Raw genomic sequence first — 106,893 nt, forward strand, 5'->3', positions numbered from 1 at the left:
TTTCCTTATTAAACATTAGCTGAGTAATTAGTGTGATTGTGATGCCTGAAGCCCTAGCTTTGTTAAGTGGTGATCCAGCATAAGCCACTTAACAGCTGAGAGTTTGGAGTTGTCCAGCTTTGCTTGCTGGTGCAGTAGGACAACTGCCAAAGGGAGGTCTTAGGACTGAGCACAGCAGCAGCCTCCACCACTTGACTGCAGTCCTCTGCTTCCTGTGGGCGACAGTACTGTGTGAACTCTTCCATAACGTCCACCCTTGTCATGAGTTTTCTTTCTGTAGTACCCTTTACACGCAAAAAAAATCCTTTGGGAATAGCGTACCAGCCACTGTTGATATGTCAGGTGCCAATAGAAGCCAAGGGGGAGCAACTGATGACCGTTCTCCCACTTGCCCGCCCACATTGTGAGTCCAACTTTGCCATCTTTCGGGGTTGTAGCTTATGAAAGGCAGGCACATGCCAACTCCTTCCTACAGGAGTTGGTGACTAGACATGTCTTGTCCAAGGCAAGGTGATCTGATGAGGAGTAGAGTTCCTTGTAAGAGTAGAGGCGATGATGACAGCTGGTTCCTCTCTGGTCACTGGCCAGGGTGTGTACCTGTAGTTAAAGGCTATTGTTCCTTGCCGGACAGTCGAAGTAATCAAGGGCCTTCGAAGGAAGGCTTTGTATAAGTTCCACATTCAGGAGTTGATCTTTAACATTTACCCTCACCACGAGATTGGTGAAGGAGAGGTGGCAAGTAGTGTGTCAGATGGGAGACATGTACCAGCACCTACTAGAGACAGCACGCAGAGTGGCACCCTGGAGGAGGCACCTTGCGAGGAAAGGCGTGTGTGCTAAGTCTGGTGGGGGAGGCTCCACCAATAAGGGAGAGGGGGCTGTCCTCCATGGGGGAAGCCTGCCACTCCTGTTGGAGGGTACCCCATGGTTTTATCAGTCCCTGACACTCCACAGTATCCCCATCCCCAGTCTGTTGCCTCTTTCATCACGGAGACTGTGTCTTATCTTGACACACTAGGGCCTGGCCCCACAAATCCAGTGTGGGGCGAGGAAGTCTTGAATGTTGCCCTCAGACATTTGCGCCAAGGGGACAGCCTCTCCGCCATCAGGGTAGCCACAAAGCAAGCCAAGAAGTTGGTAAGCTCCTGTGGTTCACCCTCTGACCACCAAGATCATGGTGAGGGAGGAACAAGACATCTTATTGGCACAGGGAGTAAACGCCGGACTAACAAGGCTCCTTTGCATGGAAATTGTCTCTGCAGGGAGCAATCCCGTAAAGTACAAGAGCTTTCCAAAAAAGAATACATCACTGGCCGCTGGATAGGTACTGATAGGCGAGTGGGAGGTACCACCAACTTTGGTTGGGCCGGAAACCCTCTACCCCTTTTGGGAAGCTCTCTCCTTGCAGCCCTCCGAGCCAGACAGATGTGTCACTACCGATTTTGACCAAATATGCAAGCCACTAGCAGATGTTCTAACTGTAAGCAAGGTTGCACACCACCTCGGAGCCACCAAAACATCCGACCCCAGTCCCAACGGAATGCAGATGAGACTCGTGGAGTCCATTCCTCTGCGGATGCTCTGCAGGATGTTTAACTTGTGGATCACCACCTCTACACTGCCTGAACCACTCAAAGCAAACAGAATGGTACTGATACCCAAAGTACTAAATCCAACAGAGCCTGAGGACTACAGATGAATTACCATCTCATGTACTGTAGTCCGACTGCAACACAAGATCATTAGGAGCCGCATTTCGAGCCTCATTCAAATTGATGGAGCAAAAAAGGCATTCATCCCTGTGGATGGATGCCTCGAGACCTTCATGATTTTGGATGCGATAATCAGTCATGCACAGGCACAGTCTCACACTGTGGACCTGGCATTCATTGACACGGCGAAGGCATTTGATAGTGTTAATCATAGCACTATTGAGCAGGCTATGTCGCAGAAGGGGATTCCTGCCCCAGTCAGGGCATATATATTGTTGATGTACGACCAAGCCTTAACCCACATTGATGGCAGCAGCGGAATGTTGGAAAAAATTAAAATGACTAATGGGGTCAAACAAGGTGACCCCTGTCGCCCATTCTTTTTAACCTTGTAATCAATGAAGGGGTTACAAGGGTTAAGGAATCGGGTGTGAAGATTGGATTTGGTGACCAGGAAGTGTCATCGCTTGCATTCACCAATAACCTGGTTCTGGTGGCAAAGATGGCAGCTGGTCTACAGAAGACCATAAACATCATGGCAAAGACTCTCATGGGGGGGGGTGGCCTTCAGATGAATCCAGGAGAGTGTCAGTGCCTCAGCATGGAGGTCAGTGGCAAGCATAGGACTTGGTATGTCAATAAAAACAGTACGTTTCAAGTCTTGGGCAGTGCTATTGGTTCCATGAACGCTGAAGATTACTACAAGTACCAAGGCATTCTTGTTGGGGCAGGAGGCAGGTGAAAGTCCTAGTGTCCTGCTAGAAGAGGGGATCAACAATATCATCAGAGCTCCTCTAAAACCTCAGCAGAGGGTTATGATCCTCATGGACCATCTAGTACCCAAGCTCATGCATTGCCTGGTGCTGGGGGAAGGGTATAAGATGTTGTTAGCATGCATGGACAGGCAGGTGAGAGTGGTAGTCTGCTGTTGGCTCTGCCTGCCACATCATGTGCCCTGCACATACTTGCACTCGGCAGCAGGGAATGGTGGGCTTTGGATACCTGATTTTGTTTGGACCATCTGGCTGAATAAACAAGCCAGGTTCAAAAAGTTGCTTACCTCATCTGACCGTGTGATTCAGGCAGCGGTCCAGTAATCTGCAGTCATGAGGAAACTGCAGAGTTGGTTGGGCCCCACATGCATTGCTGGTTGGCAGGCAAGTAACAAAACTGAGCACCATCACGCATGGAAATCAAACTTGATCAGTACCTGTGATGGGAAGGGTCTTCCTCCATCTGCAGCCATACCTCAAGTTAGCAGAAGGGGGGGACTTGTGGGATCTGACTCCTCATGGTTGGTGATTATGTTAAGGCCATCCAAGTGAGGGCAGGAGCTTTATCTACCCCCGTCAGGGCTGCTAGAAGCTGACCCAAGAACTCCAGTCTCTGTGACACCTGTCAAAAGCCCCATACGCTTGGGCATATTGCCTAGGTATCCCCACTTATATGGGGGTAGAGGGAAGTGGCATGATTATATCAGTGCCTTTTTGGCTGGCCAGTTGAGGCAGAAGGGTTACAACATGGTGTGCAAGCCTTATATCCCTATTGCAGGATCCTTTAGGAAGCCAGACATTGTGGCTTCCAAAGGGTAAGAGACTTGTGTCATACATGCACAAGTCTCTGGAGTTTGATTCACACTCTCAGCAGCACACCAAAACAAGTGCAGCTATTACGGCACCCAGGAAGTCCTTCAAGGCTTATGGGATCTTACCAGCATAGACACTGTGTCCATAACATCATCAGCCACACTGAACTGGCGAGGCGCACGGTGTCGAGAGAGTGCGAGTGCTCTCAGAGGGTTAGGGCTTTCCTACCAAGACCTAGAAGTGTGCTCCATGAAAGCCCTAACTTAATAGAAATAATGAAAATAATGCCTAAAATAAAAATTTTCATCTTGACTGAACCTTGACAAATTTTCTGGATTTCTGAAGTTTTCAAATTTCAGTTGGCTGGATTTATGATGCTGTGTAAAATCATTTATTTCAAATTGTCATTCTCTTTGTACACAATGATTTCATACTGTCATCACAAATGTAAGTATATAGTTACAATGATAATGAAGCAATAGTCACAGTCTTTGAAATATCCTTCACACAACTGTAAAAGAGTTACTGAATTATACCAAAGGATGCTTGCTGGTAACAATTAAGACTTCAGCAACTTACACCAGCTGTCACAAGGAAGATTTTTAAACTTGGCAAAGTGAAAAGCAGTGTAAACATATAAAATTTTTAGCTATATTGCTTCTTAGAAGTTATAACAGTAAGCAGCTTTAAGAGTATTTAACAATCAGTTTCAACAGTATAACAAGGTTTTATCGATTCCTCAAAACTATGTTTCATGTTTGTGTTAGGAATCTTTTCATCAAAAATATTTTGTGCAATTATGTGAATAAGGATGAAGAGTATATGATTAAAATGAAGTGCTCAAGACCATTGAAGCTTACAGAAAAATTATGAATTATATAATCTATATCAAAACCAGTCTAGTCTTCTGCATTCTCATGAAGTACACATGTACATATTCATACTTGCTGCTTTCATCCATTCTCATCACCACCCCGCCACACAGGAAACAGCATCCCCCCCCCCCACACACACACACACACACACACACACGCACACACACACACCAGCGAGGTAGCACTGGGAAAAGACAAAAAAAGGCAACATTCATTCACACTCGGTCTCTAGCTGTCATGTGTAATGCACTGAAACCACAGCTCCCTTTTCACATCCAGGCCCCACAGACCTTTCCATGGTTTACCCCAGATGCTTCACATGCCCTAGTTCAGTCCATTGACAGCACCTCGACCCCAGGTATACCACATCGTTCCAACTCACTCTATTCCTTGCATTCCTTTCACCCTCCTGCATATTCAGGCCCCGATCGCTCAAAATCTTTTTCCCTCCATCCTTCCACCTCCAGTTTGGTCTCCTGCTTCTCCTTGTTCCCTCCACCTCTGACACGTATATCTTCTTTGTCAGTCTTTCCTCACTCATTCTCTCCATGTGACCAAACCATTTCAATACACCCTCTTCTCTCTCAACCACACTCTATTAATTACCACACTTCTCTCTTACCCTTTCATTACTTACTCGATCAAACTACCTCACACCCACATATTGTCCTCAAACAAGTCATCACTGCTTCCCTTAATACACACCTCCCATTCCTCAATGACTCCCCTGGCTTCGTTTACTCCCACCTTTTTCCATTCTACCCTCAATCTCTTCTAGTATTTCTAAACATATCTCTTTTTCCAGGCTTACTTACATTCACCACCCTCCTCAGTCACATCATTTCTTCTTTTCCAAATACTTCTACAAATTTTCACCCTTGCCTCCTCTAGTTAAAGATGAGACATCTCGTCCATAAGCAATAAATGTAGTCTCTCCCACTAGAATAGGCAAAAATAATTATTTCAATGTTACAGACGAGACTAATCAAAACAAGGCCATTTGAATGCATCCACAATTGTATGGCCACACTAAGTGGACAAAACACTCATGTTTTTGTAAAACAGAAATAAGGTAAATTTTGGCACTTTGGGAAAGTTAGGTGAGGTTTTCATAAGTTATATTCATTTCTAAGTAAGGTTTTTTGTTTTACATTATTCAACCCCACATATCCCTCAACTTCAAAACTTAACCCACATTAGTAACTTATCTACTCACATCAGGAAAAAGGAGTAAAAAGTACAGTTTGATTACAGTAACATACTTTCCTAAATGTAAAATGTCTTCATAACATCATGAATACACATTAATAAAAAAAAGTGCTACTAAAATAAACTTGTATTAAAAAGATCACTTTCCAATAATGTCTTAAGCAGAGCATGGATATAATGAAAAATATGCCCTGTCCTCGCTTTATGCGAGATCGCTATGTGCAACCTACTTCTACCATTACATCTTTTTATGTGGTCAAAATTCTATACTCTGTGAGTATGTGTAGTGGGGTATAACTTCAGTGAGGGTTGGTGGCTGGCATAAGCACTGTTCACGAGTGGGGCATGCAAAGTCCCCACCTGTAGGTCAGTCTTATGGCTATCAGTGTCATGTCATCTGTGGTACTCAGGCAATTTGGCTATACCTGCTAATGCAATTTTCCTGCAACCAGCTGAGTTTGAGTTTGTTAATATGGCATCCAGACTTCCAGCAACATCTACCCCATAACCAATAATCAAATGGAAAGAACCTCTCTGACCTTAGAAACAATGCTAGAAACCCCTACGACATGCTGATGCTGGAGAGGGAGCATCAGTGCTTGGACATGCTTACGACATGGGTGAATCTGCAATCCACTGCATAAAGAAAAAATGCAGAGATGATTTTCAATTTGTCTGCCAAGGTAACCACAAAGGCTAGAAATCCACTACAAGAAGGTGAAAAAAATGCTTAATTATATACATAGAGTAAGAGACAAAGAAAAGCAGCCCAAGCTAACCTTCAGCTTGGGTTTTAAGCTCTGAAGATTTATGAGAGTTCATGTAAAGATGTACCAGAGATAGAGCCATTTCAAGCAAGTACAAGATGGCTAGATAAGTTTATTCATCAGAAGCTACATATGATGAAGGTAGTGGGAGAATACACCAGTGATGACAATGAAGCTGCTGTACATATCCCATCTTTCTCTGTGTTTATTGGTTCACAGTAAGCGATTTCTCTTTATGCAAGGAGTAGGTGTATTACTATGGCAAGAACTGCAGTATGAGAAGAGCATTTAGAGGACCCTATAAAATGTAATTCTCTAATAACAGGAGCACATGAATACATAAATAGAATAAGCAGTATATGACTACTAAAAGAGGCAACTTTAGGTTACACAATGGAAAGTGGTATCTGCCAACTTAAAACATGAAAAAGGAAAGGGCGTCCATAATAATGATAACGTAAACATATAAATGAGTACTGGGTAACACATACACCTGAGTAAAAGTGATGAAAAGTTTTTACATGGAGTGTCTCTAAAGAATTTACCAAGGTAAAAATTCTGGTGGCTCCAGCAGTGTTTGGTGTGGGCTATAGATGGCTTTGTGTGGAGGAGGGTGGATGTGTTGGGGGTGGGGTGTTTGGGGACAGTGTGTGCTGTCTGGTGGTTTGATTGAGTGAGTAGTGAGGGGGTGGGAGAGATGTGTGGTGGTGGAAGGAGTGTGGTTGGGAGAGCAGAGGAGGGTGTGTTGAAGTGGTTTGGTCATATGGAGAGAGTTGGGAGGGGTTGACGGGGGAAGTGTGTGTCGGAGGTGGGGGGAGCGAAGAGAAGTGGGAGACCAAATTGGAGGCGGAAGGGTAGAGTGAGGGAGATTTTGAGCGATCGGGGCCTGATCACGCAGGAGGGTGGGGGGCATGCAAGGAATGGAGTGAATTGGCATGATGTGGTGTGCGGATTGAGCCAGGGCATGTGAAGCATCTGGGGTGAACCATGGAAAGTTTTGTGAGACCTGGATGTGGAGGGGTAGCTGTGGTTTCGGTGCATTGCACATGACAGCTAGAAACTGAGTGTGAACAGATGTGGCCTTTTCCTAGTGCTACCCCACACACGCTCGGGGGGAGGGGGGTGCCATTTCATGTGTGGCGGGGTGGCGACAGGAATGGATGAAGGCAGTAAAGTATGAATATGTACATGTGTATATATGTACATGTCTGTGTATGTATATGTTGAAATGTATAGGTATGTATATGTGCTTGTGTGGGTGTTTATGTATATAAATGTGTAGGTGGGTGGGCTGGGCCATTCTTTCATCTGTTTCCTTGTGCTACCTCACTATTGTGGGAGACAGCAACTAAGTATAATAATAATAATGATAAAAAAAAAAAATGCAGCTTCATCACATTAAAGAATGTTTTGAGTATAAGAATGTGGAAAACAGATTTACATTCATTTTCAGAGTCTGCATTTATGAAGCACTAATTGAGGTTTCAAGGATTTATTTTTCTTCACATGCAAAGAGAAAATTCAGTATCTTTGTGGTTTCTCTTACATAATGGACTTCTTAGTTTAAGTAATACCTTAATACATGACTGCATTTGATGATGGACTTCTTAGTTTTAAATGATTCCTTAAAAAAAGACTACATTACATGATGGACTTCTTATTTTACATAATGCCGTAATACATGATTGAATTATGTGATGGACTTCTTATTATACATGATGCCTTAACACATGATCATTATATGATGGATTTCCTATTTTTCATAATACCTTCACCCATGACTGCATTACAGGAAAACAGCATTAACTTTAGAGCTTCGTTGCATTAAAAATAAATGGTCTTACTCTGGAGAAGGCTAGTCTTCCCATCATAGCAACACGAGTTCCCAAACTACAGGACAAGCCTTAAATCATCCACATATAGAACCGGATAGTATTTATACCACCGATAACATAAAGAAAATAAACACAAACTTTGGAGGGGGTAGTCAGGTTACCTGAAAGAAGGGATATACTCTAGTCTTGACACCCAGACTGCCTATGCATGACACATCTCACTCTAACCTTAAGCAGACCAGTGATCTATTAATTACTATGTTATACATGAATCAGCTTAATAACATTAGGTGAGTATAGTTCAATAATACATCTCTCAATAGAGAAACAGCTTCTGGCACAGAAGTCCTTCTTCACTAGATAAAAGCTATACAAACAATGAACCTATTGAAGGAGAATAGTAGTATTACTCAAAGGATGACAAGATATACACATCTTTCTAGATTACAATCCCTATTAATCATACAAATACTGAAAAGGGAAATTAAATTACCATAAAAGAATGATCCAGATTTAATTAAGGAATCATCACAATTTCAACCTTGAGAGTATGAATATGAAGACAAAACAAAAGCTATCTGTGACGACAGAACAAGAAAGACAGTTTTAGAAAAAATATATATATATTAGGAGATCTGAACCCCATACTTTGAAACAGTCATAGCAGTAAATGATGTGCTTGTATTACACAGAATGCTTACATTTTCATAAACTGATGCATATCAACTTTCTCATTAATATAAAAATTATTCGACAATAAGTCATAAGGCAGCAGTGTGACAGGGTCACGTAAATAAGTATGGAATCTTAGCTAATGGCAAATTAAAAAGAAATTGAAAACCTCTTTTGGGACAAAAGCCATATGAATCACCAGATTCAAATGCAAAGGACTTTACCCCTTTAGATAGCACTGTACTCTATTAGAGCACGATGCATAGAAAAAATATGAAATCCAGTACCATACAGTGGCATGCTGGCAGCATATTTGATGTGCAACAATCACTGAAAGACTTTGGAATGCTCAAAAACAGGTTTTGATTACAGCAGAAAGAACAATTCATCTGGACTTTCATCACTCCTCATGTCATGATGTGTAGATTCAAGCCTGTCACCTTTTCTGATAATTCCTTAAAGGCCTACCATGTCCCAAAGTTCCCTTAGGAGAGTGGGGTTATATCTTTTCCTTGACAATTCCATTCTACAATTGTATCATAGGTAAAGTGTCAATGACCTTTCTTATTTATGATGAACTCATAAACTCACCCAGGAAACAGACATATCAGATTTCTCATGGTATAGGTGTAGGCACTGTCTGTTTGCATTGTTATGAATGAGCTGCAAGAATGAAAGTGAAAATGTATTTACCTCTGTGTTATTTCACATTAACTTATGATTACATACTTTTCATTTTCATTACATACATTTCCTTTTTCCATAGCCAGAGGTTGAACCATTATGTGACATCCATTTTTTCATTTCATTTCAAGCTAGAAGTTTCAGTTTTCTAAATTGTTTCTTACATTTTTCATATGTATATATATGTATGTGTGTGTGTGTGTATATGTGCGTATGTATGTGTATGTGTGTGTATGTGTATATATATATGTATATATATATATTATCCCTGGGGATAGGGGTGAAAGAATACTTCCCACGCATTCCTCGCGTGTCGTAGAAAGCGACTAGAGGGGACGGGAGCGGGGGGCCAGAAATCCTCCCCTCCTTGTATTTTTTTTTTAACTTTCTAAAATGGGAAACAGAAGAAGGAGTCACACGGGGAGTGCTCATCCTCCTCGAAGGCTCAGATTGGGGTGCCTAAATGTGTGTGGATGTAACCAAGATGTGAGAAAAGGAGAGATAGGTAGTATGTTTGAGGAAAGGAACCTGGATGTTTTGGCTCTGAGTGAAACGAAGCTCAAGGGTAAAGGGGAAGAGTGGTTTGGGAATGTCTTGGGAGTAAAGTCAGGGGTTAGTGAGAGGACAAGAGCAAGGGAAGGAGTAGCAGTACTCCTGAAACAGGAGTTGTGGGAGTATGTGATAGAATGTAAGAAAGTAAATTCTTGATTAATATGGGTAAAACTGAAAGTTGATGGAGAGAGATGGGTGATTATTGGTGCATATGCACCTGGGCATGAGAAGAAAGATCATGAGAGGCAAGTGTTTTGGGAGCAGCTGAATGAGTGTGTTAGTGGTTTTGATGCACGAGACCGGGTTATAGTGATGGGTGATTTGAATGCAAAGGTGAGTAATGTGGCAGTTGAGGGAATAATTGGTATACATGGGGTGTTCAGTGTTGTAAATGGAAATGGTGAAGAGCTTGTAGATTTATGTGCTGAAAAAGGACTGATGATTGGGAATACCTGGTTTAAAAAGCGAGATATACATAGGTATACTTATGTAAGTAGGAGAGATGGCCAGAGAGCGTTATTGGATTACGTGTTAATTGACAGGCGTGCGAAAGAGAGACTTTTGGATGTTAATGTGCTGAGAGGTGCAACTGGAGGGATGTCTGATCATTATCTTGTGGAGGCTAAGGTGAAGATTTGTATGGGTTTTCAGAAAAGAAGAGTGAATGTTGGGGTGAAGAGGGTGGTGAGAGTAAGTGAGCTTGGGAAGGAGACTTGTGTGAGGAAGTACCAGGAGAGACTGAGTACAGAATGGAAAAAGGTGAGAACAATGGAAGTAAGGGGAGTGGGGGAGGAATGGGATGTATTTAGGGAATCAGTGATGGATTGCGCAAAAGATGCTTGTGGCATGAGAAGAGTGGGAGGTGGGTTGATTAGAAAGGGTAGTGAGTGGTGGGATGAAGAAGTAAGAGTATTAGTGAAAGAGAAGAGAGAGGCATTTGGACGATTTTTGCAGGGAAAAAATGAAACTGAGTGGGAGATGTATAAAAAAAAAGAGACAGGAGGTCAAGAGAAAGTTGCAAGAGGTGAAAAAAAGGGCAAATGAGGTGAGAGAGTATCATTAAATTTTAGGGAGAATAAAAAGATGTTCTGGAAGGAGGTAAATAAAGTGCGTAAGACAAGGGAGCAAATGGGAACTTCAGTGAAGGGCGCAAATGGGGAGGTGATAACAAGTAGTGGTGATGTGAGAAGGAGATGGAGTGAGTATTTTGAAGGTTTGTTGAATGTGTTTGATGACAGAGTGGCAGATATAGGGTGTTTTGGTCGAGGTGGTGTGCAAAGTGAGAGGGTTAGGGAAAATGATTTGGTAAACAGAGAGGAGGTAGTAAAAGCTTTGCGGAAGATGAAAGCCGGCAAGGCAGCAGGTTTGGATGGTATTGCAGTGGAATTTATTAAAAAAGGGGGTGACTGTATTGTTGACTGGTTGGTAAGGTTATTTAATGTATGTATGACTCATGGTGAGGTGCCTGAGGATTGGCGGAATGCGTGCATAGTGCCATTGTACAAAGGCAAAGGGGAATAAGAGTGAGTGCTCAAATTACAGAGGTATAAGTTTGTTGAGTATTCCTGGTAAATTATATGGGAGGATATTGATTGAGAGGGTGAAGGCATGTACAGAGCATCAGATTGGGGAAGAGCAGTGTGGTTTCAGAAGTGGTAGAGGATGTGTGGATCAGGTTTTTGCTTTGAAGAATGTATGTGAGAAATACTTAGAAAAGCAAATGGATTTGTATGTAGCATTTATGGATCTGGAGAAGGCATATGATAGAGTTGATAGAGATGCTCTGTGGAAGGTATTAAGAATATATGGTGTGGGAGGCAAGTTGTTAGAAGCAGTGAAAAGTTTTTATCAAGGATGTAAGGCAAGTGTACGTGTAGGAAGAGAGGAAAGTGATTGGTTCTCAGTGAATGTAGGTTTGTGACAGGGGTGTGTGATGTCTCCATGGTTGTTTAATTTGTTTATGGATGGGGTTGTTAGGGAGGTGAATGCAAGAGTTTTGGAAAGAGGGGCAAGTATGAAGTCTGTTGGGGATGAGAGAGCTTGGGAAGTGAGTCAGTTGTTGTTCGCTGATGATACAGCACTGGTGGCTGATTCATGTGAGAAACTGCAGAAGCTGGTGACTGAGTTTGGTAAAGTGTGTGAAAGAAGAAAGTTTAGAGTAAATGTGAATAAGAGCAAGGTTATTAGGTACAGTAGGGTTGAAAGGTCAAGTCAATTGGGAGGTGAGTTTGAATGGAGAAAAACTGGAGGAAGTGAAGTGTTTTAGATATCTGGTAGTGGATCTGGCAGCGGATGGAACCATGGAAGCGGAAGTGGATCATAGGGTGGGGGAGGGGGTGAAAATTCTGGGAGCCTTGAAGAATGTGTGGAAGTCGAGAACATTATCTCGGAAAGCAAAAATGGGTATGTTTGAAGGAATAGTGGTTCCAACAATGTTGTATGGTTGCGAGGCGTGGGCTATGGATAGAGTTGTGCGCAGGAGGATGGATGTGCTGGAAATGAGATGTTTGAGGACAATGTGTGGTGTGAGGTGGTTTGATCGAGTAAGTAATGTAAGGGTAAGAGAGATGTGTGGAAATAAAAAGAGCGTGGTTGAGAGAGCAGAAGAGGGTGTTTTGAAATGGTTTGGGCACATGGAGAGAATGAGTGAAGAAAGATTGACCAAGAGAATATATGTGTCGGAGGTGGAGGGAACGAGGAGAAGAGGGAGACCAAATTGGAGGTGGAAAGATGGAGTGAAAAAGATTTTGTGTGATCGGGGCCTGAACATGCAGGAGGGTGAAAGGAGGGCAAGGAATAGAGTGAATTGGAGCGATGTGGTATACCGGGGTTGACGTGCTGTCAGTGGATTGAATCAAGGCATGTGAAGCGTCTGGGGTAAACCATGGAAAGCTGTGTAGGTATGTATATTTGCGTGTGTGGACGTATGTATATACATGTGTATGGGGGTGGGTTGTGCCATTTCTTTTGTCTGTTTCCTTGCGCTACCTCGCAAACGCGGGAGACAGCGACAAAACAAAAAAAAAAAAAAAAACTTTTCATAGAAATATATGTATTTCATGTAAGTGGGACAAAACTAGAGATTTTTTGATACAAATTTTACTAAAGCATAGAGAATTTCTAATGAAAAACAAGTAAATTCAGGTGAATATTTCATGTTTTGAATACAAATTATGTTGTGAACAATACTGGCAATCACTATGGCTTAAAATAACATGTGATTTAAATGAGAAAACCAAAATTATTGTTTGTCTTGTACGAATTATACGAATTGTTTGTGTTGCCAAAGCCACTGGGCTCATTTGGGATACTTTTTCTGCTATCATGTACTATCTTATGTGATATACAATATGCTTTTAGTGTGAGTTTTACTGATAAAAATGGTATATATCAAATCCCCACAATCAGTAAAGGTTGTTGGAAATATGAAACGTTGCTATGCCATCTCACAACACTATGCCAATACAAAATTTTATTTCTTGTATGTGCAACATTTTGCCTTAAAATTTTGTAGCACAAAGAATAAACAAAGATTCAGTATGTGTTCTCAAGATACGTGTCAAAAATCAAACACTGATGAGATTTAAGGATTGTGTTACATAACCTTTCATCTTGCCATGGCCATTTTTGACTGTACCAATATACCGTAAATAGTGAAAATAATATATGCAAACAATATGAGATCTAGTGACATAACCACTAAATATTACAACCTGAAAAGAAAAAAGAATCATTTGTCACTTACCCTTATAAGATGCTTTGGCTACACTCACACTGTAGGACTATGATAAAACTACATATCCTCCAGTACAAGACAGAAGTGGTAAAAAACTACAACCTAACAAAAAAGTAAGAGTTATAATATAACCTTGTTTGATGCTGCACTCACATAAGCACCACTAAAATGATATAATTAACCCTGAAACTTCTTCACCCATTTAAGCATGTACAGTAAGTATATATATATACTTATGCAGTCTGTTGTGGATGAGAGAGCTTGGGAAGTGAGTCAGTTGTTGTTCGCTGATGATACAGCGCTAGTGGCTGATTCGGGTGAGAAACTGCAGGAGCTGGTGACTGAGTTTGGTAAAGTGTGTGAAAGAAGAAAGCTGAGAGTAAATGTGAATAAAAGCAAGGTCATTAGGTACAGTAGGGTTGAGGGACAAGTCAATTGGGAGGTAAATTTGAATGGAGAAAAACTGGAGGAAGTGAAGTATTTTAGATATCTGGGAGTGGATTTGGCAGCAGATGGAACCATGGAAGCGGAAGTGAATCAAGGATGGGGGAGGGGGCGAAAGTTCTGGAGCATTGAAAAACGTGTGGAAGTCGAGAACGTTATCTAGGAAAGCAAAAATGGGTATGTTTGAAGGAATAGTGGTTCCAAGAATGTTATAGGGTTGTGAGGCGTGGGCTATAGATAGAGTTGTGTGGAGGAGGGTGGATGTGCTGGAAATGAGATGTTTGAGGATAATATGTGGTGTGAGGTGGTTTGATCGAGTAAGTAATGAAAGGGTAAGAAAGATGTGTGGTAATAAAAAGAGTGTGGTTGAGAGAGCAGAAGAGGGTGTTTTGAAATGATTTGGTCACATAGAGAGAATGGCACCCCCCTTCCCCCATGCATGCCTGAGGTAGCGCCAGGAAAAGACATCGAAGGCCACATTCATTCACACTCAGTCTATAGCTGTCATGTGTAATGCACCGAAACCACAGCTCCCTTTCCACATCCAGGCCCCACAAAACTTTCCATGGTTTACCCCAGACACTTCACATTCCCTGGTTCATTCCATTGACAGCAAGTCAACCCCGGTATACCACATCATTCCAATTCACTCTATTCCTTGCATGCCTTTCACCCTCCTGTATGTTCAGGCCCCGATCGCTCAAAATTTTTTCACTCCATCCTTCCACCTCTTATTTGGTCTTCCACTTCTTGTTCCCCCTACCTCTGACATATATATCCTCTTTGCCAATCTTTCCTCACTCAGTCTCTCCATGTGACCAAACCATTTTAAGATACCCTCTTCTGCTCTCTCAACCACACTTTTTATTACCACATATCTCTCTTACCCTTTCATTACTTACTCAATCAAACTATCAAACTACCTCACAACTTATATTGTACTCAAACATTTCATTTCCAACATATGCATCCTCCTAGATACAAACTTATCTATACCTCATGCCTCGCTACCACATCACATTGTTGGAACTACTATTCAAACATACCCATTTTTGCTCTCCGAGATAACATTCTGTCCTTCCACACATTCTTCATCGCTCCCAGAACCTACGACCCCTCCCCCACCCTGTAACTCACTTTCACTTCCATGGTTCCACTTGCTGCTAAGTCCACTCCCAGATATCTAAAACACTTATTTCCTTCAATTTTTCTCCATTCAAACATATATCCTAATTAACTTGTCCATCAACCCTACTGAACCCAGTAACCTTGTTCTCATTTACAATTACTCTCAACTTTCTCCTTTCATGCACTTTTCCAAACTCAGTCACCAAATTTTGCAGTTCTCTCACTCGCATCAGCCACTAGTGCTGTATCATCAGCGAAACAACGACTAATTCACTTCCCGGCCCTCTCATCCCCAACATACTGCATACTTGCCCCTTTCTCCAAAACTCTTGCATTCACCTCCCTAACCATCCCATCTATAAACAAAGTAAACAACCATGGGGACATTGCACACCCCTGCTACAGACCGACATTTACTAGGAACCAATCACTCTCCTCTCTTCCTACTTGTACACATGCCTCACATCCTTGATAAAAACTTTTCACTACTTCTAGCAGCTTACCTCCCATACCATATACTCTTAAGACCTTCCACAAACCATCTCTATCTACCCTATGTTTTTCTAAGTATTTCTAACACACATTCTTCAAAGCAAACACCTGGTGCATACATCCCCTACCACTTCTGAAACCACACTGCTCCTCTCCAATCTGATGCTCTGTACATGACTTCACCCTCTCAATCAATACCCTCCCATACAATTTCCCAGGAATACTCAACAAATTTATGCCTCTGCAGTTTGAACACTCACCTTTATCCCCTATGCCATTGTACAATGGCACTATACATGCATTCTGCCAATCCTAAAGCACTTCACCATGATCCATACATACATTGAATATCCTTACCAACCAATTAACAACACACTCACCCTCTTTCTTGATAAATTCAACTGCTATACCATCCAAACCCACTGCTTTGCCGGATTTCATCTTCCATGAAGCTTTCACCACCTCTTCTCTTCTGTCTTACCCTAACCATTCTCCCTGACCCTCTCACTTTGCACATGACCAAAACACCCAACATCTACTACTCTATCATCAAACACATTCAATGAACCTTCAAAATACTCACTCCATCCCCCCTTACCCCCTTCACCGATGTTCCCATTTGTTCTCTTGTCTTACACATGTTATTTTCCTCCTTTCAAAACGTCTTTTTATTCTCCATCAAGTTTAATGATACTCTCTCACCCCAACTCTCATTTGCCCTTTTTCAACCCTTGCAACTTCCTCTTGACCTCCTGCTGCTTTCTTTTATACATCTACCAGTCATTTGCACTCCTTCCTTGTAAGTATCATCCAAACACCTCTCTTTTCTCTTTCACTAACAACTTTACTTCTTTGGCCCACCACTCACTACCTTTTCTAATCTGCTCACTTCCCACCTTTCTCATGTCACTTGCATCTTTTCCATGTCATCACTGCTTCTCTAAATACATCCCATTCCTCTCCCAATCCCCTCACGTCATTTACTCTCACCTTTTGCCATTTTACACTCAATCTTTCCTGGTACTTCCTCACATAAGTCTCCTTTCCAAGCTCACTTACTCTCACCACTCTCTTCTTCCTAAAATTTTCTTTTTTTTCAAAACTTCTACAAATCTTCACCTTTGCCTCCACAAGATAAGGGATAGGGGAAAAAGAGTACCTCCCACGTATTACCCACATACCGTAGAAGGTGACTGAAGAAGGTGGGATGGGGGAGGGGACTGTAAACCCTACCCTTCTTGTATTTAAATTCCTAAAAGGGGAAACAGGAGTCAATCAGGGAGTGCTAATCCTCCTCAAAGGCTCAGATTGGGGTGTCTGAATGTGTGTGGATGTAACCAAGATGAGGAGAAAGGAGAGATAGGTAGTATGTTTGAGGAAAGAAACCTGGATGTTCTGGCTCTAAGTGAGACAAAGCTCAAGAGGAAAGGGGAAGAATGGTTTGGAAAAGTCTTGGGAGTAAAGTCAGAGGTTGGTGAGAGGACAAGAGCTAAGGAAGGAGTAGCACTACTGCTGAAGCAGGAGTTGTGGTAGTGTGTGATAGGGCATAAGAAACTAAATTCTAGATTGAAGTGGGTAAAACTGAAAATGAATGGAGAGAGATGGGTGATTATTGGTGCTTATGCACCTAGTTATGAGAAGAAAGATCATAAGGCAAGTGTTTTGGGAGCATCTGGGTGAGTGTGTCAGCAGCTTTGGTGCACGAGACCGGGTGTTAGTGATGGGTGATTTAAATGCGAAGGTGAGTAATGTGGCAGTTGAGGGTATAATTGGTGTACATAGGGTATTAAGTGTTGTGAATGGAAATGGTGAAGAACTTGGGAACTTGTGTGCTGAGAAAAGACTGGCAATTGGGAATAATTGGTTTTAAATTTAAAAAGGGTGTTATACATAAGCATACATATGTGATTACAAGAGATGGTCAAAAGGCATTATTAGATTACGTGTTAATTGATCGGCATGTAAAAGGGAGGCTTTTGAAAGTTAATGTGCTGAGAGGGGCAGCATATATATATATATATATCGGGAGCGGGGGGCTGGAAATCCTCTCCTCTCGTTTTTTTTTTTTTTTTTTTTTTTCCAAAAGAAGGAACAGAGAAGGGGGCCAGGTGAGGATATTCCATCAAAGGCCCAGTCCTCTGTTCTTAACGCTACCTCGCTAATGCGGGAAATGGCGAATAGTTTAAAAGAAAAGAAGAAAGAATATATATACATATATATATATATATATATATATATATATATATATATATATATATATATACATTTTTTTTTATTTTGCTTTGTCACTGTCTCCCGCGTTAGCGAGGTAGCGCAAGGAAACAGACGAATGAATGGCCCAACCTGCCCACATACACATGTATATACATACATGTCCACACATGCAAATATACATACCTATACATCTCAATGTACACATATATATACACACACACAGACATATACATATATACACATGTACATAATTCATACTGTCTGCCTTTATTTGTTCCCATCGCCACCTCGCCACACATGGAATAACAACCCCCTTCCCCCTCATGTGTGCGAGGTAGCACTAGGAAAGACACCAAAGGCTCCATTCGTTCACACTCAGTCTCTAGCTGTCATGTAATAATGCACCGAAACCACAGCTCCCTTTCCACATCCAGGCCCCACACACTTTCCATGGTTTACCCCAGACGCTTCACAAGCCCTGGTTCAATCCATTGACAGCACGTCGACCCAGGTATACCACATCGTTCCAATTCACTCTATTCCTTGCACGCCTTTCACCCTCCTGCATGTTCAGGCCCCGATCACTCAAAATCTTTTTCACTCCATCTTTCCACCTCCAATTTGGTCTCCCACTTCTCCTCGTTCCCTCCACCTCTGACACATATATCCTCTTGGTCAATCTTTCCCCACTCATTCTCTCCATGTGACCAAACCATTTCAAAACACCCTCTTCTGCTCTCTCAACCACACTCTTTTTATTTCCACACATCTCTCTCACCCTTACATTACTTACTTGATCAAACCACCTCACACCACATATCGTCCTCAAACATCTCATTTCCAGCACATCCACCCTCCTCCGCACAACTCTATCCATAGCCCACGCCTCGCAACCATACAACATTGTTGGAACCACTATTCCTTCAAACATACCCATTTTTGCTTTCCGAGATAATGTTCTCGACTTCCAAACATTCTTCAAGGCTCACAGAACTTTCGCCCCCTCCCCCACCCTATGATTCACTTCCGCTTCCATGGTTCCATCCGCTGCCAGATCCACTCCCAGATATCTAAAACACTTTACTTCCTCCAGTTTTTCTCCATTCAAACTTACCTCCCAATTGACTTGACCCTCAACCCTACTGTACCTAATAACCTTGCTCTAATTCACATTTACTCTTAACTTTCTTCTTTCACACACTTTACCAAACTCAGTCACCAGCTTCTGCAGTTTCTCACATGAATCATCCGCCAGCGCTGTATCATCAGCAAACAACAACTGACTCACTTCCCAAGCTCTCCTCCACAACAGACTGCATACTTGCCCCTCTTTCCAAAACTCTTACATTCACCTCCCTAACAACCCCATCCATAAACAAATTAAACAACCATGGAGACATCACACACCCCTGCCGCAAACCTACATTCACTGAGAACCAATCACTTTCCTCTCTTCCTACGCGTACACATGCCTTACATCCTCGATAAAAACTTTTCACTGCTTCTAACAACTTGCCTCCCACACCATATATTCTTAATACCTTCCACAGAGCATCTCTATCAACTCTATCATATGCCTTCTCCAGATCCATAAATGCTACATACAAATCCATTTGCTTTTCTAAGTATTTCTCACATACATTCTTCAAAGCAAACACCTGATCCACACATCCTCTACCACTTCTGAAACCACACTGCTCTTCCCCAATCTGATGCTCTGTACATGCCTTCACCCTCTCAATCAATACCCTCCCATATAATTTACCAGGAATACTCAACTAACTTATACCTCTGTAATTTGAGCACTCACTCTTATCCCCTTTGCCTTTGTACAATGGCACTATGCACGCATTCCGCCAATCCTCAGGCACCTCACCGTGAGTCATACATACATTAAATAACCTTACCAACCAGTCAACAATACAGTCACCCCCTTTTTTAATAAATTCCACTGCAATACCATCCAAACCTGCTGCCTTGCCGGCTTTCATCTTCCGCAAAGCTTTTACTACCTCTTCTCTGTTTACCAAATCATTTTCCCTAACCCTCTCACTTTGCACACCACCTCGACCAAAACATAGGGTGGGGGAGGGCGCGAAAATTCTGGGAGCCTTGAAGAATGTGTGGAAGTCGAGAACATTATCTCGGAAAGCAAAAATGGGTATGTTTGAAGGAATAGTGGTTCCAACAACGTTGTATGGTTGCGAGGCGTGGGCTATGGATAGAGTTGTGCACAGGAGGATGGATGTGCTGGAAATGAGATGTTTGAGGACAATGTGTGGTGTGAGGTGGTTTGATCGAGTAAGTAACGTAAGGGTAAGAGAGATGTGTGGAAATAAAAAGAGCGTGGTTGAGAGAGCAGAAGAGGGTGTTTTGAAATGGTTTGGGCACATGGAGAGAATGAGTGAGGAAAGATTGACCAAGAGGATATATGTTTCGGAGGTGGAGGGAACGAGGAGAAGAGGGAGACCAAATTGGAGGTGGAAAAATGGAGTGAAAAAGATTTTGTGTGATCGGGGCCTGAACATGCAGGAGGGTGAAAGGAGAGCAAGGAATAGAGTGAATTGGAGCGATGTGGTATACCGGGGTTGACGTGCTGTCAGTGGATTGAATCGGGGCATGTGAAGTGTCTGGGGTAAACCATGGAAAGCTGTGTAGGTATGTATATTTGCGTGTGTGGACACATGTATATACATGTGTATGGGGGTGGGTTGGGCCATTTCTTTCGTCTGTTTCCTTGCGCTACCTCGCAAACGCGGGAGACAGCGACAAAGCAAAAAAAAAAAATATATATATATATATATATATATATATATATATATATATAAATATATATATATATGTTTATATATTTTATTTATTTTGCTTTGTCGCTGTTTCCCGCGTTAGCAAGGTAGCGCAAGGAAAGAGACGAAAGAATGGCCCAACCCACCCACATACACATGTATATACATACACGTCCACACACGCAAATATACATACCTATACATCTCAATGTACACATATATATACACACACACAGACATATACATATATACACATGTACATAATTCATACTGTCTGCCTTTATTTGTTCCCATCGCCACCTCGCCACACATGGAATAACAACCCCCTTCCCCCTCATGTGTGCAAGGTAGCACTAGGAAAGACACCAAAGGCTCCATTCGTTCACACTCAGTCTCTAGCTGTCATGTAATAATGCACCGAAACCACAGCTCCCTTTCCACATCCAGGCCCCACACACTTTCCATGGTTTACCCCAGACGCTTCACAAGCCCTGGTTCAATCCATTGACAGCACGTCGACCCAGGTATACCACATCGTTCCAATTCACTCTATTCCTTGCACGCCTTTCACCCTCCTGCATGTTCAGGCCCCGATCACTCAAAATCTTTTTCACTCCATCTTTCCACCTCCAATTTGGTCTCCCACTTCTCCTTGTTCCCTCCACCTCTGACACATATATCCTCTTGGTCAATCTTTCCCCACTCATTCTCTCCATGTGACCAAACCATTTCAAAACACCCTCTTCTGCTCTCTCAACCACACTCTTTTTATTTCCACACATCTCTCTCACCCTTACATTACTTACTTGATCAAACCACCTCACACCACATATCGTCCTCAAACATCTCATTTCCAGCACATCCACCCTCCTCCGCACAACTCTATCCATAGCCCACGCCTCGCAACCATACAACATTGTTGGAACCACTATTCCTTCAAACATACCCATTTTTGCTTTCCAAGATAATGTTCTCGACTTCCAAACATTCTTCAAGGCTCACAGAACTTTCGCCCCCTCCCCCATCCTATGATTCACTTCCGCTTCCATGGTTCCATCCGCTGCTAGATCCACTCCCAGATATCTAAAACACTTTACTTCCTCCAGTTTTTCTCCATTCAAACTTACCTCCCAATTGACTTGACCCTCAACCCTACTGTACCTAATAACCTTGTTCTAATTCACATTTACTCTTAACTTTCTTCTTTCACACACTTTACCAAACTCAGTCACCAGCTTCTGCAGTTTCTCACATGAATCAGCCACCAGCGCTGTATCATCAGCAAACAACAACTGACTCACTTCCCAAGCTCTCCTCCACAACAGACTGCATACTTGCCCCTCTTTCCAAAACTCTTACATTCACCTCCCTAACAACCCCATCCATAAACAAATTAAACAACCATGGAGACATCACACACCCCTGCCGCAAACCTACATTCACTGAGAACCAATCACTTTCCTCTCTTCCTACCCGTACACATGCCTTACATCCTCGATAAAAACTTTTCACTGCTTCTAACAACTTGCCTCCCACACCATATATTCTTAATACCTTCCACAGAGCATCTCTATCAACTCTATCATATGCCTTCTCCAGATCCATAAATGCTACATACAAATCCATTTGCTTTTCTAAGTATTTCTCACATACATTCTTCAAAGCAAACACCTGATCCACACATCCTCTACCACTTCTGAAACCACACTGCTCTTCCCCAATCTGATGCTCTGTACATGCCTTCACCCTCTCAATCAATACCCTCCCATATAATTTACCAGGAATACTCAACAAACTTATACCTCTGTAATTTGAGCACTCACTCTTATCCCCTTTGCCTTTGTACAATGGCACTATGCACGCATTCCGCCAATCCTCAGGCACCTCACCGTGAGTCATACATACATTAAATAACCTTACCAACCAGTCAACAATACAGTCACCCCCTTTTTTAATAAATTCCACTGCAATACCATCCAAACCTGCTGCCTTGCCGGCTTTCATCTTCCGCAAAGCTTTTACTACCTCTTCTCTGTTTACCAAATCATTTTCCCTAACCCTCTCACTTTGCACACCACCTCGACCAAAACATAGGGTGGGGGAGGGCGCGAAAATTCTGGGAGCCTTGAAGAATGTGTGGAAGTCGAGAACATTATCTCGGAAAGCAAAAATGGGTATGTTTGAAGGAATAGTGGTTCCAACAATGTTGTATGGTTGCGAGGCGTGGGCTATGGATAGAGTTGTGCACAGGAGGATGGATGTGCTGGAAATGAGATGTTTGAGGACAATGTGTGGTGTGAGGTGGTTTGATCGAGTAAGTAACGTAAGGGTAAGAGAGATGTGTGGAAATAAAAAGAGCGTGGTTGAGAGAGCAGAAGAGGGTGTTTTGAAATGGTTTGGGCACATGGAGAGAATGAGTGAGGAAAGATTGACCAAGAGGATATATGTTTCGGAGGTGGAGGGAACGAGGAGAAGAGGGAGACCAAATTGGAGGTGGAAAGATGGAGTGAAAAAGATTTTGTGTGATCGGGGCCTGAACATGCAGGAGGGTGTAAGGAGGGCAAGGAATAGAGTGAATTGGAGCGATGTGGTATACCGGGGTTGACGTGCTGTCAGTGGATTGAATCAGGGCATGTGAAGCGTCTGGGGTAAACCATGGAAAGCTGTGTAGGTATGTATATTTGCGTGTGTGGACGTGTGTATGTACATGTGTATGGGGGAGGGGTTGGGCCATTTCTTTCGTCTGTTTCCTTGCGCTACCTCGCAAACGCGGGAGACAGCGACAAAGTATAAAAAAAAAAAAAAAAAAAAAAAAAAAAAATATATATATATATATATAGATAGATATATATATGTTCATTATATTTTATTTATTTTGCTTTGTCGCTGTTTCCCGCGTTAGCAAGGTAGCGCAAGGAAACAGACGAAAGAATGGCCCAACCCACCCACATACACATGTATATACATACACGTCCACACACGCAAATATACATACCTATACATCTCAATGTATACATACATATACACACATAGACATATACATATATACACATGTACATAATTCATACTGTCTGCCTTTATTTATTCCCATCACCACCTCGCCACACATGGAATAACAACCCCCTCCCCCCTCATCTGTGCAAGGTAGCACTAGGAAAAGACAACAAAGGCCACATTCATTCACACTCAGTCTCTAGCTGTCATGTAATAATGCACTGAAACAACAGCTCCCTTTCCACATCCAGGCCCCACAGAACTTTCCATGGTTTACCCCAGACACTTCACAAGCCCTGGTTCTATCTACTGACAGCACGTCGACCCCGGTATACCACATCAGTCCAATTCACTCTATTCCTTGCATGCCTTTCACCCTCCTGCATGTTCAGGCCCCGATCACTCAAAATCTTTTTCACTCCATCTTTCCACCTCCAATTTGGTCTCCCACTTCTCCTCGTTCCCTCCACACATATATCCTCTTGGTCAATCTTTCCTCACTCATTCTCTCCATGTGACCAAACCATTTCAAAACACCCTCTTCTGCTCTCTCAACCACATTCTTTTTATTGCCACACATCTCTCTTACACTATTATTACTTACTCAATCAAACCATCTCACACCACATATTGTCCTCAAACATCTCATTTCCAGCACATCCACCCTCCTGCGCACAACTCTATCCATAGCCCACACCTCACAACCATATAACGTTGTTGGAACCACTATTCCTTCAAACATACCCATTTTTGCTTTCCGAGATAATGTTCTCGACTTCCACACATTCTTCAACGCTCACAGAACTTTCGCCCCCTCCCCCACCCTATGATTCACTTCCGCTTCCATGGTTCCATCCGCTGCAAAATCCACTCCCAGATATCTAGAACACTTCACTTCCTCCAGTTTTTCTCCATTCAAACTTACCTCTCAGTTGGCTTGTCCCTCAACCCTACTGTACCTAATAACCTTGCTCTTATTCACATTCACTCTCAGCTTTCTTCTTTCACACACTTAACCAAATTCAGTTACCAGCTTCTGCAGTTTCTCACACGAATCAACCACCAGCGCTGTATCATCAGCAAACAACAACTGACTCACTTCCCAAGCTCTCTCATCCACAACACACTGCATACTTGCCCCTCTTTCCAAAACTCATGCATTCACCTCCCTAACAACCCCAGCCATAAACAAATTAAACAACCATGGAGACATCACACACACCCCTGTCGCAAACCTACATTCACTGAGAACCTATCACTTTCCTCTCTTCCTACACGTACACATGCCTTACATCCTCGATAAAATCTTTTCACTGCTTTTAACAACTTACCTCCCACACCATATATTCTTAATACGTTCCACAGAGCATCTCTGTCAACTCTTATCATATGCCTTCTCCAGATCCATAAATGCTACATACAAATCCATTTGCTTTTCTAAGTATTTCTCACATACATTCCTCAAAGCAAACACCTGATCCACACATCCTCTACCACTTCTGAAACCACACTGCTCTTCCCCAATCTGATGCTCTGTGCATGCCTTCACCCTCTCAATCAATACCCTCCCATATAATATCCCAGGAATACTCAACAAACTTATACCTCTGTAATTTTAGCACTCACTTTTATCCCCTTTGCCTTTGTACAATGGCACTATACAAGCATTCCTCCAATCCTCAGGCACCTCACCGTGAGTCATACATACATTAAATAACCTTACCAACCAGTCAACAATACAGTCACCCCCTTTTTTAATAAATTCTACTGCAATACCATCCAAACCCGCTGCCTTGCCGGCTTTCATCTTTCGCAAAGCTTTTACTACCTCTTCTCTTTTTACCAAATCATTTTCCCTAACCCTCTCACTTTGCACACTGCCTCAACCAAAACACCCTATATCTGCCACTCTATCATCAAACACATTCAACAAACCTTCAAAATACTCACTCCATCTCCTTCTCACATCACCACTACTTGCTATCACCTCCCCATTAGCCCCCTTCACTGAAGTTTCCATTTGTTCCCTTGTCTTATGCACTTTATTTACCTCCTTCCAAAACATCTTTCTATTCTCCCTAAAATTTAATGATACTCTCACCCCAACTCTCATTTGCCCTTTTTTCACCTCTTGCACCTTTCTCTTGACATCCTGCCTCTTTCTTTTATACATCTCCCAGTCATTTATACTATTTCCCTGCAAAAATCATCCAAATGCCTCTCTCTTCTCTTTCACTAACAATCTTACTTCTTCATCCCACCACTCACTTTCCTTTCTAATCTGCCCACCTCCCACGCTTCTCATGCCACAAGCATCTTTTGCGCAAGCCATCACTGCTTACCTAAATACGTCCCATTCCTCCTCACTCCCCATATGTCCTTTGCTCTCACCTTTTTCCATTCTGCACTCAGTTTCTCCTGGCACTTCCTCACACAAGTCTCCTTCCCAAGCTCACTTACTCTCACCCACTCTCTTCACCCCAACATTCTCTCTTCTTTTCTGAAAACCTCTACAAATCTTCACCTTTGCCTCCACAAGATAATAATCAGACATCCCTCCACTTGCACCTCTCAACACGTTAACATCCAAAAGTCTCTCTTTCATGTGCCTGTCAATTAACACACAATCCAATAACGCTCTCTCGCCATCTTTCCTACTTACATACGTATACTTATGTATATCTCTCTTTTAAAACCAGGTGTTCCCAATCACCAGTCCTTTTTTCAGCACACAAATCAACTAGCTCTTCACCATTTCCATTTACAACACTGAACACCCCACATACACCAATTATTCCCTCAACTGCCTCATTACTCACCTTTGCATTCAAATCACCCATCTCGTGCATCAAAACTGCTAACACACTCATTCAGCTGCTCCCAAAACACTTGCCTCTCATGATCTTTCTTTTCATGCCCAGGTGCATAGGTCCCAATAATCACCCATCTCTCTCCATCAACTTTCAGTTTTACCCATATCAATCTAGAGTTTACTTTCTTATACTCTATCACATACTCCCACAAATCCTGTTTCAGGAGTAGTGCTACTATTTCCTTTGCTCTTGTCCTCTCACCAGCCCCCAACTTTAATCCCAAAACATTCCCTAACCCCTCTTCCCTTTTACCCTTGAGCTTCGTTTCACTCAGAGCCAAAACGTCCAGGTTCCTTTCCTCAAACATACTACCTATCTCTCCTTTTTTCTCATCTTGGTTACATCCACACACATTTAGAAACCCTGAGCCTTCGACGAGGATGAGTATCCCCTGCGTGACTCCTTCTGTTTCCCCTTTAGTTAGAATACAAGGAGTGGAGGGTTTCTAGCCCCCTGCTCCCGTCCCCTTTAGTCACCTTCTACGACCAGCGGGGAATGCATGGAAAGTACTCTTTCTCTCCTATCCCCAGGGATAAATAATAATTGACCTTCCTGACTTCAAACTAAAGGGACCCATTATACCAATAATATTCTCTTGGGTAATGCAGGCATGATCCAAAGTTCTCTCGCTTCGTGTATGGCTTATATGGGTCATCAGGATAGTGACGTACTCTCTTCCAGTATCTCGTCACCATCTTATCCAACATAAAGAATTGTGTAGTATTGCAGAAAACATGCGTCTTGCAACATCTTCTTTGGGCTGGTGACTTTTTCCAAATCTTCTTCTTGGCTCCTGCTCTTGCTTGTATCCAAATGCCCAGACCTTGCCCACTCAAGTTGTTTGAACTGGTGGACTACTACCTTAACCATCTTGCGCTTGCCTTTATGCAAGGACCACTTGGTGACTGACCGTGTTTGAATTGTGCTGGTGGGGTGATTGAGTGCCAAGAGGCTTGGCTGAGATACTGATGTCCATGGTGACATCTTTGGCCCTGGAGCCAATGACAATCCTGGTAATGCTTTGGAAGCAATGCCAAATGATGGTGCAGCTCTACTGCTAAACAGACATGATACACATACACATACATAAAATGCCCATATATGCCCATATACATACATATACATATCAACATATACATACATGTACATACACACACACAAACATATACATATATACACATTCATACTTACCTGCCTTCATCCATTCCTGCTGCAACCCCGCCACACAGGAAATAGCATTGCTAACCCGTTTCAGTGAGGTGGCACTAGGAAAACAGATAAAAAGTCACATTTGTTCACAGTCTCTAGCTGTCTTGTGTATCCACATCCCTATCCACATCCAGGCCCCACAAAACTTTCCATGGTTTATCCTAGATGCTTCCCATGCCCTGGTTCAGTCCATGGACAGCACATCGACCCCAGTATGCCACATCATTCCAATTCACTCTATTTCTTGCACACCTCTCACCCTCCTGTATGTTCAGGCCCCGATTGCTCAAAATCTTTTTCACTCCATCCTTCTACCTCCAATTTGGTCTCCCACTTCTCCTTGTTCCCTCCACCTCTGACACATTTGTCCTCTTTGTCAATGTTTCCTCACTCATTCTCTCCATATGTCCAAACCATTTCAAAACACCCTCCTCTGCTCTCTCAACCACACTCTTTATTTTCACACATCTCTCTCTTACCCTTTCATTACTTATGCAACAATCACCACTGGAAAGAGAAAATAAAAAGGGTGAGTACTTTCGTTTATTACACCCTCAGACAGAGTAGAGGAAATACAGGTACTGGGGTCCTTAAAAGCACAGAGGTAGCATTGAGGCGATGCATCATAATCCTTGTAGCATGCAGGTGGGCACTAATTATGTGACCTGACATCTGACCTTCCTTTCCTTACATTGTTTGTGGACAGGGTTATTCTGGTGGATACTTCCTAATAATTATTTCAGTTAACAGTTTGTCACATTTAAAATGACCAAAAGGCATATGTACATTATGATCAAATGTGCCAGACATCAAACATGATTCAATTACATTTCATTCACTGAAACAATTTGATTTAGCTATTGTCTTAGTTCCTTCCCAGTCAATATGGTGATCAAAGGCAGCTTTATGTTGAAATAAGCTGTTGCTCTATTGGGCTCTCCTAACACTATACCTATGTTGTGAGATCCTAGTCTTCAAATCTTTCCCCGATTGTCCAATGTAAAATTGGTTACAGTCTTTACAAGGGACTTTACAAACAATACCTTTATTATTTGATGGCCTACTTTTGATAAGGGCTTCCTTGATGGTGTCATATTTGAAAATTACATGTACATTAAGTTTTTTCAGAAGGGAAAAACAAGGATTCTTTGGTAACTTTCACATTCTGGCTTATCATTTTGGCCACTATAGAAATGTTTCCATGCTGTACTTCAACATTGGACAGAAACTAAGATACCCAATAAAAATACTTAAACCAGTGTCAGAATACAGCAAGGAAGCATTTCTATAGTGGCCTGTTCCCAGTTGGAACTCCCTCAATTGGGTGGCCACAGCAATAAACCTTCCATAACTAGTGTGGTATAAGTCTGTCGAGTATACCTGGTAAGTTGTATGGAAGGGTACTGACTGAGTGGGTGAAAGCATGTACAGAGCATCAGACTGAGGATAGGCAGTGTGGTTTTCAGAAATGGGTGAGGATTGGGTGTATGCTTTAAAGAATGGGTGAGAGAAATGCTTTGAAAAACAGATTGATCTGTATGTGGCATCTATGGATCTATAGACAGCATTTGATAAGAGTTGATAGAAATACTTTGTGGAAAATCTTAAGAATATACAGTGTGGGAGGAAAGCTGTTAGAAGCAGTAAGAAGTTTTTATCAAGTTGGAAGGCTAGAGCACAAACATGAATAAAAGCAAAGTTATTGAGGTACCAGTAAAGAGAGATAAGTGAGTTGGAGTGAGTTTGAATAGAGAAAACTTGAAGGAAGTGAGGTGTTTTATATACCTGGTGGTGGAAAGTACCCTCTGACAATGTTGCATAATCATAAGTACAGTCTGATCATAGAACTTTCACTCAAAAAAGGAGTTTTCATTTCCCTGCTACTGGAAGTAGCACAGCATTCAGTTGCAGGACCCTTTAGAAAGGTCCTGGGTAACACCTGGAGTCTTTCATCAAAATTGTTCCTGGGGTATTTATAAATTAATAATATATATAAAATCTATAAGTGTTGCCGGACTTTGCTTACTTGTGTTTGAGCCACAACTGTAAAATCACTTTCAGCAAGGCTGAAGCACTGGAATACAATCTTATCACATAGCTTCTCATTCCAAAAAGGCTGGAGCACGGGAATACAATCTTATCACATAGCTTCTCATTCCAAAGATTCCATCCTTTCCCTGCTACTGACTATAGTGCAGCCCTCAAGCTGTAGGAGCCCCTGGAGAAGGGTCACCTATAATTCTGTAAGGACAGAAGCATTCTTCATACAACATTAGAAACAGTACTGTATTTTACAGTTGTAAAGAGCAGATAGAACTGGAAGGTTAGAGGAATAATACAAATACAGAGCATAAGCTCTAGTTACAGGAGAGGACTTAATTTTAGCCTAATGAAAAGGCAGGACTGCTTGTTCTATAACCCTGTATAATGTGTGAGCAGCTGACAATGCCATGTGTACACAAAGAGTATACTTGTCCATTATAAGTTACATCACCATGTGTGCTAATAAATATTACAACCTAAGAAGTCATACAGTAACATTTGTGTTACATACCCTTGCCTGACATAGTCATGCTCATGCCACCAACACTGCAAGCAATAGTTTAAAAACATATGCATAAAATAAAAGCTTTAGTGACAGAATTGCTAAAAATCACAACCTTGCCTAACAATGAGGCCATCCTTTCCCTGCCAGCAGTCTCCCAGCACTACAGAAATGTTTTGGAAGTACCCTATACTTTCTATTTACTTAAAAATTATTCTCCTCTTTTGTACACTTATTTGTAATACTGACATAAACTGTAACAAACATGCCATTGCAATTCCATGTGTCTGAGTGCAGAGCTCTTGTTGCAGTAGCCATTGCAAGTGGGCATGAGGTAGTGACATGACTCACCCCACTGTCTTTATGAACTTCGTGTAGTTGAAGATTGGAGGGAAAACATCAACATAGTTGTCCTTTATCATACGCATATTACTGTGCATGCTGCATGAGAACAATACACACATTTGATTTCCTTTCTTTTTTCTTTAATGGCACTGCAAAAACTTTATTGTAAAAGACTAAGTAAATATAAAACCTTTGTTCTCAAAATTTCTAATACATTAATGAAATAGAACAAAAAAGAAACATGAAATTGTACTACAGCATAACTAATGTGCTGGCATGGGCATCATTTTCCTAAAGAGGTTAAGAATGGTCAGAGGGTAAAAAAAAATTATTTGTAACATTTCCAGACATGTAAAATAAGATACTGGATTGTTTTAGATCTATAGGCAAAGCACATAAACTGTAAGTTTGTCTTTTAGCAGCAAGCAAAACAAATCAAACTACTTTAAGAATAAAGACAATTATTTGCAAACCCAAAAACCTCATATTGGACTGAACAGGAAGAAATCAGAACTCTATATGACCCTCCTTGGGAATAAGCTGGCTTGGTTCTGACTGCCTAGGTTTGGAGGTTTAAGTCAACAATGGTGATAACAAGGGGACACATCAACACTGAATGAAAAGATATTCAAGAAACTGACAAAGATGCAGTAACAATGTCCTACATTATCACTAACATGATGTGTATGAAAAGGAACAAATAAAATCTAAGACTCCAAAATTTACTCTAAAGTAAATAATTTCATTAAATGACTGAGGCTCGTTAAATGTTTAGTTGTGTTTCTTATACTGTATGCATTTATTGCAAGAACAGAAAAATCATCCTCACACCAAAACCAATGAACTCAAATGTTATGCCTTAAAAACTGGGATGAGAATGAAAATTTAATGCAGACTACCTGACAACAAAGGTTATTCTAAAAACCTTAGATTTCTAGTTTCCAAGATCTTTGATTCAAAATTGAAAACTAAAGCAATCAGGATGTCCCTGTTTTATGTGTCAGTTTTTAAGCCACAGTTGGTGGAAGTGGAACAAGAGGAATAAAGATATAACACATTCCAATGTCTATAGTACAGAGAAAGCATGTCAAAAGTAAAAGTTAATGGATCAAAACATTATGAAGCAAATGTGGCTCCAGATAACTGTAACTAGTGGCAAAAAGATTCACTTTGGATTCACAACTACGTAATCAGCAAAAGATCTTACCGATTCATCTTCCATTCTACAGCAGTTAATTCGACTTGCCAAAACACAAACCTTACCATTATATCTTTATTTAAAAACTGTAAATATACACCCAAAGATCTAAAATGAGATTTTTTCAGTGGTACTCATTAAAAATGATCTCAATGACCTTGACTACAAAATACAAACAAATGTCATGGACTTGTTTGAGAGAATTTAGATACATAAACTAACAAAAGTAGTAATCACCTGTTATCAAGATAAGTACCTGCATTTCTAGGACAACTCTAATTTAAACTGTTCCCTTTAAAATCAATCCCCAGTAATAAAAATAAAATGATCAGCACTGCAATTATACGGTCAGTCATCCATCATGAAATAAAACTTCAAAGGTTCAGGAAAGGTAGTGACAAATGACTTAAGGAGCTGATTATCTTACACCTGAGGCAAGGATCTTTTCAGTCTGTGATCTAACACCCGAGCAACTTTCACCTAAGGAGAAAGTTATGAATTCATTCAAATAATAACAATGTCCATATGAAGAAGCTGCTGCAAAATAGAAATAATTCATCAATGCTTCCAATTTTCCTTTGACCTCCAAACCTGAGAGAAGAATCTGCTATACATGATTTTGGTATCCACCTGATTTGATTATTCTTTATACCTGTTTGCTCTTTCCTGCCTTACCACAAATATAAGTAAATCTATAAAGACACTTATAGCCCTTCAACATTGTTACATTAGTCAATACTCTATTTCTAATCTAATATGGTGGCTCAAGTAAATATGTCCTTATGACCACTCACAGATATCCAGGCTTATGACAGTGCTCTTACATTTTCACTTTACATACACTTATAATAGCATTCTTTATTTATTCCCTTTACAAACCAAGTTGATTTTTCAACTGAGTCCACAGTTTCCATTCATACCACTTTCAAGCACAAATGCTTCCCATGCATGCAATCCCCGGTAATTTCTTTGAATATCTTCATCTAGCCCTCTTCTACTCTCTCACTACATCTATCCATATCTCTTGTGGTCTGCCACTCTGCTATATGTTCTATATGACCTTATCATCCTCAAAAAATTTCATCCATCTACCTCTCTAACGACCTCACACAATATAATCTCCAGACATAATTTTTCATACTACTAGCTATCCTCAAATTCCACCTACATTATCCAAATTATCAGTGTCTATGACCTGTATGTTGTACTTATCTTGACCTATACATGCTTGAGTTACACAGCTGTATATCAGCAATTTGACAAAAACTCTATGCAAGCTTCTTGCACACTCTATACCTTCATTTCTTTTATTCACCAGAGCTTCAGTACAACCCCATTTTTTTCCCCTTGATTGTCTCTTCTTTCAACTTCTGCTTCTCCACTTTCAAACTTCCAAAACTTCAATTCAAAATATCTACACTTATCCACAATTTCCACTTCTTCACCATGCAGACTAATCTTATAATCTGACTGTCCATCCCTTTAAAAAATTTGCATCTTATTTTTATTCACATGCAGCATCCTCCTACATACATTACTGAACCAGCCCACAACTCTACCCATCACTTCCTCTATCTATCTCTCAATGTCCATTGCCTCCAGGAACTTCCATCATGGGGGTGGCGACAGAAAAAGAGCCTCCACTTATCCCAGTTCCTAATTTATCAAACATCACATCATCATCTGTATACAACTTTGCCACTTCCACTTCATTTCTCCATAGTTAAGTATAATACCACAGTCATTTAATCTCACTCATACATCTTAAAATGCACAGTTCATAGAAATAGATAACCTCACAAGTAAAGAACTGAAGATTCAGTAGGAAGATCTTCCTCATGCACAAGCAGACAAATGAAAGGCTAATCGAACTTATGCCCCTTCTTTGCAGCACAAACGTCTGAAATCAACACAAGCTGTAAGAAACCCAAAGAAAAAAAAAAGGAAAGAAAATACTTCAAGAGCATAGTCAACAACAAGGAATTTGGACACCCATTGCTCAGAAAGTTTAGTTATTCACTTTTTTCACTAGAAGTACTGTTTGATGATGCCAGTCGGCTAGTGCATTAGTTGCCTCCAGTCTTGCTTTTAGACGATATTCTTGAAAACTGGTTACCCCTCCACGACATAAAAAATTATTAGCATAGCTTCAATAAGTTCCTCAAAAGACAATAATGTAATAGATGTGGTGACAAATCTAAATCAAACTTTAGACAATAATGATGAAAAGGACTCGCATGAGGAAGAGCAGCTAAAAGTCTTTAATGAAAAGGCTACAGAAGCCTTTGAAATGGCAATCAGTAGTATGGAGTCAAAAGTATTTTCTACAGAAGTCAAAGGCCAAAACAGTTTGTATTCCTACTTCTCAAAGTTTTTGGGATCCTCCCAAAAGCATGTCACCTTGCAAGAAATCTTAAACAGAACTGCAAAGCCATCACTACAACTAGTTTATTAAGAAATGTCAAAAACTGATTTTTCTGCAACACCAAAAGAAATAATAATAAACACAAAAAATCCTACTGATGACACAAACTCTATCCCTACAGCACCTACTTCTACCCTTACTCTATACCACTCATGATGACCCAGATACCCAGATAACAATACAACTGCCCCTACCTCAATGGCTCTTATCCATTCCATCCCACTAGAAATGATGAAACTACTGCTCTTATCCCTGTTCCATCCAACCAGAAATGATGACTTAAACTCTTCTCCTACAGCATCTACTCACATCCCTGCTCCAACCTAATAGTTATGGTGACACTAACTCTTCCTATACAGCAACTACTTCTAACTCCAATAAGCAATGTATAAAGATCAACAGGGGTACTGCTGTATCTTTTCAATGCCTACACAGCCTATATCATTTAATACATTCTAAGGAGACTTTCCTCCCCCCCACTATCTAAGTAAACAGCAGACTTGTCATACCATTAGTAGCCTTTAGAGGTCTCTCTGTTGTCAGGAAGGTGAGGAAAAAACTTTGCTCTCCTCAGTACCTCTACAACCAAAATCATAGGTGCACAGCCATCAAGGTGCAAGTCAAATGTACACATTGACTCCATGGAAAATAAGTATACCATATGGGAACCCGAGTGATGAGGAGAAAGTCTAATCATATGAATTATATTGGGAATGAAGTAAAGAAAACTATGAGAATGTGAAGAAACAAGAGACAAAGTGATTTTCGTGAGATTAGATAAGGGAGGCCAGCAAGGGAGGCTTCCCCACTACCATCATGCTTGTCAAAAAAACTGCATAAAACCTGCACCTATTTTACTCTCTATGCAATCTTAAGGTGGTGGGAGACTTTAGCGATGAGAGATTGGTGGAGCCAAACTATCTCCATGGACTATCTCCATGGAAATAAAACACCTCCAATATCCTCCTTAAACAAGCCAGCCCCTTTTCCCCGCACAATCAAATTAGGGAGAACAGTGTAATATTTCTAAACACATTCATGTTATTCAACACCAATGCTGAGACTGCATATGAAATAAGAGCAGAATATGAAATTCTATTCAAGGTAAAGGAAAACAAGACCTTTAATACATCCCCACATTGGCCAGCCCTTACCCTTTTCACACTCAATGTATGTGGTGTAATATTTCTAAGTTTATTCATGCTATTCACTACCAACGCTATGCCTGTGTATAAGGGCTGTGTGAAAAAATTTCAGAATAAAGAATAAACAATTTTCCACATTCCCTTCTCTTGTTGGGAGCAATCAGTTATGTACATAACTCTGTGTATTTTCTTATTTTCAAGTGTTAATCCATCATACAATACGGGAATTTTTTTTAGCATTTTCTTCTTCACGCAATCTGGTCAACTTTCTGGATCATGCCTTCTGTTTAAGAGTTTAGTGAGAATATGTTGCGAAAACATTAACCTTTTAACCAGACCTCACAAATCTACATCTGTTTGGTAGGGAGATGTCACAGAGATCTATAATCAACGTGTTCATACCAACAACTGAATTTCAGGTGATTTATGGTGGTAGTGTTGGATGCTTAAGGCCTCCTCATAGAATAAATAATAATGGGTTCTTCATTTACCCTTCAGTGTCATCCTGCAGATGACACTAAGCTGTATTTGCTCAGTAGTGATGAAAAACTTAGCAAGCCATATGATAACCTATTCAATGACAAGAATCCACCTGTTGATAAAAGACTTAGTTGCGTCAAAACACTTTATAATTGAAATAGTGACAGTCGAGACATGTGGATATCAGACAGTGTAGCCCTTACTGCTAACTAACCAATGCATTTCCACCAAAATTTTCATTTCTCCAGGGGTTGAGACCTATTTCATTTGTTCTTCTACTTTCTTTTTGTTATATGATGTTCTTTCATTTCATAGGAAAGAAATTGTTTTCTTCTTCAAAACCATCCATTTTGCAGAAGCACCAAGAAATTTATGTACATACTTAAGGGATTAACTATTTTCTTTTAGTAGAATTATGGTAATTCTTTTTCTGTGTAAAGCTGTACTGCACCTGGGTACCACTCATTCATTCAGAAATCTCCTGGTTCCAGTCTATTTGGGTACTATGATGCTAACTGTATGTGAAGAGAAGCACAAAAATCTCTATTTCTTCAATTGCTGTTAAAAAAAAAGGCATAAGGATAAAATCACCTTTCCACTTAATGCTTCTGTCTCTCATAAATAGTGGTTTGTAATCTGGTGAGGCTGCTGATCCATAGATAGCTTATGCAAGTTACAAGGTACAATTAAATGTTTCTTGAGTGATTAAATAAACATAATCCAACCCTTTCTTGCTAAATTAATCATTTCTATATTTTCTAAAATTCAAAGCTATCTTAATTATTCAGTTAAAGATTGTTAATCTGGTCTAGACACAAACAGAAATACAATATTTCTCATGCATAAACTGATCACTGATGGTCATTTCGAATCAACTGTATTGTCTTACTGGTACTATTTCACGCATGAGGTTAGGATAGCAGACACAGGGCTCTATTACAAAAAATAAGCTCAACCTAGGATAAAGTCCTCCCATTAAATACATTTATCTAGATCTCTCTCACTGGCTAAAATGAGAAAGATAGATTCTTATAATGATCCTACAAAAATAGGGGGAAAGCAACCAAGTTATTGTTATAAGAGGAGTTCAGTATTTAACCTATAAGGGCTATGCCATTAGTGATCACATAAAATAAATAAGGGCTGAAGTAATTATTACAGTCATACTGTTGATTGTGCAGGTGAGCCTAACCAGCCATTAAGATGTGACTGTCAACTGCAAGGATAAACCTTACTACTTTGTCATTACTTGAATGTACTTAGTCAATGTATCTAGACATTGACTAAGTCTACATCATAAATTTTGAGAGAAACAAGAGGTTCATACTCTTGTGCCAACATTGTTTAATAATATGCCAATTATTTCTCAAAAATCAATATGAGGTCTATGATAACTGCAATGAACATTCCACAAACTCTGACAATTAGGTCTTACTGAAGCTTGACTGTTCCCAAAGGAACAATTTCTCAAGTAATGGAGGGTCATTGAAGTTTTCGACACTGCATTTGCTACAAATTGTAGCTCTGAATGCTGTCAACTGAGAGACCACATGTCAGCTGGAGTCTATAGGCGGGTAAATGTGCATGCATAAGCTAGCTGGCCTTGGGTTTACAAGCTCATTTAACTACCAGCCTTATGTTCTGCTTGACTTTTTATATCTAAACTTTCTAGTATTGCCCATTAAGCAATGTGAAACTTATAGTTGGCAGTTCATCAGCAGAATGGGTACATGTATGTTCATGTAATGATACCCAATATTAACAGATGTAATTCAGTGTGAAGTGGTACTGGCCAGAAGACTTTTCTCTGACATTCATTTCCAGGAAATATTATATGGATATGTGTCTTAAAAGTAATGAAAAATACGTTCAAGAGCAATGGATTAAAATCTTTGAAATCTTATACATATGCCTCTAATATACTTTCAAGAAGTGGCATGTTATAAGGCAGTGCAGTAATGGACAGTAACCTCTTAGATGATGAGAGTATGTTTGTCCAAAACCCTAAATAGTAACCATCTGTACATACACTATTGCAAATCATAATTTGCATAGTTCTACCAATTTAATAGTAGTAAAATCCAAATCTTTTAACTTTGGATGTACATACCTGCCATTTCATGATGGCCCCCCCTAGAGTATCAACATCACACATATGAATCGTACCCTCAAAAGTTAATCTAGGTCATGGCCTCTCAATACAGAAATTATGCACAGTGTACTACCTGGATATAAGTGTGATGAAGCAGAAAATACTGCATATTCAAGGGGGATGGTATCTACTTTGATTAAGTCCTCCTATGCTGAACTTTACAAGCAAAATGATACCAAAGAGAATACACTGTTATATAAAAATATTTCAATATGAGATGTATATATCTGTTCAACAATCACAGTAGCAGTGATTCTCCCTGCAATTATCAAAAGATGTTAAATGCAGGCAAAATGCTGACAAACTGGTTTAACGATTAATGTCCTTACTAGCGCCACCACACCAAAAATTCTGTTTCCTTGGAAACTGCATCAAAAATAAGCCATGTATTACTAAATCTTTGGAGGAATAAGTGTACATATCTAACCCAGTTCTACATCAATTAGTGGGATAAAACTTATTTCAAATGTTCTTCAGTTTCATTTTATTGGGTCAAAATGAGTATTTCCAAAAATAATGAGAGAGTAACTGTGAATACTATGAATATGAAAGCCTTTTTCAGTAAGTCCTTAACACAACCAAGAGCAGATATAATTAACTAGGTGCATTAAGGTTATTCAAAAATAAAAATTCACTGTTCTACTGTTCTGAGGGAAAATTTCATGGTAAATTACAAGAGGAAAAACCTAGTAAACTCCCGTTAATCTGGGACTCGCTGATAACAGAACACTTTACCATGAAAGTTAAAACTTTGTGTCATTTGACATTGACTATATAAATACCATTCAAAAACATAAATTATGTTAAATTTTACAGCAATAAAATCTTTTATGAGTACTGTTCGTTTCTCCATTTCACTGTCAAATAATAAATGGATGATGGAAGCACCAGGCTATCTTCTTGCTGTCTGTAGTAGAGTTAAGAGTAAGGATGTAAATATCTCAAATAAAGCTGAATTTAGTAAAGAAATAGATGACATTCTACAACACAGTATGACCAGTTTGTTTTTACCTACAAAAAGTATGAATTTCATGGAATACACCTTTTAAAGTGAATTTCTGGACTAAATATTTATTTGGGTCTTACTACTATTTTGCATTCATACAAGTGTGTCATTTAAAAATAACCAGGCCTCTATCAAGGCCTATATTGTTTTGAAAAGCCTGTTTATGGCTATGTGCATATAAAAATTCTAGAAATTTTTACACAGTAAAGACTAGCGAGAGTTTACCGTACAATTTACAGTAATTATATTTCAATTTGCTATATAAAAAGACACAATGCAAGAGATAAAACAGTTTCATGCTGTATATCAAAAAAATTATTTTTATGACAAGGACAGTAATGTGCCAAAATATATTCTCTACATCCTCCTGATGTAGAGCAAACAATGAAAAATATTTCATAAGCTCAAAACATATAACTAAAATTTTCATTAACAAGTCTTCACTAAATGCCAGTTAACATCTTGGAACTGAAACCCCATAATATAATGTGTAGAAGATATCCCCACCCACAGAGCAGTTCCAATATTAATTTTCCTTCAAATTTTCCCAGGAACATCTACTACCATTTACATGCTAACTGACTACCAGATGAAGGACAACAAATATCACACACAAACATTCTGCAGGAGACTTATCTTCTGCAGAGACTTGGTGCTCATCAACTATTAAGAGTCTGAGTCTAAATCCATGTGTTCCAGAGAGCCATGCTCCTGTAAGAAAAATGTGATCGTTAATAAGCTGCATCTGCAGTTAATTATGCTACCCAAGAACCTACTTAATGGGGATCCTACAGCTTAGAGTCTGCATTCTGTGTGGGGTAGGATCAGGTGGGCTTCTTTGGGATAGAGAGGTCCTTGATGAAGCTGTACTCGACAGACAATGATATACAGCCTTGTCTAAAGCAAATTTTCACAATGGCAGGTGAAACCTAGGAATGCCAATGCATTTATACATTTATTTCTATAGTTACTGGGATACCACAAGGAACTGTATGCCCAAGTTATGGTCAACTCAGGAGACACCAGGAGACCAGAGTGTAGAATGGCAAAATTTGACAGTAAATGAAATAAGGGGAATGGGTGAACAATGGGTTGTATTAAAGGGGGCAGTGCTGACATGTTCGAGAGAAGTGAGTAGCATGCAGAAGGTGGAGGTGAGTATGAAAGAATGGGTAGTGGAAGATTAGATGATGTAGTTAAGTCTCTACTGAAAGAGAAAAGTGACGGGTATGGGTGTTACTCGCAGTGGTGTGAATGACTGGAAGATGTACAAAAAAGGCATTAGAAAGTTTAGAGGAGAGTGAAGTGGCTGAAAAAGGCAAATAAGAGTTGGGATAAGCTATCATGTTTAGGAAGGAGGTTAACAGTGTAAGAAAAACAAAAGTATGAAGGAATATCAGTCAAGGAGGCACTGGGAACATGGTAACAGGTTGATGTGAGGTGAAGAACCGATAAAGAAAATACTATGAAGCATCATTGAATGTGTCTAATGTGGCAGATGTGGGGTGTTTATGCTGGGGGGTATACAAAGTAAGACAGTCATGGCAAGTGGTTCAGTGAAGAGATGAAGTGGTGAAAGCCTTGCATAAGGTGAAACATGGTAAGGTGGCCAAAGTGCAGTGTTGCTGATTGGTTAATTAGGATTTTCAATGTATGTGTGGATCACAGAAAGGTGCTTGAAGATTGGCAGAATGCCTGTACAGCATCATATATGCAAAGGCAAGGGGAACAAAAATGAATGTACAAGTTTAAGCTTGCTGAGTATAACTATTAAACTGTATGGGAGAGAGGTACAGTGGCAAGGACAGAACTTCATGAGTAGAATCAATGTCGGTTCAGAAGTGGTGGAAAATATGTGGATAAGATGCTTGCTTTGAAGAATGTGAGAAATACTTTAAATAACAGAGATTTCTATGTCTCATTTATGGATCTAAAAAGCATATGATATGGCTGATAAGAGATGCCCGTTGAAGGTGTTGTGAATAACAGTATGGGAGAAAATCTGTCAAAAGCAGCAAATAGTTTTTATCAAGACAGTCAGGCATGAGTGTGAGTATGACAAAATGAGGGTAAGTCTGTCAGTCAAGAGAGCCCGGAGGTGAGTAAGTCAATGTTTCTTGATGACATGGCACTGGTAGCATATTTCTGTGAGAAACTGCAGAGGATGATGTCTGAGTTTGGGAGAGTGTGAGAAAGAAGAAAGATGAGAAAATATGTGAATAAAAACAAAGTTATCAAGTTTAGAAACAGAAAAAGACAGGTTAGTTGGAGTAAGAGTTTAAAGGGAGAGAATCTGGAGAAAGTGGGATGAACTTTACATATCTGAGAGTGGACTTGGCAGAACACCGAGCTATAGAGTGGTGTGAAGGATAAGGTTCTGGGTGCATGGACAGGTTAGTTGGAGTAAGAGTTTAAAGGGAGAGAATCTGGAGAAAGTGGGATGAACTTTACATATCTGAGAGTGGACTCGGCAGAACACCGAGCTATAGAGTGGTGTGAAGGATAAGGTTCTGGGTGCATTGAGGAGAGGACTTAATCAGTGAGTGCAAAGATGGGAATGTTTGATGGTGTAGTAATTCAAGTAATGCCGAAAGGATGTGAAGTATTAGCCCTAGGTAATAAAAGGTAAGGAAGAGAGTGGATGTGGTGAAAGTGAAATGTCTTGGGACAATAAGTAGTGTGAGAAGGGTTGACTGAAAGGAAAACAAAAGGGTAAGAGAGAGGTGTGGTAATATCAAAATCGAATATATATGAGGAAGCAGATGAAAGTGCACTGGGATAGTTAGGACATTTGGAGAGGCCAAGTGAGGAGAGAATGATTATGAGGATATACACGTTGGAAGTGGAGGAAATAAAGAAAAGGGGGAACTGAGGAGGAGGTGGAAGGATGGAGTGAAAGAAGCTTTGAAATATCAGAGTCTGATCATGCATACGATAAAATGAATTGGAGTGGGATATATGAAATATAACCTGCTAACAGGCAGAATAGCATATTTTTTTCATACAAGCTTGTCATTTTCAGCATGTTAAGTAGTATACAAACAAAGACATGGCCTCATTTGCTCAAAATCATTCACCAGCTTTACACCCCACATCATTTCCTCACTTTCAAAAACCTCTACAAATCTTCACCCTAACCCCCACCAGCTAATGATCACAACTTTGTATGCCCTAGTTCAGCCCAATGGCAGTATGTCGGCTCCTGTATACCAAATCATTCCAATCTGCTCTATCCCGTGCATACATCACACCTTCCTAAATGTTCAGGCCCTAAACTTTCAAAGCATCTTTTATTCCATCCTTCTACCTCCTCCTTGCTTTTCCACTTTTCCTCTTCCCCTAACTTATTACACTGCATAACCTCTCTCTCATATCTCCATATCTACAAAACATTTCAGCACATCTTTAGTTCTGTTATACATGCTCCACTTATAAATATACCCCTCTATTATCCTATTATTTCTTATTCAAGCAACTCTCCTCACACCACATATTGTCCTCAAGCATTTCATTTCAAATACTTCCACCCTCTGCTGTACATGTTTGCCTAAGGCCTACATCTTGCATCCATTCTGCATCAATGGGACTACTATACCACAAAACACACACAACACTGCCATTAAAAACAGTGACTTTTTTTTTACACATTCCCTTATATGCCCAAAACCTTAGCCCCTTACCCATTATGTGACTTACTTTGGCTTCCATAGTTCTACTTGCTGCTACATCCATTCGCAGGTATCTAAAATACTCCACTTCCTCCAAGTTCTTACCATTCAAACACATTCTAAATAACCTGTTGTCTTCACTGCTAACCTAATAATCTTGTTTGTGTTCACATTCACTTAAAACTTTCTCCCTTCACACACTATCCCACACGTGAAGGCTGGTCTGTGGCAGATGTGTGTGATTACCATGGTATTTTAATTTGTTTATACATGGGGTGCTGAGGAAAGTAAATAAAAGTCTTGAAAAGAGGAGCAAGTATGCAGTCTGTTGGGGAAGAAAGGGCCTGGAAAGTGAGTCAGTTGTTGCTTGCTGGTGATACAGCAGTGGTGGCAGATTTGAGTGTAATTCTGCAGATGTTGGTGACTGAGTTTATAGAAGTGTGTAAAATGATGAAGCTGAGAGTGAATGTGAACAACAGCAAGGTTATTAGGTTTAGCAGAATTGAAAGACAGGTTAGGTGAGGTGTGAGTTTGAGCTAATGCAGTGTTTTCAAAGGCTCCAACCACATGTTCCAACTTACTACTTTTATATACTGCTCCCACATAATGTTCCAACCAACTAACTTCTAACTCATGCTCCTGTCTATTGTTCCTACTTACTACTCCTATCTACTGCTCCAACCATTTTGCCAAAAGGCAGGAATACTGCATAGTACTCACCATGGGAAAAATTTAGAAATACACAGAGCAAGTTCTGTGAGATAAGTGTGGTCAAGTGTTGTGTGACTAGGACAGACTGCATATTTGAGGACAGACTGCCAACAGTCCTTGTGTGGGTGGGGCAGAAAGAAGCTACCTGAGACATAAGAGTACAACATGACAACCATTGAACTGCTAGCTCAATATGCAGCCATTACTAACCCTCCCAGTACCCAGGAGGGTATCACTGGTCATAAACCTCCCTGGTCAGTGGCTGCCTGCCAACTACTACCTTCCATATACAAAGTCAAAACTCCTTACAAGTAACATCTCGAAGCCCAAAATCATAGCTCTTTTAGCAGCACTTCCCTGACTCCAAGATTATATTACTTATCCTAAGAGTGTGTTAGTGGTTTTGATGCACGAGACCGGGTTATAGTGTTGGGTGATTTGAATGCAAAGGTGAGTAATGTGGCAGTTGAGGGAATAATTGGTATACATGGGGTGTTCAGTGTTGTAAATGGAAATGATGAAGAGCTCGTAGATTTATGTGTGGAAAAAGGACTGATGATTGGGAATACCTGGTTTAAAAAGCGAGATATACATAAGTATACTTATGTAAGTAGGAGAGATGGCCAGAGAGCGTTATTGGATTACGTGTTAATTGACAGGCGTGCGAAAGAGAGACTTTTGGATGTTAATGTGCTGAGAGGTGCAACTGGAGAGATGTCTGATCATTATCTTGTGGAGGCTAAGGTGAAGATTTGTATGGGTTTTCAGAAAAGAAGAGTGAATGTTGGGGGGAAGAGGGTGGTGAGAGTGAGCGAGCTTGGGAAGGAGACTTGTGTGAGGAAGTACCAGGAGAGACTGAGTACAGAATGGAAAAAGGTGAGAACAATGGAAGTAAGGGGAGTGGGGGAGGAATGGGATGTATTTAGGGAATCAGTGATGGATTGCGCAAAAGATGCTTGTGGCATGAGAAGAGTGGGAGGTGGGTTGATTAGAAAGGGTAGTGAGTGGTGGGATGAAGAAGTAAGAGTATTAGTGAAAGAGAAGAGAGAGGCATTTGGACGATTTTTGCAGGGAAAAAATGAAATTGAGTGGGAGACGTATAAAAGAAAGAGACAGGAGGTCAAGAGAAATATGCAAGAGGTGAAAAAAAGGGCAAATGAGAGTTGGGGTGAGAGAGTATCATTAAATTTTAGGGAGAATAAAAAGATGTTCTGGAAGGAGGTAAATAAAGTGCGTAAGACAAGGGAGCAAATGGGAACTTCAGTGAAGGGTGCAAATGGGGAGGTGATAACAAGCAGTGGTGATGTGAGAAGGAGATGGAGTGAGTATTTTGAAGGTTTGTTGAATGTGTTTGATGATAGAGTGGCAGATATAGGGTGTTTTGGTTGAGGTGGTGTGCAAAGTGCGAGGGTTAGGGAAAATGATTTGGTAAACAGAGAAGAGGTAGTAAAAGCTTTGCGGAAGATGAAAGCCGGCAAGGCAGCAGGTTTGGATGGTATTGCAGTGGAATTTATTAAAAAAGGGGGTGACTGTATTGTTGACTGGTTGGTAAGGTTATTTAATGTATGTATGACTCATGGTGAGGTGCCGGAGGATTGGCGGAATGCGTGCATAGTGCCATTGTACAAAGGCAAAGGGGATAAGAGTGAGTGCTCAAATTACAGAGGTATAAGTTTGTTGAGTATTCCTGGCAAATTATATGGGAGGGTATTGAGTGAGAGGGTGAAGGCATGTACAGAGCATCAGATTGGGGAAGAGCAGTGTGGTTTCAGAAGTGGTAGAGGATGTGTGGATCAGGTGTTTGCTTTGAAGAATGTATGTGAGAAATACTTAGAAAAGCAAATGGATTTGTATGTAGCATTTATGGATCTGGAGAAGGCATATGATAGAGTTGATAGAGATGCTCTGTGGAAGGTATTAAGAATATATGGTGTGGGAGGCAAGTTGTTAGAAGCAGTGAAAAGTTTTTATCGAGGATGTAAGGCATGTGTACGTGTAGGAAGAGAGGAAAGTGATTGGTTCACAGTGAATGTAGGTTTGCGGCAGGGGTGTGTGATGTCTCCATGGTTGTTTAATTTGTTTATGGATGGGGTTGTTAGGGAGGTGAATGCAAGAGTTTTGGAAAGAGGGGCAAGTATGAAGTCTGTTGGGGATGAGAGAGCTTGGGAAGTGAGTCAGTTGTTGTTCGCTGATGATACAGCGCTGGTGGCTGATTCATGTGAGAAACTGCAGAAGCTGGTGACTGAGTTTGGTAAAGTGTGTGAAAGAAGAAAGTTAAGAGTAAATGTGAATAAGAGCAAGGTTATTAGGTACAGTAGGGTTGAGGGTCAAGTCAATTGGGAGGTGAGTTTGAATGGAGAAAAACTGGAGGAAGTGAAGTGTTTTAGATATCTGGGAGTGGATCTGGCAGTGGATGGAAACATGGAAGCGGAAGTGGATCATAGGGTGGGGGAGGGGGCGAAAATTCTGGGAGCCTTGAAGAATGTGTGGAAGTCGAGAACATTATCTCGGAAAGCAAAAATGGGTATGTTTGAAGGAATAGTGGTTCCAACAATGTTGTATGGTTGCGAGGCGTGGACTATGGATAGAGTTGTGCGCAGGAGGATGGATGTGCTGGAAATGAGATGTTTGAGGACAATGTGTGGTGTGAGGTGGTTTGATCGAGTAAGTAACGTAAGGGTAAGAGAGATGTGTGGAAATAAAAAGAGCGTGGTTGAGAGAGCAGAAGAGGGTGTTTTGAAATGGTTTGGTCACATGGAGAGAATGAGTGAGGAAAGATTGACCAAGAGGATATATGTGTCGGAGGTGGAGGGAACGAGGAGAAGAGAGAGACCAAATTGGAGGTGGAAAGATGGAGTGAAAAAGATTTTGTGTGATCGGGGCCTGAACATGCAGGAGGGTGAAAGGAGGGCAAGGAATAGAGTGAATTGGAGCGATGTGGTATACCGGGGTTGACGTGCTGTCAGTGGATTGAATCAAGGCATGTGAAGCGTCAGGGGTAAACCATGGAAAGCTGTGTAGGTATGTATATTGCGTGTGTGGACGTATGTATATACATGTGTATGGGGGTGGGTTGGGCCATTTCTTTCGTCTGTTTCCTTGCGCTACCTCGCAAACGCGGGAGACAGCGACAAAGCAAAAAAAAAAAAAAAAAAAAGAAACTGATGAGGAAAATTTACTAATTACGAGTTAATTTCTTTAGTACAAGCTAAAAAGTAAGCAAGTAATTCTGTAAAACAACAAAGGGCTGTTTTCAAAACATATATCATGAAGCAAGAAAACAGTGACAATATATCAAATCTTAATTTCATTCTTCGAATTATGTACTCTTAAAGAGCTACTATTAACAGCAAGACCAATATATATCAAGAGCTACATACCTTGTAATGTTGGCACTGAGTAATAACAATTCTAGCAAGAGTCTTGATGCGATGGTAAGGTAGTGGGGACTCAAGAAGTGCCTGCAGCATGCGAATGCCACCTTCCTCCTCTACTAAAGAGCAATATTTGTCAGCTGAAAAAAAATTGCAAGAAACAAAATGAACACAATTTCAAAATAGATTCTTTTCTACCTTATCAGGTCAAATATACGAGGCTTTGCATGTACACTGAGAAAATATTTTTTTTTTTTTTTTTTTTTTTTTTTTTTTTTTTTTTTTCCCAAAAGAAGGAACAGAGGGGGCCAGGTGAGGATATTCCAAAAAAGGCCCAGTCCTCTGTTCCCAACGCTACCTCGCTAACGCGGGAAATGGCGAATAGTTTAAAAGAAAGAAAAGAGATTCTTGGCAAAATAAAGAGTGAAATCTTAAATCTATCTATTTATCTATCTATCTATCTATCAGCTTATCAGATGCCCTAACTCTCTGGGAACTCCCATCAAGGGCATGGTCACTTTCCTGTAATTAGCCTCTTTAAATACTCTACGATGAAGGTTAGGTTACAGGGAATGAGGTGGCAGGGGAATTAAGTTTCGATGACTTTTGAGCTATGAAATGTTAAAGTATACTACATGAAGTAGCACAAAAGTAACCTTTGTGTAGTAGTGTAGAAGGAATGCCATACATATTTTGAAAGTTTTGGTGTGAGTTGTGGTGGTAAAGGAGGCTTCATGGGGTGGTGCTGTGAAACGATTATCCTTAAAATGTAAAGAACAAAACAATTCAGCTTGAAATTAAAGTTTCCTAAGAGAGGCTCTCTTGCTCACTCCTATGGAGCAAAGTATACACTCTCCACACCTTACCCCCATTATACACCAAATGTAAATGCAAGTGGTTATCAGTCTATGTCAAAACTCCCAATCAAAAACTGCAGTTCTACATTAGATGAGATGAATGAAGAATGTAAAAATGCACCTAAATTAGTTAACTTACAGTTATCTTGGAAAATATATATCTTCATTATTTCAAAACCATCTGCATCCCCTGAATTCCAGAGCTCTTTCAAGCAAACTAAGATGCAGTTCAAAGTATTCTGTGGTCATGAATAAAGTTTACTACAATAGCTGAAACCAAATTTCAAACACTTAATAAAGTTTACTACAATAGCTGAAACCAAATTTCAAACACTATCATAAGGCTTCATAACTGACTTGCATGAATCCTCAACTTTAGGCTCACAGTAATGAAGTCAATATTGCCTTTTCAAACATCTCTTTGATTCCATCCAAAACTACAAAAAATACAAAGGAAAAACATCAAGCATATGCCCTCTTCACAGATTAATTACAGCTCCATATCCTTAACAAAATCAAAGGTAATAAATCAGTCTCCAACAGCAGCCATTATCTAGCTCACCTAAGAATATGCTGGAAATGACATCTAATTCTATCATCACAGACTGTATGACGGGGAATTTCAAAAGTATGGCCACATACCTTTAACCCTCAAATGGCTCCCTTCTTCATCTGGTAATCCTACATAGGATGGTTCCCATAAAAAAAACGCCAATTCAACATTTGCTACATCAGTTAAAATATCCAGCTGACTTATCATTCCATTAGTAGCCTACAGAGGTCTCTTCGATTGCCAGAAGGGCTTCAGAAATTATTCTCCTCTCCTTAGTACCTCTACAACCACCATTATAAGAGTAAGGCTACTGACCAAATAGGTTATGCGTACACAAGATCTTGTGGAAAGTACATAGACTGTTGAATGACCAAGTAATGAGGATGAACACTAATCATGTGTAAGTTACTAAGGAAAGTAAAGACGAGTAACGTGAAAAACGTAAAGAAATAAGTAATCACAGAATGATTTTACTAAGATTATGTAAGAAGCATGGAGGCCATGGCTGAAGGCCATCCCCATCACTCTCAGCTTGTTTTTTGTTCATTTGGAAGAAATTATATAAAAATAGCACCTAACCTTCTCTTTATAACAATGGGATGAGGGAGAACTTGGTAACAGATAACAGGTTAAGAGCTCAATATTTCCACTTTCAATGTCCTTCCCACACAGTTAACCAAACAATCATCATTAATGTGTACAGCAAGACACTTCTAAATGAATTTATGTTTTTTTAACACCAATGTTATCCCTGTGTTTGAAATAAGAGAAGACTGTGAAATGAGAAGTTGAATAGAAAAGTAGCATAAGCCAGCCAATCTCCTTCAGTACTAATTTCTGATTTCTGTTTTTCATTTTTAGTTCCTTTCATGGCATGGGCTAAAACATGACCCAGTCAAAGGCTAATTCAAGTGAAAGGAAAAAATGTAAGAGAAGAAGAATACAGGAATCAATCACAGCTCTGTAGGTGTTTGTACACAGTTTATTACAAGGTAGAATGATGCAAGAAGGAAAAGAATTCCACACCTTTGCTGTTCAAAGGAAGGATGTATCATGAGGATTAATCCTAACGTGGCCAATCTACACACACAAACTGTGGGAAGCAGCAGCCAGACGTATGCCTTGGATCTAAGCCTTGGCACAGATAAACATACAGACAGCTCAAATGAAATGTGACCAAAGTAACATATGTAGAACAGAGAAAGAACAGCAACATCATGGTGTAAAAAATGGATGGTTCATGAGGGGTGATGCTATGAGAATTAATGAGAACGAAGACTTCTGATTCCAATCTTGCCAACAGAAAGGTAGAAGAACCATGTGAGCTATATTCCACACTTGGACAAATAAAACCCATGTAGGTATGAAATTGTGGCTCACAAGAAAAACAATTACAGTACCTATGCTTTAAGGATGCAGACTTTATGTTGATTAAGTGGGGTTTCCAAGACTAAGTGGAGGATATGGTTATGCCCAAAAGTCACTACTAAGTAGAACTGTGATGTGTTGAAATTGAAGGAAACAAGTGCTTCTCAGAAAGACTTTGGGTATTTATGCAGTTGAATGGGCAATAATAATGGGAACATCCAATGACAAACATAAATCAACCCTACCCAAACAAAGAAGTGTACCTATCTATTCACAATGCAATTACTTTCTGAAATTACACTAGCTTTTACTATTTTACACTGCTTTATGAGATACTTACATTTAAGTACAATAAAATCCTGAATCTAGTCCTATACAGGTGTACCTCTTTAGTTTCAACTCTTGTTTCAGATAAAATACAAGTCTTAACTACATCAGAACCAAGCACCTTACTGGAGAGAAATATGTTAGCATAAAGTGAACCACATATAATGAGTATCAGCAAAGGCATTTTCCATTACATAACACCATTAACTAGTCACACAATCATACTGATAATCTGTACTAAATATAAATAATTATATGAAGTCTCACAAAAATATGCACAAACAAAATATAACATTTTATTATCTCTCAACTGTAAAACCCTTCAATCACTTCTGTTTCAACTCTGATTTGCTCTTACCTATACAAGTAATGCTTGTAAATTCTCTTTTACTGTGAAAACCACCTCTTTATAAGACAATCCGACAGTTCCAATCTCTTCCATTACTCCTGAATTCCATATCTCAGTGCAAATATAGCCACTCACACAATTCTATCTATGAATATATATATCAATTACCAAGGTCATGAAGTCCTTGCTTTCACTTCAAATTGATATCTAATATCCCTTTTTTTTTAAATGTTATGTTCACTCTTGTAGTACTTTTCTGAGGAAATTTTGCAACACATACATTCTTGACAATGCCTAACTTCAACATCCACCAGTCATATGCCTTTTTCCATTTATTATCCATAGTAAATATCTTATTCATAAAACCATAGTTTCCTAAAAGCCTTCCTCCATAACTCTCATTCACCAATTGTAACTTTCTACATCAGTTCTGTCTACATCTAGCCATGATCTTATAATCATTTCATTTACACATTATGCTCCTGATGTTAATTTCAATGAATCCAACCAGAACTTTGGTACCCTACCCTCTCTTACTATGATTTAACAGCAAATGCATGCAAATATTTGTGGATTTACTTATTCCCTTTTTTCAAAATCTTCCAAAGACAGAAACCAATAAAACCACTGTAACTCACGGTAAACTCGGGTGAGATTGGCAAGAGCCCACGCAGCCCAATGCTGACACTGAGGCGTATGATACACATCTAGAAGCCGCAGGATAGGTTCAAATGATCTGTAACATTTACAAAAGATCAATAATCTAGGCAAAATCTAATCATACTGACAATAAACAAATACAATACCAAATTTATTAACAAAGTTCAATCATTCAATAATTCACAGCGTTCATGAGAACACACTGACAAGTTGCTGTCATAAAACAGGATGTTCCATGCAGTAATTTTACCCATAATGTATGACTAAACCAACTTGATACATGCTTGTTATTATTCAACCAAACACAAGTCAATACTGTACCACAAGGATAACTGTAGCTCACAGTCCATAATCTCCTTATCAAAACTGCACAATGAGTATAAATTGAACTTGCAGAGATATTTACCTGACACAGTATTAGTGATTTTTTTTTTTTTTTTTTTGCTTTGTCGCTGTCTCCCGCGTTTGCGAGGTAGCGCAAGGAAACAGACGAAAGAAATGGCCCAACCCACCCCCATACACATGCCTTGATTCAATCCACTGACAGCACGTCAACCCCGGTATACCACATCGCTCCAATTCACTCTATTCTTTGCCCTCCTTTCACCCTCCTGCATGTTCAGGCCACGATCACACAAAATCTTTTTCACTCCATCTTTCCACCTCCAATTTGGTCTCCCTCATCTCCTCGTTCCCTCCACCTCCGACACATATATCCTCTTGGTCAATCTTTCCTCACTCATTCTCTCCATGTGACCAAACCATTTCAAAACACCCTCTTCTGCTCTCTCAACCACACTCTTTTTATTTCCACACATCTCTCTTACCCTTACGTTACTTACTCGATCAAACCACCTCACACCACACATTGTCCTCAAACATCTCATTTCCAGCACATCCATCCTCCTGCGCACAACTCTATCCATAGTCCACGCCTCGCAACCATACAACATTGTTGGAACCACTATTCCTTCAAACATACCCATTTTTGCTTTCCGAGATAATGTTCTCGACTTTCACACATTCTTCAAGGCTCCCAGAATTTTCGCCCCCTCCCCCACCCTATGATCCACTTCCGCTTCCATGGTTCCATCCGCTGCCAGATCCACTCCAAGATATCTAAAACACTTCACTTCCTCCAGTTTTTCTCCATTCAAACTCACCTCCCAATTGACTTGACCCTCAACCCTACTGTACCTAATAACCTTGCTCTTATTCACATTTACTCTTAACTTTCTTCTTTCACACACTTTACCAAACTCAGTCACCAGCTTCTGCAGTTTCTCACATGAATCAGCCACCAGCGCTGTATCATCAGCGAACAACAACTGACTCACTTCCCAAGCTCTCTCATCCCCAACAGACTTCATACTTGCCCCTCTTTCCAAAACTCTTGCATTCACCTCCCTAACAACCCCATCCATAAACAAATTAAACAACCATGGAGACATCACACACCCCTGCCGCAAACCTACATTCACTGAGAACCAATCACTTTCCTCTCTTCCTACACGAACACATGCCTTACATCCTCGATAAAAACTTTTCACTGCTTCTAACAACTTGCCTCCCACACCATATATTCTTAATACCTTCCACAGAGCATCTCTATCAACTTAAGGAGTTCATATGGACATTTAAATACTACAATGCCCTGACCTGCAATGAGGTATGGTCCTGGTAACCCAAACGCAATCTGAAACATTCAAAATCAAGAACTGAAACCTATTTTTCCACATCTAAATCATTTTGAAAACCACTACAAATCTTCATCTTCACCTCAACAAAATAGTGATCAGACATCCCTCCAGCTGCTCCTTCCATGGTTCCATCCACTACTAAATCCACTCCAAGATATCTAAAACACTTCACTTCCTCCAGTTTTTCTCCATTCAAACTTACCTCCCAACTTAATTGTTCCTCAACCCTACTGAACCTAATAACATTGCTCTTATTCACATTTACTCTCAGCTTTCTTCTTTCACACACTTTACCAAACTCAGTCACCAGCTTCAGCAGTTTCTCATTCAAATCAGCCACAAGCGCTGTATCATCAACGAACAATAACTGACTCACTTCCCAAGCCCTCTCATCCACAACAAACTGCATATCTGTCCCTCTCTAGAAAACTCTTGCATTCACCTCCCTAACAACACCATCCATAAACAAATTAAACAGCCAAGGAGACATCATGCACCAATGCCACAAACCGACAGTCACTGCGAACCAATCACTTTCCTCTCTTCCTACTCGTACACATGCCTTACATCCTCGATAAAAACTTTTCACTGCTTCATGCAAATTGCCTCAAACACCATATATCCTTAATACTTTCCACAGAGTATCTCTATCAACTCTTATCATATGCCTTCTCCAGATCCACTAATGCTACATATAAATCCATTGGTTTTTCTAAGTATTTCTCACATACATTCTTCAAAGCAAACACCTGATCCACACATCCTCTACCAATTCTGAAACCGACACTGCTCTTCCCCAATCTGATACTCTGTACATGCTTTCACCCTCTCAATCAATACACTTCCATATAATTTCCTAGGAATACTCAACAAACTTCTTTTCTTTCATACTATTTGCCATTTCCCGCGCTAGCGAGGTAGCGTTAAGAACAGAGGACTGGGCCTTTGAGGGAATATCCTCATCTGGCCCCCTTCTCTGTTCCTTCTTTGGGAAAAAAAAGAAAAAAAAAAACAAGAGGGGAGGATTTCCAGCCCCCCGCTCCCTTCCCTTTTAGTCGCATTCTACGACACGCAGGGAATACGTGGGAAGTATTCTTTCTCCCCTATCCCCAGGGATAAACTCAACAAACTTATACCTCTGTAATTTGAGCACTCACTTTTATCCCCTTTGCCTCTGTACGATGGCACCATGCATGCATTCCGCCAATCCTCTGGCACCTCACCATGAGTCATACATACATCACATATCCTTACCAACCAGTCAACAACACAGTCACCCCCTTTTTTAATAAATTCCACTGCAATACCATCCAAACCCGCTGACTTGCTGGCTTTCATCTTCCGCAAAGCTTTTCACTACCTCTTCTCTGTTTACCACATTCGTTCACACTCAGTCTCTAGCTGTCATGTGTAATGCAACAAAAACCCTGACCATATTGTCATTAATTTTTTTTCTATACTATTCTCCATTTCCTGCATCAGCAAGGTAGCATTACGAACAGAGGACTGAGCCTTTGAGGGAATAACCTCACTTGGCCCCCTTCTCTGTTCCTTCTTTTGGAAAATTAGAAATGAGAGGGAAGGATTTCCAGCTCCCTTCTCCCTCCCCTTTTAGTCACCTTCTATAACACGCAGGGAATATGTGGGAAGTATTCTTTCTCCCCAATCCCTAGGGATATATGTCATAAATATAGCTTTATACTTTTTTCATGCATATTTACCATTTCCCATGTTTGTGCGGTAGCGTTAAGAACAGACAACTGAGCCTGAGGGGAAAATCCTCATTTGGCCCCCTTCTCTGCTTCTTTTAGAAAAGTAAATACAGGAGGGGAGGATTTCCAGCCCCTGCTCCCTCCCCTTTTAATCGCCTTCTACGATATGCAGGGAATACATGGAAAGTATTCTTTCTCCCCTATCATATGCATAGCCCTTTTGCATAAATTTCACTCTGAACCATGAATAAAAAAAAAAATCTAAGTGTCTCCTTAATGTTACAAAAGATAACCATGGGGGAAAGTAAGGGACTGGAATTCTTCCCCTCTTGTATCTTACTTTCAAAAAGTAGGACCAGAGGAAGAAGCTAATATAGAAGTCTTTTCCATATGTCAGTTATTTGCTCCTAGTGCTACCTCCCTAAGGCAGGAAACAGCAAAAAGGTACCAAAAATATGTCATAATAGTGAAAATAAGACTAAGTACACAAACAAGTTTTTTTTTTTTTTTGTCGCTGTCTCCCGCGTTTGCGAGGTAGCGCAAGGAAACAGACGAAAGAAATGGCCCAACCCACCCCAATACACATGTATATACATACGTCCACACACGCAAATATACATACCTACACAGCTCTCCATGGTTTACCCCAGACGCTTCACATGCCCTGGTTCAATCCACTGACAGCACGTCAATCCCAGTATACCACATCGATCCAATTCACTCTATTCCTTGCTCTCCTTTCACCCTCCTGCATGTTCAGGCCCCGATCATACAAAATCTTTTCCACTCCATCTTTCCACCTCCAATTTGGTCTCCCACTTCTCCTCGTTCCCTCCACCTCCGACACATATATCCTCTTGGTCAATCTTTCCTCACTCATTCTCTCCATGTGCCCAAACCATTTCAAAACACCCTCTTCTGCTCTCTCAACCACGCTCTTTTTATTTCCACACATCTCTCTTACCCTTACGTTACTTACTCGATCAAACCATCTCACACCACACATTGTCCTCAAACATCTCATTTCCAGCACATCCATCCTCCTGCGCACAACTCTATCCATAGCCCACGCCTCGCAACCATACAACATTGTTGGAACCACTATTCCTTCAAACATACCCATTTTTGCTTTCCGAGATAATGTTCTCAACTTCCACACATTCTTCAAGGCTCCCAGGATTTTCGCCCCCTCCCCCACCCTTTGATCCACTCCGCTTCCATGGTTCCATCCGCTGCCAGATCCACTCCCAGATATCTAAAACACTTTACTTCCTCCAGTTTTTCTCCATTCAAACTTACCTCCCAATTGACTTGACCCTCAACCCTACTGTACCTAATAACCTTGCTCTTATTCACATTTACTCTTAACTTTCTTCTTTCACACACTTTACCAAACTCAGTCACCAGCTTCTGCAGTTTCTCACATGAATCAGCCACCAGCGCTGTATCATCAGCGAACAACAACTGACTCACTTCCCAAGCTCTCTCATCCCCAACAGACTTCATACTTGCCCCTCTTTCCAAAACTCTTGCATTCACCTCCCTAACAACCCCATCCATAAACAAATTAAACAACCATGGAGACATCACACACCCCTGCCGCAAACCTACATTCACCGAGAACCAATCACTTTCCTCTCTTCCTACACGTACACATGCCTTACATCCTTGATAAAAACTTTTCACTGCTTCTAACAACTTGCCCCCCACACCATATATTCTTAATACCTTCCACAGAGCAAGATGTACTGACCTATAATTTATATTGCGCTTTGACGCTAGATCCCACCGTTCTATGGCTGCCACCATTCTTTCCAACACCTCATTTCTTGTCGGTCGATCTATGGTCCAAGCCTCAGCTCCACCACTTGCAATGTGAGATAACACTCCAGCAGCATTGTAACTCACCTGTGAAGGAAAGAGAATCATGACAAACTTCAAAGGTACCTAACCAAGGAAAATTCACAAGCTTACAGTTGACAATAAAAATGTATATATAGCTTGATTCTACCAAACTATTACTACCTTTCCTTCATAGTTTCCTATCAACAAGTGATTTTACATTTGTACATCTCTTCACACTACATTCTTTATCTTGTCTCATCTTATTTCTTTTTTCATCTATCACACACTACTCATGCAATCCTTCCTTTTCACAGATGAGCAAATCATCAATATCTCTCTAGAGCACAGTCCACTTTTCTCTAACAATACTGTATGCTAAGATGGTACTACCTTTGTTTGTCCCAGTGAAAATTTTACACAAGATTTTACACACACCATGAAAGTAACCACCTTTCAGTCCAATTTATTGTTCTAATAATATAATTATAATAACCATTATCATTGTATAATCATTATGTTATTGTCATTACCATTAAATATGAGCTCTCCAGGTCCTCATCCGCTTGCTTCTGTGAATGGTACTGTTCAAAGGTATAATCACTCATCCTAATAATTTTCCTCTTACCTCCCATATTGCCAGAATAACCTTCCTGCCAATGATAACATATCATCCCCAAAACATATCACCTTAGCAGCCAGCAACTTCTATCCTGCCAAGGAAATGCATGAATTATTGTACAGGCAACTGTATATGAGAGCTAGTGCAAAGGATGTAGTATTACACACGAGAGATCTGAATGTAAGTGTGGGTGATGTGGCAGGTGAGGACATTTTTGGGGTGCATGAAATGGTGAACAATTTGTCAAGTTCTGTGCTGATAAAGAACTGGCAATTCAAAATGTGGCACCTGGTTTAAATACAGCGGTGGAACTGAGTAAGCCTGGAAAAAAAGCTTGCATGTAAAAATACCAGGAGGTTGGATAACAAGTATTACAAGGTGAAAGTAAATCAAACTAAGAAAGTACGCAAAGAATGAAAGATATCAAAGGAAGCACTTCCTAAATGAGTTCGTGAAATGTGTGCCATGCAAAAGGTGGAATGTGGGCATTTGAGAAAGAATAATGAGAATTGGGAAGAGGAAGTTTAACAATTAGTGAAAGAGAAAGAGAGGTATATAGACAATATCTGCAGGGAAGGAGTACAAGTGATTAAGTAAATATAAGAGAAAAATGCAGGAGGTTAAGAGAAGGTGCAGGTGCTGAAAAAGAGCAAATGAGGCACAGTGATTAAGTATTGACAAACTTTAGAGAAAACTAGAAAATGTTTTGGAAAGAAGGGAATAGTGTGAGAACATGTGAACTAATGGGGTTATCAGTGAGAGATGCAGATGGGGGTGTGTTACAAACCTTTAGATAACCACGGTGGCATTATAGATCCTTGACCACAGAGAAAATCTTGCTTTACCAAACATCCTTCTCCTGAGATTCCCTCCCTCATGATTCCTAACTCTGTATCCTTCACTATACACTCCTTCCTTATGATTCCTTTATATTTCCTATTTGTATTTCCCTAACCCCCTCCCCATATAATCCTTATTCATGACTCCCTCATGCTTCCCTCCCATATATTTCTCACCTTATATTCTTCCCTTATGGTTCCCTCCCTCATGCAACCATAATTTCAGTAATCAAGTTTCTAAGTGGCCCATACATCACAAGGTGATTATTCTCATGATTCATAATTCAAAGTTGCAGCAGCTGTCTGCTAAGAAAAAACTGCATTTTCTCCATATAAAAGATAATGTTATGCACATGGTTAGATGCTAACCCCACCAACTCACCTCAATTCCATCGGAATTAGAATCTAGGAGCTCAGCAAAGGTAGTGAGAAGTTCTGGAGTCATAAGGCGTGATCTCAGGTCCTTTACTTCAGCTACATTCCCCAATAAACCCATCATGTTTCTTAGTAACTCAGGTTTGTCAGGAAATTCCTATGGAAAAACAGCAAAAATAAAATATGGACCTTAAAGAGATATTTCTATGAAGCATTACTTCATACTTTATATAAATTCAAGAAATGACATGAACATACCTTAAGACACTTTTGGAAATAGGTCATACCCTGACCATCTAAAAACCGCAGGCAGTTAATGGGAGTTTCGTCAGTGACATTCCACATGGCTGACCAAGCAATCTCAAGCATATCATCATGCATGTGGCGTTGCAACCTGTCACTTATCAGCTTCAGCATTGTCTGTGGAAAAATGAAGAATGTCAAACATGAAAAAAATAATTTCCACAAACTAAATAAAATAACTCTGTCTAAATTAGAAACCACGGATATTCTATTTACCTACATCTGTGAATTGCCACAAGGATGACAAACATATGCTTTATAATTGTACCTTGCTGTGTTATAATGTAGGCAGACTCATTCTTACTGAGAATTACTGAATAATAGCTAATAAGTGATAGATAACGAGTAAATATCACTGCAAGAAATTCTGTCCATTCATTTCTTTTTTTTCTTTCATACATGCTTGCCATTTCTTGCTTTAGCATGGAAGAGCCAAGAACAGATGATGACAGGCCACATATGCTCACATACATCCTCTAGTTGTCATGTGCAATGCACCAAAACCATAGCCTCCTGTCCACAACAAGGATTCATATACCTTTTCAAGGTTTCCCAGGGCCACTTCACAAGCCCTGGTTCAGTCTAGCGACAGCATGTCAAGGCCTGTATACCACATCATTACAATTAACCTGATCCAGTGCACACCTTTTATGCTCATCTATGTTTAGGCCTCAACCAACCAAAATATTTTTCACTCCATTCTTTCACCTCTAGTTTGGTCTACTCCTTCTTTACTTCCATCATATATATCCATTCTGTCAGTCTCTCCTAGCTCATTATCTCCATATGTCAAACAATTCTGGTAAATCCCTATCAACTCTCTATATCTATCTATATCCCTGATGCATGTTCCAATATGAACTCCTTCAAAAGAGTGGCCACAGCAAGAGTCTCCATAACTAAAAAACTTCGGTGCCACTTCTCAGTCTTGAGTGCCTCACCCTAAACAGGCCACTGGCAGAGGGCAAGTCTGGCACAGTGACTGCAGAGGCTCCTACCTATTGTTCCTAATGATTACTACTATTTCTGCTCATACCTAATACTTCCACCTAATGTTCCTGCCCCAATGTTCCTACCTACTAATTCTATCTACTGCTAGTATCATTTTGCCAAAAGGCAGGGCTAGCACATAGTGCTCACCACAGGAAAATCTAGAGTTATGAAGAATGAGCAGTATGAGTTAAGTGTTGTCAAGTGTTACACATGACAAGCAGAGATTGTATGTTTGTGGACAGAATGCCAGTGGTCCACATGTTAGTGAGGCAGAAAGAAACCACAATCTTCTTATTGCCTTATCTCACTTTTACCCTTTCATTACTTGCTCAATCAAACCACTCACACCAAAAAAATGTCCTCAGACATTACATTTCCAACAACTCCAATATCCTCCATACACCCTTGCATTCATACAATATCGATGAGACTAATGTATCTTCAAACATGCCCATTTTCACCATCCAAGATAACCACCTTTCTTTCCACAGATTCCTAAATGCTCAAAAAAAACCTTCACCCCCTCTCTCAACCTGACTCACTTTCATGTGTCCATTTGCTGCCACGTCCACTTGCAGGTACCTAAAACAATTCACTTCTTCCATATTTTCTCCATTCAAACTCACATCCCAACTAACCTGTCCCTCTGCCCTACTAAACCTAATACCCTTGCTTTTATCCTCGTCTACCTTTAACTTCCTCCTTTCACACACTCTCCCAAACTCAGTCACCAACTCCTGTAGTTTCTCACTCTTATCTGCCACCAGTGTTGTGTCACCAGCAAACCACAACTAACTCACTTCCCAGCACCCCCTCACCCACTACAGGACTGCATGCTAACTGCTCTCTCCAAGATCTTTGCATTTAACTTACTCAATACCACCATTCCTAATCACAATAAACTTCACCCACTACAGACTGCATACTAACTGCTCTCTCCAAGATCTTTGTGTTTAACGTACTCAATACCCCCATTCCTAATCACAATAAACTACCAAGGTGATATCATACATCCCTGCACAGGCCAACCTGAACCTGCAACCACTCACTCTCCTCTCTTCCTACTTATACGCATGCCTTACACTTTTGATATCTAAATGTTTCTCCTGCTAAAGAGAAGTAGTGTCAGGAACAAACAAAGGCCTCAATTGTAAACATCCACTCAAGCTCTCATGTATAATGTACTGAAACTAGAGCCATTCTAGACATCAAATGACATTCAATCCCCACATCACTAACATAAATAAAAAAGTAACAAAACTAAATACCCTTAAAACACTGACTGGCACCAGATTTAGACATGAAAAAGAATCCTTTAACATTGTACACATTTCACCTTCATTTTAAACTATGCCTTACCTTCCCGGTATTCCACACGAAATGGTGCACCCAGAACAATCGCTGGCTGCCTAGCAACCACAAATATTCAAAGCCTGCAAAATGAATGAAAGATCCTCCAAATACAGACTCAACTAAACATGCCTGGCATCCAATTCTATGCAATAGCACCAAATGCCTCCCAGCCAAACCACTCTATAACCAACCAACAACCTCTAAGAAGAAGTAAATAGCTTATCCCTGCCTCATGCTTCAGTAACCTCTACCCAGAGACTCCCTCACCCCCAACAAAAATAACAATAAAACATAATAAAATATACCTAACAAACACTACACAACCAACTTTTCGAATAAGTCTTAAACTCCACTTCCTCCAGACGTATACCCATCAGAAACACCTTTCTCCAGACAAACACATGTATCTAATCACTAAAGTATGCGAATGCTTTATATTCAGCCCATCCAATGAGTGACTTTTATTGTAACACAAGCAAAATCATTAAGAATCACATTCCAGCCCCTAATGGAAACTTTGTAAGGAGCATCCAGTTTTCAAACACATAATGAAATATTATTATATTATTATTTTGCTTTGTCGCTGTCTCCCGTGTCTGCGAGGCAGCGCAAGGAAACAGACAAAAGAAATGGCCCAACCCACCCCCATACACATGTATATACATACACGTCCACACACGCAAATATACATACCTATACATCTCAATGTACACATATATATACACACACAGACATATACATATATACACATGTACATAATTCATACTGTCTGCCTTTATTTATTCCCATCGCCAACTCGCCACACATGGAATAAGATCCCCCTCCCCCTCATGTGTGCGAGGTAGCGCTAGGAAAAGACAACAAAGGCCCCATTCGCTCACACTCGGTCTCCAGCTGTCATATAATAATGTCTGAAACCACAGCTCCCTTTCCACATCCAGACCCCACACAACTTTCCATGGTTTACCCCAGACACTTCACATGCCCCGATTCAATCAACTGACAGCATGTCGACCCCGGTATACCACATCGATCCAATTCACTCTATTTCTTGCCCGCCTTTCACCCTCCTGCATGTTCAGGCCCCAATCACTCAAAATCTTTTTCACTCCATCTTTCCACCTCCAATTTGGTCTCCCACTTCTCCTCGTTCCCTCCACCTCCGACACATATATCCTCTTGGTCAATCTTTCCTCACTCATTCTTTCCATGTGACCAAACCATTTCAACACACCCTCTTCTGCTCTCTCAACCACACTTTATATTACCACATACCTCTCTTATCCTTTCATTACTTACTCAATTAAACCACCTCACACCACATATTGTCCTCAAACATTTAATTTCCAACACATCCACCCTCCTCCGCACAACCCTATCTAGCCTATGCCTCGCAACCATATAACATTGTTGAAACCACTATTATTTCAAACATACCCATTTTTGCTTTCCGAGATAACATTTTCGCCTTACACACATTCTTCAACGCTCCCAGAACCTTCGCCCCCTCCCCTAACCTGTGACTCACTTCCGCTTCCATGGCTCCATCCGCTGCTAACCACTCCCAGATATCTAAAACACTTCACTTCCTCCAGATTCTCTCCATTCAAACTTACCTCCCAATTGACTTATCCCTAAACCCTACTGAACCTAATAACCTTGCTCTTATTCACATTTACTCTCAGCTTTCTTCTTTCGCACACTTTATCAACCTCAGTCACCAACTTCTGCAGTTTCTCACTCGAATCAGCCACCAGCGCAGTATCATCAGCGAACAACAACTGGCACACTTCCCAAGCCCCCTCATCCACAACAGACAGCATACTTTCCCCTCTCTCCAAAACTCTTGCATTCACCTCCCTAACCCCATCCATAAACAAATTAAACAATCATGGAGATATTACGCACAACTGCTGCAAACTGACATTCACGGGAACCAATCACTTTCCTCTCTTCCTACTCGTACACATGCCTTACATCCTCGATAAAAACTTTTCACTGCTTCTAGCAACTTACCTCCCACACCATATACTCTTAATAAATTCCACAAAGGATCTCTATCAACCCTTCTCCAGATCCATAAATGCTACATACAAATCCATCTGTTTTTCTAAGTATTTCTCACATAATTTCTTCAAAGCAAACACCTGATCCACACATCCTCTACCACTTCTGAAACCAAACTGCTCTTCCCCAATCTGATGCTCTGTACATGCCTTTACCCTCTCAATCAATACCCTACCATATAATTTCCCAGGAATACTTACCAAACTTATATCTCTGTAATTTGAACAGTCATCTTTATCCCCTTTGCCTTTGTACAATGGCACTATGTGTGCATTCCCCCAATCCTCAGGCACTTCACCATGAGCCATGCATACAGTGAATATCCTTACCAACCAATCAACAACACAAGTCACCTCCTTTTTTATAAATTCCAATGCAATACCATCCACACCCGCTGCCTTGCCGGCTTTCATCTTCTGCAAAGCTTTCACTACCTCTTCTTTGTTTACCAAAACATTCTCCCTGACCCTCTCACTTCGCACACAAGCTCAACCAAAACACCCTATATCTGCCACTCTATCATCAAACACATTCAACAAACCTTCAAAATATTCATTCCATCTCCTCACTTCATCACTACTTGTTATTACCTCCCCATTAGCCCCATTCACTGATGTTCCCTTTTCTTCTCATCTTATGCACTTTATTTACCTCCTTCCAAAACATCTTTTTATTCTCCATGAAATTTAATGATACTCTCTCACCCAAGCTCTCATTTGCCTTCTTTTTCACCTCTTGCACTTTCTCCTGACCTCCTGCCACTTTCATTTATACATCTCCTAGTCATCTGCACTACTTCCCTGCAAAATCATACACATATACATACATAAATGCCCATACATATACATACATATAATAAATAAATAAATAAATACATATAAACATATACACATATACACACAAATAAGCAGACATTTATTTTATCAATTTTATTATACTTAGTCGCTGTCTCCCGCATCAGCAAGGTAGCGCAAGGAAACAGATAAAAGAATGGCCCAACCCACCCACATGCACATATATATACATAAACGCCCACACAAGCACATATACATACCTATACATTTCAATGTATACATACATATATATACACAGACAGATAAACATATACAAATGCACATATCCATACTTGCTGCCTTCATCCATTCCCATCGCCACCCCGCCACACATGAAAATGGCACCCCCCTACCCCCGCGCATGCGCAAAGTAGTGCTAGAAAAAGACAACAAAGGCCACATTCGCTCTTATTCAGTCTCTAGCTGTCATGTGTAATGCACAGACATATACATACATAACCTTCCAGTATCTGCAAATAATTAATTCTCTGTGGAAATTAATATTCAAAATGAGAAACTGAATTATGAATTTTTCCCAAAAATGTTCCTTTTGCAAGACCTTAAGAGTCATTCTTAGAATCTGCAACCTAACTCTCGAATGTCACTACAGCGAAATGTCACTCTATGAGCCGTTGTCATATGAAAGCCCCTGATACAGAAGTGAGCTGAAGCAGGTGAGGGGTGCATCTGTACCTGGTCACATGTCTGAGCTTTGAAAAAGTATGTGCCATTAAGAAGACTGCCAACTACTTAAAGAAGTGGGTGAGGCACCAAACATCTCTTTCAGCAAATATAATGACAAGAATCAGAAGTCCTCAACAAAAAAAAAAAAAAAATCTGAAAAAGTTACTTGGTATATGATATGAGGACAAGACTTGAAAGAAAAAGCCAGATCTCAGCAGTCCCTGTGTTAGGGTTAAGGTTAAACCGATCTATAAGCATTTTGTTTAGGAGGAAATTGGACTAAACAATCACTTCATAGCAAATGAGTGATAGCTTGACAGGTTTTCAAGATGCTGAAACCTTCATAGTTTAAAAGTACCTAAGAAATCTGCAAGTGCAAATCATGAAACTGCTATTAAAATTCCTGATAAACTAAAAAGCATCATTGAAACAGAGGGATACAACACTAGGTAAGCATTTAATACAAACAAAAGTGGCCTTTACTGGAAGAAGACACCATCCGGAACATACATCTCAAAAGAGAAAAATGTAGCACCCAAATTCAAAGCAATCACATGACCAAGAACCGACTCACCCTACTACTGTGTGACAATGCCATGGATGGTTTTAAAATGAAGCCATTACTTGTGTAAATCTCCTTCCATCCATGTGCACTTACAGGATTTAACAAGAATAAATTGCCTGTACATAAGACTGCAAATAAAAAGGTATGGATAAAGGGGTATCTGGTGATTAGGTGCTACATTAACATATCTAAGGTTGGTATACCACAGAAATATTACTCTCCCAAGTTGCTTTAGCATATTTTTTCATAACTGAAAGAGATGAAATCAAAACTCAACCTCTTAAAAAAAGTTTTTCAAAAATACCAATTTTGGCTATATTATTTACCATTTTTCAGAAGACTACAATTAAGGGCCATGAGTCTTTTGGAAAAATATCACAATACCTCTTTACATATATGACGTACAATTTAAAAAAAAACAGGATATTCATCTTAGCTGACGCATCCTTTCCTTCTATGTTCAGTACTTTGAGAATGCAAAGTAAAATTCTGGATCTGTCAATATTCTAGCATCACTAACCTCAATAGCACCAAGGTCTCCAACTAGTTCTTTCTGCTCTCCATCCACCTGACAGGCTAGGGAATTAAGGAGGTAGATGGCAATATGTCGTACAAAGTCATCCCCATCACCCCTGCATCGAATTAAACGCAATAACAGTTGAACCAGACGACGGTATTCAAACAGCTGAAAAATCAACATGTACTTGAGACAATAATATCACATACCATAAAACTTTTCTTAAATAATTTTTGTACAACATTAGTTAAAACTGACTTGTGATATCACCATGAACCTTTAAGAAATACATATGGTAAATTACCAAAGATAAATGAGATAACTAGAGAAAGATAGAAAATAATAATGGGTTCACAAAGGGAAGAATGTGTGTACATCAGGTTTTTGCACTAAGATACATAAAGGAGAGAGTTTTATAGAAAAATTAAGTATGTAACAATCATGAAAAGAAAATCCAATAAGTGAACAAGAAAGCACTGAAGGTTTTCTTATTCCCTTGATATCATGGAGTGTATGGAAGACTTCTGAATGTTGATAAAAGCTTTTTTAATGGTTGTAATAAGTGAGAGTAACTGATAGCTTAAATGAGTGATTTGAAAAAATGGGGAGTGCATCAAGACTATGATGTTGCTAAACAGTCACCTTTTACAAGGCTGTATCATTAAGAGTAGAGTTTCATCAAAGAACTTCTAACTCCAAAGGACTTTATATTTCCCTACAACTACAAGCAGTGAAGTCTTTGGCTGTAAGAGCCATTAAAAATGCCCTAGGTAATGCCATGACTCTTTCATAGAAATTGATCCAAGGGTAATCATAAATCAATCAATCAAGTCTGTGTGAATCATTGTGGCTATTTAATGTTCTTATGGATCAAGCATTGTAAGACAAGTGATACAAATGGGGTAACAGTGGTGTTGTACCTAGCTACAGAAAAACACAATGGAAGATGCCCAAGCTGTTTTATACAGATGATGCTGCACTGTTTATAGCATATCGATTATCAAAACAACTACAATCAGTACAGAAAAGTTTTGGGTTGAATGAGGGATAGCTATTCTCAGTCAATTAGCTTAGATACCTTGCCTGAATGGCTTCAGATATAGGAACAATATAACCACTGGATGGATAAAGACCTTTACAGAAAAAAAAGATATATATGATATATATGACTCTATTCCTACAACAATAACCTCTGGTCTCAGAAAATTATCAGAGAATCATCCAGAATGACCTAAACAGCTATTCATCCAGAATGACCTACACAAATTATTAGTCAGTTTCATGAAATCACAAATCTAAACTAATTGTAGACAAGTACAAAATGAGTAGTGTCATGATACAGGACAATATAGGTTCCAAGAAAAATCATGCAGCAGTGAATTCACTGCATCATAATATCCATTTCCATGTAAATGAGGGATTTGGGACTGTGGGCTAAAAACATTAAATATACTCAAACACTATGTTCATGGAAATAATGTATCCAATAATAATCAAAACATTGTCCAAGCAATGAAAATGGAGGGAGAGAGTATCATAAAACTTTAGGGAGAATAAAAAGATGTTTTGGAAGGATGTAAATAACGTGTAAGACGAGAACAAATGGGGGCTGGGAAATAAGATGTGTTCAACTATTTTTCTCATGTTATTGTTTCTTCCTAAGTCTTTCATAATAATTTAGTTGATAATAAGATCTGCTTTAAAGTTACCTGGGGACAAGTTAAAGATCTTAGTATTAGTAAATAAGAAAGATTCAATGATGCTACAAGTAGCATATTACCTGGGGACAAGTTAAAAATCTTGGTATTAGTAATCTAGAAAGATTCAATGATGCTACAAGCAGCACAATCAGAAGAGGGGTACAATGTGACTGGGTTGATAAGGTCTACAGGGTGATTGTTTTCATGACAATGTTTAGCAATCGGATTTTTGTGGTCATTCCTGCTTACTGAATGGTGGTGACAATACCCTCTCAATTACAGTTTTACCGGTCTGGCCAATGTGTACATCTTTACATGCCTTACATTTGAGGGTGTAAACAATTCCAATTTTCTGATAATTTGGCCCACTTTTAATCAAGGCCTTTCTGACAAGTGTTACTGCAGTGGAAGGCAAAATTAAAAGCACTGTTTTTTAGTACTTGTCTCACATTAGCTAAGTTATAAGAATACGGCAACACTAAACATTTCAATTTATCATCCTTTTCCACATTTTTGTTACTAGATGCATCAAATGTGAAAAAGGATGGTAGGTCTAAATGTTTAGCATTGCAACTTTTCTCCTAATCACAACTCCCTATCCACATCCAGGCCCTACAGACCTTTCCATGGTTTCACCCAGACAATTCACATGCCCTGGTTCAGTCTATTGACAGCACGTTGACCCCAGTGCACGACAATGTTTCAATTCACTCCACTCCATGCACACCTTTCACTCTCCTGCATGTTTAAGCTCCAATCACTCAAAGTCTTTTTCATTCCATCCTTCCATCTCTAATCTGGTCTTCCGGTTCTGCTTGTTCCCTTCGCTCCTAACCCATATATCCCCTTTGTCAGCCTTTCTCCACTCATTCTCTCCATATGTCCACACCATTTCAACACACCCTCTTCTGCTCACTCAAACACACTCTTTTTATTTCCACACATATCTCTTACCCTTTCATCAATTATTTGATAAAGCAACCTTACACCACTTAATGTCCTCAAATATTTCATTTCCAACATATCGACCCTCCTGCACACAATCCTATCTATAGCCTATGCCTCACAACCATATAATATACACATTTTTGCCCTCCGAGATAGCGTTCTCTCTTTCACACATTGTTCATCACTCCTACAACCTTTGCCCCTTCCCTATCCCATGACTCACTTCCATGGTTCCATTAGCTGTCTATCAAGTCCACTCCCAGATATCTAAAACACTTCACTTCCTCCAATTTTTCTCCATTCAACCTTATATTGCAAATAACTTGTCCCTAAACCCTGCTGGACTATTATTTCATTCACATTTACTCTCGACTTTATCCTTTCACACACTCTTCCAAACTGTCACCAACTTCTGCAGTTTCTCACTTGAATCTGCCACCAGTGCTGTAACATCGATGAACGACGACAGACTCACTTCCCAGGCCCTCTCATCCCCAAAAGACGGCATACTCGATCCTCTCTCCATGAATTACATTTACCTTCCTCACGTACCCATCCATAAATAGATTAAACAACCATGGTATCATCACACACCCTCGCCACATGAAGACCTTCCCTGGGGACCATTCACTTTCATCTCTTTTTACTCACACACATCCTTTTACTCCCTTGATAAATACTCTCACTGCTTCTAGCAGCTCACCTCCCACACTATATATTCTTAAGACCTTCCACAAAGCATCTATCAACCCTATCATATGCTTTCTCCAGATCCATAAATCCCTCATACAAATACATCTGTTTTTCTAAATATTTCTAACACATTCCTCAGAGAAAACACTTGATCCACACAATGTGTCCTCTACCACTTCTGAAACCACAATGATTCTCCCCCAGTCTGATGCTCTGTAAATGCCTACAACCTCTCAATCAATAACTTAACATACAACTTATCAAGTATACTCAACATACTTATACCTCTGTAGTTTGAATACTCACCTTTATCCTCTTTGCCTTTACACAATGGCCACATACAAGCATTTTGCCAATCCTCAGGCACTTCACCATGATCCATACCTACCATGGATATATTTATCAATCAATCAATCAAACAACAACACAGTCACCCCCTTTTCTTAATGAATTCAACTGCAATATTGCATTTCATCTTCCAAAAGGCTCTCACCATCTCTTCTCTTTTCACCAAACCACTCTCCATGACTCTCACTTCACATACCACCCCAACTAAAACACCCTACATCTACCACTCTATCATTAAACATATTTAACAATCCTTCAAAACACTCACTCCATCTCACGTCATCACTACTTACTATCACTTCCCTTTTTGTCCCCTTCATCGATGTTCCCATTTGTTTTCTTGTCTTTTGCACATTATCTACCTACTTCCAAAACATCTTTTTATTCTCAGTAAAGTTTAATGATATTCTCTCACTCCTACTCTCATTTGCCCTCTTTTTCAACCCCTACACTATCCTCGACCTCCCGCCGCTTCCTCTTACAGCATCTCCAATCATTTGCACTCCTCTGTAAGTACCCCCCCCTCAGTGCCTCTCTTTTTCTCTTTCACTACCAACTGTACTTCATTCCACCACTCGCTACCCTTTCTAATCTGCCCACCTCCCATCTTTCAGATGCCATATGCATCTCTTGCACATGCCATCACTGCATCCCTAAATACCTCCCAGTCTTCAACAACTCTTCTCACTTCTTTTTCTCTCACCTTTTGCCATTCTACACTCAATATCTGTTGGTATTTCTTCACAGAAGTGTCCTTTCCAAGCTCACTTACTCTTGCAACTCTCTTCTCACCAATGGTTTCCTCTTTTTAGAAACCTCAACAAATCTTCACCCTCACTTCTACAAGATACAAATCTTCACCCTCACTTCTACAAGACAGTGATAAAACATTCCACCACCTGCCCCTTTCAGCACTTTACATCTAAAAGTCTCTCTTTTACAAATTATCAATTAATACATAATCAAATAATACCCACTAACAATCTCTCCTACTCACATACTTATACTTGTGTATATCTATCTTTTTAAACCAGGTACTCCCAATCACCAGTCTTTTTCCAACCCACAGCTCCACAAGCTCTTCATCATTCCCATTCATAACACTGAATACCCCATGCGAACCAAGTATACCCTCACTTGCCACACTACTTACCTTCACATTTAAATGACCCATCACTAACATCCAGTTTTGCACACCAAAAATGCTGATACAATCACTCTGCTACTCCCCTTTCATGATCTTTCTTCTCTTGGTCAGGTGCACAAGCACCAATAATCACCCATATCTCACCACCCACTTTCAGTATTACCCACCTCAATAAAGAATTTACTTCCGTACACTGTCACACACTCCCATAACTCCTGCTTCAGTAGTGCTACTCCTGCCTTAGCTCTTGTCCTCTCAACAACCCCTGACTTTGCTCCAATGACATTTCCAAACCATTCTTCCCCTTTATCTTTGAGCTTCGTTGCACTCAGCCCTCAGAGCCAGAACATTCCGGATTCTTTCCTCAAACATACTGCCTATCTTTCCTCTGTTCTCATCTTGGTTACATCCACACACATTTAGATACCCCAGTCTGAGCCTTAATGGAGAATGGGCACTCCTTGTTTGACTCCTATTTCCTCTTCCAGAAATTCAAATACAAAAAGGGGAGGGTTTCCAGACCACCCCACTCCAGCCCCATTTAGTCGCCTTCCAGCAACCACAAATGCTCAACACCTTCACACAGAAACAAAATCCTCCACAATGCAGTCCCATCGCAACATGCTTCACACTCAATTCTATCCAATTACACAAGGTCCTTCCCATTCTAACCACTCTATAGATAACAATCAACACAAAAGAGGATGAAAAAACTTACCCATGCCTTCCAGCAACTACAAATGCTCAACACCTTCACAAAGAAACAAAGAACCTCCGCAATGCAGTCCCGCCACAACATGCTTAGCACTCAATTCTATCCAATAGCACAAGGCTCCTCCCATCCTAACCACTCCATAGATAATAATCAAAACAAAAAAGGATGTAAAGGCTTATCCCTGCCTCACACTTCACTACTCTCAACTAAGAGATCCTCCCACCTCCAACAGAACACTGACAAAACAGAAACACATTGAAATAACCCAACCTCCCAGATCTATCTTATACCCCAACCATCTAGAAATGCACTCATTAAAAACTATATTTCCAAGACATACATAAGTCACTTTCTCTCACTTACACTCTGGACATCAACCATCACTACAACACTGCAAACAGTGTTTCAACATATCCAAAGACTCTTCGTGCTCACAATGCAACTACCAAAGAGAAGACACTGAGCAATTACTAATCAACTGCCCTGCACTTTGCACACATTGACACATAATCACAAATATTTCATGACCTATGGTTCCAACTGGTTGACATGGCCAACTTCCTGAGGGACGCAGAAGACTCAAATGGATAGACGAGGCTCCACGGATAGAAGAGACTCATGGGGCAGTTAGGTAAAATATATACTTTTTTTTTCATATTTGTTCAACATTTCTTCAATTAGTGAGGAAGCATCAGGAAAAGAAGAAATATGGCCTTATTCATTCATATAAATAATCTAATGAATGCTATAACCACAACAAATGATATGAGACTTACCACATCCTGAGGTATTCTGAACTGGCATAGGGTGAGACACCCATTGCGCATCATGGTTGAGTCATCAAGGTGTGTCTCCATTGCATCTAGTAAAACAACTATCATCTTCTGTCTTGCTCTCACACTTAAGCTATTTTTATCCTCGCTCTTTGCAATGTAGAACAGTGATGCACTTTTTTCATTGGAAGAGAAATATATATAATATTATCTTTGTGTTGAAACAATAAAAAACAAAATAAAAAAAACAATTACTAGCAAAAGTAATGTTCATATGCATTACCATAATTCTTTTTTACAGCCAAGTGTACAGGAGGTATATCTGACAACACCACAGAAGAATATCAAAAACAAGGCTAGGCAACTTACCTTCCAGATATCTGTATGTGTTTCTCCCGGCGATGTCTTAACATCGCAAGCAAAATTAAGTTGAGGGCCCTCTGTTGATTGTGACATGTCTCAAAGCGGAAGATATGGAAAAGTTCATTTAACGCTTTAACAAGCACTTCTGGCCTGTCAAGATATGCAGCTGTAGCCGCCAGAATTTGTTCTTCATTTGCATCACCAGTGATCTAGTGAAAATTGAAAGTGAGAATAGTACATGGCTACTCAAAGTGAAAATACTGAAGTGCAGAATATCAAGAGTTTATAGGTGTACAATCAAATATTTATGTAATTCAATGATGAAACATTATACCACATGAAACAATATAGTACACACATTCATAATTCTCCTAGAATGTAGCTCATATGGATGATACTGACTTAAATACCCTTATTTCAGCTTTTAGTTAATGAAATTAGAACAAGTGACAATAGAAGTAGAGGATAAAAGTCTTACAAAATTAGTATACAATGACCTCAAAGAAGTTGTGCTGTGTGAATGTAGTCAAAGAAAAGAACAATCAGTGTGAGAAAAGTATATCCTTTCTCAATTCTTTCTTCTGTAATATCCAATTATGTAACAATCTTACCACTTTAGCAGGGATGTGATTCCTATGGCAGGCATCATGAAGCGTGTTATATAACCCTAAAAACTCCAGTGGGTTATTTATACGACTTCTAAGTCCGGGGATATCACACAGATCTGTCTCCATATCTCCATCCTTTGATTTCTGAAATATTTTTTCATCATAACTAAAATTTCAAAACTGTAATAATGATATATAAATATGACTAATAGTAATAGTCATATGCAGGAAATGGCGAATAATATGAAAAAAGGAAAAAAAAATTAATAATGATAATATTTTTCATTCATTATACTTTGTCGCTGTCTCCCGCATTAGTGAGGAAGCGCAAGGAAACAGATGAAAGAATGGCCCAACCCACCCACATACACATGTATATAAATACACGTCCACACATGCACATATACATACCTATACATCTCAATGTAAATATTTTTATTTTATTTTTTCTTTATTTTGCTTTGTCGCTGTCTCCTGCATCAGCGAGGTAGCACAAGGAAACAGATGAAAGAATGGCCCAACCCACCTACATACACATGTATATACATACACGTCGACACACGCAAATATACATACCTATACATTTCAACGTATACATATATATACACACAAAGGCATATACATATATACACATGTACATAATTCATACTGTCTGCCTTTATTCATTCCCATCGCCACCTCGCCACACATGAAATAACAACCCCCTCCCCCTTCATGTGTGCGAGGTAGCGCTAGGAAAAGACAACAAGGGCCACATTCGTTCACACTCAGTCTCCAGCTGTCATGAAATAATGCACCGAAACCACAGTTCCCTTTCCACATCCAGGCCCCACACAACTTTCCATGGTTTACCCCAGACGCTTCACATGCCCTGGTTCAATCCATTGACAGCTCGTCGACCACGGTATACCACATCGTTCCAATTCACTATACTCCTTGCACGCCTTTCACCCTCCTGCATGTTCAGGCCCCGATCACTCAAAATCTTTTTCACTCCATCTTTCCATCTCCATTTTGGTCTCCCACTTCTCCTCGTTCCCTCCACCTCCGACACATATATCCTCTTGGTCAATCTTTCCTCACTCATTCTCTCCATGTGACCAAACCATTTCAAAACACCCTCTTCTGCTCCCTCAACCACACTCTTTTTATTACCACACATCTCTCGTACCCTACTATTACTTACTCGATCAAACCAACTCACACCACATGTTGTCTTCAAACATCTCATTTCCAGTACATCCATCCTCCTCCACACAACTCTATCCATAGCCCACACCTCGCAACCATATAACATTGTTGGGTCCACTATTCCTTCAAACATACCCATTTTTGCTTTCCAAGATAATGTTCTCGACTTCCACACATTCTTCAATGCTCCCAGAGCTTTCGCCCCCTCCCCCACCCTATGATTCACTTCTGCTTCCATGGTTCCATCCGCTGCCAAATCCACTCCCAGATATCTAAAACACTTCAGTTCCTCCAGTTTTTCTCCATTCATACTTACCTCTCAATTGACTTGACCCTGAACCCTACTGTACCTAATAACCTTGCTCTTATTCACATTTACTCTCAACTTTCTTCTTTCACACACTTTACCAAACTCAGTCACCAGCTTCTGCAGTTTCTCACATGAATCAGCCACCAGCCCTGTATCATCAGCGAACAACAACTGACACTTCCCAAGCTCTCTCATCCACAACAGACTGCATACTTGCCCCTCTTTCCAAAACTCTTGCATTCACCTCCCTAACAACCCCATCCATAAACAAATTAAACAACCATGGAGACATCACACACCCCTACCGCAAACCTACATTCACTGAGAACCAATCACTTTCCTCTCTTCCTACACGTACACATGCCTTACATCCTCGATAAAAACTTTTCACTGCTTCTAACAACTTGCCTCCCACACCATATATTCTTAATACCTTCCACAGAGCATCTCTATCAACTCTTATCATATGCTTTCTCCAGATCCATAAATGCTACATACAAATCCATTTGCTTTTCTGAGTATTTCTCACATACATTCTTCAAAGCAAACACCTGATACACACATCCTCTACCACTTCTGAAACCACAATGCTCTTCCCCAACCTGATGCTCTGTACATGCCTTCACCCTCTCAATCAATACCCTCCCATATAATTTCTCAGGAATACTCAAAGAACTTATAACTCTGTAATTTGAGCACTCACCTTTGTCCCCTTTGCCTTTGTACAACGGCACTAAGCAAGCATTCCGCCAATCCTCAGGCACCTCACCATGAATCATACGTACATTAAATAACCTTACCAACCAGTCAACAATACAGTCATCCCCTTTTATTAATAACACACACAGTCATATACATAAATACACATGTACATAATTCATACTGTCTGCCCTTATACATTCCCGTTGCCACCCCGCTACACATGAAATAACAACCCCCTCTCCCCACACGTGCGCGAGGTAGTGCTAGGAAAAGACAACAAAGGCCACATTCATTCACACTCAGTCTCTAGCTGTCATGTATAATGCACCAAAACCACACTTCCCTTTGAACATCCAGGCCCCACAGCACTTTCCATGGTTTACCCCAGATGCTTCACATGCCCTGGTTCAATCCATTGACAGCACGTCGACCACGGTATACTACATCATTCCAATTCACTCTATTCCTTGCATGCCTTCCACCCTCCTGTATGTTCAGGCCCCAATCACTCAAAATCATTTTCACTCCATCTTTCCACCTCCAATTTGGTCTCCCATTTCTCCTAGTTCTCTCTACCTCTGACACATATATCCTCTTGGTCAATCTTTCCTCACTCATTCTCTCCATGTGACCAAACCATTTCAAAACACCCTCTTTTGATCTCTCAACCACACTCTTTTTATCACCACACATCCCTCTTACCCTTTCATTACTTACTCGATCAAACCACCTCACACCACATAGTCCTCAAACATCTCATTTCCAGCACATCCACCCTCCTCCGCACAACTGTTCCTATAGCCCAATCATTGCAACCAAAACCGCTGTCTTGCCGGCTTTCATCTTCCACAAAGCTTTTACAACCTCTTCTCTGTTTACCAGATCATTCTCCCTAACCCTCTCACTTTGCACACCACCACGACCAAAACACCCTATATCTATATATATTATCTATATATATTATCATTATTCTTCTGTTTCCCCTTTTAGAAAGTTGTTTGCTGCAATGGTTTGGACATATAGAGAGAATGAGTGAGGAAAAGTTGACAAAAAGGATATATATGTCAGAAGTGGAGTAAACAAACAGAACAGAAAGACCAAAATGGAGATGGAAGGATAAAGTGAAAAAGACTTTGAGTGACTGGGGCCTGAACACGCAGGATGGTGAATGGCATGCAAGGGACAAAGTGAATAGGAATGATGTCATATACTGGGGTCAACATGCTGTCAGTGGACTCTACCAGCTTCCTAATAACCACTTACACATCTTATATTCTTACCTCCTTTTATCTTGAACTTCCACTGATACATTTCTTTCAAACAATCAACCAAATGCTTTTTCCTTCTCTTCCACAGCATTTCTAATCACATCCATTCACCATGCATTTCCACTTTTATTCTCATACCTCAACCTTATATCCAACTACTAATTCTACAACTTTTCACTCTTTCTCTAATTCATTTCACTCTTTCTCTAATTCAACAACTTTTAACAGTCTTTCTCTAAACATTTTAAACACCCTACTCACAAATGACCGCATACTTACATTTACTGCACTTCCACAAAATCTTTCTGTCACCTTTCTTTCACACTCCTCTACTTGGTAGTATTTCTATAAATCAGTCACAGCAAACAACAGTCACCTTTACACAGTCATCACTCTTAAACATCAGTCATCTCTATAAACTGGTCACTTCTGAGCAGCAATTACAACTATTTTGGAAGAAAATCATGGCTAGATATATACAATATGGTGGGAAGATATACAAGATACTCTAGAGGCAGATCCCATATCAAAGCAGCAGCACACACCAAGGCCCACACTTTAATGAAATCATATATGTTGCCAGGTAACCCAGGAGAAACCTCTAAAGTGAAGGTATAACAAATTTTCAATTAAAAAATTCCCACAATGATAGCCACTAAAATTTTGTGGGTCAGCTGAAGGAAGAGAAAGCTTATCTACTCATTATTTTTTTCTTAAAAAAGAATAATACATTCATTAAGTTCAATTAAACTTGAAAAGTCCAAAGTTATAATGTCACTTAAAAAGAAATTACTAAAAATGTCAATGAAACAATTATCGAAGACTACCATACTTTCATAATTAGTCTAAAACACTACAGCTACAAGTAACATTACCTCATCTGAATCCCTGTATTCATCAAAAGTTCCATCTCCTGACAAATTTGTGCCAGAAATGTCAAGGCTAGTTAGGTTTGGTAAGTTTGACACTAAGTTGGCTAGAACTGTGTCTGGTGACTCGAACACACCATATTTTTGGTTGGCTTGAGATACATCAAGGAATCTAGGAGAAAAATATACATACTATTAGGCCACTGGAAAAGTCACACCCAAGTTTCATTATAAAAGAATGAAAACAAAATTGTTAGATTCTTAAAATACTTCAGTATACCCAATATCTTAAGTTTATTAGTTCCTATGATTCACTTCAACATTACATAAACATTTCAGTATTCAACATAACACTTCCTATCTTTACATCATAAACATGAAATTAACACACTAATAACAGTTGGTTTAAGTTACTAACTATAACACAGAATCAAAAAGTTTATAAAAATACATAATGACTGAATTCCAAAGCACATCTAGCCAGCAATAATATATCTTATCAATCATCATAACTTGTAATAACGGACTGAAAAATTACCACTAATTTTGAATTCTGGCAAAAAAAATATCAATGTTAACCTTTTCAACAGAAAAAGGCATTATCATAACGATCCATAAATTTTCATAGATTACGGTGCACCAAAAATTATTAAGAATAAAACTTTAAAACAGCTAGGAACACTTTGTCTGGACTCAGTAAACTACTCATTCAAAAGCAAACCTAGAGAGTAAGGGCCACATGTGAGTGCCATCATTACAGCTATTATTTGGCCCAACTTTTTAACTTACCTAAATCCAAACTAGGTAGAATCTACAAAAATGTTGATTTCAAAAACTGAAAACCTTTTCCTCTCCAAGATGGTGTCTTAAGAGCAGATGATACATTCTATATGATATAAGAATCAGGGCACTCCAACCCTCAGTATTACCAGTAAGGAAACACTAGCCCTTCACTCATCCTTCGATAACCACTTAATTGTGACTGCATGTCACGCTTACACTTGACCTATTAGCAACTCCCATCAAAATAAAGCTTATCAGCCTGCTCATTTCCAGTCTATTAAAGCTTAAAATATGCAGATTGCAGGTGCCAACCCAAAGGCAGTCAAATTATGTAAAGAGAAATGGTCTTAACAGTGTGTGTGTGTGTGTGTGTGTGTGTGTGTGTGTGTGTGTGTGTATGTGGAGGGAGGGATGGTAGAGGCAAGGCAATGTAAGAAAACCAGGACAAAATGTTCTCAGGATACCACCTCAAACAGAAAAGACTTTAATTTTTGAACAACTGCATTTCTGTCTTCTGGTGTCTGTTCCACAAGCAAGACAGTTTACCCACTTGAAGGAGGGTTGAGAGAAAAACTTTGATAAAGACATATCCAAAAGAAAAAATAAATATCCTCATTGCTGATTCAGCGACATACTGAAATCCTCAAGCCACACACAGTAGATTCACAATATATAAATGATGATGCTGTCTGGTAAAGGTAAAAGATTACTGCTAAAGACCCCCTTCCTTGATTTCTTCAAATGAAAGCTTTCTAAAGAAGGCTAAGGCAGAAGCCATCTTTCTCACATCATGTGCTCTTGTGTAAAGCCCAACTTGTGCCATTCAAATGAGTTTCTAATACACAAAGAGATATACCTCATTGACAAGGGTTTCAAACTTCATGGATGCAAAAACAACTGGACCACTCAATTTTCTCCAGAGCAGTTCAAAATTCAACTAAAGATTTATCTGGGTATAAGCCATTATTTTCATTCTTACCCAAAAATACCGACTTTGGGTTTATCTTAAAATCCATTAGCACTCCTCATGGAGCCTATAGCTATAAGGAAAGGAGCTTATAAAAGGTCCAATATTTTGAAAGCTCCTACTTGGGCTGTTGTGGAGAAGATACAAGTCTTCTCAGATAAAAAGACCAAAGAAGTTTTTCTCAAATAAGGCCTCTCAGGTATATATCAAAATCCAAATATAAGGAACCTTGTTGGGTACTCTTTTAAAAGGTAGTAATGTTACTAACCTTGTTCTTATTGTGATGAAGACTAGAGAAGAATTCTAAACATTAGGCTTTACTCAAGTTGAAGGAATCAGATTCTTTAAGGAAAGACTGAAAGATTTTCCAGTCCAACTGGTACCTTCCTTAAGCAGAAGGGCAAACATCATGCAAAAGGTTATATGACATGCAATCTCTGAATCTCAGCCTGTAGAAGTGCTTTGGAGAATCTATACATGTAAGTTCTATAATGCAGAACTTTGAAGTCAGGTTCCTGAACGAGAGCTGAAGTGGTCAAGAAAAACATTAAGTATCAACCTAAGTGGCTGCAGAGCTGATGGAGTCTATGGCATCAAGGCTGTTTGTCTCACCTGGAAGGTAAGAGCATTCTTAAACACAAAATTTAGCAAGCATGAGTATTTTTCTCAAAAGAAGATAGAAAAAAGATAAATCTGGTTCAAATAATTTCAGTCCTGACAGAGCACTTACTGCAACTTTCCTGTCTATAACAGGAAAAACATGTGTTGGAAGTAACACACTGGTTCTGGTGGCAAATCTATGGTGAGGGTGCCACTCCTAAGGAAAGAATCCATATAAAAGCCTTCTTCCCTATTGATACTTCTGCTGAAACTGTTTCTGACCTCAATTATGCATTTGCCTGGACTCTGTTAACTCTTCAGAGATAAAAGCTTGGAGATAAAGGCTTTTGGACATAGATTGGGAGGGAATTTTTTCAACTTACTCTAAGAGAGGTACAGATTTGCAAAAGCCTTCATTTATCAGGCAGTGGTCAACCTCAGTACTGCCTATCAAAAATAAAATGCCACATGCTAGACTCAGGACAATCTGGGAACTGAAAAACAATGGGGCTATCAGCTCCTTTATGCTGATTTAAAAGGACTTTTATGTCTTTGTCCAAGGGCACACAACGACATGGTCCCACTAAAGAACAGAAGCCCCATTTTTTATTTGATACATTCCTCCAAACCACAATAAAAACTCACTGTAGGTCACCAAGGAATAGGTTTATGGGGTTCTCTACACCAGTCCATCAAACTAAAGATCTGAGAAGTTCGCAAGGATGTGCTCTTGCAAGATCTCCACTTCCAACAAGAAGAAATCTGCTTGCCCAGTGGGCAATGTTTTTGGCCTGCAGCCTCACTATGTAATTGCAAAGGGTTGCAAAATCGAACTTGCTCAAAAGTTGCTCAACCTGACATCAAGGTACTAAGGCCTGGGTCCATTAGGCTATCACAGCATTTATGTAGTCCCAAGGTTTGTTACTCAGGAGAAAAAGTGTCAGTTTCAATATATTGCCAGCTATGAAAACTTGTCCTGGTTGATGATAAAACCTGCTTTTTGAAAGATGATCAGGACTGGAAGCTCTTGTCTAGTATATTCCCCTCTTTGAATCTGAAATAACCAAGAAGTAATTGAAGTAAACCAGAACTATCAATTCAAGACATCAGTTTTGGAAGCTATGCTAAGATTACTCTCATGAAATATTGTAAAGCTATGCAAATTCTAAAGAGCATCACTTTGAACTCCCATGTCTATGCAACAATTCTGAATGCCAAAGACTTCACTATTCTGGGATGTACTGGAATGTACCAGTAAGCATCCTCAAAATCTAAACTAACTGTCCAGTTGCCTCAACCTCAAAGGCCGGGAGTCATTACATTATGACCCTCAATGGAGGTGACAGGCAACATCAAGAGCATTAAGTTTCATGGGCTACCTCGCTAACTTGGGAAACATCGAACAAGTACAAACCAGTATATACGTATATACTTATATATATCTATATCTATCATACTTTATCGGCGTTTCCCGCATCAGCAAGGTTGCACCACGAAACACAAAGAATGGCCCATCCACTCACATACACATACATATATATATTCCTATGAGTCCACGGGGAAAATGAAACACATTAAGTTCCCAAGAGCACTTTTGTGTCATAATCACATCAACAGGGGAGACACAAGAAAGAAATATAAGACAGTTGATATACAACGAAGAGATATAGCTAGGACACCATTTGGTAACACACGATTGTCCAACATGTGCTCTTGGACAATCACGTTTACCAAATGGCGTCCTAGCTACGTCTTGTCATATATCAGTTGACTCATATTTCTTTCTTGTATCTCCCCTGATGATGTGATTATTACACGAAAGTACACTTGGGAACTTATCGTGTTTCATTTTCCCCATGGACTCAAAGGAAAATACTTGATTACGCACAACATTGTGATCCTTTCCAATATATATATATATATATATATATATATATATATATATATATATATATATATATATATATATATATATATATTTTTTTTTGCTTTGTCGCTGTCTCCCGCGTTTGTGAGGTAGCGCAAGGAAACAGACGAAAGAAAATGGCCCAACCCACCCTCATACACATGTATATACATACGTCCACACACGCAAATATACATACCTACACAGCTTTCCATGGTTTACCCCAGACGCTTCACATGCCCTGGTTCAATCCACTGACAGCACGTCAACCCCGCTATACCACATCGATCAAATTCACTCTATTCCTTGCCCTCCTTTCACCCTCCTGCATGTTCAGGCCCCGATCACACAAAATCTTTTTCACTCCATCTTTCCACCTCCAATTTGGTCTCCCACTTCTCCTTGTTCCCTCCACCTCCGAAACATATATCCTCTTGGTCAATCTTTCCTCACTCATTCTCTCCATGCGCCCAAACCATTTCAAAACACCCTCTTCTGCTCTCTCAACCACGCTCTTTTTATTTCCACACATCTCTCTTACCCTTACGTTACTTACTCGATCAAACCACCTCACACCACACATTGTCCTCAAACATCTCATTTCCAGCACATCCATCCTCCTGCGCACAACTCTATCCATAGCCCACGCCTCGCAACCATACAACATTGTTGGAACCACTATTCCTTCAAACATACCCATTTTTGCTTTCCGAGATAATGTTCTCGACTTCCACACATTCTTCAAGGCTCCCAGGATTTTCGCCCCCTCCCCCACCCTATGATCCACTTCCGCTTCCATGCTTCCATCCGCTGCCAGATCCACTCCCACATATCTAAAACACTTTACTTCCTCCAGTTTTTCTCCATTCAAACTTACCTCCCAATTGACTTGACCCTCAACCCTACTGTACCTAATAACCTTGCTCTTATTCACATTTACTCTTAACTTTCTTCTTTCACACACTTTACCAAACTCAGTCACCAGCTTCTGCAGTTTCTCACATGAATCAGCCACCAGCGCTGTATCATCAGCGAACAACAACTGACTCACTTCCCAAGCTCTCATCCACAACAGACTTCATACTTGCCCCTCTTTCCAAAACTCTTGCATCCACCTCCCTAACAACCCCATCCATAAACAAATTAAACAACCATGGAGACATCACACACCCCTGCCGCAAACCTACATTCACTGAGAACCAATCACTTTCCTCTCTTCCTACACGTACACATGCCTTACATCCTCGATAAAAACTTTTCACTGCTTCTAACAACTTGCCTCCCACACCATATATTCTTAATACCTTCCACAGAGCATCTCTATCAACTCTATCATATGCCTTCTCCAGATCCATAAATGCTACATACAAATCCATTTGCTTTTCTAAGTATTTCTCACATACATTCTTCAAAGCAAACACATGATCCACACATCCTCTACCACTTCTGAAACCACACTGCTCTTCCCCAATCTGATGCTCTGTACATGCCTTCACCCTCTCAATCAATACCCTCCCATATCATTTACCAGGAATACTCAACAAACTTATACCTCTGAAATTTGAGCACTCACTCTTATCCCCTTTGCCTTTGTACAATGGCACTATGCACGCATTCTGCCAATCCTCAGGCACCTCACCATGAGTCATACATACATTAAATAACCTTACCAACCAGTCAATAATACAGTCACCCCCTTTTTTAATAAATTCCACTGCAATACCATCCAAACCTGCTGCCTTGCCGGCTTTCATCTTCCGCAAAGCTTTTACTACCTCTTCTCTGTTTACCAAATCATTTTCCCTAACCCTCTCACTTTGCACACCACCTCAACCAAAACACCCTATATCTGCCACTCTATCATCAAACACATTCAACAAACCTTCAAAATACTCACTCCATCTCCTTCTCACATCACCACTACTTGTTATCACCTCCCCATTTGCGCCCTTCACTGAAGTTCCCATTTGCTCCCTTGTCTTACGCACTTTATTTACCTCCTTCCAGAACATCTTTTTATTCTCCCTAAAATTTAATGATACTCTCTCACCCCAACTCTCATTTGCCCTCTTTTTCACCTCTTGCACCTTTCTCTTGACCTCCTGTCTCTTTCTTTTATACATCTCCCACTCAATTGCATTTTTTCCCTGCAAAAATCGTCCAAATGCCTCTCTCTTCTCTTTCACTAATAATCTTACTTCTTAATCCCACCACTCACTACCCTTTCTAATCAACCCACCTCCCACTCTTCTCATGCCACAAGCATCTTTTGCGCAATCCATCACTGATTCCCTAAATACATCCCATTCCTCCCCCACTCCCCTTACTTCCATTGTTTTCACCTTTTTCCATTCTGTACTCAGTCTCTCCTGGTACTTCCTCACAAAAGTCTCCTTCCCAAGCTCACTTACTCTCACCACCCTCTTCACCCCAACATTCACTCTTCTTTTCTGAAAACCCATACAAATCTTCACCTTAGCCTCCACAAGATAATGATCAGACATCCCTCCAGTTGCACCTCTAAGCACATTAACATCCAAAAGTCTCTCTTTAGTGCGCCTGTCAATTAACACGTAATCCAATAACGCTCTCTAGCCATCTCTCCTACTTACATATGTATACTTATGTATATCTCGCTTTTTAAACCAGGTATTCCCAATCACCAGTCCTTTTTCAGCACATAAATCTATAAGCTCTTCACCATTTCCATTTACAACACTGAACACCCCATGTATACCAATTATTCCCTCAACTGCCACATTACTCACCTTTGCATTCAAATCACCCATCACTATAACCCGGTCTCGTGCATCAAAACCACTAACACACTCATTCAGCTGCTCCCAAAACACTTGCCTCTCATGATCTTATATATATATATATATATATATATATATATATATATATATATATATATATATATATATATATATATATTTCTTTCTTTTCTTTCAAACTATTCCCCATTTCCCGCATTAGCGAGGTAGCGTTAAGAACAGAGGAGTGGGCCTTTGAGGGAATACCCTTACCTGGCCCAATTCTCTGTTCCTTCTTTTGGAAAATTAAAAAAAAAACGAGAGGGGAGGATTTCCAGCCCCCCGCTCCCATATATATATATATATATATATATATATATATATATATATATATATATATATATATATATATATATATTCCCTGCGTGTCGTAGAAGGCGACTAAAAGGGGAGGGAGCGGGAGGATGGAAATCCTCCCCTCTCGTTTTTTTTTAATTTTCCAAAAGAAGGAACAGAGAAGGGGGCCAGGTGAGGGTATTCCCTCAAAGGCCCAGTCCTCTGTTCTTAACGCTACCTCGCTAATGCGGGAAATGGCGAATAGTTTGAAAAAAAAAAAAAAAAAAAATATATATATATATATATATATATATATATATATACATACATAAACGCCCATACATGCACATATACATACACATCAACATATACATAAATATACATACACATACGCAGTCAGCTGTTCACCAATGATACAGCACTAGTGTGTGATTTGAGTGAGAAACTACAGAAGTTGGTGACTGAGTTTGGAAAAATGTGAGAAAAGAGAAAGTTGAGAGTAAATGTGAATATGAGCAAGGTTATTAGGTTCAGTAGGGACAAGTTAGCTGGGATTTAAGTATGAATGGAGAAAAATTGGAGGAAGTGAAGGGTTTGAGATATGTGGGAGTGGACTTAGCAGAGTGGAACCATGGAAGCGGAAGTGAGTCACAGGGTGAGGGAGGGGGCAAAGGTGCTGGAAACGATGAGGGATGTGTGGAAAGAGAGAACGTTATCTTGGAGAGCAAAAATGGGTATGTTTGAAGGAATAGTGCTTTCAACAATATCATATGGTTGCAAGGCATGGGTTATAGATGGAGTAGTACAGAGGAGGGTGGATGGGTTGAAAATGAAATGTGTAAGGACAATATGTGGTGTGAGGTTGTTTGATTAAGTAATGAAAGGGTATGAGAGATGTGTGGTGTTATAAAGTGTGGTTGAGAGAGCAGAAGAGAGTATGTTGAAATGGTTTGGACATATGAAGAGAATGAGTGAGGAAAGGTTGACAAAGAGGATATATGCATCATAGGTGGAGGAAACAAGAAGTGGGAGAACAAACTGGAGGTGGAAGGATGGAGTGAAAAAGATTTTAAGCAATTGGGGCCTGAACATACAGGAGGGTGAGAGGTGTACAAGGAATAGAGTGAATTGGAACAATGTGGTATATCGGGGTCAATGTGCTATCAATGGACTGAACCAGGGCACGTGAAATATCTGAGATTAACCATGAAAAGGCCTGTGGGGCCTGGATGCAGACAGGAAGCTGTGATTTTAGTGCATTACACATAAAAGCTAGAGACTGAGAGTGATTGAATGTGGCCTTTATTGTCAGTTTTCCTGGCTCTACCTCGCTGAAGCAGGGGGGTAGCGATGCTGTTTCCTGAGGGGCAAGGTGTGGCTGGGAATGGATGAAGAAAGGCTGCATTTGCTCTAATCTTCCTGCCTCAAGAGTCCCAGGGAACTCCCATCAAGAGGGAGGCCATGGCAAGAGAGTCTCCACTTTTCCCTGTCCTTTAACGCCTTCCTTGTATACACTAATCCATCCACTCTTTCACCAATGCTTTTCCACTCTGTTTCCCCATGTCACAGTTGGTCCTCCTCTCACACCAACCCCTTTACCTGTATTACCATACACTCTACATGGAAACTCCCCATCTTACATTCTTCCCAAATGCCCAAGCCACCTCAAAGTATTACCAAACTGGCTTAAGTCCACTGATCAGGATCATAGGACATGGAGCGTACTAACATTGCATGCAAGCATATTTAGAGAGTGCAAACACCCTAAACTTATATATCTATCGTGCTTATGACAATTTAATACCATACTATTTCCTTTTTCTTTTCCATAACCCATTTCACTTCACTAATAAACCCATTTTTTGTTTCATATTTGTTAATCAATTACATAAAAATCCCTCATTTCCCCATTTGTTTTCATTAACAGGAGCTTTCCTTCTGTAATTTGTACCTACCCACTATAAAATCCTCTTGTATTTCTTTCACACATATACACACACAGGGAAAGGCTATGAGCCTTACATTTGCCCATCATGAAAGACAGAAGAGTTAAAGATGAGCTGATCACAATCTTCCAAGTTTTTAAAGCAAAGACAGCTGACAGTTCTACAACAAATGTATGGATAAAACAACCAGAGGACGTAACTTGAAATTAAGCAAGAAATTTGTTAAAAAGACGTAAAGAAGTACTTTTCAGTGTCAGAGTGGTGGATGCACGGAATAAAGTGAATGAGGACAAAGTATATGTGGACAGCATACAAGAGTTTAAAAAGCTGTATGATAGCAAAGAAGGTTTGGGAGATGGAGCACTATGAGAGTAAAACTCCCCTACCATACAGTACAAATAGGTAATCAAACTAATGCAAGCCTACCTAATCAATTCCATCTTTCCATTCAGCAGTACCCATATAATAATATTAAGTTTTTTAAGTCTTACTACAACTCTTCTGGTGCCTGAAAAACAGTAAGTTTCTTTGTTGTTCTATAAAAATCGCTAAGAGTAATCTACAACAAAGCAATTCCATAAATTCCATGAATTTAATTCCAATTCCATAAAAAATATTTTGAAACCATACTGTCCTGTAAATGGTGCAGGCCAGCCTTATCTTTAACCAATTCATATCATTCACTGAATATGAACTTTCTGAGGCATGCAACAGGCTATTAAACAAACAAACATGGGATGTTTCACAGTACCTTCTAATCTATAACATAATTTGCTCATTAATGTCATACTCTAATCTAGATATATCAATATAACTAAACAAAAAAGTAATACTGACTTTAAGGTTTTCATTTCGTAGAGGGCTGGAACAGTATCTTGTATCCTTTGGACACTATGCAGGTTTAACGAGACTAGATACTTCATGAGGAGGATATATCTCACATCGTGTAGGAAGAAACAACCAGACAAATCCAGATGGGTGAGTTTTGTAAGAGACTTCAAGAGAAGTGCAAAGTAATCCGGTTCTTTTGGTTGATAAAGTTCTCTTACCACCAGCTTTCGTAAATTTGGCGTTCGCAAGATGTATCCCCGTTGTTTGATTTCACTTACAGGACTGGAATCTGAGCTGTCACTGGATTCAGTTTGTGATGTCGTAAAAAGTAAATTTGGCATAATGTCTTTTGTTTTGCCAATTATTAAAGTTGTCAGACTGTCACCAATTCTATTAATATTTTCTAGTGTTCTTTCTGAGAGTTTACTGCAGTTACTAATATCTAGTTCTACTAACTGATGAGAAAGTAAGAGATTCAGTCCATCATCTGATATGCCTGAGTTTCTTAAGGTTACTCGTTTTAACCTTGTGTTTATCAAGTCTCCAAATATATTAATAAATTTATCATCCAGTCCTTCAGGATCTCCATCTTGCCAAAAACTTATCAACTTTTCACATAATTCTCTCGGCAGAGCTACACCTGGTCTGAGACACCAGAGACCCGTCTCTTGGTGCAATACACAAAATGTTTCAGGATGAGCAATTACGTATTTTCCACAAATATCTAGAAGAGGCTCTGGAGAACTGTCCTCCCAGGGACAGTATATATTCACAGTTCCCATAGTCATCTTCAGCTCCACCTCCACTCCTGTGTTTTCTCTAATTACTGCATTTTTTTTGTTGTATCCCTGCAAAAACATGGACAAAGACAATTAAATTCCAGTTTGTTTTCTCTAATTACTGCATTTTTGTTGTCGTATCCCTGCAAAAACATGGACAAAGATAACCTAATTCTTAATAACTAAGTTCATGACCAAAAAACCACCTTTATCAAAAGAATGATTTCTAATTACATATGGTAAGTCTCTTCATTTTGAGTAAGAGTGTATTAAACTATAATGAACTGCAAAAGAAGCAAGAAGGATAACTATACTGAAAACATTCAGTTTGTCACTTTAATAACAAAAGGTGTCTTTAAGAAATGTACTTGGACAAAAATTATATCAATCTATTTCACTCGGCATAATAAATGGTGACATGCTCATTCAAATTTGGAGTCCCTTAATTTACCTTAACTGATTAGATTATGCTATGTTATACGTTATATTGTTTTGTGTTGTCTTCACTTATATTTTCTTGTTATGCTAGGTTATATTGTTTTGTGTTGTCTTCAGTTACAATTTTGGCTAGGTTATAGTGTTTTGTGTTGTCTTCACCTGCATTTTCTCAAAGTTAACTAAACCAAGTAAAAATTGTGTTTTGAAGCATGAAAAACCTTTCCTGTCCAAAGCAGTCTCATGAATGAAGAGAGATCTTAAGGATAACAGGAGATAGATCCCTCTAACTTTTCAGAGGGAATACAAGGTTGGAGCCACCTGCACTCATAATCTGGATCACCACCATGAACCCTAAAAGTGGACCCAGACAGTAATATGAATGGGTTTTTGAAAAGGAAAGAGGGGCAGGAAGTGCAAAGAAGGAACAAAAAACAAGGCTCACAGGAGCCTGCCCTTGGAAGGAAAGGCTTTTCATATTTCAAAACCCACATTTCTCTCACAGGTCAGTGCATTCTATATATGAAGGGAGCATGCCTGCATGAAAGTGGGGTTAAAAAAAGGGTATCACTTTAACAAAAGTCAAGTCAACTGGAACCACTTCCACCCATAGGAAGGGAAATTCCCAAGGCCATACAAGGAAGGCTAGACACCAGGTGCTAAAAACCAAAGTCCAAGCTTGAGAAAATATTTCCCAAGCACAGGATAATAACAAAACCTCCTTTTTTGCTGTTAAAATAAAAAAAATCAATACAGTACACTATCAAGTTTATAAATACAGAGGAAGAAAGAAACTATTGCAGAACTTTAACTGGATTGCATTTTGCTACATATTCCTGCAAAGTCTACTGTCATGTAAAATACATGTACACCTTGTGTTTTGCATGGTGATTCTACATCGAAGTCAGTGTTATAATGGAGATGATGTGATATGGACAAAACATGCCAGACAATCAATTCATCAAGGGGCTTAGTGGATTAAACATGTACGGTTCAAAAACAAACATCAAACTTTTTCAAGTGTGTTACAAATCTAGATTAACAGTAATAAATAAAAACATAATCATCGAGCTAATATATACACAAGGCTATGTTATGAATTTGTAAACGGTATTCAGTTCTGGTTCCTACCTCTATCAGTCACTTTCCTAGGGGCCATACACTGTTTTCATTAAGAAAGGATGATCTTCAGTGAAAACACAAAAACATTAACAGGTAGGGAGGGAAGGGGAGATGATAAATACAAAGAAAAAGGTTGCCTTCACCGACTGAGAATAGTGTAACAATTCACTAAGAATATTCCAGCAGCATGTAAAAACATTATACAATGCTTACAATTGTACAAGACACTTTAACAATAATTCAAAACCAAACTATGAAATGGAAAGGTAGAAGCAGAGCCAATGAGACAATTTTGTTAACATCAATTCTATCACTTTGCTTTATATTATACTTTGTTGCTGTCTCCTGCGTCAATGAGGTAGCGCAAGGAAACAGACGAAAGAATGGCCCAACCCACCCACATGCACATGTATACACATACACGTCCACACACGCACATTATTTGAGAAATAATATCTTCAATATACTACTAGTAAGTTATTACACTTATTGACAAAACTCATGCCATACTTAGGTTCTATCAGAACTGTACACATCCCAATATGCTCAATCTTTCCACTTTAAAATTATTTTTTTTTGCTTTGTCGTTGTCTCCCGCGTTTGCGAGGTATCGCAAGGAAACAGACGAAAGAAATGGCCCAACCCACCCCCATACACATGTATATACATACGTCCACACACGCAAATATACATACCTACACAGCTTTCCATGGTTTACCCCAGACGCTTCACATGCCCTGATTCAATCCACTGACAGCATGTCAACCCCGCTATACCACATCGATCCAATTCACTCTATTCCTTGCCCTCCTTTCACCCTCCTGCATGTTCAGGCCCCGATCACACAAAATCTTTTTCACTCCATCTTTCCACCTCCAATTTGGTCTCCCACTTCTCTCGTTCCCTCCACCTCCGACACATATATCCTCTTGGTCAATCTTTCCTCACTCATTCTCTCCATGTGCCCAAACCATTTCAAAACACCCTCTTCTGCTCTCTCAACCACGCTCTTTTTATTTCCACACATCTCTCTTACCCTTACGTTACTTACTCGATCAAACCACCTCACACCACACATTGTCCTCAAACATCTCATTTCCAGCATATCCATCCTCCTACGCACAACTCTATCCATAGCCCACACCTCACAACCATACAACATTGTTGGAACCACTATTCCTTCAAACATACCCATTTTTGCTTTCCGAGATAATGTTCTCAACTTCCACACATTCTTCAAGGCTCCCAGGATTTTCGCCCCCTCCCCCACCCTATGATCCACTTCTGCTTCCATCGTTCCATCCGCTGCCAGATCCACTCCCAGATATCTAAAACACTTTACTTCCTCCAGTTTTTCTCCATTCAAACTTACCTCCCAATTGACTTGACCCTCAACCCTACTGTACCTAATAACCTTGCTCTTATTCACATTCACTCTTAACTTTCTTCTTTCACACACTTTACCAAACTCAGTCACCAGCTTCTGCAGTTTAAAATTATATACTACATAATAGGGTAAGAAATCAAAGATGCTGGAAATAGTCTGATTTTGGTTTGATGTGATTTTGTGAAATTTGTAGGTAACTAGAAGCTTATAGTCATCCAGCATATTTTAGCATGAAAAAGATATACAAAAACTTAAAACTAATTACATGAAATTATATATTTTAGCTTCCTGCAAAATATATGTACAAACTTATAACTATGTAACATATCTTTCCTTCCATTAAATTGTTCATTACTCCAATCAGTGATATCATTGTCTAAAATTCCACAATACATTTATTCCTTCCACTGTCATAATCTGTAACCAACTTTGAGACCCCTACATTATTGGCATTAATTTGGTACATGTTCTATAGTAATGCTGCAATTAAAGATGTCATATAAGAGGGTAGGTCTCTTATCCATTATTTGTTCATGGATTAATGTAGTATAACCAGTCCTCTGTAAACAAAGACTGTATCAAAATAGCAATTCCTATTGATGGAAGAATGCCATACCTCAACGCTTTTCTTTATCCTTTATAATTTGTTAATCTTCTGGGCTTCTGAGTCCCATCTAGCCTGCTGTTTATATCTATTTTCATGTAGTGATGTTGGAATTTAAAAACTTCATGAATTGTTTGTACCTGATGAGGAGGACTGTCACTGTGAAACATGTCGTGCAGCACATATGGAAAAATTACATGTTAAATAAAATCATCTAAACTTCAAACAAACAGCAATCTCATATAGGTATATTTTTTTTCATTATCATTAGAAAAGCAAATGGATTTGTATGTAGCATTTGTGGATCTGGAGAAGGCATATGATAGAGCTGATAGAGATGCTCTGTGGAAGGTATTAAGAATATATGGTGTGGGAGGCAAGTTGTTAGAAGCAGTGAAAAGTTTTTATTGAGGATGTAAGGTATGTGTGCGAGTGGGAAGAGAGGAAAGTGATTGGTTCTCAGTGAATGTCAGTTTGCGGCAGGGGTCATGATGTCTCCATGGTTGTTTAATTTGTTTATGGATGGGGTTGTTAGGGAGGTGAATGCAAGAGTTTTGGAGAGGGGGCAAGTATGCAGTCTGTTGTGGATAAGAGAGCTTGGGAAGTGAGTCAGTTGTTGTTTGCTGATGATGCAGCGCTGGTGGCTGATTCAGGCGAGAAACTGCAGAAGCTGGTGACTGAGTTTGGTCAAGTGTGTGAAAGAAGAAAGCTGAGAGTAAATGTGAATATGAGCAAGGTTATTAGGAACAGTAGGGTCAAGGGACAAGTCAATTGGGAGGTAAGTTTGAATGGAGAAAAACTGGAGGAAGTGAAGTGTTTTAGATATCTGGGAGTAGATTTGGCAGCGGATGGAACCATGGAAGCGGAAATGAATCACAGGGTGAGGGAGGGGACGAAAGTTCTGGGAGTGTTGAAAAATGTGTGTAAGGCGAAAACATTATCTCGGAAAGCAAAAATGGGTATGTTTGAAGGAATAGTGACTCCAACAATGTTATATGGTTGCGAGGCGTGGGCTATAGATAGAGTTGTGCGGAGGAGGGTGAATGTGTTGGAAATGAGATGTTTGAGGACAATATGTGGTGTGAGGTGGTTTGATTAAGTAATGAAAGGGTAAGAGAGATGTGTGGTAATAAAAAGAGTGTGGTTGAGAAAGCAGAAGAGGGTGTTTTGATATGGTTTGGTCACATGGAGAGAATGAGTGAGAAAAAATTGACAAAGAGGATACATATGTCAGAGGTGAATGAGAAGTGGGAGACCAAATTAGAGGTGGAGGGATAGAGTGAAAAAGATTTTGAGCGATCGGGGCCTGAACATGCAGGAGGGTGAAAGACGTGCAAGGAATAGAGTGAGTTGGAACGATGTGGTATACCGGGGTCGACGTGCTGTCAATGGATTGAACCAGGGCATGTGAAGCGTCTGGGGTAAACCATGGAAAGTTTTGTGGGGCCTGGATATGGAAAGGGAGCTGTGGCTTTGGTGCATTATACATGACAGCTAGAGACTGAGTGTGAACGAATGTGGCCTTTGCTGTCTTTTCCTAGTGCTACCTCGCATGCATGCGGGGGGAAAGGGTTGTTATTTCATGTGTGGCGGGGTGGTGACGGGAATGAATAAAGGCAGCAAATATGAATTATGTACATATATGTGTATATGTCGGTGTATGTATATATATATATGTATACGTTGAAATGTATAGGTATGTATATGTGCATGTGTGGATGTGTATGTATATACATGTGTATGTATATACATACACATGCACATATTCATACTTGCTGCCTTCATCCATTCCCATCATCACCCTGCCACACATGAAATGGCACCCCCCTTGTCCCTGCATGCACGAGGTAGCAGCAGGAGAAGACAACAAAGGCCACATTCATTCACACTCAGTCTCTAGCTGTCATGCACCAAAACCACAGCTCCCTTTCCACAGCCAGGCCCAACAAAACTTTCCATGGTTTATCCCCAGACGCTTCACATGCCCTAGTTGAATCCACTGACAGCACGTCGATCCCAGGTATACCATATGGTTCCAATTCACTCTATTCCTTGCAGACCTTTCATCATACTGTATTTTCAGGCCCCAATCACTCAAAATCTTTTTCACTCCATCCTTCCACCTCTAATTTGGTCTCCCACTTCTCCTCGTTGCCTCTACCTCTGACACATATATCCTCTTTGTCAATCTTTCCTCACCCATTCTCTCCATATGTCCAAACCATTTCAACACACCCTCTTCTGCTTTCTCAACCACATCATTTTTTTTTTTCCACACATCTCTCTTACCCTTTCACTACTTGTTTGATCAAACCACCTCACACCATGTATTGTCCTCAAACATTTCATTTCTAACACATCCACCCTTCTCCACACAACCCTACCTAATGCTCATGCCTCACAACCATATAACATTGTTGGAACTACTATTCCTTCAAACATACTCAATTTTTGCTGTCCAAGATAATGTTCTCTCCTTCCACACATTCTTCATCACTCTCAGAAACTTCGCCCCCTCCCCCACCCTGTGACTAACTTCCGCTTCCATGGTTCCATCCAATGCTAAGTCCACTCCTAGATATCTAAAATACTTCACTTCCTCCAGTTTTTCTCCATTCAAACTTACATCCATATTATCATCCCTCAACCCTACTAAAACTAGTAACCTTGCTTTTATTCACATTTACTCTTAACTTTCTCCTTTCATACACTTTTCCAAACTCAGTCACCAACTTTTGCAATTTCTCACTCAAATCTGCCACGAGAGATGTATCATCAGCAAACAACAAATGACTCACTTCCAAGGCCCTCTCATCCCAACAGGTTGCACAATCACCCCTCTCTCCAAAACTCTTGCATTTACATCCCTAACCACACAATCCATAAACAAATTAAGCAACCATGGGGACACCACGCACCCCTGCCACAGACAGACATTCCCTGGATCTAATCACTCTCCTCTCTTCCTACTCGTACACATGCCTTACATCCTTGGTAAAACTTTTCACTGCTTCTAGCAACTTACCTCCCAAACCATATATTCTTAAGACCTTCCACAAAGCATCTCTGTCAACCCTATCATATGCCTTCTCCAGATCCATAAATGCTACATACAAATCCATCTGTTTTTCTATTTCTCACACGCATTCTTCAAAGCAAACACCTGAAGCACACATCCTCTACCACTTCTGAAACCACATTGCTCTTCCCCAATCTGATGGTCTGTACATGCCTTCACTAATTCAATACCCTCCCATGTAATTTCCCAAGAATACCCAACAAACTTATGCCTCTATAGTTTGAACACTCACCTTTATCCCCTTTGCTTTTGTACAGTGGCACTATGCATGCATTCCGCCAATCCTCAGGTACTTCACCATGGTACATACATACACTGAATATCCTTACCAACCAACCATCAACATAGCCATCCCCTTTCATAATACATTTACTGCAGTACCATCCAAACCCACCACCTTGCCAGATTTCATTTTCTGCAAAGCTTTCACTACCTCTCCTTCCTTAACCAAACCATTCTCTCTGACCCCTCTCACTTCACACACCACCCCCAACCAAAACACTCAATATCTGCCACTATATCATCAAACATATTCAACAAACCTTCAAAATACTTACTCTATCTCCTTTTCACTTCATCACTCCCTGTTATTACTTCCCCACTTGCCACCTTCACGAATGTTCCCATTTGTTCTCTTGTCTCATACACATTATTTACTTCCTTCTAAAACATCTTTTTATGCTCCCTAAAGTTTAATGGTACTCTCTCACCCCAACTCTCATCTGCCCTCCTTTTCAACCCTTACACCTTTCTTTTGACCTGCTGCTTTCTTTTATACATCTCCCAGTCATTTGCACTTGTTCCGTGGAAGTTTTGTGCAAATGCCTCTTTTTTCTCTTTCACTAACAACTTTATTTCTTCATCCCACCACTCACTACCCTTTCTAATCTGCCCACCTCCCACCTTTCTCATGCCACATGCATCTTTTCTACAAGCCATCACTGCTTCCCTAAATGCATCTCATACCTCACCCACTCCCCAGCTTAAACCAAGTACCCATTTTAACAACCAACTCCTAACAATGGATGAACAACCAAAAATACTGTGGACCAACTGCCACAACTAGGATTCAAACCTATATGCTTGACCCATGGTCTGGAAAGCTAACTGCATAAAATCACTGTAAAGTACAGTATAATTTGCATCTATAAAATGCTACGTATAGCTGCTTTAGCTTCTACATCAACAATTTCATTACCATTGATATCAACATGTCCAGAACATGAGTAATATTCACACTGTATCTTCCGACTGGATTCTTACAATCCAATCTTGGACTTTTCGAACTATGGGATGCACTGCAGCATAGCATGATATGGCTTGGATCACACTTGGGGAATTAGAACATACAGTAAATTTTGGACATTTCCCAGTTAATCTAAGTGCAGCCACAATATCATAAAATTCTACATGAGATATATAAGATTCTCCTGGTAGCTATGCGCTACGAGATTCTTCTTCGATAACTATAGCCAAGCCTAAACCTTCGTCATATTTCAAGCCATCAATGAATATCTTTGTTCTGTTTGTGCCAATAGTATCATGGTGAAGTAATTTACATTTCGTTACTAGATACGCAATGTTGCATTTGGTATTCTTATCCATCCCCTACAAAGCTTCATATCAGGAACCTTCCAAGAAGGAAACCAAATGAATTGAGTTGACCAAGCAAAACCAAATTCCTGCACTGAGTTCAAGTCTAAACTACTCTCAATTTGGCATTTTCTAATCTCAAATTATGAGGTTTAAGGAGCTCTGGATAACAATCAAATATTTCAGTCCTTTCAGCAGTGAAAACGAGTTCACTTTTTGGATTGGGTGTAAGATTGAGCCTAAAGATGCTTTAAACCATACAAGCTTTCAATTTTCAGGGATCTGAACACTTCTATGCATACTCCAATACCAAGATCATGGACAACGTTAAACATTTTTAGGATTTTATCAGTGGCCAATGAACATGTCCAATTTCAATCAACAATTTTGATCAAATAACCTCAGTATAGTTTACCTATCCACTTCCTATGAGTGATGAGACACTGCCTTTAGAATGTTTGGCGAGTCTGTCACCTTACTTCTAAAGTTTTAATATGGGGAGCTAATGTCAATCTATTTTACCTGACTTTCGAGGGTCATATTTACCTTATTTTCACATTTCTTTGAAAAAATGTCAATTCTGTGGTGTCCTTCCACAGACATTGTGTACATATGTGTATCCATGTGTACATTAATAGTAAAACTGGTTTGATAGTTCTTATCTCCAAATAAATGAAATCATATCTTAACCCATATTACTTTCTTAGATTTTGAACTTATATTTAAGTAATATAAATATGTTCATAAAATTTCATTTGAGGTTGACCAAAACTGACTGCAACTACTTTCACTGCACATACCTGTACCAAGCTTATGGAAAGAGAACACAAAAAAGACCATAAAAATTACTATTAATTGCTTAAGTAATGGAATTTATGGCATAAGTTACCCTAAGAAAAATTAAAGGGAAGTTTTCAAAGTTCTGAAGATTAAGTATGATTTAACCAATATTTTCCCTCATTTACAATGCCCTACAGGCTTACAAGTTATTTCCTGCAGTTTGTTTATATATTCAAGTAAGTGTATAACATTGAATAAGAAATTTTTCAGTTTTAATATATAAACAAAGAAGAGGCCTTAAATTTGCTTTTGCAAAGGAAATTACATTTCATTTTACCCTGCCTCTTTATCAAATGTGTAAGGTAACATTGTCTCGCAGAGTGGTACAACATATTGTGGAGAATAATTCATACTGCAGGAACATGAGTTGGGTGAAGTTTTCCATCTTGTGATACTAACTGTCAACAGTGGGGAGGTCTATACAGAAAAGGGGAAAATAAAAAAATTCCATCAGATTCCACAGTTACTAAATAAGCAAATCTAAAGTAAAACATTAACCCACACTTAAAAGTGCATGTCAAAATATGATATGCTTTTCAAACTATCAATAAAAGTAAAGTTAAATTTTAGATCCACATTACTATATGCTTTTGATGAGTGATTATATTACATTGTAGTGTCCAGAGAAGATAGTAACAGTTGCAGAACATAATTCAGAACACATTTTGTCTTAAAGTTATCAAATAAGCTGACAGTGGCATATCATAGAAAATGTGGATTTAATAAAGTAAATATGGGTAATGTAAAATATCAAAACAACCATTTAACCTTATCTAACCTCCCTAACAACCATGATTTACCTGTTCAATATTCTAGCCAAAATATATGTCACATCCACGACTAGACACTGTGAAAATGGCACCAAATGTCAACACTCACACAAATTTACTGTTGGTTTACTTTTATTACCATTTCAGCCACTCCATGAGATCTATAAAAGTTCTGCAAGTATTCAGCATGTGTATTACTTCAAATTCAATTAATCAACTCAAATCTTTCACTAATTTATGAATAACCTGTATCATCACCTTACGTAACATCATGCAAAAAGTAATGCTCCAAATTATACTCCGCAACTATTGCTGTATTCTTTAAACTACTTTAACACTCCAGAACAAATTCATTCAATGTGCGAAGTTCCCTAAAATCAACCTAAACAGATAAATTTTCTTTAAATAACACACATTCCAGAAACACTATAGCAAGTAGAAGCAAACATCTCTGTGGACTATAAGCATTCAGGTACTTTGACCACTGGCATTTACTTTCCAGTGTGATGACTGGCATCTTTTCAATTTACCCTAAGAACATTTCAAGAATGCGCATTTGAAATACCACAATTGAGACTGAAGTTCCGTTATTCACATTTTCCAAATTCAACATGAAAAAAATATGTGAAATATACTAGTAAAGTTACAGGTGTCATTATATGCAAGTCTTCTCCCTACAGTGACAACTGTTCTATGAAGAATCAGTTCATATATATCTACTAACACCTTCCTTTCCCCCCATACTGAATCATATCCTCTTAAGAGTATGTGTGCCTGTAGTCTCCCTCAAGTCACAACCATACACAGAAGTTGCTCTATAATATCAGAATACTTCCATACAAAATCCCACAGATCATTAAAATAGCCTGATTAATTAAAGTTACTTGGTCATTTTTGGCATGGGCAACTTGGAGTCATTAAGACATATGCTTTAATGTCGGTAGGAAAAGTTGGCAAAAATATGAGGTCAACTCTTTCCCCAGTCAACTGTCTTCCACCTGAGGTGGATGATATATAAATATATAATTCGTATACTTAACATCCAATGATGTATGAGGTCCAAGCTTGCTGTACACCTCTAACCCTCGCCCACACAACAAGATATTAGTCACCATTATTACCGTCAAGGTCCAATAGAACGCTTGTCCCCACTGTACACCCACTGTAGACATACACACGGGACATGATACTCACACATCCACCTCATATATACCAACCCAATGAAATCATACAGCTTTCCTGGTCGAGATAGTAACTTCGAGACGTTTAGTACCCCTGTGCCTTGTTTACAGTGAGGCAGTACAGGGTCTGGAAGGCCATCTGTGAGGGGGATCGAACCCTCCTCGCTCGCCCCTGCCCGACTGGCCAAGAGCACTACACGCCCGGGAATACATTACGATGGCCATTATGGAGGTTCCCGTTGGTTCATCAGGCTCCCTACAGTCCACTCACTTGACATTCAGAAAATCAAATACTTGGGTATTACACAATGGTATGACAGTCCTCGTAATACCTTTCTGCTTCTGTTATCTGAGCCTTACGTAATTATTTCACTACTGCGGACACTCCTACGCATTTGCTCATGTATTATTATTTCACGAATTCTAAGGTTGATAATGCAGATATTAAACATCTCTCGGGTTTGTAGAACAACAGAATAAGTGCCTGTTACAAATACATAGAGAAATAAGTTGTTATATATAATGGCGTTCTGTAAACATCATGTAAATAGATGTAGAGTTATAATTAGACCAGCCAAACAGCAACGAATGCGACATCGCGCTAGTGTTGCGACTGTGATACACAAATGACCTCTTCGTCTGACTTGTCCTCCATCATTTCTCTAAGGCTTAGAAAACTTATCTTACATAGGAAAACAAAATAAAAAAGACATGCTTTCAGATTGATTTATTTCAAATGCTTCAGGTCTGATCCTAACACCGGTGCGAAAATAGATATTCAAGAAAAATTGGGACAGAAATAAATATTCAAGGTTGTGACAACCTAGAAAGAGACCAAGACAAGTCCATTTCTGGTCTACTACCCAGTTAAATGAGTGGTGAAGTCACTACACACTAAAATGAGACTTAGCTATGACCACAGTCTTAGAGTGGAAAAATACAAGGAACTACTACAACCAGGAGAATAAATGACCCTACCACTACGAGGAAAATACAGGATCTACATGTAAGTAACATAGGGCTGATTGAGAACCAATACCACTTTTTTTCTTTGTAATGACTAGGATCTAGGTAATGTATACACAACGCCCAGGCTTATGAAAAAGGAAATAAAGAGAGCGTTATGCGTGTGTAAAGATTTGTTAAGCCCAAGCCTGCCATTGCCTCTTGTCAATGACAGCCGGTTCTCGGAGTGCCAGCACTGGCACAGGTCGAGGGTGTGTCCGAGTGTATGGGCGCGTTTAGATGGATGAGTTGTGCACGGTGCCCTTGATGCCATTATCAAGCTTCAGAATTCACGACAAGGGAAGGGTTAAGAAATGGAACCCCACAAGCTTATATACAATATATCATTTAACCCTCATTATGGATTCACAGGATCCCTTTTTAAACCCTGGGGTTCCTGCAGATTCGAGACTGCACGCCTAGATAACCAGAATCAATACGGCCTCCAGAAGGATTGAAGTACAACTGGACCAATTGCGATCACGACACAAAAGCACATGAACTAGAGGACTAAGAATCAAACGCACAGCCATACAAAAAACAGGAATAAGCAAAGCCTTCAACTGTGTAAATAATTACCGTGACGAATGCCAGATATCACTGTAACACTATAATGTATTTTCCTCGGCCAGCTTACTGCAGCGATCACCATGAACTTTGCAACGTCACCAAAATTTTCTCGGCGAAGCGGGGTTCCCAAAGGCAGCTTCCTGTCACCAACGCTTATTTCGTAGAAATCATTCCCCCTCCAGTGGGAGCATGAATATGGATATCTTAAGGAGACGACACCACGCATACTAAATGGTGCAGAATAAACATTAGGTTCTAACGCTGTACAGATCCCACAAAAACCAATCGATCGGTCCTTCAATCAGATAATATACCCTCTAACAACACAGTCGCCATACACACCCACTTATGGAATGTGACCAGATGCCCGATTAACACTCGACCCCCGGGTATGTGCCCCAGGGCCAATCTGAAAATGTCGACCACATTTTTGAGAGAGAGTTATCAGGTGTGAGAGTCATGAGTGAGACAGAGATAATGTACAACTTGTTACAGTGGCCGTAACTGTGTTAGTACCAGTTCTGGTAGTTCATTGTGCTTCTTTGGGTAATCATAGATATCATCTCACTTAAATTGATTATCTGCGAGACGGGTAATAACCCATACAATACCTAAGATATGGGCAGGTGTCCTGAATGAAGATTTTTGTTGGTTTCTGGAGGTACTCTGTCCCTACCATGGTTGCGCCAGGTCACCCACCAGCCTGATCCGTCCCTGATCCAGACTCAGTAGATTTATCTATAACTGAACAAGAAAAACAAAAACAAATTCTTTGTTGTAGAACTAAGTCGAAGAAAACAAAGCGCCATGTCGCCATAGCCACAGAGGAAACAAAATCATGCACAAGAGCGTCAAATTCTGGGCCATACTCGAAGGACAACACGAGGCACGATCATAGAAGATTCTAAATCAAAGAATTGCACAAGAAAGAGCAGCCCTAGCCAGTCTGTACAGGTCTTGACATTTTCCGGAAAGACAAAATCATACCTGGTGATGGCCATGATCGGCTCCCCATCTTTACCTGCCTCCACACCAACATCTACACACTTAACCTTTAAATCACGTATGCTGAAGTTACAACATAAAGATATTCGACATGGAAAGCATTGAACAACATATATGGATACATACTTTACCTTATAGTGTTTTACCTTTCTTATAACCTTCGAAAGTTATCTGGTTGCAGTGTCTCCTACATTTCTAACATTCTATGTACATCAACTTGCTACTTTCCTTTGCTCAACTGTTCTCTTCTCCCAGTGGACACTTAAGTCATCTCTCGCACCTTCGTCCCTGTTGACTATATTTCTGTTCCGTAAGGACGAATAAATTGATCAAAAGACAGTAAAGTGGCAATGCATATATATCAACGTACTTCAAAGAAGTCCATTATTTCTCTGTCTCCGTGTAGAGGCTATTTTTGATTCTAATTGGGTGGTTAAGAAGAGAAAAGGGAGGAAGTGAAATAAGGGAAGGGACGGTTTTATGCCAGCAGGCAAAGGAGATAGATGCAAATTTGTGACTAAGTCTATCGTACTCCTTCCTCTTTCCCTTCCTGATCATCCAATTAAAGACGAAAAGCCATATAGGAGCAGGGAAATGATGGCCTCTTTTAGAGTGAGAAGGATCCTGACACTATAACACTTATATGTATGTATATATCAAAGTATAGTTACTAATTCATCGATTGATTTATTCATTTTTTTCTGTGTTCTTCATGACACAGGCCAGAGAGCCAAATTCCAAAGCCTGAGAGTAGAATTATGGACTCAATGAAGGATCTGCGAGAGAATACGAGTGCGTTTTATAGTAGAAACGAGAGAACACTTCAACAAGAATTATCAGAATTATTACAATTGTAGAATGGTTGAGATGCAGGACACAGTGTAACCTGACAATTTTCTAACGACTTAAAGAGAATTAGATTACTACAATGAAACGAACAGACAAATAAAATCAATTTCACGATCAATGTAGACATTGAAAGATCACCAAATTCTGGAATGCTCAAAACATGTTCAGAAACCGTGTTCAGGTGACACTATTTTCAGGTACTGGCTCGAAGAAAGAGAAGGAAAGTTGTCCATAACGAAGGCCCTTGGAATGGAAATTATTCTACACCACAAACCCGTCTCGCTAACACGTATAGTTTGTAACCACTGGAAAATATGTTCAAGAAACGAGTGGATCATTTTTTTTTCGTACGTAGGTAACGTATTAATGAGCCACCACCGATTCAGAGGTACATGGCGATGTCTCACAAAAAAAGATTTTCGATTTCTACGCCACAAATAGTTCCACTGTGGACGAGGAAGACAGTAGTACCCACTAGAGTTATGAGGAACACCAAGCTAGGGGCGGGGTTATGCTGGCGGTACGCCTCACTGATGGCCAGCTGACTCACTCACACGTCGGGTGAAAGCACGAGCGTGTGGTATGACACTGGTTATCACACGATAGGCAACTGTAGCAAAACACGAAAAGATAATGACATTCATGAGAGATAAGACCTTCGTAATCTGTTCAAACATGAAGTAGTGTTGCTGCTGCTACTGTGTCATGAAAATGTACAGGGTTGTTTTGTTAACAATACACGTTCATGTTTCATGGCCAAGTGGCGTGACGGGTGAACACAACCTAACAACTCATTTGCTGAGCTGTGGGATATATCATTATACACCCTCCGGACTGGATGAGTCAGTTTGTTAAATCCTCTATAGTAGAGGAAATATCGCACTGCTTTATCAGTGATTTGTTTCAGTTGATTCTGAACTTGTCTGGGTATAAGTCGTTGTTGTAACGACCAACTTCTTTCATTCTGTACCAAACGTAAGTCCCTCATTTAGCATGTAAACACACCATCATTTTACCAGTCGAGTAGGTGTCATTACGTAAGTGTTGTTAACCTCCCATGTCTAAGTCGCAATATATTCAGGAAGCGTACAACGAAATTTCTGGCAGTCTTTAAAGTGGAGGAATTTTTTTCATCTATTCCTCTTTCTCTCTCTGCTTTCAAAATGCACCCGGGAAGATATTATTGCCAAGCTATACATATATACTTTCGTTTACAGGAGCGCCAATGTATTTTTTTTATCGTACGTTTGATAACATCAAGAGTGCTAAACTTGTCTTTCTCAGTATCTGGACACATTCTCATGTAAGACAACTGTGTAAATTTGCAAAGTTTTAACACGTGTCTGTTCATGAGCGAGTTAGACAATCATTCGTGTCGAGTTAATCACATACAAACCATATTATCTGCTTTGTGGCTTATTCATTTGCTGTGACGAAACTTTGCGGCGAAGCCATACCATGTTCTGTTCTAATTGGATGAGCCAACTTCCGTCATGGACGCAGTTATATCGCCAACATTTACGCCATACTATTTGTTCGTATTACTACCACCTTCTGTGTGCCGAAACGCATACGAAATACGTCATCATCATACGTCATTATCAGCGTGGTTGCCGTCGCCCGCTCCCAGCGGCCGAACGCAAACTTTTGATGGCTTCAAAAATCTTCTAAGCTTCTCGTATATTACTTCAAAGAGTAAATTCAGGTGGCTTTGTGTATAAAGTGTGAAATGAATGGGTTTTTTTTTTCTATCACACCTATTTGTGCACACAGGGATGGTACTTTACGTTCGTAGGGCCACCCGTCTAATTCCCGGTTTTTCTTATATCTTTACTTATTACCATTAGGTTCTGTCCACTGATAAAGCATATCCAAGTCTCTTTGCATGTTATCTTTGTCTTTTGATCCTATCATCATACCGAGTCTGGTGTCGTCTGAGAAGCATTTGACTGCCTCTTTCACTTCTCTAGTTAACACTGGTCTCTGGGGTACATCTTCATTAGACATGTTTCCCTTTGCTGCTAATTTGGATATTTTGATAGAGACTCCTTTGTCCAATCTTGCTTCTTGCTACTTTTTCTAATGAGAAGTATTTGCTTCAATGCATCAATGGTTCCCCAAAGAACAGAAAGACAATATCCAGTCTCCTTCCTTGCGTTGATATTTCATATACTGTAACAGAAACGAAGAGATAAGAAACACAAGTGATGTGTGTTGTAAGAGTAAAACAATATAAACTTAAATTTTGGGGAATAGAAATAATGTCAGTCGTGGAAGAGTGATGAACTTAGCGACTATTTCTAAAGTACCTATGGTGCTATTTTCAGCGACTCTTCTTAATCATGATCCCTTGTGGTACACCATTTGTCCCGCCTAACCATTCTGACGACAAACCGGTAACCACTACCCTTTGTTTACGGCCAGTCAAACAATTGCCGGTAAATTGGCCAATTTACCTGCCGTCCTGACACCCGTCTAGCTTTACCATATGAGGAAAGACGAAGCGGTGTGGTCCTGTCACTCGTCCAGCTTCACCAGGTGACAGGAGACGAAGCGACGTGGTCCTGTCACTCGTCCAGCTTCACCAGGTGACAGGAGACGAAGCGATGTGGTCCTCTCACCCGTCCAGCTCCACCAGGTGACAGGAGACGAAGCGACGTGGTCCTGTCACCCGTCCAGCTTCACCAGGTGACAGGAGACGAAGCGATGTGGACCTGTCACCCGTCCAGCTCCACCAGGTGACAGGAGACGAAGCGATGTGGTCCTGTCACCCGTCCAGCTTCACCAGGTGACAGGAGACGAAGCGATGTGCTCCTCTCACCCGTCCAGCTACAGATACAGCATAACATTTCTGGTGCATCATTCTCGTATACCCTTCGTCAGGTTTTCCGTATCAACATCTCTCCCTCTGAGCCCACAGGGCCTTCGTCGTCCGCCCCGTCAGTGTACAGAGGAGTAATGTACACATGTGTCAGATCTCAAGAACTTGTTCCACAAACCAGTTTACATACGTGATATTGTCTTTGTGCCGGCGGTGTCACGTTGCTGTGTGGTGGGTGCGTCGCTCACCACGTGGATCCTCACAAACTACGTGGCTCCTCACCCTACCACGTGGTTCCTCACCCACCACGTGGCTCCTCACAAACTACGTGGTTCCTCACCCTCCACGTGGTTCCTTGGCCACCACGTGGCTCCTCACCCACCATGTGGTTCCTCACCCACCACGTGGTTCCTTGGCCACCACGTGGCTCCTCACCCACCATGTGGTTCCTCACCCACCACGTGGTTCTTCACCCACCACGTGGCTCTTTACCTAACACGTGATTCCTTTCCCACCACGTGGTTCCTTACCCACCACGTGGTTCCTAACCCACCACGTGGCGCCTCACCCACCACGTGGCTCCTCACCCACCACCTCTGTGCCCACCTGCATCCCACCACACCCCGCTAGCATGAGGAACCTTAAAACCCCACACCTTATAATGAGTGAAGGCATCTACTCTTACCCCATGATCCTATCCTAAGCCACTATGAGGTTCCCTGAACCTTTTGCTAAATTCTATATGGGATTCGAAGGCTCTTAGAGTCTATAGACGACCCAGTAAGACACCTGGGGGGAATACGGTAGCAAAACAAACACAAAACACGGGTCGGGAATTCCAAGTGCTGACGTACGCAGTTGTGACCTAAGGCTATCCTAAGATGAGGAGGGTGAGGTCAGAAGACAGGTCAAGGATAAGGCCCACAACCCCTGCCTGTGTTGCCTTCACCCCCCTTCTAATAGAGGGTGTGTGAGGTCTCCAGTCCTACGCGCCAACCCGCTACTGACGCATTTCCAGTTTCCTTATTAGCGCCTCAGCACACACACACACACACACACACACACACACACACACACACACTGGAAGGTGAAGGATAGAACAGGTTTTATGCATTCCATGATACTCAGGGTCAAGGTCACCACCTGACGGCCCAGGCCTGGGTCAGGGTCACCACCTGACGGCCCAGGCCTGGGTCAGGGTCACCACCTGCCGCCTCAGGCCTGGGTCAGGGTCACCACCTGCCACCTCAGGCCTGGGTCAGGGTCACCACCTGCCGCCCCAGGCCTGGGTCAGGGTCACCACCTGCCGCCCCAGGCCTGGGTCAAGGTCACCACCTGCCGCCTCAGGCCTGGGTCAGGGTCACCACCTGACGGCCCAGGCCTGGGTCAGGGTCACCACCTGCCACCCCAGGCTTGGGTCAGGGTCACCACCTGCCGGCCCAGGCCTGGGTCAGGGTCACCACCTGCCGCCCCAGGCCTGGGTCAGGGTCACCACCTGCCGCGCCAGGCCTGGGTCAGGGTCACCACCTGCCACCCCAGGCCTGGGTCAGGGTCACCACCTGCCGCCCAAGGCCTGGGTCAGGGTCACCACCTGCCGGCCCAGGCCTGGGTCAGGGTCACCACCTGCCGCCCCAGGCCTGGGTCAGGGTCACCACCTGCCGGCCCAGGCCTGGGTCAGGCAGTGGTACAGCTGGGGGTGGAGGATGGGGGGATGAAGATGATGGCTGCAGACAGGAATTTCTCCCTAAACGTTACGC

General features: G+C 40.2%; 1 protein-coding gene across 7 annotated transcripts; it reads right to left on the reverse strand.

Moving 5' to 3' along the window:
• Positions 1–38,525: 38,525 nt before the first annotated feature.
• On the reverse strand, positions 38,526–102,859 carry LOC139765012 (protein zer-1 homolog). Of its 7 annotated transcripts, none has more exons than XM_071692077.1 (13): positions 102,791–102,859; positions 87,103–87,944; positions 76,978–77,143; positions 72,635–72,775; positions 72,030–72,232; positions 71,664–71,835; positions 65,340–65,504; positions 58,280–58,441; positions 58,029–58,178; positions 56,097–56,251; positions 50,910–51,007; positions 46,824–46,957; positions 38,526–39,775 (listed from the first exon to the last, which is right to left on the reverse strand). In XM_071692077.1, the coding sequence occupies exons 2-13, from the start codon at positions 87,882–87,884 to the stop codon at positions 39,731–39,733; spliced, it is 2,373 nt and encodes a 790-aa protein (XP_071548178.1). In that variant the 5' UTR covers positions 87,885–87,944; positions 102,791–102,859; the 3' UTR covers positions 38,526–39,730. The 7 variants fall into 7 exon arrangements, with proteins under 7 accessions (XP_071548178.1, XP_071548176.1, XP_071548175.1 ...); XM_071692075.1 differs by lacking the exon at positions 102,791–102,859 and adding an exon at positions 100,471–100,616; XM_071692074.1 differs by lacking the exon at positions 102,791–102,859 and adding an exon at positions 98,923–99,073.
• Positions 102,860–106,893: the final 4,034 nt, after the last annotated feature.

The sequence above is a fragment of the Panulirus ornatus genome, chromosome 52 (assembly GCF_036320965.1).
Source record: "Panulirus ornatus isolate Po-2019 chromosome 52, ASM3632096v1, whole genome shotgun sequence".
Classification (NCBI taxonomy): Eukaryota; Metazoa; Arthropoda; class Malacostraca; order Decapoda; family Palinuridae; genus Panulirus; species Panulirus ornatus.

Excerpts from the sequence above, each read along its gene's own strand:
- LOC139765012 (XM_071692072.1), bottom strand. The coding sequence starts at position 98,877 with ATGTCTACAGTGGGTGTACAGTGGGGACAAGCGTTCTATTGGACCTTG. Across the intron at positions 77,144-87,102 it reads TACGAAATGAAAACCTTAAA|ATTCCTTGATGTATCTCAAG; the intron begins GTCAGTATTACT and ends TTTTTCTCCTAG. Across the intron at positions 72,233-72,634 it reads ATCACATCCCTGCTAAAGTG|ATCACTGGTGATGCAAATGA; the intron begins GTAAGATTGTTA and ends AATTTTCACTAG.